The sequence below is a fragment of the Pelecanus crispus genome, chromosome 5, assembly GCF_030463565.1.
Source record: "Pelecanus crispus isolate bPelCri1 chromosome 5, bPelCri1.pri, whole genome shotgun sequence".
Lineage (NCBI taxonomy): Eukaryota > Metazoa > Chordata > Aves > Pelecaniformes > Pelecanidae > Pelecanus > Pelecanus crispus.
Window position 1 is genome coordinate 44,836,665 of NC_134647.1, and position 121,896 is coordinate 44,958,560.

General features: G+C 48.8%; 4 protein-coding genes across 5 annotated transcripts; 1 reads left to right on the plus strand and 3 right to left on the minus strand.

The window, feature by feature from the left end:
* Window positions 1–17,631: 17,631 nt before the first annotated feature.
* On the minus strand, window positions 17,632–77,451 carry SLX9 (SLX9 ribosome biogenesis factor). Its single transcript, XM_075711237.1, has 6 exons — window positions 77,320–77,451; window positions 75,452–75,560; window positions 29,885–29,953; window positions 25,598–25,751; window positions 20,360–20,428; window positions 17,632–17,947 (listed from the first exon to the last, which is right to left on the minus strand). The coding sequence occupies exons 1-6, from the start codon at window positions 77,449–77,451 to the stop codon at window positions 17,821–17,823; spliced, it is 660 nt and encodes a 219-aa protein (XP_075567352.1). The 3' UTR covers window positions 17,632–17,820.
* A 4,455-nt stretch (window positions 77,452–81,906) lies between these two features.
* On the plus strand, window positions 81,907–97,689 carry ITGB2 (integrin subunit beta 2). 2 transcript variants are annotated; one of them, XM_075710306.1, is made up of 17 exons: window positions 81,907–82,003; window positions 88,397–88,454; window positions 88,834–88,922; window positions 89,216–89,399; window positions 89,590–89,760; window positions 90,009–90,250; window positions 90,604–90,759; window positions 90,961–91,056; window positions 91,195–91,284; window positions 91,616–91,756; window positions 92,004–92,188; window positions 92,955–93,199; window positions 93,465–93,684; window positions 93,852–94,057; window positions 94,158–94,324; window positions 94,612–96,130; window positions 97,533–97,689. In XM_075710306.1, the coding sequence occupies exons 2-16, from the start codon at window positions 88,400–88,402 to the stop codon at window positions 94,675–94,677; spliced, it is 2,313 nt and encodes a 770-aa protein (XP_075566421.1). In that variant the 5' UTR covers window positions 81,907–82,003; window positions 88,397–88,399; the 3' UTR covers window positions 94,678–96,130; window positions 97,533–97,689. The 2 variants fall into 2 exon arrangements, with proteins under 2 accessions (XP_075566421.1, XP_075566422.1); XM_075710307.1 differs by lacking the exon at window positions 97,533–97,689 and adding an exon at window positions 97,158–97,186.
* KMO (kynurenine 3-monooxygenase) lies at window positions 97,154–107,662 on the minus strand. The gene is made up of 15 exons (XM_075710308.1): window positions 107,609–107,662; window positions 106,295–106,364; window positions 103,808–103,905; window positions 103,495–103,584; window positions 103,200–103,248; window positions 102,325–102,412; window positions 101,507–101,672; window positions 100,913–100,984; window positions 100,270–100,391; window positions 98,765–98,912; window positions 98,236–98,293; window positions 98,041–98,123; window positions 97,667–97,768; window positions 97,514–97,573; window positions 97,154–97,321 (listed from the first exon to the last, which is right to left on the minus strand). Exons 1-15 carry the CDS (start codon window positions 107,660–107,662, stop codon window positions 97,154–97,156), a joined length of 1,428 nt encoding a protein of 475 aa, XP_075566423.1.
* Window positions 107,663–111,799: 4,137 nt separating this feature from the next.
* Window positions 111,800–121,357, minus strand: C5H21orf58 (chromosome 5 C21orf58 homolog). The gene is made up of 8 exons (XM_075711192.1): window positions 121,298–121,357; window positions 119,675–119,732; window positions 117,761–117,828; window positions 116,916–117,059; window positions 116,331–116,445; window positions 114,824–114,963; window positions 112,904–113,076; window positions 111,800–111,878 (listed from the first exon to the last, which is right to left on the minus strand). Exons 1-8 carry the CDS (start codon window positions 121,355–121,357, stop codon window positions 111,800–111,802), a joined length of 837 nt encoding a protein of 278 aa, XP_075567307.1.
* Between the last annotated feature and the right edge of the window lie 539 nt (window positions 121,358–121,896).

Consider the following 121,896-nt stretch of genomic DNA (forward strand, 5'->3'; position numbering starts at 1 on the left):
TGGGCAGCCTACAGGGATAAAACAGACTTCCACCAAGTGTGCAGGGATGGCTGCGAGTGAGATGCTTACAACAAATACATTTAGGAAAGCACAAAACAAAATATAGTTTAAGTCATTAAAGTGCTTTTAGCATGTGGAAGAGGACTGCAGTGTTAAAACAGTCCTACAGGGACCCTATGTAACATGCACGTGACGCCCAGCTTGTGACAGCACCTGTGGTTGAGGACACCCAGATGCCGCTTGGAGACCCGCCGAGACATTCTTCATCACCAGGAGCATGTAAGCCGCTGAGGAGCTCATCTCCCTTTGACTTCATTTGCCTTTTAGGCCCAAACACCTTCATTTTATTTCTCAGTGAAGTCACTTTTCATCAAGAGGCTCAGAAATGCCAGTGTTGCTTCAAAAGAGGGAAAAAAAAAAAACAAGTCCCCATGTCCTCCACGCTTAACCCTGGGGACTTGTGACTGGCCTCAAAGACAGCAGGGCCCAAGCACTGAGCCTCTGCATTCCCAAAATCATCTCAGTCCATGTCCAAGTACATCCCACCATGCCAAGATGAGAAGGTCAAACTGTTTTCCAGCAAACAGTGAGTGATCTCTACTGAAACACCAGCAGCAAAGTTCACCTGTGCTTCTACTGTGTGTATCTCACAGCTCATTATGTAAATTGCAGTTTCAACCTCTCACAGAACAGGGGATCCAAAAAGGTTTAAATAATTACTTTAAAACCTGGCTCTCACGTGGTCTGTCACAGCAGACAGAGTGAAAGCTCTTGGTCACTTTGAGGTGCAGGTTTCTGAGCGATGACTTGCATTTTGCTCCTGACATCTGCAGGTCTCAAAACAAGCTCAGCCCGTGGGATGCATCAGGACACAGTGCTGGACTTACTCTTCCTGGCTTTGGTGGCTTTTCAGGCTTGCAGCCCATTATAACTCCTCTCCTATGTCCTTCAGAGCATATCATCATGTCCCAAAATCTCATTCCCAGCCACAGCTGACCACAGACATTGACTGGTCAAGCAGAAAACTTACTTTCCCAGCTTTCTGTCCTTTTGAGGTTACCGAATGAACTCAAAAAATTATTAGATAAGCCATCAGCTTATTTAATTTGCCCTCAGGTAATATTTTTCCATCTAAGAAGCCACATTAAACATTTTATACTGCACCCTTTTTGTCTGAAGCATGGTTTCCAGAGCCGAGTGACAGATCAATCATCCATCACACATAGAGGAGGGGGCAGTGGATGCCCTGAATACCAGCTGAATGTGATGGGAGATCTCAGGGCAGAGGTGTTTCTGGTGAGAAGAGCAAGGTGTTAAGCATAAAGTCAGTCAAATGCAGAATATATGCCAGGAATGTCTTCAGAAGAAGCTTCTTCCAGGGGACCAATGGGACACATGGCCATGGGGTGCACCAGCCCCAGGACTCTCTGCGGTGGGTCAAAGCAGAGCAAAGATACAGAAAGTACCAGAGGTACCAAAGGGACTTGGAGCACTTCCCCCATCCTGCCTCCTTGCTGAAGCAGAACTGAGTTTTCCCACCCAACACAAAGTCTGGCTGTGGATGGAGCTCAAAGCCCCCAGCTGCTGCTGACACCAAGACACAAGCAGAACCCAGGAACCACCAACCTTTGCAGAGAGGAGAGGAATATCCAGAACAGCCAATGCTGAAACCAAGGTGCCTTGAAGCAAGGTGGGACCTTACCTGCAGGGCCCCTCCTGGAACACCACTCCTGACATCCATCCTCCTGCAGCTGCCCACAGACCCACAGGTGGCATCCAGCTTGCTGGCCACTAGAAGAAGAAACTGTTCATGAAAGTGATTGGGATCCAAAAGGAGGGGATGTTTAAAGATAAGATATTTAAAGGGGATGTTTAAAGAAAAACACATGATTTTCTAAGGCTTTGACACACGGACGTGCTGATGGGAAGAACCTCCAGTGGGAAGAGCCTCTGGGATCTCCCATCTTGTTTCCCCTGTGGGAAGCCACCCCCAGCCCTCAGTGAGGTGTGCCCAGCCATCACAGGAGGCTCGTGTAGAAATCAATCAGATGACAATGATACATGTTGCTGCATCGACCACCTCAGTGTTATTTAAACCTCATGCTAAGAGCTGGGTATGCTTTCTTACCCATTTCTCTGGAGTGCTTGGGTGGTGGCACCCATATTACCATATTGCATCACACTCCCTTCAGTGCCCAGTGCGGGCTCCAGGCGTAGCGCCGAGCTCTGCTTCTTCCCTCTCCCCGTTTGTTCCTCGTGGGGTAAGGATCCGTACACATGCTTGCAGGGAGGGTGAAGAGGACCGGCACAAAAGCCCGTGCTAGCAAAAACAATCTATTTTTATAATTCCTCCCTCGCAGAGACAATCCTCTGCCTCTTCCCTGCTTGGGAGTGGTGGCACCCACAGGCAGCTCTTGGCCAGCGAAGCCTTCGCCTCCGGGAACGCCCATCTGTGTTTCCTTATCATATTTTATTTTTGGCTCAAGGAATTTAACACTAGCAACTACTTTTTTTTCCCCCCTTAGGATCAGCAGTGAAGCCAGCAAGAACGAAACTGTGTTCCTCAGTTCCACCTCTGTGTCTTGGGCCAAAGCAGTTGTGTCCTGCCAGGATGTTGGGGAAACTGCTACAAGGGTAGGAGCGGGAGGACAAGGCTGAGAATTAATTAACTTGACTGGTACCACTGACGATGACAAAGATCACAGCACTCATCAGAGCAAGCTCTCCTGCCACTGGACTGGAAGAGACTGGGGAGGTGCTGGCCCCTGGGACAGCTGTCTCCCCTAAGGACATCTGGATGTCCACCGTAGGACAGCCAGAAATGCACCTAGGGATGTCACCTTTGACACACACACACACACACACACACACCCGGAGTCCAAGGGGCAAGGAGGGGGCCTCTGCCAGCTCCAGCCCTGCGTTGCAGAAAGTCACCACCAGGGTCCCGAGGAGGGCTCACGTTGGGCAGACGGCACAGGGGCGAGAGTGGGGTGGGAGGCATGGCATCCGCCCAGGCTCCTCATCCTGCTCAATGGCCAGCCCAACTACACCACGGGTCAACTCAGTTCCCTGCCACTGCGAGGATGAAAAGGGCTCCCCCCCAAAAAAAGCGCTGGCCTTTGCTGAGCTGCGCCAGTGTAACACAGTTGCTGATGTTTATGAAACATCACATTTTTCCAAATAATTTGCTCTTTTTCTTCCTAATTTTCATCCTTTTTTTTTTTTTTTTGCTTGGTTTGTTTTCTGTAAACTTACTTTAATAAATGAATGGGTTTTTAACAATGGCTTTTTCATCAAAGTCCTGGGAATTGGAAATATTAGGCTGTTGCTTGTAAAACCAAGTGCAGTGCGTTTCACATGCCTCAAGCCAAAAGCAGCAGTTTCCACACTCTGAAACGGTCTTCTGCCCTGGGCAGCGTCATTTGCAAGCTGGCCTTGCTCCTTGGGTACCCCATGCCCCAGGACATGTCTCAGGGCTCAATTAGCAGCAGCAGGGGCAGGGTTGTGCCTGGCACAAAGCTTCTGCATGGGCTAATGTTCCCTCAGCATTTCCCAACCATGGCTAATTTGCCAACCACTGTCACTGGCAAGGCTTGTGCAGCTCTGTGGGATGTGGAGTTTCAAGAGCTGAGGTGACTATGGGCTTGCCAGGGCCACAGATTTCAGAAATGACCAACTCTTCCCAGAAGTGTTGCCTGTGATTTCAGGGAATTTTGTCTTGAAGTCTTGCCTCACTGCCATGTCTGACCACCAGCTGAAACCTCCTGCTGCTTTTTAATGGCTCTGTCTGCATGTGCCCTCCATATCATGCATCTTCTGGAGGTGACTTGCCCGCAAGCTCTGACCTAGAGAGTGGAGTCTAAGGTGAAGGACCCATGTTTTGGCATCCTGATGTCCTTTGGGGCAGGCGTTGAATGCAGCCCTGTGTGCTGGTCTTGCTGTGCCAGCACATAGCTCTTGCAATGCAGTTTCCATCCCATACCTACTGCGCTGAGCCACATCTTGCACCTGGTGTGCTAGTTCATCCAGACCTGCTTTTAGAGTCCTTTCCCTCACCTGAGGGATGTGGTGGATGCACTGCCGAACCCATCGCCTCCTCCATCCCATGCCACCAACCCAACAGAAACTGCATCCCCAGGATCCAAGCTTGGTAGTTTCCCCCTGATGTTGCCATATGATCCTCGGTGGAGCAGCAGCCAAGCCTGGGGAACCTGCTTCCAAAGCAATGCTGCAAAAAAGAAGGAGGGGGGATGTTTAACCCAGACCTTGCAGAGGGTGGCAAGTTGGCTGTCCTATAGGAGGACAACAGCATCCTCACTGGGGCAGTGGATGCCTGCCAGAGGACACCTGGGAAGCACAGATGCCTCCTCCAAGATTTAGCTGCTTGCCAATAGCAATCCTTCTTAGAAAGGAGACAGGGCTGGGTGAAATGCTGTGGTCTGCAGCTCCCCACCAGAGTGCCTCAGTCATGTCACCCAGCTCTCTGCACCCCCACCATGTCCCACCCCTCCTACCTGGGGCCTTGAGCACCCTGCAGACAAAGTGCCCACTTATTTGCCTGTCCATCTGCCTGTATGGAGCCTGCCATGCTCCCAGACCCTTCCCCACTGTGGTGCTGACCCTCGTCCCACACCAGATGAACTCACAGGCATTAGCTGTGTACTTCTGAGCAGAGATCACTACAGAGCATGTAATTTAACTCTCTCATAAAAATCATCACTGCCTCAATTATTCAGCACGCTTGTCCCACTGCCCAGGCTCACTTGCTGATGTTTCCATGCTCTCGAGATATCAAATTGTTTGTTGTATGATTGGCGTTGGCTGCCAAGACCCAGCTCCTACTTCATAACATGCGTAAGCCTGTATTCCTACCACCTTGTTTATACATGATGGATTTTATGCATGTGCAGATGCCAGTAGACGATACAACTGCTTTGTCGATGGTCTGTAACATGAATTTCTGAGGCCAGTGCATGATTCAATGCAGTTTGGCAGCTCCACTTGCAGTAACCTTACAGCACCGTTGAATGATGCTGAGATGCGTACCTGTGCTTACACGATGCCCTGTGCTGAGTCTGCAGGCAGGCTGGTGATGCTGGACCGGTGCATGCCCGCAAGCACCCAAATCAGGTGCTGGCTGCCAGCCCAAGTGGGGTGTCTTGCCTGCTGTTGTCCAAGGGGAGAGCTGGCAGCAGGATGGCCCTGAGACTGAGGGGCTCCCACACCAAGTTGGGGAAAGGTCCCAGAGAGGGGGATCTCCATCCTTGGGGGTTGGAGGAAGGGTGACGTCAGGCCAATGCAACTTCATGCTAGCAGCAATGTTCCCGTCTCCTCACCCACCAGCAGGGACCCCTCCTGGGGCCAGGGTGGAGGAAGTGTTGGCTCCAGTTCCCCCTCGCCCTCTGCCCGAGCTCACACTCCTAGGCTGAGCAGCTGTGGGTGTGGGGCTGCATAATGCCACCCATGGCAAAGTGTCCCCCGTGGGCCACGGTGAGCAGGCAGGACCAGAAGCCAAAGTGCAGGACTCCCTTGGGGGCAGTCTCAGCAGTGTCCAACTGTGAAGCAGGTCATGAACCAACCTGCTCAGTGACCAACACAAGGCCAATTTTTAAATCATGAGGATCCAGGGAAGTCCTGGTCCAAGCCCAATTCCTGCACCAGGCAGATCTGCACAAACCACCCTAAAGAGCAGAAACAGCAGATGCATGGAATAACATGACCCATAGGAATCCAGGGGACACAGGGTACACAGCTACTGGAAGTCTGTACATGTGGGCAAGGGAGATCAACTGATGGCGGCTGCCTGGACATCTACAGGCATTCAACAGCGTTACCCACCAGCAGGTCTAAGGATGCCAAGGTGCAGCGGGATAAGGGGGAAGGTCTTTGCAGAGGTAAATCAGTGGTTACAAAGATAGGCAATGGAGGGTATGAGCAACAGGCAGTTTTCATTGGGGAGCCCCACAGGGATCTGTGATCGCAACTGCATTCTTCAACACAGTCATAAACAGTCTGGAGAAGAGCGAAGCAAAGATAAGTCTGAGCGCAAAGAACTGCAGAAAGATTTTCCAAGGCTGACTGAGGGGGCCCAAAAAAAGAGGCAGATGAAATGCAGTGTAGGCAATTGCAGAATGACGCACCAGGAGAACCCAATCTTGCAGCCTTGGGCTGGCCGTTACCGCTCAGCTGCGAGGCCTTGGCACTGTGGCAGACTGGGCTGACCTTTTGTGGACCTGTGCCAAGGAGAGGGCAAAAAAATAAAAGAAGCAATGTTAACATTGGGAATTAGGAGGAAAAATTGGAAGCAAGATCCAGCCAGGGTTATTAGGTACAAGAGCAACGTCTCTGGCTCAAAAATTCCAAGACACAGACTGTGGGAGGTTGGAAAAATGTGTGAAAAACCATTGCTTGAACTGGTTTGCCACTTCTGTTAGGCTGGTCACCATCAGCAACAGCATCCAGGACTCGCATCAGCTCCCTGTGACATCCCCCACTTGGCTGAAGCAGCCTGCGTTGCACACTAAACAATGCAGAGCATCCAAGTGTTCACTTGGAGCCCACCACCACCGTCAGTCATTGCGGGTAGGGGACCCCCAAAAGCAGCACGAGCTCTACCTTTACACAGAGAACCAAAAGGCCGGTGGAGGAACATCAACAGCTTTGTAAGAGTTAAGTGCTCTTCCTATAGTAATACCTCCCTGCTCCCAAACCACCAGTAAATGGGTTCATGAGACAGGTGGTGCTTGTTTTACTGAGTGAAGTGGAAGGTGTTTAGATTAACCTTCACATTGGTGAGCAGCAATTAAATGTATCCAGGACAGCTGTAAATGCACTCAGATTAAACTTATCCAAAATAGCTGTAAACACAGTCATGTCCCCTTGGCCTGGCACACCAACACCGCTTCCAGAAAGGAGCTGCTAGCCGTATCTCTGGACTGTGATGCCACCAGTGCACTCATAAACCCATCAAACAGTGGCCCAGCTTGCAGCTCTCGCAAGCTGTGGGAGGCATCGCTCCCCCACCACAACCCTGTCCTGGTGCCGGAGTCTGAGCAGCCCCCTCCTCTCTGCCAAGCTGGCAGAGCCCACAGAGAGCAGAGGGCCGGGAGCAGCAGCATCCCACAAGGAAGCAGCTCTCCTTCTTGCCTCCCGCCTCATGCATGTTGGTCTCTGTCCCGCAGTACCTCAAACATTGCCTGGAAGAACCAAACAAACGACACATTTAAATACATATCAAGTTTTCAGCTGTGAGAACAGTCTGTCCTCATGGCCCCTTCTGCTGTCTGTCTGTCCATCCTCCCGGGCTGGCTGAGTGTGGGACAGAGGGGTGTGCACCGGGGCAGTTCTCTCTGCCTTCATCTCCTTCCCCTGGGAGGATATCCTGGTATCTGCCTTCACCTACCCAGGCCCTGACATTTGTTCCCTTCCCAGAAGCTTCCTGTTTGGGATATTCCTTTGTCTGGGCTTCCTCTCCTACTTGTGCCACTGAAACAAAGGCAACTGTCCCAGGAGCATCAAGCGAACAAGGTGTTGCATGCCACGCTTTGTGCTGTCAGCATCCTCCATGGCAAACTGCATGCCATGCACTTGTCGAGTGGACCTGCTGGCTTGCCATGCTGGGCAGCATGTGCCACCCACTGTGGCAGTCACCATGCAACTGTGGTTCCCACCAGCCACACTGACATCTTGCTCCCTGTCTCCTGGGCCACGGCTCACTCAGTTGCAAAGAGAACCTGCTCTAGATTGAACCACAGAAATCCTTTATTAACACTGAGTACTTTATTAACACTGAGCACAAGGTCTGGATCCCACCACTGCAGCCACCCACCCTCATCACCCTGGGGCAGTGCAGCAACCCCTTCAGTACCATCAGGGACAACCATGGCTGCCCGCACTGGCAGGGATGATGAACCACATCAAGCAGATACAGGAGGACTTGTATGGTAATGGGAGCAGTTCATGTACAAATCACAGTGAGTTCAAACAGGGTCACAACACACCCCATCTGGCATGAAACACCAATCGTTAAAGCAGAGAGAAACCCTTAGATTATATTTTTATGCATCCTACTTGAAACCAAGTGATCTGGAAAATCCCAGAACATTCGGATGTAAAGTTCTAAATCTTAACAACACTCCTGGCAAGGCTCTGTGTTTTGTTTGTGCTATTTAACAGCTTCTTCATAAGGAAACAATTGACTTGGTTAAGGAAAAAAGCCACCACAAAAATCCTCACTCCACTGTACAGCCGATAGAGCTCCATCAGCGACATTGCTTTTGACGCCAGTCCCACTTTGGGTTTGCTGGAGCTCCCGCACCCAGTGAGGCGTCTGGACCAGGCGGAGAGAAACCACAGAGCCGCACGCTGTGACTCCAGCTGCTCGGGTGCCAGGAATGGACTGACCTCAGGGAACTGAAGGCAACCATTTATTTTTGCATGTTTTTGGAAAAACTTCCTTTAGCATATAATGCATTTTTCTCCCATCCTTATATCTTATCGCCCTCAAATATTTATTTTTTTACCACAAGTCTAACTTTGTTACATAAATTTGTGCTTAGGAACTGTAACTTATTTCAACATATGGGGTTTTTTTCTTTTTTTTTTTGTGGATGGAGGCAATGCTTTTTCACACACTCTGAGTGAGAAGGCCAACCCTGACAACCCATACGTGGCAGAACCGGTGGCTTGGCTAGTACTGTTCATATGCCCTCCCTTCACTGCTGCATGTGAGGCAGGGGAGACATCCCGGCAGCTTCAAGAAACTGGAGGAGTTGGGATTTGCATGCCAGGCATCCACCTCTGCCCTATGGCTGAGTTGCTGGTGTGCCAGGCCAGGTTCCCAGGTGCCACCCTACCTCGGTGCTGCTTCCACCCTGGATCGCAGCTCCTGGGGGGCAATGCCGCCTTTCACAGAGAAAATGGCTAAACAGGATTAAATTGCTCATCATAATGAAAACACAAAGCCAGGTTTAATGCCTCACACTGAAGCAAGCCACGGTTCAGAACAGAATCAGCAGACGCCCAGATAATTAGCATTGCAGGGCATGTTTTTCCCTCGCAAGGAAACAGTAAGTATGGAGATAAGGGTGATCCAATTAACCAGGCTTCACGTGGATTTCCAAATGGCATGTGGCAATGCTCTTAAGCGCTTAAAGAACACCCAAAAGCTCTTAAAGAAACTGAGATGCCATGGGATAAGAGGTAGAGACCTCCTGGGATTAGTAACTGGTGAAAGGTCAGGAAGCGAAGAGCAGGAGCAGGACTGCCATCTCCCATGGGGGGGCACTGGTGGAGCCCCTGAGGGTCTGACCCATCCTGCACATCCCTGAGTGCTCTGGAAAAAGCCAGGACATAACAAGGTCATCACACCTTGTCCTGGCAGGACAGCCACCAAGGGCAGTGAAAGCAACAAAGGCTGCTGCAAAAAGGCTGCTTCAGGGCAGGGACACGTGGCTTTGTGCTCAGTGGCAAAGGCTTGATCAGCTGATGCGCCTCACCTCTCTCTTGTGCAACATGTGGATGAAAAGAGGAGTGACTGGTGCCAATCTCATCTGCTTCCAAAACCATCAGGTGGCTCAAATTCACATGTGGTTGTATTTCCTCAGGTTCCCTGTGGCTGCTCCTGCTACATCTGCAGAAACCCATCTTGGGTTGGTTTCAGATGTACCTGTGCTGTAGATAAAGGGCAAAAGAAACAGGTACAAGTGTGCAAGCGGCTTTGTAAAGTGTGGGAAATGCAAGGATCAGCCAGGGAAGAGGGCCATCTCGGGGAAGAAATAACCCCACGTAGGGAAAGGGCTTGCTACACTTGCTGGAGCATGCAAGAGGGAGGAGGGGCAGAAGGTCACAAGCACTGGGTCTCTGCTCTGCAGGCCACATTTGGTTCTGCCCCTGTCCCTTCTGGGCTGGAAGGAGCAGAGGTCACTGTAGCTGGAACCCTTTGGAGCTCCCTGAGCGCTGGGCCAGCCATGCTCCCTGCAGTGGGACTGTCGAGGACTGTCTTCATGGCTGGAGGGAGCCTGTTGCCTGGACTGGTCCCCACTGCAGCCACCTCTCTGGCAAGCTGCCCTGGACAGAGCACAGAGGGGCAGGGATGGAGGGAGGAAGGAAGTTCAGCGCTACTTGCTATTCAAAGGAAAAATCTGGCTTCCTTGTGCCCTGGGATATCCATTTCCACAAGTCATCATGCTCCCCTGGAAGCCGACCCATACACAGTGGAGCCGGACAGGCGCTCCAGGTCACAGGGAGGCAACCAGGACCTGGGCTGCAGCAAGGACAGCCATGGCCAGGCTGAGTCACAGCCGGCTGGGTCCCAGACACACGCTCCTGTGGGGTGGGGTGTGACTCAGCTCATGAAGCAGCTGCCCCTGCTCACAGCCCATCCTGATGACGCGCAAGGTTAAGGAGGGTGAGGAGTTCAGGTCTTTCGTGTGAGCTGGGAGACACCTCCTCATCCCCAGAGAGCAAACCTACAGACTCACCGCCAAAATGACTCTGTAGAGGTTCAAGGCTTGACGTGCTCCTGGGGACAGACTGACCAGCAGCTGTGGTGAAGACACACATGGGAAGGCAGACAGCCCCAGGTGCGCACTGGCCAGGGAGCAGAGACGAGCAGCCATCGTGCAGCAGAGACCCAGTGCTCCCGACATTCACACTGCTCCTCACCATCTGCCACTGACACACCAAGTACTGGGTGAGGAGCGTAGCTGAGGGCTGGAGTTGCACCAGAGCAGGGCATGACCAAGGTACTGCTGCCAGCTGGTGGAGAGGAGAACCTGGGAGTCATCTCAAGGAGCCCGTGGCACCCCCTCAGCCCCACTGCACCCAGCCAGCATTTGGCACGAGCTGTCCAAGAGCCTCCGGCAGATCACATGAAGCAAGGATGGCCGGGCTCATTCACAGATGGCTCAGCCAGCAGGTGCCTCCTATGGCACAGACTAAGGTCTCACTGCACACTGGAAGCTGTTCCTGGGTCTGGCACAGCCACGACACGTCAGAACTTGGGATCAAGCTCGGGAACCCACAGGATGAAGATAGCTCTGCATGGCTGGAAAACAGCATCCAGCTCTTTCTCCTCAGCCGCACCAACAGAATGCTTCATTCCCATGACAGGTGATTACACTGCATGGATGAAAGGTGGGGTCAGTCAGTTTTAGGGATCCAAGTGCAGGCTACTCACACAGCCAGAGTCCCCCTGCCAAAGTCCTGGGATCTCTTCACTGGCTCAGCAAGATTCAGGAGAAAGCAAATTAATCTGTCATGCTTCCATTCCTCTCCTCCACAAATTGGAGTTGGTATGAAGGAGGTGGCGCCAACAGCAACCCTCCTGTCATCCAAGAAAAGGTACTACCAGTACCTACAAACGCTGTCCTGCCTATACCCTGCAATGATGATACTGCCCCTGATTTCACTATGCCAGCCCAATGTTCCATCCCAGAGCATTTACTGACAGAGCCAGTTCAACTAAAGCAGCGTGGATTAATTGTTTTTTGCAGTCCATTACAGACTATATTTATCAGGAAGGTCTGAGTCCACCTGGGGGGCAGGGAGGGTGGCACTTCCAGGGATGGGTTCCCAGTCATGGGCCACCGAACAACATGCTGGCACCTAACAAAACTCCCAGGTGCAAAACTCCCTGGCTGCAAAACTCCCTGGGTGCAAAACTCCTGCAAAACTGGGAGCTCTGCTGGGCACATTGACTGCCCCCAGCTGCCACAAGCTTTCCCTGGCAGCCTCAGAGGCAGCCAGCTCCACCCTGCCAGTACCTGCAGCACAGGCATGTACCTCAGTACTGGAGCTGGCAGGGGTTATGCTGGCAAAAGCCATCACACATGCTTAGCTTTAAGAAAAAAAGAAAGCCAGGGGGCCCATGCGGCTCATAGCTTCAACCAGAGCGTAAGCAAAAGTACTCTCTACCCGGCATAAGTCATATTTTCCATATGTGAAGGGGATTGGGGGACTCGCTTGCACAAGGTCTGTAATGAAAACTTCCCAGGGCAGACAAGCCAAAAAGTGGAATGGAGGAGAAGGGAGTCTATGTACTCGCACTAGGGACTTCCTTGGGTTAGACAAAGGGCTGGGGCCAGGTCCGTGTGACTCACCACGCTTTTCTGAGACATGCCACTGGACTGATGCAACTCCAGCTCCAGCAGAAACAAAGCACGACAGGCCATTGCCAGTACCAGGGAGAAACACGGGAGTTGCAAGAGCTGCTATAAAAAAATATCCCTTTGCAACCTGCCAACCAAAGACACTACCCATGAGCTGCTGGTAGAGGAGAATCCCCTTCCACCCACTGCTTTGGGAGCTTTGTGTGTAGCAGAAAATATCCACTGGTACCGCCAGATGGACAGGATACCCAAGCTTCTGCTTTCAGACACGGTTCCGTGAACAGCCTTCAAGGGCAAAATCACCACCAAGAAAGAAAACAGCTGCAAAAAGTAGCCCCAAATTTTTCCAGTTCTGAGTTTGCAGTGCATTCGCCGCTTACTCACTTCTTGCTAAGTCTAGAGCTGCTGGGTCGGGCCCCCGCCCTCCCCTCCAGCACAACTACTCCTTATAGCTTGGAAGCTATTTTTTCCCACCCTGCTATCTAAAAAAAAAAAAATTGGCGTGAAAGCTTTTATCATCCTGAAAACATGCCAACTGCGAAGGCGACTCTGTGTCTCAGACGCCTGTTTCCTGGCAGATTTTAAGTCCTTTGCTCAACTGCTAGGATGGCGGGGGCAGGAGATGCCTGCAGCTGCAGGCTGTGAACTGTAGTTTCAAAGTCACATGTTTAACTGCTGCTAAATACCCAACAGACCAACATTTAAACTAGGTTCGAAGGGGGAAGGGGATAAAACCAGGCTTGCTAGAGAGGAGCCCAGGGGTGGCATGGCAATATTGGGGGTGAAATTGTTAGCCTGGCTCAAGTGCATCTACACCAATGCACGTAGCATGGGCAACAAACAGGAGGAGCTGGAAGCCCTTGTGCAGCAGGATAGCTATGACATAGTCGCCATCACAGAAACATGGTTGGGACAACTCTTATGACTGGAGTGCTGCACTGGATGGCTATAAGCTCTTCAGAAGGGATAGGCAGGGAAGGAGAGGCGGTGGGGTGGCTCTGTATGTTAGGGAGTGTTTTGACTGTATAGAGCTTGACATGGTGATGATAAGGTCGAGTGCTTATGGGTAAGGATGAGGGGGAAGGCCAACAAGGCAGACGTCCTGTTGGGAGTCTGCTATAGACCACCCAACCAGGATGTAGAGGTAGATGAAGTGTTCTATAAGTGACTGGCAGAAGTCTTGCAATCGCTAGCCCTTGTTTCATGGGGGACTTCAACTTGCTGGACATCTGCTGGAAATACAACACAGCAGAGAGGCAACAGTCCTGGAAGTCCCTAGAGTGTGTGGAGGATAACTTCCTGATGCAGCTGGTAAGTGAGCCTACCAGGGGAGGTGCCTCACTTGACCTGCTGTTTACAAACAGAGAAGGGCTTGTGGGAGATGTTGTGGTCAGAGGCCGTCTTGGGCTTAGCGACCACAATATGATAGAGTTCTCGATTCTTGGTGACATAGGAGGAGGGGCAGCAAAACTGTTACCGTGGAATTCTGGAGGGCAGACTTTGGCCTGTTCGGGATCCTGGTTGGGAAAGTCCCTTGGGAGGCAGTCCTGAAAGGCAAAGGGGTCCAGGAAGGCTGGGCCTTCTTCAAGAAGGAAGTCTTAAGGGTGCAGGAGCGGGCTGTCCCCATGTGCCGTAAGACCAACTGGCAGGGAAGACAACCGGCCTGGATGAATAGGGAGCTTTTGCGGGGACTCAGGGAAAAAAGGAGAGTCTACCACCTTTGGAAGAAGGTGCAGGCAACTCAGGAAGAGCACAGGGATCTTGTTAGGTCACGCAAGGAGGAAATTAGAAAAGCAAAAGCCCAGCAAGAACTCAATCTGGCCACTGTTGTAAGAGATAATAAAAAATGTTTTTACAAGTACATCAACAATAAAAGGAGAGCCAAGGAGAATCTCCATCCTTTGCTGGATGTGGGGGGGAACATTGTCACCAAGGACAAGGAAAAGGCTGAGGTACTTAACACGTTCTTTGCCTCAGTCATTAATAGCCAGACCAGTTATCACCAGGGTACTCAGCCCCCTGAACTGGAAGACAGGGACAGGGAGCAGAATAGAGTCCTCATAGTCCAGCAGGAAGCAGTTAATGACCTGCTATGCCACCTGGATGCTCACAAGTCTATGGGGCCAGATGGGATCCACCTGAGAGTACTGAGGGAGCTGGCAGAGGAGCTTGCCAAGCCACTCTCCATCATCTATCAGCAGTCCTGGTTAACAGGGGAGGTCCCTGATGACTGGAGGCTTACCAATGTGACGCCCATCTGCAAGAAGGGCTGGAAGGAGGACCTGGGGAACTACAGGCCTGTCAGCCTGACCTTGATGCCAGGAAAGATTATGGAGAGGTTCATCTTGAGTGAACTCAACAGGCAAGTGCAGATCAACCAGGGGATCAGGCCCAGCCAGTGTGGGTTCATGAAAGGCAGGTCCTGCTTGACCAACCTGATCTCCTTTTATGACCTGGTGACCTGCCTGGTGGATGAAGGAAAGGCTGTGGACATCATCTACCTGGACTTCAGCAAAGCCTTTGACACCATCTCCCATAGCATTCTCCTTAGGAAGCTGGCAGCTCATGGCTTGGATGGGCGTACTTTTCGCTAGGTAAAAAACTGTCTGTGTGGACAAGCCTAGAGAGTTGTGGTGAATGGAGTTAAGTCCAGCTGGCGGCCGGTCACGAGCGGTGTTCCCTAGGGCTCAGTTTTGGGGCCAGTCTTGTTTAGTATCTTTATCTCTGCTGATGCTTTTTGGGGCTCTAAAGTGCTCAGAGCTGGTTTTGCACACAGAAATCCCTTTTCCATTCCAGCCCCAAACTGCAGGGCCTCTTAGAAAAAACTGCACAGAATGAGAAAAGGACGCAGTCCTGTCAGGCTTTACTCTTTTAGAGATAGAAGAAGGTGAACTTTTGGCACATGACCCACAGCAACATCGCCCATACTATCTACCTATAACTAGCCCTTCTGCCAGCTGAGGATTTTCCCTAACATTGCAATTCAGGCCATCCAAGCATTGATTCAACTCGAAGTTACTTGGAAAGTTACTTACGCCTGTGAAAAGAAAACTAAGTAGTCTGGGAAGGCATGAATTGATAGCTTTTCAGATTTGGTTTCACCCTAGGGAGAAGTTACTAAGAAGAAACTGGTCTGGAACACAGGTGCATAGGACTATGCTATCTAACTATCTAGAGGCTTTAAAGGATGGTCTCGCTCTGTGAAAAATAGATGGTGCCCAGGAAATTGGTGCTTGTCAAATGAAATTGCCACTCCTGCTGGATCTCTGCAAAGCACAGTCATGATGCACTGCATGTATCTCTGAGGGGAGGGATATGATCCCACCTGTAGCAGCACAACCCAGGACGGCATTTTATAAACTTGCCTGTGGCTTCTCTCCAGCTATTGCACCGATTTGTGATGGTGCAGAGCAATGCAGAGCTACTGCGAAGGGAAGCGTGAGGGCACAGCTCGGCTACTGCATGACCCAGCCGTACAAGGAGGCCAGGGCTCTCCTCGTGTGTCATGTATTATCTAAAAACCACAAGACAAAAAGAAAGCTTCAAAGCTCCTGCAGAGTACAGAAGACAAGCAATATACATTCTCCAACATGCCATGCAAGCTGTCTTCTGTCCCTCCTGCTCTCCAGATACACTTCTCCATCCCTGAGTGACCTGTTTATTAATAAAAGAATCAGCCTTCATCCTCCTTTGCACTTGGATGTCTTCACCTTCTTCATCTCTCATTCATTTAAGCACAAGGATAGCACCTTTCCCAGGAGGCAGCTAGCTACGAGATAGAGTAAAGGGGTAAACAGTAGGCTTACAGAGAAAACCACCCCAGAAACCTTAATTGGTCCAAGTCTTAGTCACATCTGGGGCTGTTGGGAGCCATGAGCAGCAAGAGCAGCTGCAGACCACAGGCAGGAGGTGCCGTTAGTGCACAGCCCCATCCAAGGCCCAGCTCTCTGATGCAGTGCCCAGCCTGCATAACATGAGCAGGGGAAGCATGGCTGCAGCTGGGGCTGGCATTCAGAGCTCAAAATCCAACATGGCCTAAAAGAAATACAATCAGATACTGGTAAGAGAGCAAGCAGCAGCCAACCAGGAGATGGGGAGATATTTTGAGTTGTTTGACCCTACCACAGCCTTCTGCTTTTCAGAGCCTGGGTCTCGCAGGGCATTACAGCACACCGACAAACAGCACAGCAGCATTCACCTGCCAGTACAGGCGCAGGAGCCGTCAGGGAAGAGGAGAGCCCTGCCAGCCCTCTGCCAGCCTGAGAGCAACAGGGTGGAGGATGTGACATAGCCAGCATCTCTCTGTGGCCTCTGCCAGCAGGACTCTCCTGCCAGGCCTTGGGGGAGGAGGGGTGGCACAGTGACATCCTCTAACAAGCAGGATCAGCAACAGCATCTGCACTGCCAGGGCTAAGAGGCAGGCTTTAGAAAACCTGCCTTTGTTCAACAGTGCCAGCCTAGAGGAAGGAAAAAAAAAAGCAGCATTACTAGTGACACAAGAGACAGGTATGATTAAGGTGCCTGCCACTCCCACTGCAGCTGTTATAGGCACTAACTTGGGTAAGAGTCGGCTGCTCCATGCTCTGTCTGGCCATGAGAGTGAATTTCTTCCTTAAAGGTTTCAGATGCTCCTCACCACTGATCCAAAATAGGCAGACTGCTTTTCCAAGGGTAAGAAGCATCAGAAAACTTTGTATGGTTCAAAAGACAGCACTGACATTTTGGGGTGTCAAATCAGGATCATCTCAAACAGGGAACAGCCCTGCCTTCAGTTTTCCCCAGGAAAATTCACTGGAGTTTTGTGAGAATTGGTGTTTGGTAGAAGAAAAGGCCTCCCCTCGCTGCAGCAGTTCCCAAACCCAAACACGTAAATTACCAGCTGAAGTTCACAGCCTGCAGCCAGGACACATTTTAAGATGTTTCCTATAGGGAACACGACATAGGCCAAAAGGGATCGGTATCATCCATGGAAAGTGCACACTTCCAGGGTAGGAGGAAGGCAAGTCTATGAGTTAGACGTGATCTGCAATGATTTTATGTGGCTTCTGTTGCATGCCGCAGCATCAGTCTAGCTGTTCATGGTACGCATCAAAAAACCCCATTCTTTTAAGTAATTTTTCCAGTGATGGGAATAAGGCCATATTTCCATTAGTATTTACCAAAATAAGAGCCAGACAAACGCAGTACTATATAAAAGTGTGTTTATTCCAAAGCTAAATTTCTCACATAAAATAATGTCTCTGAACAGCAGCATCGGTCCTTAAACAGATCTACAACAGCCTCCTGGGCTCCAGGGCCTGGGGTCTTGAACCATCTCAACGGAGCAATAAGGAATCTCTTTTCAGACTTGTCAGAAAGGGGAGGGAAATGACAGAAAACAGATACATTGCCACTGGCACAATTTAAGAAATTGTGCCTGCTCACAAGAAGAGAAAAGGTGTCAAGACACTTTGCAGGGCGCGTAATGTCCGCACAAAGATCTTGCAGAACACCCTGCTCTCTGCAGGCTGCTTGCCAAGGAGCAGCTGGCCACTGTCAGGAGAGAACTGCATTATTCCTGCAGACAGAAAACAGGACTGTTGGATTTAATAATCTGCTGAACTGTTTCCAAGGACTGAAGTGGCTGAGAGGTCATGTTAGTGATGTGCTCCTTTGCAGCCTGGAGCCCTCGCACCAGCTCCAGTGTGCACGTATGGTCCCAGCTGACACCCTAGAGGGGTTTACCATCTTCCTCCTGCCTCAGCCTCTTGGAGAGATGCTCGCTGATGGCCATCAGGGGGTTGGCTCTGTACCTGGGATTGGTGATGACCTCATGAAATCGAGCCACTTCCTCCTCTCTGAGGAAAGAAAAATAACACACAAATGCTAAGTGCATCATGCAAAAGGAACTGAGCAGATAAGAACAGAACTCATAAAGCAGTGGGTTTCTGTACAGACAGAATGATCCAGGGTTTAAACCTCAGAAAGAAACAGTGCAAGAAATAAACCTAATTTACCCAAGGGCAAAGCTCAAATTGCTGCCAGCTTCATGGGAGCCAGAGACTTGAACTCACGCCACAGAGACAGAAACAATCACATTAGTGTCCAGCAGCACTTGGAAATGTTTTTTTTAGAGCTCTTCCCTAGTAAATCAGGAACAAGAGACTGTGGGTATCTGGTAAATCCCTAAGAATGAAAACTACTTCAGAGTGCACTAGCACAAAAGCAGATTCTGCTTTCGAAAGCTCATCTACTGACCCTCTTTATTGCTCAACGTAGAGGCTTGGTAATCCTATGTGCAACACTAGTTAAACACCATGGGAGGAGCATGACAATTACCTTTGCATGCTTGGTCACAGCTGGTTGCTGTGGAAATGGTCTTGTCTTAAAAAGCAAGCAAGCAGGGAAGAAGAACAGAGCAAGAGGAGTGTAAAAAGAGAGTTTTCACATAAGTCACATCCATTGCAACCTCCCCATCTCCATCAGACAGACTGCCAGGCTCTCCACAGCCCAGCCAGACACACATCTCCACGTACTCAGTGGTTGTTATGGATCAGCAGAGTGCTCTTCAGCTTGCAGTATGCGGCTAGTTCCCTCCCTAATAAGGTCCTTCCGTTCAATGCCAGCCCTGCCCCTGCTAGGGGAACAGAGAGAAGTCAAACCTGGGTTGTGGCAGTTGGGGCAATGGGGTGAGGCTTAGGGAACCTCCAGTACTAACTAACGTGCTGGAAAATAAACCTCAAAGGCCTTCCTCCAAAGTTTTTCTCTCCCAAGAAGCACTATGGTAGGATACATGCCACTACTCAGTGCATCTTTCCAGTTTGGTGCAGAGGAGAAGAGGGGGACACACGGGATCATTGGCTTGCTGATACACAAGATGGTGGTGGAGTTGTGTATTTGGATTTAGATCTGTATACAAGCCTCTCCTCTAAGAGGGACCATGTTCCTTAACCATGAGTTCCAGCACAATGAGACACTCACTGGTGGCACTCGAGGCGTGACCCTTGGACTTCTGCAATGAGCCAAGGAGGGACTCATCCAGAAAGGCAGAACTGAACAAGAAAGGCGTCTCAGCACTGACACTGACCAGTTTCAGACAGAAAAGGGTATTCACAAAGTGTGCTAGAGAGCAGTGCTGGGATCTGTAGACTGACTGTTCTCCTCAGCCTCAGTTTGAAGATGAATGGCTCAGAACTGACAGAAATCCTGGAAACGGGAATCACAGAAAGCAAACACTGCCAGATCACAGTGCCTAGCCCTAGGAGAGCTGTGCCAAGGGGAAATTAGGTTCTTGATGCCTGGTGGCAGTATAAAATATCCAACAGATTATACAGAGGAATAAGGAGTTGCCAGACCCTTAACCAAGTCCAGGAATTATTCAAAAGCATTTAGTGCTTCATTTTACAAGAAAAGGTTTGGCAGATGCCAATAGCAGCTGTCCTTGTAACAGACGTAAGGCATGTAAGTTAGCATTCCAGAGGTGCTCCAACAGAGCAGCTGTAGCTCCTGATGCTATGCAGAGTTCCAGGAGCTCCCCACCTACATAACCGCAGGAGGCTTTCCTGAAGAGTATCAGCTAGAGCTACGTGGGCCTGGTGTCATAAGAGACTGAGCCACAGCTAGATGTTGCAGCTCCAACTCAGCAAGCCAAGACAAGGGACATACCACTTCGTTGATAACCACATCGCCCATGCCACACAGAGGGACACAGTACAGACATACTCACTTGGTACAGCCAGAAATGACAACTGTGGCCAAGAGGAACAAGATGACAGTTGGTGTAGCTTTGTCCTGAAACCCCACAGACCATACACAGAAGGCCCAAGCCATCACTTCCTTTTCAATGAGACAAGGAAAGCAAACTCTTAAAAGAGCAAGTGCAGTTTCCTGTGCCCTCTTTGCTTAGATGTTATATGAGACAGAAGCAGACTGAATCCATTTAGAATTGACTGAATCTGGTAGGGACTAAGACAGAAGGACACCCACAAACATCCTGCACTATGTAAAGGGGAAAATCAAAGCCGCCACCTCTTCTAAGGCCTTCAGGTGTGCGAGACTGAAACACTGCAACTGGTTGCCTAGAGAGGTTCTGTGATCTCCGTCCTTGGAGAAATTCAAAAGCTGTGTGGACATAGTCCTGGGCAACCAGCTTTAGGTGACCCTGCTCAAGCAGGGGGGTTGGACCAGCTGACCTTCAGAGGTCTCCTTCCAGTCTCAACCCTTCTGTAATGCTCAGCAGGGACTGGACACTCTGGTAACTGGGTACTTACAAGAGCTGGCATTTCTGAGCTTGTTTCATCAGACAGAAGTCTGCTGGTTCTGCCTTTGCTTTGACATGGCTGTGGAGAGAAGAAACAAAAGAAGTGAGTGAGTGTTATAGAGGAGCGGTAATTTAGCAATTGCTGCGGAAATGGAAAGAGTCCAGGGATTCTGCATCTGCCTTCCCAGAAAGTATAGGTAATTGTCCTGTATGGAAATTGTCCTGAAAGGCAATTATTTCCATAGCCAGACAGTAATGGAGATGCAAACTCCTTCCACCACACACTGACAACAGCTCAGGAGTCAGGACTGAATGGGCAGGAGGTAAATGCACTGAAGAAAAATTGGATCACTTAATTCTAGAACTGGTCATGAGCTGTCCATGCCCAGATCACTTTCTGCTTATCACTAACCTCCAGGTCAAACCGATGCTGTTGCTTAGAGAAAAGATCCCATCAAACTTCCCCTCACCACCAGGCACACATCACCTCTGCACATCTCATGTTCCTTGCTAATGCTGCCAAGCTCCAGCATCGGCAAACATCAGTTATAGACAGTGCCATGGTTACTCAGCAAGAAGAGGGAAGTGCCAGCCCTGCTTCGAGTCCTGTGGTGGGATGACAGGGGTATGAGGTGTCATTTATATTTTAAGATAAAGAATGGTAATATTCCTTTCTCCCTGTGAACACATATCCTTGCCACAGGCTTTCCAGTTTAAGTCAGCTCCAAACAGATTAGCTAAAGAGAAAGCACAGAGCACAACAGAGCTTCAGCTTTTGCCACCAAACATAGGTTTGGAGAACCCATGAAGCTGCAAGAAGATGGACCCATGGGAAGGCAGGCTGGTGCACTATGTGCAGTTGAGGCACAGCGGCAAGCAAAGATCTGCACTCTGCACCCATTTCTTATTCCTGGGCAAAGTCCAAGGAGACCAGAGGTGTAATCCCATCCTGCACAGGATGCTGGAAGCACGTGGTGCCCAATGCCAAGCAGCGGCAGAGATTTACCACAAAGCCAAGTGCTGAGCCCAAGCAAGGGACATGCAGGAAGGGCAATGACTGCTTTTGGGACTTGGAAGTGCACAAGGGGAGTTGCTGATAGAACTGGGCATTAGGAAAAGATAAGAAACTTCCATTCTTCAGCATTACACAGACACAGAGGTAAACAGGAGAAGCAAGTGGGGAAGAGGGTCTGCCTCTGCAGAGCAGCTCCCCTCCAATCTGCCCTGGGGCTGAGCCCCAGCACACAGCCCAAGGGGGAAAGAGGGCCTGCCTCCCACCCCTCTGTTGGGGCAGGGCTCAAGGAGGAATCTTCCCTTACTGGTGGGTGCTGGGGGCCAGGGCCTGCCCCACCTGATCTGCCCCAGAGCTCTTCAGCTTTCTCAAGGTTAGGAAACATGACAGTCCCTCACCTTCTCTTCAAGATAGCAGGATCTGGTCTCTTGTTGGCAGTTTTAAAGTGACCTCCTCTTCCTATTTCCCTCTCTGACCCACTACCCTCCATCCTTTTATTCTGCATTTTTTTTCCCCCGTTCTTCCTTTCCTCCTCCTCCCCTGCTCCATATTCTTTCAGCCCACTCACTTTCATCATCCGTCTCTAATGGATCAGCTCCTGCTCCTTTTTGTCATCGCTCTCTCTCCCCACCCTGGCCCATTTTTTCCTCAAGGTGGACCCAAGCTTCTGAGGGCTGCTCTCACCACTGCCCTGATCACATCTGATTTACCCTCAGCCCAGCACAGTGTGCCCCAGCATCAAAGCTCCCTGCCAACCCAGACAAACCCGAACACTGTGGATGTATGTCAGCCAGCCTTCACAGCACAGAGCCTGTGCAGGAAAGGGCAGCCAGGCAGATCAACGCCTGTGCGCTGCTCCTGTACCCTTCAGTCCCTCTCAAGGTCACCCCAGCGCTGCCGGTGTTACACAACAGGCCTGAGAGCTCATGAGGAACGGCGATCTGCAAGAGCAGACAAACAGCTACAGGGGTTCGAGCACCTCCCGTCACACTGCTGCATCCACTGGTACTGCAAGACACAGGAAGAGCAGGAAGCATCTCTGCTCTCTTCATGTCCATTAACTGCTCAGCACAGGAACAATTTCTTGTCCCAGTTTGCTTGGATTGCTCACAGAAGCACACAGAAATCCCTTCTCAAGTTGGATGGCAACCTATGGTCAGCATTGCAGGGACTTGCCAAGTGTGCCACCAAGTCGCCATGGCAGTCCCCTCAAAGATGAGTAGCGCTGCAGAGGGTGACAATACTTAAAGGAAAGCCTTTCTAGAGTACACCCTGGCCTGTATGAGACTACATGTCCCAGAGGCTGTGCCTCTTGGGACAGCTTCCTCTGCAGCACACCACGAGGGTGCAGGGCTGCTTCAGGCTGTGCAAGCCCACTTTTGCTTTCAGCTACCCCACTATTTTAAAGGGCTTGGTGCTTCTAAATGCTTTTCAGTTCCACTCAACAGCTCTGCCCCGCTGGTCTGGCAGGTTGGAAAGGCTGCTGCCTGACTTTTCCCCACCAAACCACCAGCACACTGCCTGCTCACTTGGACCGTGTTAGTAGGCCTGTTTCATTACACTTCATTGCCTTCATTCATTATAAAACAGAATAAAAACCTCACTGTAATGCTTTCTTACCCAGCAGGAGATCAAATTCCTGGAGAATCTAATCTTTTATTAATAATGATGACAAATCACTAGAGTATTACCCTTCATTTCTGTAATGATTCAAATCCTATAAAAGCTTCTTCTGATTATTTCAAACACTTACGCACACACATCCTCATGCAGTCCAGGAAGCCACAAGCCAGCAAGGGGAAGAAGAGCACTGTAGCTCCTCCATGCCAGTACCAAGGGGGACTGCTTTTTGGTGGCATGTCACAGGCAATCTGGGTGACATCAGTCAATGCCAAGCTCCCACCTCCGCTGTGCCAACTGCAGATGGTGCTGGCCAATCCCAAAATTCTCATCCAAGGCTGGGCTTCTCCATCCTGCTGTGCCACAGGCCCACTGGGCTTTCTAGTCACCAGAGCCTTGCAGCCAAAGTGAAAACAGAGCCAGAGCAGGAGCTCAGGCTTCCAAAAGGAGAGAAGGGCTACCACACTCCCACAGGAGGTCTGGGTTTGGAGAGAGAGGGAGCTGACAGCACTTCTTTGAGGATGTCAGGCTGGGGATTTGTGCAAGACCACTGAACACTTCCATGTGTCCCACACATCCTCTGCCATTAAGTACACTGCAGAAGAGTGATTGCAGTAGCTGGAAGGACCATTTTGGCCAGTGTTCTGCCTTGACGCAGCCTGCAGCAGATGGCCAGAGAGGGATAAGACCAAGGCAAGAGTATAGCCACACCCTCTCCAGTATTTGCAGCTCAGAGACCTTGTGCCAGCTGCAGTTTATATACATGCAGTACCCTCCATGGAGCTCTCCTCATTGGATTTGTCAGGTCTCACCTGAACCCACAGGCTTCCCTCAGCCATTGCATCCTGCAGCAAGGAGCTGTGCAGAGCAGTGAGCTTTTTGCTTGCACTGAACCAGCTACTCGCTAGCTATGTTTGATGTTCTTTATTTCTCATACTGGAAAAGAAGATGAACTACTTCCTAACCACATCACACTTGATTTTATAGACTATTACATTCCCAAGCTTCTTTGCCTCTATCTCCTGTCCAAGCTGAGGAATCCCCAGCTCACTTAGTCACCCCTTGCGCAGAAGCTGTGCCAGATCCTCCACCGTCATCCTTGTCAGCCGTCTCTGAGCCTTTTCCAGTTCTACTCTATCTTTTGAGCTGGTCCAGAATGGCAGGCTGCAGCAACACCGTGTATTTGTACTAGATTATGCAGCCACCGGGAAAGCAATCCCCAAAGGAAGCACGCTACCTGTCCTCCCTCCCCTATACATACTTTCTGCAAGACTGGATAGCAGGGGCTCAGCCACCAAGAGGGCTGGGGGAAAATGATGAGGGGGAATGACTCATGAACACAACCTGGAGTCAGATGCCACATGTGGTTGTGGCACATCATCACAGAAAGAGGGCAAAGCCACCTACTCATGCTCAGGCTAAGCCCTGGCCCAGAACTCCATCCAACCAACCCTCAGTGCCCTGGCAAGACTTGAAACTCTGCAGGTACTTTTGCTGTTCATTCCCACTGAAAGAGAGGGCAGGCTGACTGAATGGATGCATAAAGAAAAAAAATGCTATTCAAAGAATTAGAAGCCAACTTAAGGAAGGAAATATTTTCCCATGCTTAGATGCAAGGTTCATAGCTGCTGTTTTTCTCAGGAGCAGCTTTCCAGAAGCACAGGGAACTGCCAACTCAGCCATGCTCTGTAGGTGAGTGTCCCATCTGGGTCAAAGTTTATTTCTGGGGCATCCAGCAAGTGACAAGAGGGTTCATGGTATCTCCAGTCTTGATCTGCAACCAAAGAAGAGGGTACTTTGCCAGACAGCCACCTTCTTGACTGTTCTGGAATCCAAATGCTCTCCTGTTTCAGTCAAAACAAGTTTCTACTTCTAACCCCTACTGAGCAACTGGAGAGGAGGGACAAGTGTTTGTGCAGCGTGCAGAGCACTTTTATTCTGCACTGGGGGATGCAAAAGCAGCTGCAACACTGGTGGTGTTGATGGTCAGGCAGAGCACTGCATTAAGAAGGAGAAAACATAAGGGCAACCAGAACCCACCCTATGGCTGGCTGGGATGGTTGACATGTGGGTGTCAGAGGATCAGAAACAGCCCTTCTCTTTCAGTACAATAAAGGGAATGGAAACACCATCTTTCTGTTCTTGTCCAAAGTCACATTGCAAGCCAACGGGGCGAACAAAGAGCCTGGCCAGAGTGTCAAGCTCTGCTTAAAGGACTTTGACTGCCTCAAGAGAAAGCCTGGAGGCCTGGAAGGACAGAACAGCAGGCTGCAACACCTCAAGTCCACATTCTCACGTAAGCTCAGCAGCATTACATTCTGGACTCTTGTGTGTCGCTTCTGCAACTCCCATCTGATTGCTCCCAGCCTCTCTCATGCCAAGCCTCGTCTGAGCAATACAGCTCCCCTCTTAGCTGTGGATTCAGAGGACACATTTAAGCTTTTTTCTTGCAGCAAGTGAAGCATGGAAAGGGGTGAAATGGAGTTGAGAATGAGGCCCTGTTCTCCTGACCACTGGCACCGAGCTTGCATTGCCTGTAGCTACAAGCTGAGCTGAAGGGCACTTCATCCTGCAAGAAGAAGGGAAACACACAGCCCATCCCTAAATGGCACATACCTCTTGGGTGGCTTCCTGCCCCTGCCACCTGTGGTCAGGTCAGAGAGCTCAGGCAGGGCTTCCATCAATGGCTGCATGTCTCCTACCACAGGTGTTGCCTTCCGCTTTGCTTCGGCTTTTTGCTTCTGCTTGGCTAGCTTCACACTTTCTATTTCTGAATCAGAAACAAGACATTACTGGAGGAGGGGGAAGCATTTGCAAGAGATAACCCTTGAGCTAAGAAATTCATAGGCTGCTTCACCATCTACAGGAACAACAGGCCAGAAGTGATTTAAACCAGGGGAAAACTGAAAATAATGCAGCTAGGTACTTCCCTCCCTTGCTGTGTTTGCTTATAACTATATAGACCTCTACTGACATTTGCAGTGGGAAGTAAAATACCCAGACTGATTTTGTCTGAACTCTTTCCATCCCTTGCACTGTTCCTTGCTCAAAGCAACATGGCACAGGAGTCCTAGGGTGGAAAAAAAACATGCTGACCTTGCATGGAATTAGGAGAGAGACACAAGAGGGGAAAGGACAAACCAAATACAGTCAGCTCCACATGGCATTAAGCAGTCACAGCCCCATCTCTGCTTTGCTGTTGGGACAAAGGAATGGTCTCCTAGCACAGGCAGAAAAGATGGACTTAATTTCAGTTGTTTACTTAGTTTGGAGCAAGTCAAGGTCTCACCTTCATGATTCGTGGTGGACCTCAAGCAGTCAGATGCTGGGCTCTTAGAAAAGCACTGCACCAAGTGGCAGACACAGAGGCAGCTGGCTTTTCCTCAAGACCATGTTTACCAGTCTCCCTGCAGCAGCTCTGAGTAAGAAGGCTGTGGGCACATAAGGCTCTACAAATGTTATGGCAGTCTCCCTTCTTGGCCATGGGAGGTGGGCACTGAAAGATGCAGGCTTCTACCTCAGTCCTCAAGGCTCCCTGGTGTAGAAAAAGCTACCCAAGCCTTACAGAGCCAGCAGCCTCCAGGGCAAGCCCCAGCAGAACATGTTCTCCTCCAGGACAGCCCACAAAAGCCCAGCACTGCTACAAGCCTCCAGCTGAGCTCCAAGATGCCCCAACCTGTCTCAGAAGTCCCTTGACAATGTCACTAGAAACAGCTAGGGCTTGGCGGGATCCAGGAGCTCCTTTTCCTTCTGCCAGGTGATCACCAGGCCTGGAAACTTGCTGCATTGCCTTGACACCCACGACGGGCACCAGTGCTGCGGGGTGCATGATGGAGGACTCCATCTCCTCCACATGCACCCAGCAGAGGCCACAGCGGATGACCAGGCTTTTGCTTATTGCCTTGGGCAATAAGCATATTGCAAACACGAGCCTCAGCGCTGAGCTAAACTCCTTGTCTGGACATGACGGAGCACAGTGCCAGGAGCCGTGGGGCCAAGCTGGCAACACAGGGAGGACAACAGCTTCCAATGCAGTGTGGCCACAGAAGCAGGACTAAATCAGCATAAGTATTTTTGGTGGGAACATGAAAGCAGCCAGTCCCATTCTACAGACTGCAGGCAAGATGCCACCTGCAATTCTGGGTCTAATCCTGCTGCCCACATTCAAGAAAGCAGAACTCAACTTCACTGGCTAGCTGCTGGCTCCTTTAACATCTTTGTCTTGTTTGCTCCCCAAGTCAGCTGTGTTGAAGAGCAAGTTTTTCATGAACTGCAGTTTTGCTGTACATGGATGCTTGTGACAAATTTGGATTGCTAACGCTTCTCCTCACAGCAATCCCTGCCAAGAACACAGCTTTCTGTTCTGCATCACTTCTTTTTTTGGTCTGGCTTTATGAAGCTGACTACTTCAGTGCTGTCATAAACAGTATGTGCTCAAAATTTTCAGACACCTGATTCTGCGCAAACATCCCAAATTCTTTTCCTATGAAGTCTTGCTCGTCTGAGGAGCCATGCGATATATGTATTTTTAAATGTGCATAGTTCTAATGTCTGAAGAATTACATATTTTTTTTCCCTCTCTAGTCTCTCTTGAAATGATTTATTGGAATGGAAGAAATCTCCAAGTTTTGCATTTGCACTACTGGGCTGAACTTTAGTTCCCAGGGTCTTGGCATGCCGTGTCACAAAAGCTGCCCTGGGACAAGAAGAAACAACAAACTCTTGGGAAGATTTAGGAAAACAGAGATGTAACGATAACAACTTCAGCAGTCCAACTTGGGTTCTCTTTCTGGGGGCAAAGACTGCAAAACCCACAAAGAATTGGCAGAGTTATCTGCATCAGATAAAAATCAATGCATTTCAGTTGACTGCAGCTCTTTAAGGTCACAATGTTAGAATGCCAAGTTTCATTTAAAAATTTCCATCTCTGGAAATACCAGTTCATTTCACTCCATCAGCTAATAATATCAGTTTCTTTACTGAATTTATTGATGTTTATATAGGCTCTTTCCAGCTATTCCATTTTTCTCAATAACAAGCTGTACACCTGGTACTAATACTTCCTGACTTTTCTTACGGAAATCCCCGGGTACTTGCTACCCTTAGCAAAGCATTTGCTAGGGAATGCTGGTATTTGCCAACTGGCCACAAGTTTAGTGGGGGAGTCAAGAGAGCCAGCAATTTAGGTACTTCTGTATCTGTAAAGTGCTTCTAATACCTAGTATGTTCTAAGACAGAGATAATTTAGCCTGAAGTTTTCTATCTTGGTGTTCTCCTCAAAGCAAAGCCTCTGCATTTCATTTGTATTCCCTCAGCTTAGTAATTTCAGAGCCAAGAGAGGAGGAAAGAGGCCACGGCAGGGCCAAAATAACGTATGTGATCTTGAGAAAGGCTCAAAGGTATATATGCAGCAAGGCAGGATTAAGAGAGTGTAGCGATCCTGCTCCTGGGCTTTTCCAAAGTAGCTGACCGTGACTATGGGAACAGTGCTGTCACCTAACTGTAGGAGCATGCGTTCTGTTTCTTGCAGAAGACATGAGTCCCATGTACCCCTTTTACTGTGGAGTCTGTCATAAAATGCTGCTGAGGACATGCCTTCCTCTACAGCACCTGGTACCAGTGCTGGCATCAGAGGAGGGAAAGCTTAGCTGTGCTCCAGCAGTCCCCTCCTCTGTTCCCACAATAGTATCAGACAAGGAGAGACCTTTAAAAGCACCAAAATTGCAGCCAGCAGGCCAGACATTAGAACTAGCACAGCCATCTATGCTTTGTGCCCAACAGGAACACCAAGGGTTGCAGATGCCAAAGGCATTTGGAAGTTGTTGGTTGGTGATAGGGAGGAGGTTTCCTTCACACTCACGGTGTTAAATTATCAGTTTTTTATGTAAGAGACACCTTCACTTTGACTGGTGACATCACAGGTTGCTGGACTTGAGCTCAGAGCTCGGGAGCAGGGGGCATATGGTGTGGCAGAAAGCCACATCCCTCAGCCCCAAACGCAGTCTGTCAGCAACTCTTGGGCAGGAAGGTGTTAAGGGAAAAGCCTGTCCCGAGAACAGCGCCAGGTGGCAAGAGGAATCCCTCTGCTACAGCAGGTAGCATACCTTCTTACTGTGCCAAGACACTCAAAGCAAAAATACAGACACTTCCCACAGGAAACAGAAGCATTTCTGCCATGGGCTGGTTTTGCTTAGCTCATATTTCACAGCCTTGAGAAAGGCCAGACTGTCTGGTAAATGAGTTCACTGACCTGTGGCACGTGGGAAAGAGCAGTAACACAACCAGCAGCATCCAGAGACCTTCCTTACTGAAGGGCGGGAGGGCCCACTGCAGGCTTTCACCACAGAGCCTTGGGAATAGCTGGTGGCTGTGTGGGGCTCAGCTCCAGGCTGTCCTATCATCCCCACAGCTCCTCAGGGAGGAGGAGCTCCACTATACAGCTAGTCATATCTGTACCAGAGCTTTAAAAGATAGAGAAACATGCTAAATGCTACTCTACTCTTAATTGGTTTAGTGGTGGACTTGGTAACATTAGGTTAATGGTTGGACTGGATGATCTTAAAGGTCTTTTCCAACCTAAACAATTCTATGATTCTATAAACCTACATGGGCACAGTGTCCTATCTGGATATATAAAGGTTTTATGTAGTCACTTTTATTACACCGGGAGAAAGATCAAAAGTAGGTTTGGGGCAATGACTCAATCTCGGTGCTAAACACTGAGAAACAATAACCTGGGACTTTTACCCCATGTGCTGGGGAGCAGATGTAAAGGTTTCTGAGAAGCATCAGCCTCTCTCAGCACTGCCCAACGCTGCCACCCACACCCCATGTACAGAGAGATCCAACAGAGCCATGCTCTGTGATGCCCATGGTACCGCCGTGCTTCAGAGGAGTACTTACTCTGTAGCCATCTTTCTTTCCTCAGCTTCATTTTTTCTTTTTTAGAAAGAACTGTTTTTTCTTCTAGACCTAGAGGAAAAAGAGAGACATTGAGATGGAGCCTGGCTCCTGCACACAGATTCAGTGCTGGCCACCTCCCAAAGATAGCAGAGTCTGTAATATTTTGTTCAACCCTCGATGATTTTGAACTTGCTAGCAGGTTGGGCAGGCTGCAGGCAGACTGGGGGCTACACCACACCTCAACTTTTAGCCAAACAAATCAAATCCGGCTTGCTGTTGATGAAGAAATAAGAAACGGGCAAGTAGATCAGATCATCAGCACCATAGGCCTTGTTTTCCCAGGCCAGGTAGCTCTTAGAGAAAAGCTTTTTGAGAGATCCTTGCCCCATGTCCTGCACTGCTGCATGAACCTGGCCTGGGAGCTGGCATTTCCTTCTGAAGACTAGCTGCAAGTGATGGGAGGACCTCCAGGTTCCAGAAATGGGAGTTAAAAAGCAAGTTTTAATCTGAAAATACGCAGGCTGATAAAGCTAAGAAGGAGGAAAACACGAGCTGCAGATGTGCAAGGGTAGGAGGGGCAATGGCGACCTGATATGGCTATCAGCATCCACCTGCCCGACCAACGGCCTCAATGCCTGGCCAGACAGCACGTGGCAGGCAGGCGAAGGACTGAAAAGGGTCTAAAATACCCAGATCCGTGGCAGCCCTAAGGAGCAGCAGATTACTAACAGCTTGTAAAAAAGGCTAGTACCTACTATATACCAAATTCAGTATTTGGAAACCAGCTGTTGATGATTGATATCCAATACTAAGTAAAATAACATCACAAATATTTTTACTGCAGATCCATTGCAGGTGCTATAAAATTTTATCTTATCTCCAGTGTTTAAAACAAAGTTGACTTTAGTCAACTTTTCTCCTGAAATGTGCTGGGAATCCTGCTACAGGAATGCCAATGGAGGAACAAGCACCCCAAAGACCACACTTCTCACCTTAAATTATTCTTAAGCCTAGGAAAGAAAAAATACCCTTTTTCTCCCCAAAAGAAACCGGAGAAAGGAATTCAATGCAACTCTAAAAACAACTCGCCGAGGACAACTTCGCTGAAGCTGCAAATCCTAAATTTAGGATTATTTAAACAAAAGCAGGATCATAATTTAGTAACTTCAGTGCCTTAAGATGAGAACAAGCCTGCTGGGGCTGGGGGTACTTTTCCATAAAGCCAACAACCACTACCATGTTTTGAGTTTCTAGAGGACACGGAGAACGAAGCTGCAGCTTTCACTGCCTCGTGTCCCGGAAAAATACGTTACTGCAGTCAATACAGCCAAGAAGTGAGAAATAAAACCACACATAGAAGCTATCATTTATTTACAAAACTCAGGGATGTTTTGACGCATTTGTTTGTGACTGATGCTGCTCTCCATTCTTCCATCTCCTGCATAAAGCACCAATGCACGGGCACCCTGCTAGGCCCAGGTCAGCAGGACAGCCCCACCGGGATGCGGGGCCAAGCAGTAACAGAGACAAACATCTAATCATGTTAAGGGCAAATTTCCTCAATCCGTTTGCTGTGGTATCAAAGCGGATGCTAAACCAACTAATTGCATGTTCCAATAACCAACTCCCAGCAACTCCCTCCCCCAATCACCCCACATTTCTGAGGTTTCAGGAAAAAAAAGGATGAGTCATGAGAAGCCGAAATGCCAATCGTGCCCTGATGATCTCTGAAGGGCTGCCTGTACAAGACACCTCCGCCCTGCCTTTCTGGCTGCCAGAGCCTGCCCAGATTTCAGCGGCAGCGGTGCTGGGGAGATTTGCCCCCTTGTTTGAAAAACACACTCATTACTTCATTGGGAAAACAGCGCCCGGCAGGATTTGTTAATGAAAATGTAAAAAAAAAATTCAGCCAGCTGGCCAATTCTAGTAATAACATCAATTCAGATTCCCCCCTGCCCCAACGGCAGCAGACTATTTAAGGAAACACAAAAGCTATTTTCTTGGCAGAAGCCCAACTCACCGCAGGCCGGGGACACAGGCTGGCACCCGGGACGGCAGCTGCAGATCACCAGAGGGGTGCGGGGAGAGGAGCCGGATCCCTCCTCTGCCCACTGCGAGCAGCTGGTGAAGCAGCCATTTTTTGCCCTTTTTCACCACCTGCTCCCCGAACACCTCCATTTCACGTATCACTCCCTGCCCCTCAGGAGGTTGCTCTGCTGCTGGAAGGTGCCAAGTCGTGTTTGGCAGCTTCCAGTTGCGATGCCGAGTGCCAAAGCTGCTGGAAACCCACTGGAGAACAATGGAGGCAGAATTTAGCTAGTTAATTAACGGCACAGACTGTCCCCAAGGTAGTCTTTTACTTTTATTTAGCTTGCAAGCATCTCTGAGATCAAAGCCAGACCGTAGCTCCAGTTTAATTATTCTTCTGTGAAATCAGAAGGGTTTGGGTCCCCCCACTATCCCATTCAACATGTAATTTAACACTTGCCTTCGAAACCTTGTGCACAGAAGAAAGGTGAGCAAAACCCACTTAGATTAGCTGAGGGTAATTTACATACTGTAAACTTGACAGTTATTCCTTTTAGTGAGGATGTGTTTTTTTCTTCCCTCTGATCTACGCAGTACAAAACATCTCAAATATAAACATTAAAAAACCCAATAGTTTTTTGCCTCCTACATCAAGTGTTTGATACTACTCCTGGCAATTCTCAGGATCCTGCTTTCATGGCAGACGAGCAGATTTCTTTTCAGTACAGCTTCCTTCATTTCAAAAGGGTTGAATTTTTTTGGTAAAGGACTCCTTAGACTAAAAAAAACCCCAAACCATATATATACACACACACACATATATATGACTGCTTTTCATAAAGGACTCCTTAGACTAAAAAAATACATATATTCTACCTTAAAAGTCCCCATTTTATCCTTTCTTGGCATTCAGAAAGAAGCTGGACTGGGTAAAACCCATAATGCTACAGGCTTTCTGAGGCCCAAGATCCCACTATTTAAGTTTGACTCCACAACAGAGAGGGTGAAAACACAGGCTTCACGGTTCCAAGAAACCACATTACTTCGAGCACTTGGCCACGGGCAGAAATATCAAATATGAGCAGAAATACCAAATAAACCTGTGCCCGTGCAATGCTACACCAACAGAGGAGGGTCTTTCAGCAACCGGGCATCTGCTCCCATCCCGTGCAAAGCTGCAGTGAAGCACCAAGTCCCCCCTTCAGTACAAGCTATTAAGAAATAGCACGTAGTACTAAGTATTATTCCCAGAACTCCAATGATACATAACAGTAAAGCTGTTGCTGCTCAAAACATAATATTTTGGCAAAAGAGGGTACCATATAAATTGAAGTTAAACAACAACAGATGTGTTAATTTTAGCCTTAGTTGTGTAAGAGCAGCAAAAATGAGCATATGCCTACAGCTGTGGGATGAGCTCACTAAAGAAATTCAAAGAGTACATCCAAAAGCAGAAGACTGGGTGTATTTTTGATTTTTTTTTTTTTTAAAGTACATGGTGTCACTTGTAAATTGTCTGATACCCTTTTACACTGAAAGGACCCGGGAAATGGTAAACCACAGTCTCCCAGGGCAAATGCAACAGTGCTGTGACCTGACAGATGCCAGTGCAGAACTACTGAAGGTATTCTTTTTCCTCTAGGAAGAAAGTTGAGGGACAACATGGACCAGGCAGAAAGTCAAGCCAAGATGTCCTCCATCAGAGATGGTGCTCCACAGGAGCCAGCCTGGCAGCTCGCTGTCCTCATCTCACCCAACAGCCCAGCTCCCAACCAGGTGACCTCCAGCTCCACTACTCCTCCAGAAAGCACTGATGCACAAGCGTCCAGGCAGCCTGGGTCACTAGTGGGACCGAGGCTTGGAGATGGCAAGGACAGAAGCAGGGGGTTGATATCCAGGCTCTTTGCCCCCTTCCTCTTAGAGGAGGCCCAGAGACAGCTTGGTAGCCTGTACATGGTACACAGAGACCATGGCGGAGGAGTGTTTTGGTTTTACTTAGTCCAAGCCCTGCCACCCTGAGCAGGCTCGGGAACCAGTGTTGGAAGAGAAGATGACAGCCCCTCCTGGGACAGGGCAGGTTTCACCATGGATACAGCATTTGCTTTTTATGTTCCAAAACAACCTACATTATTTTTGTTCCCGCTTAATCGTTACACCTGCAGGCTTTCCTCCCACCCCCAATAAGGAAGGCATCCTATTTAAAGTGGGATCTGCATTCTCAACCCTTCCAGATCCCCTGGTTATATAAAGCGGAGCCTAATTCCAAGCCCGGCTTCCCATTCAAGACCCGGAGGAGCTGTGTGACTCACGTCCTCATGCCAAGGTCATGCTTCTGTCAGGCCTGGTAAACATCCCTAGGTTCTGATCAGTTACAGCAAGGGCACAAAACCACCCTCTGCAGAAGAGCCAAGACTCACCTCTAGTTAGCCACACAAACACACAACTGACATGCCAGCTGAAGCAGGAGCCGTTCCCCTCAGGAGGTGACTGAGAAGTCACAATCTGCACAGTAGTCTGTGAAAGGCAACTCTGGAGACAAAGTCTGTCCTCCCAAGCGATGTCTTAAGTGCTGCAGGCATGCTCAGCCCCTGCCACAAGGTAAAAGTACCTCCTCCTCCGCCCAAGGCCTTTTTCACTCTTCAGAAGTCCTGGTCTTCCCACCTGCACCCTCTCAGCAGCCCTCCCCAGCACAGAGGTTGCCATTTCAGGTGTCAGTCTCAGATAGGCACACAGAGGATGCTCAAGGTGGCCCAGTGTGTCACTGTCCTTAAAGCCACTTTTGCAGCTCTAAGGTTATTTTCATAACCAAGGCAGAAAGAGGTAAGATGTCTTGTGGAACCTAGATTTCTGAACCAAGCATGCCATGAGGACTGCAAAATGCCTTGTCTGAGCCAGGTGCTTGGCATTGCCAGTTCATGGCACAGAGAGATCCCAGAAACCACCATGAGCCTCCTGACAGAGAAGCTATGGCTGCCACAAGGAGCTCATCTCATCTGCCAGGCTGCAGGCTCCTCCCTGGGAAAAGTTATCTTTTGCTCTTGGAAGAAGGTCAACTTATTTCAGGAGTTATCCTCCCCATAAAACACATACAGGGTACAAACATGATGGGGTCAGAGGGAGAAATATCTCACCATGATTTCTGTAGCGTGCAGCCTTCTTAGGGGAGAAATATCCACAGAAGTAGCACTGGGGAACAGCGGGACAACCATGTGGCCTCTGCTTTATTTTGTTCATGAATTTCCATTAGTGCCTTTCCTGTATTACCTCCATCCTGCTGCACAGACCCTAGAGGGCAGCAAATTAGGTCAGACCCACCGCTAGTCCAGGGCACTGAAATGCTTTTTTTCACATACATTTTGCTGGCTTTGGAAAGTTTCTCACAAAAAATTGAAAGAAACCGTGTATTTACTATCAGCGTGTTCTGCTGAGTCACTGGGTAGGCGGTGAGACTGAGGAAGGAAAAGGAAACACAGGATACCAGACAGACAGTGCCACTGTCTGGTATCAAACAGGCCATGCTGCTTCTCCCCTTCCTGACCAGGAAACCGTTATGAGATGCAGCCAGGACCCATGGGAGACAAAGCAGCTGTAAAGTGTTTGCTGGCCCCTACAGGAAGAGGAAGACTTGCCTACAGCAGGCAAAGTGAACCAAGTATTGAGCTCATTTTTCAGAAAGCCTGGCTTTAAGCAAACTCAAGAGGATGAACAATAGCCATTTGACATCTACTACAGCTCTTGAAACTCTGCATGCAGAAAGTCCCCCTTTTTACAGTTTTTTCTTTAAACTAATTTGTCTTTATTACACTGCGGACGCATAGTTTTGCCAGAGTAACACAGGTGCTACCACTTACCATCCTTTTTTCCTACTGCTTGCACATTTGGCTGTCCTTTCTCTGGGAGTCTTGGATGACTACAGTGAGCAACAGCCAAACCAACCTCTGTGCTCCAAGCAGACCTGGAGGTGCCCCTCTTGCTGTTTTTCCACTGAGCACGGAAGCAGTGAATGAGACAGCTCCTCACCTCTTTCTCAAACGCTTCCCTGGTCAGAGAAAAATAGTTTGGCAAAAGGTGCAACTGCTGAGAATGTTATTGCACCAGTGCAGGAACTCCACATCGTTTCCTAGAAAAAGCATCCCCAGCTGTGTTTCCTCACCAACCAGACAGGTCAGCTTGCTGCCTGGATTCAACATGTCTTTGTGCGAAAAGATGCTGGATTACTCTTTATCTACTTCCCTTCATGTCTCTTTTGCACTCAGAAAAAAAAAGTCTCTCAGTATTCCCTGAGCTGTAATACTTCAAAAACCACGAAACAAATGCAGAAAGGCTCACTCACAGACAGGTGCCCTGGGAAACACATGCCATGTCAGGGACTTTGCAAGACCAGGTGTGACTTCATACAAGAAACAGGGTTTTCCAGCTTTGGGAGAATGAGTTTGCTTTCAAGAAAAGACATTTCAATCCCCCTCTGCCCCTTTTCATGTCCATAGGAAAAAAAAAAAAAAGGTGATGTACATGCAACGAATGCATGTGCATATCTTGCAACAAAAAAGCAAGAAGTCCTCCAAAAGTACCCTGAAGTTCCAGAGTGCAAATAAGATATTCTTGTCAAGGAATGGTATATCTGAAAAAGTTGACTTCTTCTTTGCTTCCACTGGCATGTATTTGCTTTCTGTGCAGCCCCATAAACAAGTTTAAATACCTGTGATCACAGTGAATTTTATGCCCAGCAGCTCTCAGCAAGTACTGGTGCAGCTTCTAGCCTTACAAAAGGTCACCCAGTCCAAAGAGAAGAGAAGCAAGGGGCTAGGGCATCAGTGCACGTTTGAGACGCTCCCAGCAGCTCAGTTCATGAGATTTCTTTCAGGTTTCATGAAGAGCCTTCTTGTCCTTCCTGCACACCCTTCTCTGATCACAGCAAATTACATACAGAACAGCCACGAAGATGAGAATTTGCCATGTCTTCATGTGAGGCAGAATGAATGGCAAAGCCTTCTTGCAATCAAGCCGATCCCAGGAGTTGTAGGTCTGCAGCAGAGCCTCGGTTGTTCCACACGCAGACAAGAAACCTGACCATGTCCAACCTCCAGCCTTGCTACTGCGAGCAGAGAAACCCCATCAGCCGGCCTCTGCGGGTGACTTCGTGGCCTCCGCCATGTGACAGCTACACTCCGCCCTCCCCCCCCATGAAGATCGGGGCTTTTAACATGGTGATCACCGGCTTTTCACGCCTCATTTTCGCACTCCTTGTGCTCTCTTGTGCCTGCCAGCGCCCTGGGTCAGTGCACAACACACCTCGGCAGGCGGAGCAGAAGAGGCGGGACCCCTCAGTCAACAGACAGGGCCCACAGCCAATGAGGCACCTGGCTCAGAGAAGCTTCTGGATCATGACCAATTATGACCACAGCTCAGATCCCACCCAGTATAAATAGGGTGCCGCTGGAGACCCTCTTTGAGTAGTCTGCTCAGAGCAGGGGGGGCTGTGGTTGAAGCTTCTCTCCTTGAGTTGGGATGCTGCCTGAGGAAACTTCTGGGGATTGAGTGCCTTCACCTCCTTTTGGTGAGTGATTTCCTTCTGGATAGATCCTTGAGTGAGCCTTTGCCCCTTCCCCCAGGTGAGTGATTACATCTTCTGTGTACCCATGAGAAACAGAGTTTCCGCTTGTGAATGAGTGTGTGCACTTTAGATCATCCTTCTTGTGTGTGTTGGTGTGTAGTAACAATATCCTGACTGACACCTCAAACCTGGTGTATGTTAAATGTTACCAGTGTTGATTGATTTTTGGTTTTACCCCTGTTTCTCATTGGTTTCTGTTGTGTGGGTTTGGCTGTTTTGAGAAATAAAGTTGTTTTTGTCCTTTGTTTGGGTTAGTCTTAGTGTCGTTCTGTGACAAGCCACCTCAGAGGGGAGAACCACCCAGGCCTTTTCTGCTTTCATTGTCCATATAAAAGTCTAAGAGTCAAGTCTCCAAGAAGTGCAAGATGGTGAAGCTGAGGCCAAATGCTGCCAGGGGAGCCTGGACCCGCAATGCCACTGTGCATTTCCCTCCATCACCTAAGGGAAACAGGCCTGATCTACTCAAGATATCCCAAGTGCATATCTGCCAGCTCTCAGGCAGCCCTTACTTCCCAAAGGCATCAGCCTTCCCAAAGTTGCGGCACCCAGCCCTAGCAAAGGTTTTGCAAATAAGCAGCACATTACCCCCCTGCCCCACACACACACCCCCTGGGATGACACACACTATACCTGCTTCCCTGCTCCTGCTGGGAACAAGACCTGGTCCAACAGGATTTGCAGTGTCTCTGTTGCACTGCCAGTTCGTGGAAGCCTAACAATCTGCTCTTCCTCCTCCTCTCATGCAGCACTCAACACTATTTCTAGGAAGTAGCACATAAGCTTGGGGTATGAAGCACTCCACAGTAGCCCATGCATTTGCAGCCTGGGTCAGCAGTGGTGTAAGCTAGGGCTGAAAGCAGCCTCATTAACTATCCTCATCTCTGCCACAGACTCTTCGGACCTATTTCCTTTTCAAGTTTTGAACAAATTGCTATTTCTTTCAGTGCAACAGAAAAATAAAATTCTGCTCCCTTCAGCAAGAAGGCTGGCACTTGCTCTCTGCAGAGATGGTTTCCAAAAAAAAAAATCCCTAGAGATCTGAGAGTTCAGGCCCTCAGCTCTCACTAGCATGCAGTCTCAAATGCCATGCTTAAAGTCAAACAAACCCAAAACTAAATAGCAACATCACTTTCCAGATTGTGTGTTGGAGGCACTTTTTTTTGTGGAAGCAAGACTGACGCATGTAGTTGTACCTTCTCCATGAAAAGACTACAGAGACAAGGAGGTCAGCCTTAGGAAGTAGTGAAGAATGCCCCGAGCATTACATCACATGTAAAAAGGCTACAGAAAAGGTAAAAGAGGCTGTGTTCCCTTTTATAAGCACTGGCCTTTGGGAAAGGCTTACAGCAAGGGCAGGGCAGACCACACGCTGCTTCAAGGTACTCGGAATCTCTCCATTGAGCTGGCTGTGGAATCATAACACTGTCAGTTAAAAGACTCATGTGCAATTACTGAGAAAGGTCAAAATGAAACCAAGTGGGTTAGAGCTGACCACCCCCTGAATGGCTGTGAAGGGTGTGCGCACTCACAAGACACTGTCACAGCTTTCCACCAATGGAGCTTTCCACTGACTGCAGCTCCCCTCCATCACTGTCTTCCTCTTCTCCACCTGCCTCCTCTCCTCCATGTCCTATACTTTCAGATAAGCAACAGAGAGCAGCTGACCAGCTGGAGTGCATCTTTGCAGAACAGGCCCTGGGGGTCCTGGTGGCCACCAAGTTGAACATGAGCCAGAAATGTGCCCTCGTAGCAAAGGCAGCCAACAGTGTCCTGGGATGCTCTACGAGGATTGTTGCCAGCAGGTCAAGGGAGGTGATCCTTCCCCTCTGCTCAGCACTGGGGAGCCCACACCTGGCGTGATGGGTCCACTTCTGGGCTCCCCAGTACAAGAAAGATATGGACTCACTGGAGTGAATCCAGCTAAGGGCCACTAAGATGATTAAGGTACTGGAGCATCTTTCCCTTGAAGGAGAGGCTGAGATCTGGAAAAGACATGGCTCAGGGGAAACCTTATCAATATGCATAAATACCTGATGGGAAGGAAGGAGAAGAGGGAGCCAGGCTATTCCCAGTGGTGCCCAGTCACAGGACGAGGCAATGGGCATACATTGAAACACTTGGTTTGGGGATAATTTTTATGGTTTTTTTAAACTGTGAGGGTAGTCAAACACTGGAACAGGGTGCCCAAAGAGTTTATGGAGTCTCCAGGTCTCCATCCGTGGACATATTCAAAACCTGACTAGACAGAGTCCTGGACAACCTGCTGTATCTGACCCTGCTTGAGCAGGGGCTAAACTAGATCATCTTGAGAGGTTCCTTCCAACCTTAACAATTTTGTGATTATGTGCAACATCCAAAACAAAAAATTCAGGTAGTTTTCATAGGTGCACCTACTTTCAACGCCTCTATAGGGGGGCTATCCTTTGGGAAAGATACTTGCCATAAAAACAAAACACTTGCCTGGCATGGCATGGGAAAGCATTGCAGAACATTCTTCATCCCTAGCCTTGCCTGCTGCTGGTTTCAAGAAAGATCAGTGCCACCAACAGAGCACACGAGCTTAGCACAGATCAGCCCTTGACTCCAGCCTCAACACATGCTGATCACACAGGGTAGCAGGGTTTTGCTTTCCAGTTTGTTTTCCATAAGGCAAGAGCATGGAAGTACAGAGAACTTGAGCTTCCCAGCTGCCCAGACAGGATACAACCCACCCTCCTGGCTGGCCAGCATGATGTGGACAGATCCACTCCCTTTTGAGCCCATCCTTAATTTATATGCAGCGAGGAAAGCACAGAGATCTGTGGCTCCTTTCTTAGAGAAGACCTGCCCTTGCAAAGACAGTATTTGAAAAGTCACCTTGGCAACAGAGTTCCTTCAAGCAGGCATCAGTAAGGCAATGACTCATAGGTTTGCCATCGCAACCTGAAAACAAGGTACCGGGGGCACGCGGAGGTGTAGTTCTGAGCTGTCTTTACCTCCTGCAGCAAGTATTTTTAAGGTTCATACAAAACCGTGGACACCACCAAGGAGGACCACAGAAGTAGACTCCAGGGAGTCCACAGCACAGCACAATTCTGGACAGTCAGCAAGTCCCCTTCCACAGAGGATAAAAATTCATATTTTAACAATAAAGATACATGCACAAGAGACATTTGTGTGGATACTGCAGTTTCGACAGGGAGCAGTGGAAAGAACAGAATACAATTTCTATAAAAGCTTAAACAGCAACCAATATCTGGGATGAGATTTATTCTGAGACCAAAAGTAATTCACGTTTACCAATGGGTAAATTCTCTCCTTAGGGCTTACTAAAGGAGGCAGAATACTGAAACATCCCTATGCTTTTTGACAATGCCTTGCAGGCTTGTATTTTTTTAAAGAGATTTTCCCCAAAATATCCATTCAATAGAAAGGATAAGATTACCTTTGACTACATTGTCCTTTAAAAAGTTTGAAAAATCAGTAGTTCGATACCTTCTGCAGTACTATATATTGAAAGATCTAGATCTGAAAGAGTTACACTATTTGATTTTACCTGGTGCTTGTAGTTTATGCAAAATGCAAGAAAATGTTAATTTGCCTTAATTTCCTTGTCTTTTAACTGTATATTAGCTAGTAGACAATTAAGTGTGCATTCTCTAGGGAATTTTCCATTTCCAGCCACTGGTTCCTATAACCCCTCTTGCATTTGTTTTGGTACCTGACATTTCTTTTACAAGTGTATTCTTACCTATCACTTCATATATGTTCTTTCAGCTCCTTAGAGCTTTCAGCTCTGCTCAGTTGTACTTGTACATTCTCAATGCATGGATTTAGTGGTGACCCTGCAAACCAGTCCTCAGTCTCCTTCCCTAGGTTTGACAACAGGCAGATTTCTTCCCACCTGAATTTCTCCACTTCAGTCTTTAGTTTCTGAAGAGCTCCTTTAACGGGAATGCAGACAAAAGACTTCTGTTTTATCCAAAATACTGACTTTACTGTTTAACAGTTTTATATAGTTGAAGCCAACCTACACCTCAGACAAGTTTGTAGTTCCTGCAAGTAATGCACAAGAGATTTAGACATAACCAATGTTTATTCATATTTATGAACACACTCGTATGTTCACCATAGCTGTGTTTTAACCACAGGTATCCTTCCTCAAAATACAGCAGAAAACCTCATTTTATGCAGCATTTCCCTCAATGCCAAAGCAGTGGCCTGATGGGGTACTGGGGGAAGGAGGAAGGGCGGACAACAATATGGAAGAGGGAGAAAAAGTAAGTAAAGATGTTCAGAACTGCAAAAGCACAGAGAGCAAGACTTCTAAGGCAGACAGGCAAATATGTCACTGTCAGGTGCCACTGCAGCACTGGCAGCAGACCAGCCACGCACAGAAGGATGTGCAAGATGATACCTAGAACAAGTTGTGGAGTTGTTTCCTGTTCCTCAGGGATTACAGCAGACAATACATGTTACGTGCAGGGTTCCACCTTTCCCACCAGTTCTCCAGATAATACATTTCATGGATTCGTTGGTTTGTTTAGAAGCACTGAGTTTTCCTCATTCCCTTAATCCAGGTTTAGTATCTGTAGCCATTTTCCCTCCCTCCACTGGGAAAAACAGGACATGGGAGAGATGCAGACAGACAGTATCATCTGAAATTATTTCTTTCAACTGAAATGGGGAAGGACGGGCAACTGGACCACATTCACTGTGCGACTCAGTGAAACAAGCACTTGCAGGAACCTCTGCCTTAACCAGCTGACAAGGTAGGGATGCAGCCAGCAGGAAGAGCTGCAGCTGGACCTTTCCTTGGATGGAGATGGAGGAAAAGATGCAGGAGGAATCCCAGGGTCAGCCCTTCTGGTACTGAGCAGTTAAGGCAGTGTATGCTTTACCTGACAGTAAGAGTTGGGAAGAGACACTAATAAAACAGTTGCACAGCTAAATACTATGTAAAACTCAAGACAAGGCTGCAACTTCAACCCTCCCTTCGCATCTATTTCAAGGCAAATACACATGAAGGTGCAGAAAGAGATGTTGTTTCGCCAGTAACCTGCAGCTTAAGATCCTTGCGTGGGCCAAAAGCGCAGCTCTGTCCCTTCTCCACTGTCCCTTCTCTTTCCTGGAGAAGTGCACAGTAAACCCAGGCTGTCAGAACAAGCTTTGCATGGAAACACAGCACAAAGTAACAGCGACAGCACTGGTATCCCTGGGCTGCGTCAGTCTGCAGCTAGTCTGTAGAGTTTTCCATAAAGCAGACTGCCCTTTGGCTGGCCTCTGAGCGTCATCTTCTCGCTGTGTGGAAGCACACCACACCTCACTGCGATTTTTGCTAAAACACTAATGATTGGTGGCAAATGCTTCCTCTGTCCTGGAAAAGCCTGCAGATTTTAAATTCAAACTACTTCAGAATTTAAGGATAGGTTAACAGAGATTACAAAATTATCTCCATCAAAATCCTTTTGTTTTAATGCTTTTTACTTTGTTGTAAAATTAAATTATTTCAAAGTTTTTTCCCAATTTTCTTTGGCTTTTCCTCACAAACAATTCAGGGATACAAATGGATTTGTAGGCAGTTTTTCATTAGAAAATGCAAATTAGGAACCACTCTGTAAAGAAAAAACAGCCCTAAGACTGTCCCACACTAACCAGACATCCTGCAGGACCACTCCATCAGATGCCTTAAAACATGGAGAGAAGTTGTTATATCTACACTAGTAGGGTAAAAAAATTTTTACAAAGTTGTGTGCTTACAAAGAGTGCAGGATGTAACTGGAAAACATGTACAAAAATGGAGACAGCATTATGCAGGCAAACATCACTCTGACATTGCATTGAGTCAGCAACAGCATTTCTCCAAAAGGGGAAAATTACTCAGCAAACCATTTTATAAGGGATATTTCTAATGACAGACCCTCTCACCCTTCTCCAAGCAGTATACAAGCTTGGTTTTCATTTATGGCTATTTCCAAGCTTTGACTCTAAATGCCCTCCCTACATTCATGTCCTACAAGTCAAGTCACAGCTACAGCCACTCCGTACAGAGTGAGATGTACCACAAGTACCTGGTCTTCAACTCTACAGTCCATCCACTCTATCTTAGGACAATTTGACTTGAGTATTTGAAAATACTTCTTGCAGGTTTTTTCAGACCCTCTAGTTTGGCTGAGACCAGGTGGGTACTCAGTGTCCAAATCAAGATTAGTAAAAGTGGCATGCCTCAGGGGTCCCTACTGGGACCGGTACTGTTCGGTATCTTTATTAATGACACAGACAGTGGGATTGAGTGCACCCTCAGCAAGTTTGTGGATGACACCAAGCTGAGTGGTGCAGCTGATTCACTTGAGGGAGGGGATGCCATCCAGAGGGACCTGGACAGGCTGGAGGAGAAGGCCCATGTGAACCTCATGAAATTCAACAAAGCCAAGTGCAAGGTCCTGCTACACTGCACCCGTGCTAATTTGAACAGCCACATAATTGGCTAGCCCAGTATTTAAATCCACAAACATCTTAAAACCTTCATAATAAAACAGGGTTTAGCTCATCACATAGGCACTGTAGTAACTAAGCAGGAGGGTCACAAAGGAGAAAGCTCTGTATCTCCCACCACATTCATTGAGGTCAGGCTACGTGATATTTTTATGCTAGCTGTAGCACTGGGGAAGCCAGCAGGGACACAGTTTCAGGTGAAGCACACAGCTCATATTAAAGGCCACCTCTGACCAGAGGTTTTCAAAGATTTTTGATGGACAGAATCCAATGTGAACTGGTAGCAAGACTTTGCAGCAGAGAAACATTTTTTTTTTCCATCTGTGCTTCTTAAGCCATGTAACCACAATGGCTCTCTGTAGACTCTCTGCAGCTTTAAGGGAGGCACAGGAATCAGAGCAATGGAGACCAGCAAAGAGGACAAGCTGTATTTTTTTGCACCCTCCTTCATGACCTGGCAGAGGAAGGCATCTTCCAGCAAGCAGCTATTCAGCTCCTGAATCAGGTCAACCACTGACAGATATGCCGTCTGAGTAAGAGAGATGCCAGCATTTTCCAGGAAGCCCCCAGAAGGTGCGATGTTAACTGGAAGTACTCCAGCCTGGCTTCCAACAGATGAGAGGATTTAGCAGTAACCTCTGAGGTGGCGCAGGGCTTCTCCTGGAAATTTATGATCAGGAGAGAATAATGAGCAGGAAGAGGCAAGAAACAACAGTACCAGCAAAATAGCAGTGCTGAGACCACCACTGGCCAAGGGACTTTCAACTTTAAAAGGCAAAAATGAAAGCCAACACAGCACACCACTCCAAGGTCTCTCTATGCCCTTCCTCTCAACACACACACACAATGCTACTTAAGCTGGTAGCTAACAAACATTACTGGAATGACATACTGTTACACATAATTAATATATTAACTAATTTGACTGCTGAGTGTGCTGTGATCAATACTTAATTATATTTCCAGGCAACACAACAATGTCAGCCAGAAACTGAGTAGACAATGCAGATACGTAACTTCAGGGTAAAAACAAAACCACTGCAAGAACAGCAATAAGTGGGACTTGCACAGGAGTTTCAGCAGCATGCACAGAGTGGAGAGAACAGATCACATCACAGATGTCTTCACAGTGAAGGAGGAAGAACTGAGCCATGAAGGTCAAGAGAAGAATGTTAAAACTGGCTGAAATGATAGGTTCAAATGACAGAAAGATAAGGATAAAGCACAGAGAGAAAGTGGGGGGAAGTAGGAACAGCTAGGGAAAGGCCAGAAACATGGGCATTAAGGGAAGCTGGACATCCACAAGACACCATTAAGTGTACAGTGAGGTTTGTCTTCCAACAGACAGATGCGGGGCTGCCAGGCAATTGGTGCCACAGTGAAACTGAAGCACACAGAAAGCCTGCCTGGGCAGATGGAGAGAAGAGATGCCTTCAGGAAGGCCGGAGGACCATTTCTGTTCCCAGCCTGGTGACCTGAAGAGGCTACCCACTCAGCTTCCTCTTCTCCACAGCGCACACAAGGCACAGATCAGGCACGTTTTATCCTCTCCTTTCATCAGTGGAGAAGGAATAACCATTCAGAGGCACAGCAGAAGGCAGAGAAGAGCTGGAAGAGGAAAGGTTTCCCCCCTGTGTTACTTCCTCAGTCTCTAGTTTGCTAGAGGGGCATCAAGTACTTCACCCCAGCATCTTCCCTTTCAGAAATAACTGTGCTCATGCCAATCAGTGCACTGCAGAAAAATCTGAACCTATCGCTTTTTAAACAGGACAGCTGACCCAAAAGTAACATCCAAGCCTAATCTCTGCATCCCACTATTCCCCATGGCAGCCACTATTCCAATGGTAACAAGGACCTGATTTACCCAAACTAAGAGACTGCCTAAAATTTATTCCTGAAGCCCTCCCTGCTTCACAAGTGTCCAGAAATACAAGGACACAAAGGAAGCACATGTGTGAAACTGGGAGAAATTCAATGAAAACTCTTGAAGATCCACACAAGTATTCTTCACAGCTAACAGTTTCCCTGCCTCCCCTTGGGAGATTTTCGAAATTAGCATCTGAAGTGTGCATTGTCTTCCAGTTGTGCAGAACCCCAAGCCCATGAGCCAATTTAGCCATGAGGAAAAGGATTTGCTGGATGGCCCTGACTGAATGCATTCCTTGAACACCGTCATGGCAAGTAGCTATCTCAGGATGTCTTTTCAGCAAGGCAGCATGCTCAGAAAGCAAAGGGGATGCTCGATCAGTAAGAAGGACCATCTTGCCACCATGATCCAGGGAGCTGTATGGCCTCAGGCTCACTCTGCCTTTAAGTTCAGAGCACAGCAGCAGAGGTGTGACAAGGAAGCTGAAATGTCACTCTGCTTTCCCACCCCAAAAGACCTTCCATTACGCAGAAATAGTGCTTCAGCATCTATAATCAAGCTGGGATTCCACCAAAATACATATTCCAGAAAAACATGTCAGGCAACAGACAAAAGCCTGAAGTGTAGCCAGCCACACCTAAGGTATGCAGTCCTCGGCCTCTGCTAGACTATGCATCAGAAAAGGAGCCTTGACTTAATTTAATAAACTCTCCGTTCAGTAAATCTGCTTTCTTGGCATACTAGCAGCCTCTTCCACTACATGCCTGTACAGGCCATGTTTCCAGCACACCACTCCAAGGTCTACATGCCAACACTCCACCTACTGTTAAAGCAATCAAGCAGCAAATATCCATCAGCACAGTGAGAGCAGTTGCTTCTGCACAAGGGCTTCACGTTCATGTTAAAAATCAGAATAACTTCCTTCTAATACAAATGGAAGAGAGCTAATTTAAGTCTCCAGCATGGCTTCCTGCCCGTGTCCAAGTCTATGAAGAAGAGGGGACTGCCTGTGCAGATGCACTCCTCAAATTCTGCTGTGATGCTGGCAGGATGCTTGGGGGTGCTTTGGGGAGAAGGGAAGAGGTCTGGAAGGTGCTGACCTGCTCCAGGGAATACTGAATGCAATATTGGATTGCTTGTCTCTAATGGAACTAGAGAAAAAAAAAAATCAATTGTAATTGACTTCTCTGTTAATGACAGAGAGACAGGGCTGTTACCTCTGGAAAGATCGACATGCCATGTACAGCAGTATTGATACCAGCAGCATTATCAACACATGATATTTGGAAACTTGGCACAGAGACAACAGCAGGCAGACTCCAGTGGAGAGCAGCTCAGGGTGCAGGCAAACAAGAGCTTAGCTTAAGCTTAGCTTACCCAAGAGCTTCTTGCTACAACTGCAGCATCCTTCTGCCATGCCTCCCCCACACCCTCCTACCCCAGCTCTGCTGTGCATCTTCAACAGAAAAACCTAATTCACTACCACGCAGGTTAGTTTTCTGCTAGTTTAGAGAGCTGAACCAAATCAAGTCAGCATCAGGCCAGGAAGACACATGGTCAGGAGCATGGGGAGGAGGAAGCAAGCCTCCTCATCTTCAGCAGCGGCAAGTTGTTTGAGACAGCTGGACTGATCTTTCAGACTTCAGTCTCGAGGTCTAATGTGCCCATAATCTATTTTAGACAGAAGTTAAAATGTATAGTAGCAACATATCTCTAGGCCAACTATTGTCTTTATTCCAGCCTGACATGAATGAGCACACGAGCACTCCAAGTCCCCTGGATGGGCCCACAAGCAAGGGCAGAGGGAATGTCTGCAGAACCTCTTGGGGGCTGGAGGAACAGGGGGGCTCAACGGCTTTGGCACTGGCAGTATATACAGCCTTCTACTTCTTCAGTTCACTAGTTTGTTTTTCATAATAGTTATTAGGCACTGGAAGTTTTAAGTGCCCAGCTAAGCATTCTGAGGAGAGTACTGCTATATTCCTCAGCTTTTCTCTGCTGGTTGGTGTCAAAAGATTGGGACTGCCTAACTTGGCTACCCTTTTGTTCTGACCCAGTACACCAACTCCTATGCCAAGCTACATGGGAAGGTGGAGAAGACCTTCAGAGGAAGAGGTTCAGCAGTGACAGCACAGACCAACCCCTGAGAAACAAGAGAAACCTGAAAATCATTGCTTCATGCCTCTGGCCTAAAGATCTAACTTAGTAATTCCCGAAGTGGGCAGGATGCTGGAAATTAAGTACAATTTCAGAGTTTGATTAGTGGAGATTTTTTTGTTTTAAAGTTTCCTTCACAGAGCCCAGACCAGAAAACCCTCAATGATCTACTAAATTCATGTTAATAAGAATAACAAAGGGATGAAAGACCACAATCTGGGAATACTACTGCCTGGTGCCTAAATTATTCAAAGTAGATTAGCTGAACTGCTGTGGCATGAGATAAATCTGTTCCAAGACAGAGTGCAGTCCTCTCCTCTGCTCTCTGCACGCTGCCAGGAGCCCAGGTGTGAAAGTCCTGTTGATAGTTTGGGACAGAAGAAGCAGCGAGGCCAAGCTGGATCCTGAAATACGTTCTGATTTGAAGGATCTTCTAGATTTGTTCAAACCAAGCAATAAAAATGCACAATGGTGCTGCTTCACAGAGCTGAGAGCCCTGTGTCTAGCCTCCACATCGCCGAGGGCTGGTGACCCAGCTCACTGTCCAGAGGTCGGGCTGACCCATCCCATCCCTCACCTTGCAGGCACAGTTCCCCCACCCACAGGAACCACAGAAATGCAGACTTCTTGCCATCAGACAAGGAGAGGAAGAAAAAAAATCTCCTGATCAAACATCCCAGCACCAATTCCCACCCCAACAGCAGCCTGTAAGTACAAAACAGAAGTGGCTTCAGAAACAGCCTAGGGTCAACATCAAACAGGCAGGTTTTGACCTGCTTTAACACCAGCTCATCAAGAGCCTGAAAAATCTTCCTTCCTCCCCAGTTTCACCTTTTCCTTTAATGTTTCTAGCTACAGATTTCTCAGCTGGGTTCTGCCTCCTCCCAAGGACCTAATTAGAAGAACGAATAGCAAAACGCAGCCGCCACAGCTCCACCGGGAAATAAGGCAACACACAGCATGGGAGAAGGAAGGCAATCAGAGGCAGGACCTGGCATGATACCACAGATTCGTTTCCCAGCCAGACTCAGACACTACCTCAGGGTTTGACTCCAGAAGAGCCATGTTATTAGACAGGAGGAGGTAAGGGAGGGGGAGCAGCTGGCAGAGGACTCCCAACAGGGAAACCTGAATGCACGCTCTGAATAAAGAGCTTTTGGGGTGAACCCTGACCACATCTCTCACATCTGTCTGTTGAACAGTTATGATGAACACTGCTACAGGATCTCCCCCCTCTCTTCTTCCCCACAGATTACTTGAGTAACAGCTGAATAGTTTAGTCTCTCATGGCACAAGCGCCTCTCCTCTCCTCTTACAGTCCCGCAACTGTCCGATGACTGAGCTTTCAACCATCTCCACAGTACTATCTGGCTTTCCTACCCACTCTCTAGGGGTACTGGGATGTCAACACCCCTGTCTCAATACCCAGAAGGGAGATCTTGGTAAGAGATCAGGCCGCCAAGACTATAAAACACGACAAGACTATCACCTCAAGGCTGTGCCAGAAAGCTGGTGGTAAGAGGCTGTGCAAGCATACCAAGGATGCAGTAGCTTTCAGATACAGATGACAAGGAAGAAAGTGTCCACACTGGCTCCTGGAGAGCAGGTGATGTGAAGAAAACAGGCAGCCAGAGAGATACCCTTCTGTGCAAAGCAAGGCACGGTCAATGCAGTCGTACTGCACGCTAGCTGAGCATCTTGCATGCAAAGGTTTCAGTTACATGGGATCCCAGCACCAGCTGCTATAGTGACAGGTCTTCCTTCTGGTGTGTCAAGACCTTGGCACTCTAACAGGAGGTCTAACCTCCCTGTCTCTTGCTGACCTTCTCTGGACCCTAACCTTTCCCCCACAAGGACTTCAGGAAAGAGAAAAGCAGGAAATAAAATGTCAATGATTCTGCCCCTCTACTCTGCTCTGGTGAGACCCCACCTGGAGCACTGCATCCAGGTCTGGAGTCCTCAGCACAGGAAAGACATGGACCAGTTGGAGTGGGTCCAGAGAAGGGCCACAAAAATTATAAGAGGGACGAAACACCTCTCCTATGAGGAAAGGCTGAGAGAGTTGGGGTTGTTCAGCCTGGAGAAGAGAAGGCTCCAGGGAGACCTTACTGCAGCCTTTCAGTACTTAAAGGGGGCTTATAAGAAAGAAGAGGACAAACTTTTTAGCAGAGCCTGTTGCAATAGGGCAAGGGGTAATGGTTTTAAACTAAAAGAAGGTAGATTCAGACTAGATATAAGGAAGAAATCTTTTACAATGAGGGTGGTGAAACACTGGAACAGGTTGCCCAGAGAGGTGGTCAATGCCCTATCCCAGGAAACATTAAAGGTCAGGTTGGACGGGGCTCTGAGCAACCTGATCTAGTTGAAGATGTCCCTGCTTATTGCAGGGAGGGTTAGACTAGATGACCCTTTAAAAGTCCCTTCCAACCAAAACTATTCTATGAGTCTGTGATTCTAAGAAGGAAAATACAGCAGATATGCGTAACACTTGGTGACACACGCAGGCCTACCTCTGTGGCCTGACTGACATGGTCTTACAACTTACATGTGTGTTTGCAAATAGCAAATTCATAACTGGTCCCAGGCTTATACAGAGCGTAGGATACACATAAAATCAGTGGTAATGCATTAGCCACCCCACTGCCCAGTTTGGCCCAGACCACATACCCAGGGAGGAGTATGTGGCTACATACCCAGGGAGGAGTATGTGGCTACTAAATTAAAGATAACAAGCATGACAGAAACTTCCCTTTGGATGTGCACATGGGAATTTTACAAGGAATAAACAGACACAGCTTGAATTTTGGAATAAGCCAATGAACAGAAGCAAACAATGGGAAGAGAAAAACAAGAGAGGACTAAAAGATCTAGTCTGCTTTAGGAATGGGTGTCAGGTGAGAAGGAGGGTTCAGGCAGAAGACCACACAATCCAAGACTTTGCAGCATGCAGAGACCAAACATCAGAAGTGCATTTAGTGGATTCACCACAGAGACCGCCGCTCTGTTAGCTAGCTTGGGCAGCCTCCTACTCCTTCCAACCCTCTGTGTGATGGGTGGAAATCCAGTTCTGTGTAACCCTGCATAACACTGGGTGTTTGTGATTAACTAAGCTAGCTGAGAGCAGGAGCACAGACACAGTGAAACTGAAGGGCATTCCTGCCTCCAGCTTGGTGGTGCAGAGACTGAGCAAGACGGTACGTTACACACCACCACCCCAACAAAACGGCCATAGTGTTTAACCAGACCTGAACTGCTGCAAAAATCCTGCCACACACTGTAGGGTGGAAATCTGTCATCGCAGTAGCTTGCATGACTGGTATGGCACACCATGGCAGGGCAGGGGAAGAAGGGGCAACGCAGAAGGAGGCTTCTCTTCCCTAGGTCAAGGCTTGCTATGGGACAACTCACCTCTCTAAGCTCGGCTCTCCCTGAAGCACTGAACGAGCTGCTCTGGCTTCCCATGATCACATGCGTAAGCCCAGGTGAGCAAAGCTCCAGTCTCCAGGAAGGGCCACACTGGGACATTAACCAGACACATCCTTTGCTGGGACAAAAGGGCAGGAAGAAGGTTCAAGCCTCTAAGGAACCCCCCGTGCCTGATCCTGAGCAAGACTAAACAACAAAGAAGAAAAAAAGGCTCGCCCCACCTTATTTTCTTTCAGGTAGTGCATGAATAACTGGTGATGAGTTTTACCTTTCAATGCCACGCTAGTTAATCCAATCCGTCCCTGCCACTTCCAGCTGATCCCCTGCCCTTTCCAACTGATCACTGCTTCTGCTTTCCACCCAGCCTCCAAACACTTGCTTCCCAGCCACTTGGGCTCAGCTTACCCTTTTTCCAGGCCAGCAGAGTCAGCATTTCTACTGCCTACTATATTCTTGCCCTGTTTCCTTGTTTAACCATAATCTCTCCTCTCCTCCCTAGTGCTACAGTAGCTGACATTTCCAGTCTTGGGTGTAGCCTTTATCTTCCAGACAAAACCTGCACACCCTATCTTGAAGCAAGAAACATGGAGCAGATGTCTCCTGTCTTACAGAAAGGCTCTGTGTTACACTTCTGTACTATACCTGAGATAGCACTGCCAGCAAACTCCTGCCACACGCAGTGGACAAATTTCTTTCCCCTTTTTTTTTTCCTCACCAATTAATTCTGTGACAGATCTGAAGGCCAGTGGGAAGCGCACTAGAGAAGAAAGTAAGTACAGACTAAAGACTGCAAAACAGACTGGGAAAATTTAGCAATTTTCAGCCGGTTACAAGAATGCTACAGACAGAAGGGAAGAAAAAGCCCAAAGCCTAACTTGTACCTCTGAAATACTTCTAATCAGCTCCTCTCGATTCCGGCAGGTCTGCCATAGAATTGTATTAAAGGCAACTGTGCAAGGTCAGATTCTTAACACCTTCACTTCAGTTTTTAAATTGCGCTAGAAATACAGTGACAACTTTATGCTAATATAGCCAAATGGCAGAATTATTGCATGAATGTATGTGGGACTGGGATCAGGACAGAAACAAAAAAATTCTACTTTGGCACTGCTTAGCTGTTCCTCTGGCACCCCCTTGGCCCCATCCCCAGCATTAGGTGTCTGTAGCTTCAAGAGACAAAGAACAGTCACTGGAACTGTGAGTAGGAGGGAACATCCAGCATCCTCGCAGGCTCTTCACAGCACAGAGGGTGACAAGAGCATTGCTGCTGTGAAGTGCGTGGCTACATACCTCTTACTGCTGCAAGGACAGACATGACTGTCATGTTCAAAGCCTAACTAGCAGAACAGATGAATACAGGACATGTCTCCGACATCCCTCCTGCTCATTTCCAGGAAGCCTGCTGCCTCTATCCTTCTGCTGGTTTTCATTTGAATGCATCCTCTTTGCAAGGCTCCCCAGAGACTGACACACCACAAGGCACTACTGATTGGCATTCAACTAATTCAAGATTAGCAGCCCATGTGTTTCAATAAAAAGAAGTCCCCTCCATAGCATTACAAATCCAGCTGTCCAGTTATGCAGTAGATGTGATTAAAGCATCTGCACAAATTAGAAGATACAACATTACCTGCAATTGCAAGCCAGGGTTGCAAATGCAACAGAAACCCCAAGAAGGGACACACACAAGAGATGCAGCCAGCCTAACATAATGCACACTGGGAACAGCCATGGGCAGCCCCTCCTTGCCTTTCACTCTGTCCAGTCAGCAAGCACTGCTCCTGCCAGCATCAGCAGAAGCTACACACAAAAACCTCGTAGAGCTTTAACAGAAGGCACTTTGAGGACCTGAGTTTGAGCTTTGGTGTCCAGCTTTACCACTAGTAAATAGTACCGTTGGGCTAGGAACATACCAGGCCTGACCAAAGCTTCATGCAAGCAAATACCACATGTCCAACAGGGCCGCCAATAAATGCCCAAGTACAGAGTGGGTGCACTTAGTACCCCCAATGTATTTTTATTTTGGGAGATCTGACCAGTTGCTTTAAAGCCCATGCAGGTACCAGAAAGTCAGAATATCTATGTGCAAGGAGTCCTACAACTTAACTGCCCTTTTCCTGAAGGATCTTTGCCCATCCTGAACTCAGCATCTTCTAGTTTAATTTGATTTCTTCCATTTATCTCACTGGAAGAGCCTGGGAACAAGTCTAATCCATCTTCACTTCTGTGGAAATCGTATTTTACTGAACTTCATCAGCTCCTCTTTTCTCAGACAGTCATCTTTTCCATGCAAAAGAGCTCTGATCCTTTTAATCATTGCTCAAATTCCATGCCTTTAGCATCAATCCTGAAAAACTGATCTACAAACACAAATGCTCTGAAAGACTGCAGACACTATTATGAGCTCATATATCCAGGTTGGCTAATGGCTTTTTCGTTTGAGGTGAGGCATGTGTGCTTTTTCTGCCCCTGTGCTAAGGAAGCTCAGTGAACCCTGGCATCATGTTCTACACTTTCACAGCCATGAGTACTCAGGCAATGCCTACACACCAACATAAAGAAAAAGCAGGAGCAGCGTTTCTAGAGAAGCTTTCTTACTGCTCCAATCAGATTTTTCATGAAGTAATTACTCTGAACCTTACCCAGAGCTCATTAGGACCACAGCAAAATTTCCACTAGGTTATTTTAACTGTTGATTAATTCTCCTTTCCTGGCAGATTTCCTTGGATTCTTTAACATGTCTGGTCTCAGGCTCCCCGTGGCATGGGTTCGTTTCCCCACTCCCAGCACTCCACGCATTGACAGGGAAATGAAAAAAGTAATCACATGTCAGAGCTTGCCCTTGATTTTTAAGTCTTTGTGGCAGATTAGTGTAGTGTGCTTCCCCTCCCCATGCTGTCCTATCTATTGCACAACGTCAAGGAGTTAATCCCACCATCTGCAGCTGTCAGAGCTCCTGCACACCACAAAACCCAAACACCTAGCAGTTTGGGAGCACCAAGGGAACAGAAAGTCCAACTATATCTTCTACTGATGAACAGCCATATATTAAATGTAATCATATTAATTTGTTTTACCTGATAGCCTGCTCAGTCAACATATACAAGATAATTTTAGATTTAGACATGGAAAAGAGCTCAACAACTCAGCCTGTATAATGCCAGCAGACTTTCATTATTTACATAATCTAAGAATTATTAGCTCGATCGCAGTCACATTTTGATCAGTCAGTTCCAACACCACTTGCATTGTAAGTGGTTCTATAAACATACACAGGCATGTATTTGACCTCCAGACCCCAACTCACCGTTCAGCTTTGCCTACATGCAGTTGGGCAACAACCAACACGCAGGATTGGCAATGTGTAACACTGCTGGAGCCTCACTGCCCATTCTTGCCCCCCTCTTTTTTTTGGAGCATGTATAGCAGATTTCAAAACTGGAAAGCATGCGAAGAATGGAGCTAGACAAATAATAGCCTAGAGAAGTACAAGGCATGAAATTCACACTACTCTGGTCTGCACTTGGGGTGGAGAGAGAACTCAATCCCAATCTCAAGTACCTACTGCAGGTTAGCACCTGTTCCACCCAGGTACTGACTCCTGCTCAACATAAGCACAGAGCTCAAAGGGCTGGCAAGTTATGTCCAGAACAGAAACAAGCTGACTTTTTTCTTCGCAGCACTATAAAACTGACTACCATTGATAAGTAAATGCTTCACCACAAGATCAAGACTGGAGATGCCAAGCAGAAGCCCCTAAAGCACAGAGATGATTCAGTGTCTGCAAGAAGATGATATGATCACAATGGCTCTGTAACCTCAAAAAGCTCTTAATAATTTTAGCATTCAAATGTGATACAGTGAATTACCTTTTTTTTTTTTTGGTAGTGATGTTGATTACACACACCAACAACCCTAACGCATGAAAACACTCATTCCAGGATGTGCCCAAGCACCTCAAGTCTCCTTTCCTCCTCATGGATGCACAGACTGCCCCGTAAGTGGAACTGGTCCAAACACCGCTTCATTGCCTCTTCCAGGCTCTGACGTTTCTAGTGGCTGACGCTTTTCGAGCTGTCTCAACTGCTCTTCTACTTCAGCGAACAATTCAGAGCTCCCAAAAGCCCTTAGGCACCAATACGATCACTGGCTCTGCCATCTTATGCAACACACAACACTCTCACAGCCATCTTCCCCCCCTGGACATCCTCCTCCCCGCTCCTCTTCTGCCTGGCTCCAGGGGACACACAGGCACCATCCCGCAGCTTTACCAAGCCCCTCAACAGACCACCATCATTACCTCATTACCTCAGTACAGACTTCCTATGGCATCCTTCATCTCCTGCCAAAGCTGGGCTTGACCACTCTGCTGGGGACCCTTTGTCTTTCCTGCAATGATTCTCACACAAGACAATTTCCTTTTTTCAAACAAGTCTTAAATTAGAGCAAGCTGCTCTGCTCCAATATGCCCATTTGACTCACTTAAACAAAAATGAAATCTTTACAAAGAAAAACCAAGATCTGGGCTCTTCTAGGAGAGGCAGAAGTTACTTTTTTCTCCATCCCATCACCTCTTCCCCTTTTCTTTATTTGAAACTTGTAAGACAGGATCAGTCACCCATCCTGGAATGACATTCTCCTGGTAGAATCTATTTTAAAGCAAGCAAAATCTAAAGAAAATGACAGGGCTCCACCACTTTGTACTTCATGCTCTCTACACCCCTGCCAGCAGCACATGCCAACAATAACAAGCCTCAGGAAACAGCACGCAGTGCTGCATAGCATGTATACCACACCTGCATTAGCACAAACGGGTGCTCCCACCACAGCCCCATCTACCCCATGCAGCGATGAGATCAGCAGCTGCCAGAAGAGAGCTGCTGCAAGAACACCTATGTCATTAAAAGAAATAACTGGGTGGGGAAGGACCAAACCCAAAGTAGGTGCTTCTCTGACACTCCCTGCTGTCAGTTTTCAGACCTGCCAGACATTTGGCATTGCCTTGATATTCTCAGATCTGGGACTAGAGCACCAAATCAGAGAGCCCTGAGAACTACCTGTTCCCTCATCTCTCTGCACTTCAGTATCCCCGCACTCACAGGGGAACGCGGTCTGGCATCATTCCTGTGAAGAAAGTGTTCTTCAAACAAACCAACCTACACACTCCTTCCCAAGCAGTAGTCTTGCAATACTTAGGCTCACCATGCCCAAAATACATCTACTGAGAACACCCGCATCCCCAATGAAATATCATATTAGTTCTCAGAAGAGAGAGATTTTCATTGTAAAAGAAGGGCCAGCAGAAGATCTTTCCATATTGCATGGAACATGCTGGCAGGAAAAGTATTTCTCTGTGATGAGGAGGACTGCTGGCATGAGCACTGTGCCTGCTAATTTCCTAATATGGACCAAGCAGTCAAATGGGTTTAGATCCACGCGTTGTGCACCTACAGACTCATCACTGGTGTCTCACTTGGTGTAAGACTGAGTTTAATCTTTTTACCCTGTGGACCAAGAGCTGCCAAGCACTATGAGACATTTTTCACATTTTTCTGCCGTTATTCAGCTTTCCTTTCCTGATGAGGACCTTCCCATTAGTCCTGCCTTCACTGAGGTGTCACAATGAAGACAGGAAGAAATGCCAGCTTCCCAGTGGATCCCAAACTGAGAGTGCAAAGCACAATCTGGACTTCTCCAGGAGGTGGGACTGATCCAAGCTGCTGCGCCAGGAACGTTTGCCAGTATCAAGAAGGCTGTTCCACTTCAGAGGTTTGCGGGCTTGGATAAAGCCACCCTAAAAAATAATGTAGGACAGAAAGCAGCAGGCAAGTACACCCTGCTGTGCTAGAGCCCCCACCCATGCAAGGAATACACAGCACCAACCAAGCCCTGAGGAACCTGCAGCTATGTGCCCTTTTGGGTAGACACGTGCCTCTTTGGGGAGGGGAGAGGGAGACACAGAAATCTTCAGGATGTAATGTAATGTGAAAACACCCAAGACATTCTGGGAAAGAGAGAAAGGTGTGTCTCCCCCCGCCAATCCTCACACATGCTCCACCACCAGGAGGAGGAAGATTCAGCAAAGGTTCTCAAGACACAAAACCTACTTGCACATATCTTGAAATATTTTCTTCTAGTTAATGAAATTTTGCTTCCACTGAGGACCTTGCAAAATCAGATCCATCTGTTGGAAATCAATGGCTGATGCTGCTAAAACTGAAAAATCCGGTTTTCCTGCTATTCCAGCTGCCTTGAACCAGCTCACGTCCCCCAGAGACGTCAACAGTATGCAAAATATTGCTAATAAGATGTGCACTGGAGACATTTGCTCCTAGCCAGGATTTCTACACAGATCTTTCTGAAGCCAGAAATACACTAGCTGAAAAGTCAAATAGCGCTACAGCCTTCTATGAATGTTAAATAATAAATAATGCATTTAAGTATTGTTATGTTGGGCTCCAAATCCCAGCCTCATTTAGCCTTTAAATACTGTGGCATAATTATTTATAGTATTTCTATTACAGAGGGTGGGGGGGTGTACTATCAGATCTCATGTAAAGATTACTTTCAGATGAAGCAAGCCTGGTTCTTTAACATTTTCTTCAAGCAGAAAAAGGTGGCAGCAGCAGCTGGGGTACAGAAAACAAATCAACAGATATATATGGACATATAGGTCAAATAAGAATTAGGCTGAGCAAAAAACAAGTTAGCTGTGAAACATTCCTTTGGCTGCTTTTCCACATACGGTGCTAGCCGTTTGTGGTTTAATCTTAGAGAAGCTCCATCTCGTTTGAGCTTGCAACACTCACAAGCTTCCAAGCAGCAAGTTTTTCCTGTAATTACTCTATGTTTCTTTATACTTGTTTTACATTTTCATAAGAACATTGCTATTTTATACACTTACTGCACTAGGAAAAACTGAAGAAGGAACTGGAAAATTTTGTTCTGTGTCCTGCGGAGCAGAAAAACATCATTCAAAAACATAAAACTGACCTAGAAAAAGGAAGAGTTATTCTGCTGCCCTCTAATGAGCACATCTAACATCTGAAAAAGAGCGTTCTCAAAGAGAGATGTTCTGTTCAGCCACAGGCACCTCCTCTCATGCTACAGAGCTGTCAGCAATGCAGTCACAGCTGGAACAAGGCAGCACCTCTTACACAACAAAGACATGCAGAAGAAGCATCTAGATGGACGCAAGACCTATTCCGTACTTTCCTAAGCTTAGAGTATATAGCTGTGTCCTGTTCTGTTCCCATTCCTTCCCCAAATAGAGGGAGGAGGGGAGAGGTTCCTAATTCTGACCTTCAGGACACAAGGAAGTGTATCTATCAGTTCACCTCTGCAGCTTCCACAAGGATGATCCTCCCTCTAAAGTTACCTCCAAAGTACATTTGCTGCATTCACCTTCTGTGTCCCTTCCTTGGGTCTGTCTGGATAATATTCATACATTACATCTCTTCATTCGACCTAGCAAAGACAACACTCTACACTCATGATATGAAGTTAGACCATATGCTTTACCGCCACAGAGGGTCATGATGTTGTTACAGGTATACAGGTACAACACAAATATGAAGGAATGACTTGCTTAAACATCTGTGAGTGGTAATGAAAAGCAAAGGAATTCAGTTCTCATGCAGGGGATCTCTAGATCTGCACAATGCTCAGAAGACATTCAGTTGAAAAAGGCAGTAAGGAAGGCAGAGGAACAGCCATGAAGCAACAGTTCTACCTGGTACTGAATTTAATCTCAACTTTTAGCAAGCTATGGTAATGTGGTGGGTTGACCTTGGCCAGCTGCCAGACACCCACCCAGCTGCTCCCTCACTCCCCCTCCTCAACAGGACAGGTAGATAAAATAAGATGGAAAGTTCATGGGCCAAGGTAAACAACAGGGAGATCACTCACCAATTACCATCACAGGCAAAACAGACTTGACCTGGTGTCCTGGTTTCGGCTGGGATAGAGTTAATTTTCTTCCTAGTAGCTGGCATAGTGCTGTGTTTTCAATTTAGTAGGAGAAGAATGTTGATAACACACTGATGTATTAGTTGTTGCTAAGTACTGCCTTTGCTAGTCAAGGATTTTTTAGCTTCCATGCTCTGCCAGGTGCACAAGAAACTGGGAGGGGGCACAGCCAGAATAGTTGATCCAAACTGACCAAAGGGCTATTCCATACCATGTGACGTCATGCTCAGTATATAAACAGGGGGGAGTTGGCCGGGAGGCAGCAATCGCTGCTCGGGAACTGGCAGGTGGTGAGCAATTGCATTGTGCATCAATTGCTTTGTATATTATTATTCTTCCTATTACTATTTTACTTTATTTTATTTCAATTATTAAACTGTTCTTATCTCAACCCAGGAGTTTTCTCACTCTTACTCCTCCCATTCTCTCCCCCATCCCACTGGGGCAGGGGGAGTCAGCGAGCAGCTGTGTGGTGCTTACTTGCTGTCTGGGGTTAAACCATGACACCTGGGGAAAATTAATTTAATGTATTGTGAATTAAAATAGAATCGGGTGGTGAGAAACAAAGACAGACACTAAAACACCTTCCCCCACCCACCACCCTTCTCCCCAGGCTCAGCTTCACTCCTTCATTCCCAACTCCTCTACCTCCTCCCCTGAGCAGCACAGGAGGATGGGGAATGGGATTACAGTCAGCCCATCACACCTCCTGTCTGCTGCTCCTTTCTCCTCACACTTACTCACTGTGGTCCTCTCCAGGGGCTGCTCCAGTGACCGGAGCACCCCCTCTCCTCCTTCTCTGACCGTGGTGTTCACAGGGCTCTTTCTCACTTTTCCCCCCCTACTCCTCTGCCTGCCCAGCATTTTAACCCCTTCTTAATTATACATTTTCCCAGAGGCAGCACCATCATGGTCAATGGGCTTAGCTGTGGCTGCAGCAGGTGCATTGGAGCTGTCTAGACCCATCTCTGTCCAACACAGGGCAGCCCCAGCCACTCACCCTGCTACCAAAACTTTGCCACCTACACCCAATACAGGTAAACAGGCCAACACTCTCTATTTTGGAGGAAGAAAAGACATGAAGAAGTTATCATAATCCCATATAAACAGTATCTACACATTTGTATGCCATTTCCATAAATAAAAACCACTCAGGTACAGGCACTAAAGCAACAAGCATGCCTGCAGCTGCAGAGGAGTACATATAAGCCTAGCCCTGGGGTCATAAATAGCTGGCATGAATCAAAAGCAATAGCCAGAAGCTTCACTGAGAAAAAGATGAAAGTGCCACTGAAGGGAGCAACTTGAACTCAAAATCGTGATTTCTGTCAGCAGAATTCCTGCAGTCTGGAACAGCCTTCCCCTACCTCCCTGTTGACAGGCACTCCAGGTTATTTCAACTCAAAGCTCATTGCAAAATTACTGGACATATAGACACAGCCTGTACCCATCACAGCTGGGAATGCCCTACCCACACTAAAGCAGCCCATTCCCAGTTATGTAAGAACAGTCAGTGACCTGAATTTACAAATAATCTTTATTTTGAAAGGAAGGAGAGGAAAACAGACATAAGTAAAACCAAATTTAAAAAGCCATGTAGCTAGGAAATGCAACAGAAGTAAACCACCCCAGAGCATGCACATGCACAGCCACATTAGGCATGAATGTCCACAACATCTGCAGAAGCTAAAATTCTTTAAGCAGACCTATTGATTTTCTGCATGTCTTCCACACACAGTTGAGCACACAGCACCAGTGGGCCACGAAACAAGTTTGTCTCCCTCATTTTCCCTCAGATATCCTGCTAGGGACCATCTGAAACACCATGTTTCATTGCAGTTCGTTAACAATACCACTAAATACAATGCTTTCAAGAATACCTTCCAGCTGACAGTCACTCCTTGCTTGAACATCTGCTTAATAGCCTATTCTTCTCCTGCAGGATCCATTTTAGCATATTTGTAACACTGCTAGTTCAATCTAAACCTGTCCAAATTACCATTTCAGTAATATTTCAGTACCCACTGCATTTAATTCTTCCATAGTCGTTTCCTACATTTAGCTTAGACAATGTCCATTGAGATTTACAGTGTTAAAATGCCATTAAAAAACCAACAAAAAAACCCACCCCAAACTGACTTCCTTTCTACAAACCACTTGACTAAAGAACTAAACCCAAATTATGTGCCGTTACCGGTTATGCCACATACAAGCATCAATAATGCCACTTCTGAAGCACTGAAGTAAGGGAACAGACCTTCAGCTGGTGCACACATTTTTACCCAAGCGTAAAGAAAACCTTTGTCCATAAACTGCTCACAAAGACTCTGAATACTTCTGCATCCCAAGGATCCCCTGAGCACAATGGCTCTCAGCACAGGAGCCAGCACTATATACTATTTCTTAAGTGCGCATTGCAATCAGTGGTGGCCTGAAAGAAGGAGACGGCTCCAGGAAAGTATCATGTTTTCCCACAATTATAACCTATGGGCACTGTAACTGAAGGATTACAGACTATCTGGGAGTGAGTGCCCCTATTAACAGATTGTATAATTTAAAAAACAAAAACAAAACCCAAAACCTCAGGCAAGCTAGACCTGCTACTATTCCAATAAAGAACAACTTACAGAGAATAATACTACAGATCCCACTTAGTCTGAATTATAGACATCAACTCCTGAGACCTACCATTAAATACACAGCCTGTAATTCCAATGAGACCCACATTAGCAGGGCAGAGATTTATCTCTTGGTAAATCAGAAATCTGATTTATGGAGATGAAAATCCTAGTATAGAAGCCCTTGGAAAGAATACCAAGCAAAATAATCTTCCTCACATGGGCATTTCCCAGTGGTATTAGTGGAGGATAGAGGAGGCTGACTTATTCCTGCACCCCAAAAGCATCTCAGGGCAAGTCAAAAGGGTCAACCCAGAAGAAGGAGACCTCTCATCTCATCCACCCTTTACCAGTCCCTACCAAATTTCTAAATAGAGCATCTATTAAACTCCCAGGACGCATATTTCAGAAATATGTTTGACAGCTTGACACAACTCCATACTGATGCTGGTGACAAGGGAAGGGCTCTGACTTCCAGAGCTGTCAATCTGCCCTCTCCACAAGTGCTTCTTCATCCCTTTTGGGATTCAGTTTCTCAATTCATGCAGTGTTAAACAGTTCCTCTCATGCCCCATGAGAGGGTTCCATTACTGGGACTTGTGCTGGGTGGTATCTTTGCCACCAGTTCAGAACTGTGCCTCCTCTCTCTTTGTAGCATTTATAATTTTATAACTTGATTATGCCAAAGCTGTAACATTAGAACAGCAAAGGCATGGATTTCAGTTCATAACCCTCTTTTCATAACCCTCACTGCAGCTTCAGTACTCTCCTAAGCAGGGCTGATCTATTTTTGTGTAAGTAAGGATGTCTGACCATTTTACACTGATTTAGCAGGAGAATACCAGGCTAGATTAGTATCCTTTTAAAGCTTTGTGAATCATAATCACACAGAGCAAGACATGGCATGACATGCAAGCTGCCATGCCCCATCACACCTGACCAGGAAGGCAAGGAAGTACACTGGCCCCAAAGTCAGCAAGCCCTTCAGTGGCACAAGGGACTGACACATTTGACCTAAAAAGCACATGCTTGAGCACCCAGCTTCTACAAAGGCTGGAGGAAATCTTTGCAAAAGCACAGAGCAGCACCCCAGAAGCCTCACCAAATGAGTCCCCAATCCCTGAGCCCTACCCTCTTCTTCAGCCACCCAGCTTCAATGCAGCCCAGAAAGCAGCATGTAAAGGCTGCTCCAGGGCAGGCATGCACCTTCCGCCATCGCTAGTGGTAAACATTACACAGCAGGCACAGCCACAGGAACCAACCATAATAAGAAATTACAGGGATCTGACACATCGTTCAAGCTCCTAAGACTCATTTCAGGCTCTTCCCGCTACCGACAGCCTCCTCCCCCTGGAGCAGACTGCAAACGCCTCCACCTCCGCAGCTTCAGGCACTCTGGAAAAATGTTACTATGTTTGTGTAGTGCTCAGTATCCATGACCACTACCTAATTGGAGGATTTTTTTTTTTTTAAAGGTTAATTTTAAGAACAAGGACTTAGCCACAGCTAGAGGGAGGGGAAGGAAAAAAAAAGTTAATTACTGCCATAAATATTAATACAACTGATACCATGATCTGGCAAAAGGCACTCACAACATGGAAATGGTCTGTCTCCAGAAGGGAAGTCAAAGCACTTCAAGCAGTGCAAGTTTCAGACGCTCATTTAGCTCTTTTCATTTAATTGCACTGACTCTAATTAAAATGGAATTTCATACAGCATTCTCACAGCCAGCACCACACTGCACAGACAATAAATTGTTAAACTAATTTTAAGCAGTGTGGATTTTTTACTTTTTCAAAATTATTATTATTTTTATTTAAGACACCAGTGTCTTTAGCTTTCAGTAGGATTCCCACTCCAAATTCTCCCAGAAGCTACCCACAGCAGGTCACTGTCCTCCCAGTCTCCACAGCTCTTCACCTCTGCTGGAGGACTTGCTCAGCTTGACTCTTGAAGCAAGGTCCCACTGATTTTCATCCTTTGGACAGAAGCAACAGGAAGAGCCCTCTGGCTTTGAAGCGAGTTGTTGCAACCTGCCATCTTCTGTTTGAGATGTCATGTAGACTGAGGTCAGCTGACCTCAGTGTAGAGGCTTCCCATACCACTGACCAGTATCAGCGCTCCTCTCAAACACCATGCAGATTCATAATGGCCTGTTACAAACCAGTCAGAGATACAAAACTGCCCTTACAAGGTGATCTGGCACTGTCAAGGTAAGAGCGGCTCCTAATGATGCACTCAGAAACCCAAATAAATTTCAGTAAAAAGCAAGGAAGAAGGAACGTATGGCAAATTGCTACCTAGAGCAATTTACCCAGGTATGGTAAATTGCCACCTGTCACCTTATCAAACTAGCAGGGTGGCTATCCTGGATGCAGCCTCACTCTGCCAGTCAGGCCAGCATGTACCCTTCTGATCTCTTCACCTGCTCTCTCCTTTCTCCTTCAAGTCATGGCACAGTCTCCTTATGGGAACTCCCATCCACAGTCAAAAGCAGCCCACCGGTAGCCCTAAGCCTGAAATAAAAGTATTTTCAGCTACTGTCAAGTCTGTAAACCTATTAGTAAGCGGCATACTGGGTTATCAAAAGTTAACAGCATTCCTTCTACAGGAGGTTCAAGTTTGCTGCCTGCTGCTCTGCAAGAAAGGAACTGGGCTCCCCCTACCCCATGCCAGTCGGTGCTCAGCTGGGACCGAGAGCCTGCTGGCAGGGTCAGAGTCTCCTCCCACTCAGTGGCCCTAGTTGACGCTCTCGCTGTGGTGTGCCACACCAGTCAGGGTGCAGTGACGGACTGGGTTAGTTACAGCTCAGCTCAAGGCATGGAAGCGAGCAATGCTTTTTGGACTGCGCTTCCGCAAACAGGCAGTGGAACCGCTCCCCCAGTCAATGTAATAAAGACACATACAATGACCTTCACAGCCATTTCTGGATGCCAAGTCATTAACCTTGGGGATGGGGGGAGAGGTAAAGAGTGTCACTTTGCCTGTCCCTGCCCAGCATTTCCCCGTTCTGGGAATTTTTCTCTTCTTGCAAATTCTTTTACTGGAGGTTTCAAGCACTTTCATACACAGTCAGAGAAAACACCAGCTTATGGAAGGAGTTTGCAGTTTGACCTGAAACCTGCATGTTCCAGTCCTGGGACACACCCTTGACCTGTGCAGGTTACAAGACAGACAATGGACACCTTGCAGAAGGTACATGGGCAGGGAGGAGAGAGGCACACAAAGGAGAGGTGTGCAGCCCACACCTGCCCTGGGAGAGGGGCTGAAGGTGGCTGCACTTTGACTATTCATGTCTGCTGGGTGGCTGAAGATATAGTAGAGATAAGAATACGAAAAAGAAACAAGGAACTGCCAAAATAGTTGCTGGCTTTCCTGAGCCCTTCTCCCCACACCCCTCAAGACTGCACAAGGAAAGGGAGCTGGTCTCTACCCAAGGCTGGGTGCCCACTGGCATGCATCATTCTCAGTCTGCTGGGGCAAGAGGCAAGGGATACCGCAGAGCTACTCTGCTTGCTCAGAGACCACAAAAAAGCAGCTGCTGACCGCATCGGGGCAGCAGATGAGTGGGGCAGGCTGGGAGCACAACTTCAAGTCATCAAGGCTGAGCTTTATCCAAGCTGCAACAGCTGAAGGCTCCTTTAATGGAGCTTGAGTGCCCCATTTTAAAGCCATGTTGATATGCAGTCCCCACCCATGAAAGCAAAAAATTCCAGCTCAAATGCCACTCAAAGAGCTGCTCCTCCTAGGGCAGCAACCACATCATGAGTACAGATTTTCAAAGATGTTAATATCATTTCAGTGCAACACCACCATTTCAGGGCATCACCAATAGGCTACCTCTGACACCAACTTAAGGGAGAGCATTTCAACACTCCCAAAATTCACACAGGCCAAAGCCTGGGCAGCTAATAACAAAGACAGATGGAGCAGGAACATCTTGTCATTTTGGACTAGCACAGCACGTCACATTTTACACACACATTGGAGATGCTACAGACGCTCCTCACAGGCTGCTCACTGTCATCCTCAGTTTGCAGAGCAAACTGTTTTCACCCCTTTCCATCTGAGGAGTGTTACGGTGGGGAACAGCTTGAGAAAGGCACTCTGCACAAAACAAACACAAGACGGGTGTGACAACTGTCAGCACAGAATTAAATGCTGAAAAAAAGTGACAGCAGCAGAACCATGAAGATCCAGCAGCTTTCCACACCAAGGACATGGCGAATGACCAACACAAGCAGAAGATTTAAAAATACCCCAAATTCACATTAAGAAAAAGCAGCAAAGGCTTAAAACTGATATTCAAAAAGGATGTGTTCATTAAAACAAGCAGATTAATTTTTTTTTTATCCTTCAATTGCTAAACACTCCAACATGCCAGAAAAGAAAAAAAAAACAAAACAAAACAAACAGGAAACCTCCAGCTTCATGAGGCCAGGCACTGCACAATACCCAGGAAGGCACAGCTGAAGGGGACTACATGATGTGGCAGGCAGCACGCTGTACAAGAAGTGAAGGAAAGGCCCAAAATGTACGCAGTGGGAAGGCTGCCGACGTCTCTGGCCTGTTCTTACTGATTCACGCTACCAAAAATCTGCCTAAAAAAGGTGCACAGCGCTAGGATTAGACACAGCAGGAGGGCAGACTCACACCATGCTCTGCAGAGTAACACAGCAAACGTCTTCCCAGCAGAAGCAACCTGCTCCTACCAACAGCACAACTCTAGGATTTGCACAGAAGCACTTCATGGAGAAACATGATCGGGGTGAGGACAGAAGAGGAAGAACCACAATATTTAAAGGCCAAAAACAAGCAGAAATCCAATCAACAGATAGGAATAAATTATGGGACACAAAGATTTGCATCCTGTCAGAGCCCCTGAAGAGTAACACGGGACTGGCCATCACTGCAATTCTGCAAGCAACACAACAGTGGATCCACTGCAGCGGTAACCATGAGTCCAGACACTGCAGGAACAGCGATGCTGGAAGAGGAAAGGTCTTACATGTATTCTGGCACATCAGTCATTTAAAAAAAAAAACAAAAAAAACCCAACAACAAAAGAAAACCAAACAGGAAAGCAAATCATGTCACATGAAGTTAGTGCATAGTCCCACGGCCGGACCATGATGCCAGCCAACCACAGCTTTTCTCCTTCTCATTTGACGCTACAAAAGGAGAACAGAATTGGACAAGTGGCTGCAGAACGCAAGGAGAAGGAAGCAGATACATGACAGACACAGCAAATCTCAAACACCAGAGCAGAAGCTGAGGTGCAAACCAGAAGGTCATACTTAGTGACTCTGCAGAGGGAGGCTTGGTAACAAAAGGAAATCACAGCATATCTAAGAAAGGGGAAAAGCAAGGCTGTTGTCCTGGTTTCAGCTGGGATAGAGTTAATTTTCTTCCTAGTAGCAGGCATAGTGCTGTGTTTTCGATTTAGTAGGAGAAGAATGTTGATAACACACTGATGATTTTAGTTGTTGCTGAGTACTGCTTATGCTAGTCAAGGACTTTTCAGCTTCCCATGCTCTGCCAGGTACCCAAGAAAGTGGGAGGGGGCACAGCCAGAATAGTTGATCCAAACTGACCAAAGGGCTATTCCATACCATATGACGTCATGCTCAGTATATAAACTGGGGGGGGGTGGCCGGGGAGCAGCTGCTCGGGAACTGTCTGAGTATCGGTCGGCAGGTGGTGAGCAACTGAATTGTGCATCACTTGCTTTGTATATTATTATTGTTATTATCATTATTATATTGTTATTATTATCATTACTACTTTATTTCAATTATTAAACTGTTCTTATCTCAACCCAGGAGTGTTTCTCACTCTTACTCTTCCGATTCTCTCCCCCATCCCATCGGGGTAGGGGAGTGAGCGAGCGGCTGCGTGGTGCTTAGTTGCTGGCTTGGGTTAAACCACGACAGCTGTACACAGCCTGCAGACTCCAGCAATTCCAAGCTGTCAGGTACCTGCTCGGCCTGATTTTATTCTCTCCTGTCTCTGCATTTCTTCAGGAAGAAAAGGGACTTCCTTCTTTGTCAGATGCTCAGTAATTTTACTCCTCCACTCCCCTCTGTGCCACTGAGAAAAAAACCCATGCTGCAAGACAGTCCTGGTCATCAGAGGACAAAAGCTCTCAAAATACAAAGGGAAAGGCAGAGCTATTACAGCACGCATGCCTGAAACTCCCCTATAGCTTTGCATCACATTGTGCAGATCCAGGTTTCAGCAACAGCAAGGCCCAGCGCAACCTCTGTTCAGGCTAATGACCTACATCACTCTGTGCCCCCCACCTCGGTATAGAATCATACACTTACAGAGTGGTTTGGGTTGGAAGACACCTTCAGAGATCACCTAGTCCAACCCCCCTTTCATCTTTCACTAGATCAGGTTGCTCAAAGCCCTGTCCAACCTGACCTTGAACATTTCCAATAATGGGGCATCCAAAGCTTCTCAGGGCAACCTGTTCCAGTGTCTCACCACCCTCATCGTAACAAAATTTCTTCTTTATGTCCAAGCTAAAGCTACCCTCTGGTAGACCTTATGGTCTCCTTAAGGACCCTTAACTGGTCCAGGACCAGAGGCAGCAAATGGTTTTAATGCATGTTGCACATTTTCCTGGCTCACCAGTGGCACAGGAGGAGCTAGAGCAATCTGCAGCAAAAGCTGCTCTTGACACAACCTCAGAAATCAAGGCAACAAGCTAAGGTTTTGCAAGCAATTCTGAAGTAGCAGCACCTGCTGCCTTGCACTTTTGCTTTCTCAACAACACATCTTGTCACAGCTCCCTTCTGGAGAAGCTGAAAATAAAGCAGGAAGCTGCCAGACCAGTTGTTCTTATCATTCCATAACTGGTTCATCATCCACTCCAAAATAAGAGACATTCCCAGGCAACTGGTTTGCCAGAGCCACGCTTGAACAGGAGCAAACACTCAGGAAGGAAAGCTAAAGGAAAAAAAAAAAAAAGCAACCCCCCCCTCATACAACAGGGCATTATTTCTGACTGTCCTGGTTTCGGCTGGGATAGAGTTAATTTTCTTCCTAGCAGCAGGCATAGTGCTGTGTTTTCGATTTAGTAGGAGAAGAATGTTGATAACATGCTGATGTTTTTAGTTGTTGCTGAGTACTGCTTATGCTAGTCAAGGACTTTTTCAGCTTCCCATGCTCTGCCAGGTGCACAAGAAACTGGGAGGGGGCACAGCCAGAATAGTTGATCCAAACTGACCAAAGGGCTATTCCATACCATATGACGTCATGCTCAGTATATAAACTGGGGGGGGGGGGTGGCCAGAGAGCAGCGATCGCTGCTCGGGAACTGTCTGAGTATCGGTCAGTGGGTGGTGAGCAATTGCATTGTGCATCACTTGCTTCGTATATCATTATTATTATTATCATTATTATACTGTTACTATTAGCATTACTATTTTAGTTTATTTCAATTATTAAACTGTTCTTATCTCAACCCAGGAGTTTTTCTCACTCTTACTCCTCCAATTCTCTCCCCCGTCCCACCAGGGTAGGGGGAGTGAGCGAGCGGCTGCGTGGTGCTTAGTTGCTGGCTGGGGCTAAACCACGACACTGACTTAGTTGGAAACATTTAATTCCCATGCTATAGAGGCTCACCCAGATGAGATTTATTTACTCACACTAGTAACAGAGGTCCTTGCACGGATTAGATTATGGCAAAGCATTTGATTTACATTACGTCAGTGGCTAAGTAAACTACACTGATAGGAAGCAATCATTCAGCAAGCAACTCATGGACTTAACACCCGTGTTCACAGTGATGTTGCTGGCTTTTGTTACCTACGAGCATGTGGAAATCATCTGGAATCTGGTGTTAAGATGAACTAACGATTAAAGACAAGAAGCAGAGCAGGAGAAAGTAGTTGCAGCAGGTCTGCTTCACTGTATGACATGGCTCAGAGCTCCCTGTATTAAAATACTTTCCATTTTAGACCACTGGCTAACTACTGTCACGCATGCAAGACTTGCCTAAAATTAATTCCATTTTGGTAACATATTTCGTTACAGTTCCACCCTTTCCTTCTCATGCCACAAGAATTACTGATGCCAGAACAGCCTAAGCTGATACCCCGCACCTATCACAAGCATGCTAAATCAGCCTTGTATCTAAAGGAAGCAATGAGACCATTAACATGAGAGTAGCAGGTATTTTGACAGGGCACCCTGCCTCCACCAGATGCACCAGGAATCCTCAGAAATCCTCAGAAAAACAGGGCCTTCAGTTGGCAAGAACCAACACCACCCGTTTATCCTCCCAAAACAAGGGGCCTCTTTCCATCTCCTTTCAGCCCCAGCACACACTTGCATGGGCACACACAACCACTCACGTTAACTGAGATGCTAACCCTGCTTATAGATCCTGAACTTTCCAACTTATGTGTCATGCTCCTCTCTGTTCCCTCAGAATAATCACAGCCAAAAGAGCAGCAAAAGCTGGTCACTTAACAAATTGAGGAAAACTAAGGGGGGGGGGGGAAGTAGAGAAAAAGGTCTCCTCTCTCGTTGGTGGCTACAGACAATAGCCCCCAAGCCCCAGCATGACAGTGGCTTGGTTTCCTACAGGATTGCATCCCTCTGGCTCCAGCGCATCAAAGCGGGTCTTCCAGATGAAGCTTTTCATCATGTGGAAGTAACCATGCTCTGTTGTTGTATAGTTAGCCCCTAGCACATCACACAGCCCCACAGCTACGGTCTGGGCCTTCCTCTTGCCCCAGCAGTCCCACACTGCCCTGGTGGCAGCCCACGTCCCTCCCCTGCACATCCCGGTGGCCTGAGCCACCGCACAGCCCCCCCGCTGCCTCTCTGTGCTGCACACAGGGACGTAGTTGGATTTAGGACCGCCACCCATGGCAGGGGAAGCCTGTCTCCAGTCCTGTTGCAACACTACAAGCGATTTCCAGGCCTCAATATCCCTCCCTTTTTCCACATAAGACCCAGCAAGAGCAGAACCACCATGCTCCACCCGCACATCCCAAACCAGACAAGTCCTTGCATTAAGAAACCCTGACGGCCCCCTGCATCAATCTGTGCAGCCCCTTTCTGAACCCACAGAAGCGTCCAGCGCTCACATCACACACGGACACGGAGGCCAGAGCTGAATTCACCATGTGAGACACAAAATATCTTGTTGGGGTGTGTATCTGCCATCTGCTATTGCCATTGCTTCTTCCAGGTTTGTAGTGGAAGAGTCCGCAGACAGGTGCACCCAGCCTCCCTCACCATGCAGCTTTCAGGCTTCCATCACACCCTGCCTCACTGCCTTCTCCCAGCTGAAAAGCCTGGGGCTTTTGCTTTAGGAACAACTAAACAGGCATCCCAGGCCTCTGAGCAGCCTTGCTGCCCTTCTCTGAACATTTGCTGTCTGCTACATCTTTTTTCAAGACAAGAGGACCAGAGCTACACATAGCATCAAATAGCTGCATGTACCATGTAGTTATTTATGGAGTATAACAACACTCTGCAAGTCATTCTCTTTTCCTTCTGTTTTCCAACAGCTGATTTGCTTTTCTGACCACTGTTGAGCTCCAGCCTGACATCTTCTAAAATCTAACCCAATTCCAAGCTCTTCCTCAGACTAGATTTTAATTGGAAGAGACCAGATCTGTAGAATGAAGCACAGTGTAAAAATTCAGTACACAAGGGAGATTTTTGATTTGCCACTATCAGCTGATTTTACAGGTACTCCAACTAATTCAGTGAATTCAAAATGTCACCTCTCTGCCTCCTGTCCAAGCTCCCCTGACTGCCTTTGTTAGAGTCCCACAGTTCAGGCAACCTTTCCCCGCCACTGCACCCAGGGCCCACACTTACACATCTCCCCACACTCCCATCCTTCTGCAGGCTGCTTTGAATGACGACAGGGCAACTTGAGACCCACCTTAGGAATACGAGGAAAGGCAGTCATCCTGTTTGACAACAAAGCTGAACACAAACCCTGAGAAAAAAGTCTGTCCAGGCCAGGCTGGGAGACATGATTCTTACTACAGATGTTAGCCCCAAACACTAACAGCATCTGAGGTTTTCAAAGAAGCACTTGCCTTTCTCTGCAGCTTGCTTCTTCAGCTCTCCATCACCACCCAAATCTAAGGCATTCAGAAGAACTGGGATATGGCAGGGCACAGTCAGCTCATGGCAGATGCAGCAATGTAAGGGTGAACTGAAACACATCTCCAGCTGCTGGACTAACAATCCTCATTTACATCTCTAACTTCTGGTGTTAAAATAAAAAGATGAAAGGAACTAAGAGTCACTTTATCTTCTCCAGAGAAAATGAAGCAAAATATTTTGTCACAAGCACAGATACCCTCACAGCTGGACAACAGGTAAAGAACTTCTGCAAAAGCTGCCCTGAGTGCCCAGGCCACGTGGGAAAAAGGGACCACACAAGCATGTCAAATAGGCAGAGGATGGACAGAGAAAGTGGGGAGCCAGAAAGCACATCATAGGCACAGAAGGCAGAGAGGGAGACCAAGGAACCCAAGAGAAGTAGCCAGCTAAAGATGTACCATCATATTCACCTACTCATCCCAGTTAGAGAAGGAAAAAGAGACAAGACAGAGATGAAAGATAGCTCTACAACCCTCCAAGTCTTCCAGGCAGCCTTGCAGGAGCAGGCCTGGCTGGCTCTTCCCCCTACATCACCACCTCCAACTGGTCTAGGAGCAACTGCTGTCCCTGCACCATGCTCTGAGGAGACGAGGCTTTCCAGGTCTCTTCTGCTGATCCAGCCAGCCACCATCCTCTCTTAAACAGTGAGGCAGCATGCTGACAGGTGGAGCCACAAGCCAATGCCACCACCTCTTCTTCCTTACTTTTCCAGCAACAAGCAATCTCTCAACCCTGCCTATCCTTCTGGGCCAGCTCCACATCTGACAGCTTCAGAATTAGCAGAGAGCACTCCAGATCACATAGCGCTGGTGCTCATGCTCTGTCAAGACAGAAGCTGGGTGCCCCAGTTCAAGCACAAAGCCAAAATGTGAAAGCCCAAGTGGAGAAAGTAACAGAGGCAGAATAGTAGTAGGAAGGTCAAATGTTTTAACCAGAAACATCTTATGCAAATACCTTCAACCAAGCTGCAATGCCATGGAAGCACAGCCATGGAGTGAGACACTGGCTTTCTGGGAACTACATCTCCAAAAGCAGAGGGATACAGGGTCTAAGGAAGAGAGATAACAGAGCCAAAACCCATAGCTGCCAGCTGGGCTCGGTAACCCAGCAGAGGGCTTCCTACCAGGTCCAAGCCCTGTAACTGCTACCTTGTTTCATTCATGCTCTTCAGGCCTCTTTAAGCCCACACTGGCTGTCCTTAAAGTGTCACAGCACAAGGCCAGATCATAACACAAAACACAGAGATACCATCAATTTTAGGTAATGTGAAGCAATCGTGTGCACCAAACACACAGGGAGGACAAACAGCTTTCTCAACTGCCACATAGCATCCTTGACAGAAAAAAATCTTCAGCTGTGAAAAGCACAGGAGATAAGAGTAAGCCTACCTACAGTCTGCCAACTTGACCTTCTCAGAGCTTGAAAAGCAAGTGGGAGAGAAACACTTTTTTGTCTTGCTATTAAATCTTAAAATAACAATGTGTAGGAGAATCCTACCCTCCTGCCCTGTGCACTGAGCTAAGGGGGGTTGGGAGGAAGGGGGGGGGGGGGAGGAGGGGGGGAAGGGTTGGAGTCAGGTTGAATTTTGTGCTGAACAGGCTCTCAGATGACCAGAGATCCCAGGAGACAAAGCACGTCCGCCTAGAATCTCTTTTCTAACTCCAGGGTGTCTGCCATTGTATGCACAGCCTAGTTACAGTTCACTGAATTAACACAAAAACAACCCTGAACTGATTTTCATAATGAGAAAGCCTCCACATGGCTCCAGAGTGATACAAGAAAGGGCACAGCAGCTTGGGAAGATGTTAACAAAAAAAAAAAAAAAATAAAAAAAAAAATCACTTTCTGCCTTGTTGAATTGCAGTTTTGAGTCCCCAAATGAACAGCTATTTTTAGCTGATCATCTGGAAAGTGTGAGGGAGCACACAGCATTGGGGTCAGCATCACTGTCTGCAGGAAGCCAGCACGCAGCCTCAAGAGAGGGTTAAATATAGTCAGGCACCACACATCTGCATCATCAGCACTGCACAGGGACCAGCAGCACAGGTCTATTTATAAACCAGACATGTACCGCTGTAGCCTACAATGAAAGACTAGGATTGCAGGCTGTCAGCCTTCAACAACATGCTGTTTAATTTAATTAAAGAGATGGCTGCGTTCACATGCACACACATATGCACACATGTCCTTTTCCCAGGAGGGTTATGAACAATGAACTCGGTGTTTTGAAAACAATACATTTCACAAAGGTTTCTGTGCAGAGGGCAAACATCTCCAGCAAATGTGTCCTCACACAATCTTCCCATTCGCTCACTCTGTGACCAAACGTGACCGATGGGCTATGGCTGCTACAGCTCACCACTGCTTGGGTAACTACAAGCCCTTGGGTGGTTACTGGGTTTGTCTGTAGCCCTGGACATGAAAACAAAGTCACTGTAGCAGTATTAATCTGCATGGAGAGAAGAAATTAATTTAGTTTCCAAACAAGGTATTTGGGAGTCACACGCATCTTCTGCTCCAGGACAGACTGCTGTGTCATCAGTTTCCATTTAGAGAGGTGGAACCTGTTTTTGGATACAAAGCTCTGCCTGCCACTACGCAGCTAGAGGGAGCATTTCCTTGTTGTGGGACTAGAAAACAAAAGCCTCTATCATCTCCTTCCTGTTCCCACTCTCACTCCCGTGAATGGAGTGAGGAAGTGCTGTGGGAGTGCTTTTCACCACTCACCTGGTGAGCTAGACTCTCCTGCCCAGGAGTCCTTGAGCCAGGGACCTAGCAACAGCAAAGGACAGGAGCAGAGAACTGGCTGCAGTCAGGCTGCCGTTGAGTGAGGCACTGCTGATGCACAGCAAGCAACTTGCTGACAAAATATCGGGGTATGAATGGCAGCTGCTGGTGAGGCAAAAGCAGTTGCAGAGCAAGCCCGGAGATCAGGTCACAGCCTGGACTCTGCGGTTCCCTCAGCCCCTGGAGGCCAGGAGCCTTTGGCTGCATGAGGACATTCCACAGGTGGGGGCTCCAGCTGCATGGCACAGCTCAGCAGCTGTCAGGTAGCCTGAAGCCAGTTCCCCACCTAGGGAGCACTAAGCACACACATGCCTTTCTGCCTCCTCCAGCCACAAACAGAAACGACTTTTAAAAGCCCCTGCAGGAACACAGGAAGCTGTGTCTGGGTTCAATTCTCCTGGGCTTGTTCCAACAGCCACTGCAAATACAGTCCCCAGTGTCTTTGCTCACAACCTAACGTGGCACTCATTCAAAATACAACAAACCTGTTCTGGAGGAAATTATGCTTCTGGAGTCCAAGTCAAGCTTCTTCACTAGAGTATCTGGGTCAATCTTCAGCCCAGAAAAAACACCAGAAGACAAGAAGTCCCAGTCCTTATCCAAAAGAAACAGTAAGCAGGAGTCAGTACAAACACCACCAGGCAACATTCATTTTAAAAAAAAAATCAAACCCAGCACCATCCAGATGGGAGCAAGGTGCACACTCCAGCAGTAGCGTGAAGGTGCCTCTCCTGAGCAGGCAGGGGTAGGTAAGTCACCCCACTGGCCTGGCCCCCCCAGGCTTTTCCACCCAGAAGGAAGTTTCACAAAGTCACATTTTGGACTGTTCTATTCCTAACAGATTTCTACCTGAACTCAACCTCACCTCACTCAAGTCAATTCAGATATTACTCCTAGGAGAACTGTGAACAGCATCCTTAGGAAAAGCCAGATTTATTACAGGTATGTAAGTATGTAACAATACAGATAAGCAACAAATGAGCATATTAGGAGCCTAAATCCAAAATCAATGGACATTAAGCAGATTCAGTGATGACTAGCAACTTACCAAATCTTCAGCATCTAAGTTCCTTTAAGCATGCAATACCTCCCAAAGTCCTAAGCTTTTCAGTAGTTTCTCTGGTTGGCTTAGAAGAATTTACTATTTTAGCCAGCAGTATCTCCCAGCACTGACATAGAACTTTATAGTGGTATAAAACCAGCTGTATATGGCACAGCCTATTCCTCCCTCCTCACAAGGAAAGCTGCATAAAAACCATTTACTGCTGTTCTGTGTCCTTGCTGTAAGGGAGCACCCACCTTTAACCTAAACTGCGTATTAATAACACATGGTCTAAATCTCCTAAATGATTGTGTGTAAACTGACAGCTCACCTCCACCTGCCCTAACCTGAAATCAAAGAGAACCACTGCAAAACAAGCTGGGCAGCCTCTCACCCCTCTGCTCCCAACACTTGCTGGTAATGATCCCCACTACTGCACCCAAGTTACCCCACTGAGACGCAGCACAGGCACGCTCTCCCCCAGCAGCAGGAGCAGTGCTGGCACATGTCTGTCACCACCACCTCCCTAAGCAGGCTCTCCTCTCTGCATGCCAATGGCCTGGGGATGCTATGGCGGCTGCCATATGTAGTTGTCACTACATGGCAGTTCCATCATCATGGCCGGTAGTGTGAAGAGGCAATAGCCGCCACCAGAGCCACCCACTGGGACTCCAAGGGTGCAGAGGCAGGACCTTGCACTGGAGTCCTGAAGCTCCAGGCTCATGTCGCCTCCCTGCCTGCTCTGATGAGCGGAGCCCTTGTCGGCATGCTCCCACTGGTGATAACCGGCGTGACAGACAAGCAGCTGCCCAGCAAAGAGTGCCACAGCAGCTTCAAGGCTGCAAAAGCAGCATGAAGGGCACAACGCGACTTTTCTAAGCAGGAAAAGGAGACCAGCCTTCAGGAAACAATGTCACTCGATCTCCTGCCCCTCTGAGGTCCTGGCAGCTACCACCAGCGATTCACCGCGCCAGGGCCAAGGGGTGTCCTTAGACACCCTGCGGAGCCTCCCCTGGCGGTGCGGTGACACCCCGCGAGGGCCCTGCGCCGGTGACGGCCACCGCGTGGGGCTCCATGGCGTCCCACGAGCTCGAGAGACCGAGCAGGGCTGGGAAGCGCGGGGACCGCGTGCCCACCCGCCCCGCGCCGGCAGACCACCGCCCCGCCCACCCCTCACAAGCCGCGACCCCCCCGCCCCCGCCCGCCACCGCCCGCGAGCGGGAGGCGGAGCCCCGCCCCACGTGACGCGGCGCCGCACGCGCCCACTCCACTCCGCTCCGCTCCGCTCCCCGCCCCGCCCGCCCCCGCTACCTTGCCGGCCGCCGCGCTCCAGCCGCCCGCGCCGGGGCCGGGGCCGGGGCCGGGGCGCGGCGGTGGATCCTGGGCAGGCCAGGGCCGGGGGGCGGCGCGGTGGAGCCGCGGACGCCTGGCCTTCCCCACCATGGCGGGCGGCGCGACGGGCGGAACGGGGCGGAAGGGGCGGAAAGGGGCGGGCCGACCTGTGCCGCGCGTCTCCCGCCCCGGGGCCGCCCCCGCCCGGGCGCGCCCTGCTGACCGCAGCAGCGGAGAGTACCGGCGCCGGCGGGGTTGGGGCCTTCGGGGAGCTCCCCGCCACGGGCAGAGCCCAGGGAGCGCCTCCGCGGCAGCCCTAGCCAGCCCACTCCGCGGCTGTTAACTCTGAAGTGTAATGGTGGCACATTAAATGCCAGCATTCTGCCGCCGGTCCCTTGGATGGGCAGCCGGGGTGTTAATCACCTTCAAGCTGGCAGTGGGGCAGGCAGACTGCTGAAGGCAGCTCCTGGAATCAGCCGGAGGGTGTTCATCTGGTGTGCTTAGGTTAAACCCAGAGACTGTGACACAGTCTGGTTGAAGCCCCTGGAAGAGCTGAGGCCTCTCAATAGCACTAGGCGGAGACCAGGATACCATGGTGAGACAGGAAACTGAACTCTGAAACTCCCTGCCAGAAATTATTTCCATAGCTACAGCAGCAGAAAGTACCCAGTGAGCCCTTGTGGAACCCGAGCACATGTTTGACCGTGCAGTCATGGACCCAGGTGGAAACCCCTGACAAAACAGCCTTTAGCTGCACCTTTCCATGCATGTGAGGGGGTGAAATGCAAAGCTGCTTCTCCCTGTCCTGGTTTCAGCTGGGATAGAGTTAATTTTCTTCCTAGTAGCTGGCATAGTGCTATGTTCTGGATTTAGTATGAGAATAATGTTGATAACACACTGATGATTTTTAGTTGTTGCTAAGTACTGCTTATGCTAGTCAAGGATTTTTCAGCTTCCATGCTCTGCCAGGTGCACAAGAAACTGGGAGGGGCCACAGCCAGAACAGTTGATCCAAACTTGCAAAAGGGGTATTCCATACCATGTGACGTCATGCTCAGTATATAAACTGGGGGGGGGGGGGGGTTGGCCAGGGAGCAGCGATCGCTGCTCGGGAACTGTCTGGGTATTGGTCAGCGGGTGGCAAGCAATTGCATTGTGCATCACTTGCTTTGTATATTATTATTATTATATTGTTACTATTATCATTACTATTTTACTTTATTTCAATTATTAAACTGTTCTGATCTCAACCCAGGAGTTTTTCTCACTCTTCCGATTCTCTCCCCCATCCCGTCAGGGTAGGGGGAGTGAGCAAGCGGGTGCATGGTGCTTAGCTGCGGGCTGGGGCTAAACCATGACACTCCCCCCTCACCCCCCAGGTAAATAAAAAGCTCCTGCCTTGGGAACCATGGTGGTTTTGCTCTTAAAAAGCCCCAACAGTTGCTCTGTGGTTAATGTGTCTTTGTTTTCCAGCTGGCCCTTCTCTGCCCTCTCCATGTCTCTCCAAGCTGCGTTTCCCAGGGCCCAACATTGGGGAGCAGCCCACATCCCCACCCTTGCTTCAGTGCTACCCTGGGTAACATTTTTCTACTATTCTTTTGAAACCACAAAAAAAACAATAAAAAAAATACAATGACAATGTCGTGTTCACTGGTAGCTGGTTTCTTAAGGCAAAGGCAAACTTCTTGCCATATATGCCAACTGAAGTTCCTTTTTCCTTTTCCCCAGGTCCCTTGTTCAGCCCTGGCTTGAGCAAGGACATGGCAGAGGATGAGAAGAGCGAGGCGGGGGGAAGCTAAGCTGCTCCCAGCAGGAAGGCCAGCATCAATAAGTCCATCTCCTGGGCAGCAGCTGCTCCCCCCCGGCCGAGGGGTTGATGAGTGTCGATCAGTGTGGGCAGCATGGGAGTGCAAGGCAAGTCATGCCATGCAAATGCATGGCTGGTGACCCTCCTTGTGGGTAACAAGAACATGGGAAAATGCAGGGAGAGGTCCCTGGGAAGGTGGTGCTGCTTGGAAAGATGCCATGTCCAGTTTAGGCACCTGCTCACAACCAAGCGTACCCCTGTACAAATACTAGAAGGTTGAAAATAAAAAATATCTCTGAGAATAGAGATCCCACAGCCTCCCCAAATCCCTGCTCCTGTTGTGCTGCTCATTCAGCTGGAGTATAGCAGTGGCTGGGACACACCAGGGAAGATTTAATGTTCATCAGGGACAGAAAATAACACCGCGAAAACTTCCATTACCCTGCTGTAGGCTGGGTGAGCATCATTTAGGAGCAAAGCACCAAAATGACATCTCTGGTCACCAAAATTAACGACTCTGGGGAGCAACAGCTCCAAGAGTGCCCAGCTGGATGCACAGGTGGATGCCCTGCTCCTTACCCTGGCTGCTCAAGACCATCCTGCAAAAACCACAGTGGTCCCACAGTCAGTGGCAGGGGGAAACACAATCCACTCTAGTAAAAATAAAATTAAAAAGGGGAACTAATAAAGATGGTTAAAAAAAATAGAAAAAGGAATGTTTAACCGCTTAGAATGCTTACAGTCGGGTTGGGGAGCATACGTGCTACAACTAAGCACATCCATGTCTCCAAAGGATGCCCACCCCATTCACCTACAGCAGGCTTAAACATCAGCAGGAGAGATAAAATGTAGAAACAAAAAGACATTCTCTAAAAAATGGAAGTTGTTCCCAAATGGGGAAGTATCAAAGATTAAAACATCAAGCAAGTGAAACCCACACCAAAGGAGCATGGATTTTGCTGGCTGCTGGGGGTAGCAAGCAGGAGAGGTTGGACACCAGCATCCTAATACTGCCTGCTCCAGCCCTGGCTTGCTTCTGCTTGGACATCTTGTCCCATGTACAGTTGTGAAAGCACAGACACAGCATAAGAGTAACTTCTCATTGGCTAATACATGTAGTAAATAGCCAGGGTGAATGAGCTACCAGGCTAAGCACTGATATGCTGGAGGCAGGGGCAGGGAACATGTTAAGGGTCCCTTGGGAATTGTTAGGGACAGTGCTTTGCTGTGGATGTCCCCTCAAGGCCAAAGCTGCAAGAGAGCACGAGGAACAGCTCAGGAGGAACTGGGAGTGCACCAGCGAGCTTCAGTGTTGGGCTACAAGGACCCATGGTAGACCTGCTCTGCTCCAGCTGCTCCAGCTCAGGAGGCTCCCAGCTCTCCCACCTGCTTCCCTCAAGCTTTTGTTGGAGCAGAGTGGTTTGACAAACCCTATGAAATAATTGAAGAGAAAAGAGCAGCCTGATAAGGGCCTTATGCAATAGAAAAGGAAAAATTACAACAGTTTGTCTCACTCAAGCACACTTCCTTCCCCCAGATCTGCTACCAGCAACACTGGCAGGAAGCCCCAACAGCTTTCCCAGCTCATCTGCCCTGGCCCACCCACTCCAGGGCTGGGGGCTGCTCTGTAGCATCCAGCTGCAGCCACCTGGACTTCGAGCACCCCAAATCCCAGCAGGCTCATCCTCGGGCTCCATCCCCACCATATCCCGCACCAGCCAGGCAATAGCAGCTCCAACGCTCCCGTCCCACTACAAGCATTGCTACAATGCTCTCTAGCTACACCCAGCGCCTGGCTGCAATGAAACCAGCCCAGAGCTCTGTTGCCTTCTTTACTAAAAACACTAACCCATGGAGCATTCATCAGGGCTCAGAAATTTGCTGCTAGCACTGCGATTCTCTTTGCTTGCTGCAAAAATAAACCCAGCTCCATAACTGTAAGACAGCAGCAGGTGAACTACATCGGTGTCTTATAATGAATGCACCGTGGTCACTCAGCATTAGTTTGCTGGAAGGGGAACCTACAAAGCAATTAACGAAAGCTTCACATTAATTATCTTTATAAAAAATTTACAATCCTGTACATTTTCTAAACAACTTTTTTTCACTTTAGTGCCCTAAAGAGGTTAAGAGATAATTGCCAGGAGCCGGTTCCTCTCTACTCGGGGAAATAACTGTTGCGGGTGCATTGGGAGGAGTTATTGCAGCCTGCACAACAAAATTTGAAGGCTGCTTAAAAAAAAATCCCACAGCCCTGAGCAGTGCCACAGTGAGAATGGCACTGGCATCCTCTGCCAAGTGAGGAGGCCTCACTACACCAGCAGCCAGCCCCAACACAAAAATTTCAGAGTCTGAGGGAACCCAGCTCCCCATCTTCTCTGCACCCAGGGGCTACCAATAGCTCCCAAAGCAACCAGTTTCCCCCACTACCAGCTTTATTCGCCTGCTGGGTGAATGGGCTGGCCCCCAGCTGTGCTGTGAAAGGTTAGAAGTGGGGCAAAAAGGGCGGGTTTTGCGTAGGGTCCCTTTCCTGGGTGCAGTGGGAGGGCTGCAGACCCCCCAGAGTAGCCCAGGGAGGAGATTAGCCCCAGCCCTGCAGGGCAGGATGCTTTGGCAGGGCTTTGGCCAGCATGAGCAGGGCTGGTTGGGTTTTGGGGGGGAACACACCCTCCCACAGCCGCCGCTCTGACTTCCTCCTTTCTGCCCCAGCCGACTGTAAGACAGAAATAGGAAGGAAGGATTGGGGTGCGTCGCAGAGCTCCCGATGCCCAGTTGCTTTACCCAGCCAAGCCTGAGACATTGAGACCATCCTCATCCCAGCCCAAGCACGGGACGGAGGAGAGGGCTTGACGTGAGGTGAGTACAGTATCTCCATTTTCTTTGCTTCTGTTCCTCCTTTCGGGGGGGGGAGGGGGGCGGTGGCGCGGGGAGGCAGCCGGGCAACAAGGTGGTTTCATAGCTCTGGTGTTTTCAGTGAATTTCTTTTATAATTCCTGATCTAACCTCCTGCTGCTCAAGTCCTTAGATGGGCTTCAGGGAGCTCAGTGCAGGGTCCCTGCCATGTGCAGCATGGCGCAGCGGTCAGTCTACGCAACCTTTGCAAAGGCAGCTTGCCTGGTCTGTAATGTTTTTGCTTTCGGAGGTAGGATTAAGCCTGGAACTGCAGGTGGTTACTTGGGGGAAGGTGTCAGACCCCATACAACCCTTTCCTCGCTGCCCTGTGGGCCTGGAAATCAGAGCAGAGAGGGTGCAGCGTGCTCCCCCTGCATCCTCACACATGGCACCGAGGAGAGCAGTGCTGGCTGCATGCCCAGCTGGCAGCACCAGGCAAGCACCAGGGTTGGGGGCTGTGCCGGCTCCCCTCCTGGGACCCCCGTCTTCCTCATGGGATCCTGTACAAGCACCCACTGCCAGCTGCAGGATGTGATGGCTCAGAGGGGAAGAGGGAACCGGTGTGGTGGCGTAACGTGAGGGTGGTGGGGATGGCAGTGGCAAGGAAGGCAGGAGAGACTGTAGAGAAGCTAACCCTGGGGAGAGCAGGTCCTTCCCAAAATCTTCATGGCTCTCAGATGCAGGCAAAATGTGGGGCACACCCCAGGTGTCAGGGAAAACAGCCTGGCATCTGTTTTTGATGCTTTTTCCAATGCTGCGGCCCCAGCTCCCAGCCTCCCAGGCAGGTGAAAAACGAACATGTGAACACTTGCAAAGGCATTGCGCCCTGCAGCCAGCACAGCTTCTGCGAGGTGTGGGAAGGCTTTAAATGGTGCATTTTCCTGTCACAGCTGTCACATCCTGCTTCACATGGTGGTTTTGCACTTTTTCTGTCCTCATCCTGGTTCTGTTTCAATCAAAAGCCATCTCAGCGTGCTGGAGAGTGTGGTGCAGAGTGGTTTATTTTCTCAGAGAAAGACATACTCGAGTCATGACAGGGCTGGTGGTGACAGGGGATCCCTCCTTTGCTCCCACAAAGCATGAGCTCTGCCAGCTCCAGGGGATGGGCTGTGCCCTCGGGCAGGTCCCTGGGTCCCTGCTCAGCCCCAGGACTCTGTCCTGCATCTCTGCAAACCCAGCAGCCATCACAGCATCCCTGCTGCGATCGGCCAGGGGCTGATGCCCACTGGAGATCAGCCACAAGAAATGGCTTCTCTGCTCTTAAAAATCCCAGGCTACACACAACAGCACAAATCCCTGGCCTCTCAGGGCATGGCGAGGGTCCCAAGAGCACCAATGGACTTCAGCACTGAGAGCCAAGGGACAGCACAGGCCAGGCATTTTAGTGCACATGGGAGAGTGCTCATCCCACACACCCATCCCCTGCAGGAACTGGAGGCTGCTGGAAGGAAATACATATAAAATGTATATATATTTCCTATAGTAGGACATGGGAATATGTATATTATTTTATATATAAATGTATGTATAAAAATACTTTTATATATTTATATTCATATATATTTTATATTTTTCTGTAAATTTTATATATATATAAAAATATATAAAAATATGTATACACACACACACTGAGTATGATACTCTGTATGGAGGGGGTCTTAGCCAGAGGGCAGCCCTGTGTATGGCCATCTGCCTTGATGGGAACTATCTGCATCACACAACAAAGTGATGGAAGAAATGGCCACAAGCCAAGTGACAACCAGTCTCCCATCCTTGCTGTACCCTGCTCCACTCGTTTACCACCTGTGCACGGGGTCTGGGACCAGCCAGAGTTGGGAGGAAAGGAGCAGCGCTGCTGGGTGTGATATCCGGCATCTCTGTCACAGCATGATGGTGACACAGCGTCAGGGATGCTTGGGAGCATGGGGGAAGCACCCAGGGCCACCAAGGCACAAGCACTGACACTAGTGGCACCTCACCATTGCAGGTGAATGGTGCAAACACCCTAGGAGTCCTCCCAGCATACTGGGCACGAGATCGTGTCCTCCCATTTTGCAAGAAAACAGATGTTTAGCAAAGCGCTGAAGGGGAGTTGTGGCTAACAGACTGCAAGACCTGTCTCTGCTGTCGAATGCTCCTCTTATTTATAGCAACGAGATCACCACTAGCATCAACACTTCCCCTTCAGCCCTATTTATAAATCCCAACTCGCTCCTCCATGCTGCACAGCAGCCTGCTCCATCCCATTGACACCTCCCAGCATGCCCAGCACCCTGAGAGGTTGGTGTGCCCCAGCTCTGCTCCCTGCCCACACACAGGACATCACCCAGCCCTTTCCTCATGCACCTTCCCCAAGGCCACCTTCACATTTTCTGGCTCGGATACCCTTCAGGAGCATCTTTCCCTGCCTGAGCCATGCCAGGTGTATAACATACAGCAAGCGAGAGATATTCCATAGATGGAATACCCTGGTGGCTTCTGCAAAGGGCCCCTGGTGAAGCAGAGTCCCAGTCCTGAGCCACCCGAGGCATGTGGTGAGAAGATCAGAGCTCAGGGCCAAGGACGACCCTGGTTCTGGGGTGCAGCCTTCTACCCCTGATGCCACCATGCAGCCCTGGCCAGGGAGCAGAGCCTGGTGGCAACGTGCCCTGCTACTAGCCAGGGCACTCGGTCTTGGTACCCCGCTCCCCACCCTGGGATGAAGGTGGTTGTAAAACTCTGCAGTTCTGCTCCTTCACACCAGGGCAGGAGGATGGACTGCGTGCATCCCTCTGCTTAGCTTAATTTATGAAAAAGAGGAAAAAAACCAAAATCCCAGGCAGAGCACACCCAGGAGAAGAGCACCAAGGACTGGTGGTGGCAGTGTAAGTCCAGGACTGAGCCAAAGGGATCACCAAGGGGATTGGAGAAGACACTGCTGAGGCCCATGTCTGGGCCCTGCTTATGCAGACAGTCAGACTGAAAACCTGCTTGCCCCTCCCTGAACACTGTAAGGAGGCGGACAAAAGCAGAACCCACATTTGTTCTCTATGAAAGTCACCCTACATCACGTATACACTAACCAACCCACATACCAATGAATAATTTCCCTCCACACCAAAAGAAAAGACAGGGTGAGCTTTCTTCTGCTGTTCTCCCCTAGTATCAGGGTGTGCTTTACATTCTTGCGACAGGAAAGAAATTACTTTGGGGATTAGAAAGGCATCCAAACCCAGCCCACAAAATGAACGCTACATTACAAAACTCAATAGCAGCCAGAGTTGGGCATGTGTTGAGCTTCCCACTTTATTTCTGGAGTTTGGGAGCTTTTTTAAATCCAGTTTTGATTGGAAACTTGCTCTATTTTATGAGATGAGCCTGTAAGCAGGAACCTCTAACCTCCAGCAAGGATGAGGAGCTCCCAAAGCCTCTGTCCACCCCATCACTGTCCCATGCCTTGGCATGGCAGCAGGAGTTAAACACTTGGAAACATTGGGCAGGTGGGATGGCAGGAGCTCATAGAGCCTGTGGATTTGGTCCCCACTGCCTATGTGGGAAGTTCTAGCTTGTAGAAAAGCTGGATCCTAATTAGGCACGTACCTGGGGTGTTCATCAGCTGAGTGCTACAGGAAATGAGGGCAAGAGAGGCTCTTCCCTCCTGCTGGCAGCGGCAGCTCTTGCTGGGCAAGAGCCTGCTTCCCTGGCCCCAGTTTTTCAATGGGTTTGCAGAAATATGAGCTCACACTGTTTACAGCATCTCCAGGGCACTACTAATTAATTAGATACATGTGGCAAAGAAGATGCAAGCAGTGATCAAGAACAAATTAAGATCGTGAATACAGCTAAGAGTACAGCTAATGTGGTCATGAAAGAGCTAGGTGTGCCTCGGATTGTGATGTTGCTCTTGGAAGACCTCTCAGGTTGGGCTGGCACAGGCCACCAGGTGCATCCCAGGCACAGGGCGCCACAGCCCAAATGAGTGATCAAAGTCATTTCCCAGCCAGATGCACCCAGCAGGGTCCAACAGGGATCTGGTGTCCACCCTGCCTTGTTAAGAGCTTTTACCGTTAAGACCTTTTTCTTTTTTTATATACTTTAAGAGTTTTCACCTGTTGTCTGCAAGCTCAGTGCTGGCAGAATTTGGAGGTGACAAAAATGTGTTGGGCCAGCTAAACACAGCAAGTGCGGATCATGCAGGATGGGACGTTGCAGCTATGATGATAAACAATGCCTTTAAAAACTTACCAAGGTGGACTGTGGTGGTGGAGAGGGTCTTGCAGAAGATGTCTTTGTGAAGAGGACTCTGTCCACCCACCACAGGATGGCCTTGGGCTAGACATGGCAGAGTGAGCTCCTGGGCCATGTCACTGTGCGGGTTTGACCACGTGACCACAGAGGCACCTCTTGTTGCCTGTGCAGCCATGCGGTAGCAAGGCTGCTGGAGCTCTGCCAGTGAGGCTGGCTCCAGGGCAGGGTAGGGTTCCCAAGGCTGCAGACCCTCACATCCAGATGACCATAAGCAATGGTGGCAAGCAGCCTTAGCAGTCCTGCTGCATCTCTGAGTCCATACTACAGCTGGGCACCAAACCTCACTGTGCAAATGTCACTGCAATGACACCCATTGATCTACTTAGACCTTCTTTCTGCCCTCAGGAGGAGACCAGACCTTCTTTCGAGGCTGACCAGTGTCATCTCTTGCTTGTCTGGTATCTTACAGAGGCTGACAAGCTAAGAAAGGACATCCTGACATCTCAGAAGGGGATCTGAGCAGCCCTACATACTAACCTGGCCTCAGTGCCTTTTGAAGGTTTCCCTTGTTTTCTCGCTTCCATTTGACTCTGAGCTGTTAATTCAGCAGGTTCACAGGAGGGCATGATGGCACTTTGTGCCAAGTGGCAGGAGCCAGGGAGTAGTTGTTTTCTTGCTCAGGATAGCATCAGAGCTATTTCAAAACCAATGACCTGTTTTTCAGATGCTGTGTCTAATATTGCTAAAAAGGGCAATGTTTGTTGTTCCTTCATGCTTTCTTAGTCTTTTTTCCTCTCTTAACAAATTCCTCTTTTCTCACTTCCCCATGTGCCTCCATGTTGCAAGGCCATGACTCTGTTGGGTTTTGCTCCAGGACCATGCTGGGGCGAAGGCATTATGAGAAATGATGGCACTCATTAACATGATCTCATTGACACCACTGAAAGAACACTGAAAAATCACTCCCTAAGAGTGATTTAGCCAACTTTATGGATGGCATAAGTTTCTGGGATCAGAAGATCTCCAGATCTTCTGGGGCAAGAAGCGAGTAGTGTGAACAGCTAGAACAAGCACTGTGAGAACATGCTTGTGAAGAACAGGGTCTCTGTCATGCTCTGAAATGCTGGTGTAACTGAGGATAGCAAGTGCTTGTGGGGTTTGGATGATGTGCTGGGAGTCCTTCCCTATACACCAGTAAGAAATGTGCAGCCACCTCCCCAGCCCCGGGGTCAGAGCCTCCACCCATGGCATCATGTCCTGGCCCCCCTTCCTATGTGGGTCTGACTCCAACACCCCGTCCTTCTTCCTCTCACACTGTGTAAGAGCCAGCCTGATGGTTGCCACACTGGCAGGCTGGACCTCACCATGCACTGTGAGCCAGCCTCTCCGCTTCCCTTGGAGACAGGACTGTGGCTCTCCTAGGATGTTGGTCACCCGTCTTGTGACATTGGAAACCCTTGTTTGTTGGAAACCCTCAGCAGGAAAACTTATATTAATTCACTACATGAAATACTTAATTTCCTTGATGAATCAGTTAAATGTAAAGCAAATGGTAATAGACTTTTTTTCCCATGTATCTAAGCATGCCTTGCTAGTTTATTAATAGAAATGGTCCTTTTGTTAATTTTTATTCCAGTTTCATGCAAACATAGCTTGACACAGAAGCTGAAAAAACTCACAGCTAGTAAAAACTAAATGCAGTGCTTGACATTTTCCAGTGTTACATAGACATAATCATATAGGTCGAAGAGTCAGGCTAACACTTCATCAAGCTTTGCAGCAGTTCAGCTGAATGCATAGCGATACAGTGCAAGTTCCCGCTCTGCTGACTTCCACATTTAGTCCAAAAGCTGTATTTACCGGAAACCAACTTATTTTTGTAAGAGCACACCAGCACCCATCCTGAGTCAGCCCACACACCCAGGGTGGCTGCCCTGGCCCTGGCTGCCCGCCTCCTGGGGCTGCAGCAGAGTCATGCTGTCAGGCTCTGCCTGCAGTGGGATGGCTGTGGGAAGGGCATGTCACCCTGGGGCCACCATCCTCTGCAGTCACTTTCTATAGGGTTCCAGGGTTCCCTTCTCTGCGGCTGCCATGCACCAGGCAGTCACAGGGATGCTTTTTGTCTTGCAGAAAATGTCGCATGACCAGCTGTCAGCGGTGACCTTGGTGCTGCTGCTAGTGATGACAGGTGAGCCCAACCTGCCCTTCCTCGCTGCCTTCCCCCGCCGGCACCTTACGTGGGCAGTGAAATGGGGGAGGAACCCACATGCTGCCCAACAGTGGTGGGAATGTGGCATTCAGAGATGTGCAAGGGCCAGATCCTACATTTCCTGGTATCTGGAGTTAACTTGATACCACATAACTCAACCCACATGCTCCCCAGCTGAGGGACAGTGAGGCAGGTGAGGACCTTGCCAGGGCTCCCAGCACGGGTTTTGTAGGCAGGGTCGGCTCAGAACAGCATGGGTGCCCTGTGCTGGGTGTCAGAGCACCCCATGGCTGCTGCTGCTGCAGACTGGCCTCCCCCAAGGCCCCCCCACACCAACTCTGTCTTCTCTCTGTTTCAGCCTTTGCTATGGAGTGTCCCAAGATCAAGGTGGGCACATGCAAGGACTGCATCCAGTCTGGTCCCGGCTGCGCCTGGTGCAAGAAGCCGGTAGGTCCACATAGCCTCTTGTGCTGTCGGGTCCCAGTAGTCAGCTAACAGGTAGCAGGATGGTCACCCTGCCTGCCTGGTTCTGCCTGCGGTGGAGCGGGGAGACTGCATCATGGGAGTGTTACATGTCCTACATGGTGTGTGGGGCCAGGAGGGATCTGATAGACAGGATCCTTCAGCCTTCCTTTCTACATCAATACCCTGGAGACCTGGTGTGGGAACTGGGTCATCTTGTAAGAAGCCTGTTCACCTCCTGCTCCTCTAATTTTTTTCCTGATGATGTTGCAACACAGAGTTTCACCAAAGCCGGCGAGCCAGACTCCATCCGCTGCGACACCATTGAGCAGCTGCAGCAGAGGGGATGCCCACACAACGAGATTGAGTTTCCAGTCAACAACATTACAAGGACACAGGACAGTCCCTTAAGCAACGACATACAGCTGACACCCCAGGAGGTGCACCTGAAACTGAGGATAGGTATGGTCTGCCTGGCATTTCCAATGCACTTCTGCTTGCCCCCCAGGCTCAGCTGGGATGCAGCGGCATGTCACAGCCCACATTTCCTCCTCTTTTCTTCTGAAAGAGAGGAGGATCCCAGTGGGGGTGGGCGATGGGGTGAGATGTGAGCCACAGCACAGCAGCTGATCCCAGTGTCCCAATCCCGCAGGCCAGCCAGCTGTATTTGAGGTGAAGTTTCGCCGCGCCACGGGGTACCCCATTGATCTCTACTACCTCATGGACCTTTCCTACTCCATGCTGGATGATCTGGAGAAGGTGAAGAAGCTGGGAGGGGAGCTTCTCAGGGCGCTGGAGAGCACCACCCCTTCTCGCCGCATAGGTGAGCCTGTCTCCAGCATGGGCCCCGGCACAGCTGTTTGCTGCTGGGAAGAGCCACGGGGCTGGAGCAGGGTGCAGGCAGCGGCAGTGTGACCTGTCCTCTGCCAGGCTGGAGAGTGTGCCAGGGCAAGGGACATGGACACATACACTGCAACCAGCAGATTGTCCATGCCCTGTGTCACAGGGATGCCTGCCGGTCCCTGCCTGCCCCTGCCCCTGCCCCTGACACTGTGGTCCTGGATGCCCTAGGGTTTGGCTCCTTTGTGGACAAGACGGTGCTGCCTTTTGTGAACACACACCCTGAGAAGCTGCAGAACCCCTGCCCCAACAAGGACAAGCAATGCCAGCCTCCCTTCGCCTTCAAGCACATCCTCTCACTGACTGACAACGCCAAGAAGTTTGAGAGTGAAGTGGGGAAGCAGTTTATCTCAGGGAACCTGGATGCCCCAGAGGGAGGGCTGGATGCCATGATGCAGGCAGCAGTGTGCGGGGTGAGTTCCCGCATCTGCCCTGCTGCCAGCAGGTGTGGGCAGGCGTGAGGGCTGCGACCTGTGCGCACGTACTGTCCCTCAGGAGGTGGCTCTGCCCCTCTCCAGGTGGGCTCTGGAAGCCCATCATGTATAAGTCCTGACTCAGAAGCGGGGCAGGTTACTCTGGAAGGGTACAAAAGAGCATCTTACCTTAGTCTCCTGACTGTGATCTCCTGTAAACCACCTCCTCTGTGCCACCTGCCCCACACTGTGGCTGACATGAGACTTGCCATGCTTTGGCAAGGGCTGTACCATGCCTGCTGGCACCATCCTCCCAGCCCTGCTCAGGGACAGGTCTCTATGCCACTTTGCAGGACTTGATCGGCTGGCGCAATGTGACCCGCTTGCTGGTGTATGCTACCGATGATGGCTTCCACTTCGCTGGCGACGGCAAGCTTGGGGCCATCCTGACCCCCAACGATGGCCAGTGCCACTTGGAGGACAACATGTACAAAAAGAGCAATGAGTTTGTAAGTAACTGGGGGCTGCTCGGTGGCTCTGCACCCTCAGCCTCACTCCCCCAGGCAGAAGAAAAAAGACACATAAAAAGCCTGTTGCTAAGACCACAGGGTCATCATAATCACCATAATTTGGGCTGTGAAATCCAAACTGTCCACCCTTCTGCTGGTGTGGGAGATCACACTGAGCACGGTGTCCCTCTCCCCACCTAGGACTACCCGTCTGTGGGCCAGCTGGTCCAGAAACTTGCTGAAAACAACATTCAGCCCATTTTTGCTGTCACCAGTAAGATGGTGGATGTTTACAAGGTAAGGAGACTTCAGATGCTCCAGGAGCCTCCTGACCCTCCCCAGGAGGACAGAAACAGCTGTGCATGTCCTGCTGCTGCTGTCCCCTGCTCCACTGTCACATGGAGGGGATGGCTCATCTCTGCTCTCCATTGGCAGAAACTCAGTGAGATGATCCCAAAGTCAGCGGTGGGAGAGCTGAACGAGGACTCTAGCAACATCATTGAACTCATCCAGGTGGCCTACAATGTAAGTGCTGGAGGAGGCTGTGTTTCACCTGTCTCGCAGGGCTTGGAGCAGGGAAAGATTCCCATTGTCCTCACCATCAGAGAGCAGCTGGGATCAGGGCTTTGAGGACAGGACATGCCAAGTCCCTCTGCCCACACCAAGCAAGATGTTCCTGCCTCTCCAATGCTACCACCTGCCTTTCCAGAACTACCCCACGCAACTGAGACCCCAGCTTGGGGTGCTCCCTGCCCCTATCCCCTGGGCTGGGGGGAAGCCCTGACCTGCAACCCCATACCCCTTTGCTTCGGTCTCCTCTTGGACTGATGGCACTTTCTCCACTGTTTCCCCACAGAACCTCTCCTCACGGATCATTCTGGACCATTCCACTCTGCCGGATGTCCTGGATGTCAAATATGACTCCATATGCAGTAAGGACAAGGTTGTTTCGGATGAAGCGAGAGGACAGTGTGACAACGTCAAGATCAATGATGAGGTACATTCCCCCGCAGCTTGCAATGTTCCTGATGCCCATCCTGTTTAATGGCAGGAACCTAGCCTGTTGTTCCAGGCCTTCTGTTTACATGAGTTTAATGCCAAGAGTGTCCAAAATGCTGTGTGATGGGGGAATCCTCCACTGCGCTGGATGTGCATAAGTTCAGCCTAGGGCCGATACCACCCTCTGATTGCTGAAGCTACATGACAGCCTCTGGCCCTTCCCTTTCTCACTCTGCACTTTCTAGGTCACCTTCAAAGTGAAGATCACGGCCAAGGAGTGCATCAAAAGCCAGTCCTTCACCATCCGGCCATTGGGCTTCACAGACACCCTCACCGTCCACCTGGACAGCAACTGCAACTGCAACTGCAATGAGCAGCCCGACCCAACTGCCTGCAGTGGGAAAGGCAGCATTGTCTGTGGGATCTGCAGGTATGTGCTGTCCCCCAAAAACACTATTTCAAATGCTGCTGCTGGGAGAGAGCCATTGGGCCAAGCCGAGGGCAGCTGTGTGGTGGGCTTGGTTATTCCACCTGGAGAACGTGGGGCCGGGTGAGGGCTCAGCAGAGGGGTCTACACATGGTGATCAGTCATGGCCTGGCTCTGCAGCTTTGCACCAATTTTCTTATTCAGAGAGGTGGTTTACATTCATGGAGCCAGGGGACACAATGAGCTCTCTCTTCTGTTGGTGGAGTCTTTGCTGCTTTCCTAAGGGCATCCATCCACTCACCCATCTATCCAACTACCCACCCATCCATCCAACGCTTCAACCATCCACCAACCCACCCATCAAGCAGACACAGATTTCTGTAGAAATCTCTAAAAATCCCACTTTGCAGGTGTTTAAGTGCAATTATTGCTTCATGGCCCCTCAGTGACAGGCAGAGGAAAAGACTGGGTTTCCTCAGGAAACACTCAGATCTCATTGGCAAGGCTTTGGAAATTATAAATATAACAATGATTTCTGGGCAACTGTTTGGTGTTGTAAATATGACCAGTGGGGAGAGCAGTGTTTCTGAGGTTTCCTCCAGATCAGTGGCCTTGCTCCAGCACAGAGTTAGCACCAACACACTGTGGTTGGGTTTCAGCAAGGCTGTCCCAGATTTACTCCACTTTGGCTGAGGGCTGGGCCCCACACATGTCCCACAGCATTTCTTGTGGCCGCTGACCTGTGCTTGCTCCTCTCCATTAATGGCAGCTGCAATTTGGGCTACACGGGGAAGAACTGCGAGTGCGAAACCAAAGGCAAGACCAGCAAAGAGCTGGAGGGCAGCTGCCGGAAAGACAACAGCTCAGTCATCTGCTCAGGGCTGGGGGACTGTGTGTGCGGGCAGTGCATCTGCCACACCAGCGATGTGCCTGGCAAGCAGATCTACGGCACCTTCTGCGAGTGCGACAACATGAACTGCGAGTTTCACGACGGCGCCCTCTGTGGCGGCAAAGGTGATGCGTTTGCGTGATGGGTTCTCCACCGGGGCACTGCTTAGAATGATTAAATCCCCAGGGAGGTACTGCCTTCCCCTGCCAAAATCCAAGTGGGTGGGTTTGGGGGTCCTGGGTCCCACCGCACCAGCCTGCAGGACCTCCTTGACCATCCCATGGAGGGTGGCATGGAGACTGCAGGGTGGGTGATGCTCTCCAAGCATGGGCAGAAGGAGGACGACCTGGCTCCCTGTAGGATCCTGGTCTGAAGGGTCTTCCCCTGCAGACCGCGGGAAATGTGACTGCGGGGAGTGCAAGTGCACGCCCGAGTACCAGGGCAGCGCCTGCCAGTGCAGGAAGTCAACAGACGGCTGCTTGAATGACCGCGGCAACGAGTGCAGCCACCGTGGGACCTGCCACTGCAACCGCTGCCAGTGCTGGGGGGGCTACCAGCCCCCCTTGTGCCAGGAGTGCCCCGGCTGCCCCTCGCCCTGTGGCAGATATGTGTGAGTGACACGTGTGGAGATGGCATGGGTGGGGCAGGGATCCCCCCCACCTCCTGGGCAGGCACAGGCAAGCCCTGCCTGTGCTTGGGCAGAGCCCAGCCATGGTCAAAGCCAGGTGAGAGGACCTCCACCCCTGAAGAGGTGAGCTGTGGCCGCCTGTTTTGCAGGTCCTGCATGGAGTGCAAGGCTTTCCAGAGCGGCCCCTTTGAGAAGAACTGCTCCCAGGCCTGCCCCAACATCCAGGTGGCTGAGAAGTTGAAAGGAGAGATAAGGCAGTGCAGGGAGAAGGACTCCCACAACTGCTGGATCTCCTTCCGCATGGTCCAGGAGGATGGCAAGGAGATTTATACTGTCACTGTTGATCCTAACAAAGGTACCCCAGCCCTGGTCCTCCTACCCCTCTGCAGGCAGGCTGCCAGCTCTGCCATGGTGGCCTTGCTGGGGACTGCAGCCAGATGCTGTCTGCCCTGCAGAGTGCCCAGAGCCTCCCAACATCGCGCTGATTGTGGGAAGCACTGTCGCTGGTGTGGCCCTCATTGGCCTGGTGCTCCTGCTGATCTGGCGGCTCTTGACAGAGCTGTTTGACCGCCGGGAATACCGCCGGTTCGAGAAGGAGAAGTCCAAGGCCAAGTGGAACGACGTAAGAGAGCCCATCTGTGGTGGGGGGGTGTGCTGGGACACTCACATACGTGTGGTGGGGACACCTGGAGGGGAAAAAATCTCCAGAGGCAGCCATGGCAGACCTGAACCCTCCCCACTGGCTGGTTTCGCAGCCTGGCTGGATTTTGCAAGCGGGCTAAAGCAGCCTGTGGGCTCTTGTGCCAACACTGTCTGCACCATTGACATTGGGAGGGGTGGAGTGGGTAACACTCCACTGAAAATCCAATACAGCACAACAACACAGGTCTCTCACCTCTCTCCCTCCAGGCTGATAACCCCCTCTTCAAGAGTGCCACCACCACAGTCGTGAACCCCAGGTTCAATGGGCAATGAAGTGGAGCAACGCCCGGCAGTGCTAGGACCCACCATTAAATAAGGAAATGCCAAGCTAAGGAAATCTCAAACTAAGGCTCCCACCTCCCATTCTTTATCCTGTTGGTTTGTTCCCTTCTTCCAAGAGGCTACCAGCTTGCCAGGCGCTGGCTGAGGGGCTGCACCATGCCTGTCTCCTGGTGCCAGCGCTTGACAGTTGGGTTAGTGGAGCTGGGAGAAGGGAACAGCCGCAGCTTTGCTGTGGATGGGACTGCAGAGCAGGTCTCACCAGTGGGCACACACAACAGCTCCCATACCGGTTACTGACCATCTTAGCTCTTGATACTAGCTTTGCTTTCTGGTAGGAGCTTTGGACACCAAGCCCCAAAACCAGCTGAGTGCACAGAGTGCTTCCAACTTTGATTTGGAGCTGGTATTTCAAAACTGCCATTTCCCTTCTGCTCTAGCAGATTCTGCTCCCAGGCTGCTCCATGCCTTCCCCTGCTGCACTGGTCTCCACCATTACGTTTGCACTAGTTTCTAAAGCACTTGCTGCTGAGCTGGATGTGGAGGGTTCTCCAGGCTGGCGGTCTGCTCTGGAGATTGCAGTGAAGTGATGGGCCCTAAGGGCTAGTGAGCACCTGTAGCTGGGGAGGAAGAGCAGCTGGGGAACATGCACAGAATCTTTTTCCAAATCATCAGCTGCTCCCCAGTGTTGCTCCCCTCTCAGACCTACCTCGGGCATGGTTCTACTTGGGCTCCTGCAAACTTGGCTTACCTCCACCAGGCCTTGAGCCCTCTGTATGACAAAGAGGCAAAGGAGCAACTGTTTGAACTATGAAACATGTGAAACATTGCCTGCAGCTCAGAGCTCAGCCACAGCTTCTTCCCCGCCACCCCCAGGGCTCTTCTCCCTGCTCTGCAAGCACATCAGACATACCAAGGGCCAGATGTGCAAAAGTCCCAGCAGTACCCAGAGCATCTCCAGCTCAGCACTTTTCCAAACCATGCGCAGCAAATTGCTCTTATGTTGTGGGGTCATTCCTGTGAAATAGCAGTACAAGTTACATCCATTTGCTCTTTGAACAGGTTTAATGTTAATAAAAATTAATATATAAAGTAAATACATCTGTCCTGCTAAGCATCTAGTGCAAGGGCAGCAGCTGAGGCATTCATTGGAGAAACTACAGCAAAATCCTATCATTGCTGCCAGCATCTCCCATAGATGGGGAAAGATGCTGGACAGAGAAACAAACTGTCTTCTACACTAATTTGCCATCTACGTCCTGAAAGGTGCTCCCCTGCAAGCCAAAAACTACTTGCTAAATGATGCAAACCAGTTCTTGTCCCTGACCATCTGCTGGCAGCTATATGTAAACCATCTTCAAGAAGAGTGGCTGCACCACGTCAGATCAGGAGTTAACCTGGGCCATTTTGGTGTTCTTCAACAGCAACTGTGAAGGTCTAGGGGAAGGTAAGACGAAGGAAAGTGTGTCTGATATTTCCCCCAGTACTCTCCCAGCCTGCAGCTATTTTTGGCACAAGGACCCCCCAACTCAGTGTAGGTCCCATGCACCTTGTGCCTGGCTGCACAAAGACACCAGAGGCACCCGTTAGGGCTCTGGGTCTTGAATGCAGTGCCCATTGCCAGGGACCAAGGCAGAGGTTGTTGTTACTTGAACATGAAGAGACTATCTCCCCTGCCAGCAGCTGCAGGTCTTACTGCTGGTGTGGTGTGTGCAGTGCAAGTACAACCACATACATGCTTTGGAGGACAATTAGAGAAAAATCAGTGAGGGATCCAGACTTTTTCAAAAAGAAATATGATCAGTAATTGCGTTAGACAGAACTATATGCTAGGGCACATGCAAAAGCCCAGAGGGAAAACAGTGAGCTAGGAGGGTCCTTCAGGCCCCTGGTCTTGCTTTAGCCCAAAGGCTTGGTGGTCCCTCTGTGGACACCTGCTTGCAAAAGTCAGAAGTATTTCTCAGCCAGGTGCGGAATGGCCCTTTCTCCAGGCTTCAAGCACCGCCCCAGAACATCCTTTCTTAAAGTTGTTTAATTTCCACCAAGAATAACTGAACCATATTTTCTTTGACTTGGGGTAGGGAGAAAGCCGGCTGATTTTCACGTCAAGTTATTGACTTGATTTTGGTAAGAGCAGAAGTCAGCAGTACAGGCTGCAACACCCTGACCAGTTCAAGTGGCTGTCCTGCTGGCTGGGAGGACATACACCCCACCCCCCCGCCCCGTTACTGCACACAAAACCTGCACCCAGCCCATGACACACTGCCTCACTTGAGACAAGGCTGCTGAGATGAGGCAGAGATACATTCTCAGCTGGGGAGAGGGAGAAGGACCACAACCGCTGCTGGGAGGGTAGAAGGCGGAGTGGTTACAGGAGCTGCCAGGCCACATCCCAAAAGAAACAACATCATCCAGCTGAGCCAACAGCCCATGCCTTCACTTTTATTACAACCAGGATCTCCCCTTACATTTAGGCTACTTGTGTGCCAAAGGGAAAATTTCCAATATTCTTGAGATAATGGGACCAGCCCCACAAGTTTTCCATGCAGAAGTCTGAGTCCCGTGCCAGCCGCTTTATGAGCAGGTAGGTGCCACACAGTCCTGCTGCCGCCATGACAAAGAGCCCTCGATTAATTATCTGCAAGTGTCAAAGAGAAACCCTAGCGTCATCAGAGGTTTGCTCCTACCCTGCAGCACCAAGTCTTTGCACCTGCACCCACCTAGCAATATTCCACCACCAAAGCTCCCTCCCTGCAGCTGAGCAGTGCCAGCATGCAGGATGCTCACAAGGTTCATGGCATGGGGAGGATGGGCACCACCACTGACCAACCTTGTTCTGCCATTTCCAGCGCTGAAGTGCCTCATGGTAGCGAATTCTGGTGAAGGTCACCTGCGAGGGTTGCAGGAGCACATCACCATCTCAAAGCCAGCCAGGAGGAATTTGCAGCGGCTCAGGCAGTGGACAGCAAGGTGGCGGCCTTACCATGGTGTACAGCGGGACAATGGTGGAAGGCATGAGGGTGTGGAGGAAGTTGTCTACGTGCTTCCGGAAAATGAACCATGTTGAATTCACATGCTCACGCATCTGCGACAGAGTAATCATCACCCCTTTGCAGGGCATCTTGGCAGAGCCCCCTGCATTTTGCTAGCTCTTCCACTGCCTGTTATGGGGGTCACTGCAGGGAGCAGAGCCTCCCCAGCCCCAGTGGCATTCCCAAGGAACTCTTAGGCTAAAGTCTGCTGGGGTGAGAGCCCAATCAGAGTCTTGCCAGAGCCCCTGCCCACTGTGTGCATCCTAACGGGGTGCTGCTGTGTGCATGGACCACAGGACCACAAGTCTGTGTGCAGCTTGCCTACCTCTATGTAGTTGTACATGGCTAAATCTGAGATAGCGTGGTCATCTGGCACCCTCAGCCTGGAGAACTCGGGGAGGCAGGCACCTGCGAGAAGAAAGTGGCAGCTCATGGGCAGCTCCCCAGCAAGGTATCCAGCTGCCTTCAGCTGCAGAGGGATCCTCCTCTGCTCTTGCTCCTCCCTGGCCAGCTCACTTACCAAGGTCATTGTGGAACTGATCCATTATTTCATCAAAGACTAGACAATCCTCAAAGCCCTGGGAGGAAAATTAGAGGGTAAATAGACAGAAGGAACCATGCGTTCACAAGATGTGCCCTCACGGATGCTTAGCTAGTGTAGGTGTTTGCACGCGCACGGCCCCACTGACCACAGCTTCAGAGCAAGAGTCTTGCTCCAGGCCACTCTGCCAGCAGTCTTCCAGAGAAATCCAGGGGGTGCCTTTCCCAGCAGCCTGGGGCTGCCCTGCTGGACCCCTGTCCCACACAGTCCTCTGCCCCATGGGAAGGTGGCACCACTGCACCATTCCCTGTTCTCCCCAGAGGACAGCTGGGTCCTAGTGAGCCACCAGGTGCTTGAGGGGAGTTCAACACCTGCTGATGCAGAGGACATCAGAGTGTGGGACAGGCCAGCCCATGAACTCTATGGAGCTACCCTCTGAAACCAGGCATTTCTGGGTGAAAAGAGTGGAGGCCTGAATGACACAGCCCAGGGCCAGCCATGAACTTACTGCATTCATGCCCTGTCCATAGAAGGGCACAACAGCATGCGCAGCATCTCCCATCAGCACGCACCGGGAAGCAAGGTGGTAAGAGGAGCACTTCACAGATATCATGGCCTGGGCTGGCAGCAAGAAGTAATCATGCTTCAGCTCGCGCCTTCAGGCAAAACAATAGATAATTCACTTGTGGGACCACAAGAGACAAGAAGAGCAAGTCATGCCACATCCAAGCTCAGGAAGCCAGGGGTATGGGGGCTGTCAACGTTGAGATGCAAAACCCAAGCCTATTCTACTAGGACATTTGTGCTGGGAAAAATGTGGAAGCCAGAAAACCTATTTCATTAACTTTCCCTCTGGACCAAATATTTTGTTTGCAGGTTTTAAGCTCTGCACACAATTTGACCATAAGAGTGTCATTGACATCTCAGTCCTCTTACTGGGAGCAGTGGTGGATGGCAGTCACTGTAGGAAGGATATACCACAGGATATCTGAGTTTCTAAATTTATATGAAGTCCTGTGATACAGTCTTCTTAAGAGGAAAGGAAACTGCCTGAGACCCTTTGTATCAGCCAAAAAAAGCCCATAAGAGATAACTGTATTGCAAAGCAGAAGCATTAATAACATGGGCTGGAGCTCCCACCAGCTGGGGAGCTTCCCTCTTTTGCAGGAAAATGAGGAAACGCTGAACAGAGCCACAGCCATCAGAATGTGTGCTGAAAAGGCTGGTCCCAGTCCCCATTGCCACCAGGGCACCCAGGAGGAGCAGGATGCTCTGTCTCTGTGCTGCTGCTCTTTTGCCATTTGCCCAGCAGTGAGAGGGTCCCTACTGCCCAGGGAGGAGCACACCACTGGGAACTGCCTGCTCTTGTGTCTCACAGCCCTGATGTTTGTTTTAGCCATAAAATCAATAAATGACAGACTTTGTTTAGTCAGCACAGTGTTGGGTATTTTTGCCAAGCCCAGCTTTTCTCAGTCTGTTAGCTAAAATCTCAACATTTGTGCAACTCAGTTATCTGAATAGCAGGACTACCTTCGTGCTGCTGGTTTCAGTGTGCAACCCATACATCTGCTCTAGTGGAGTCACCTCTAACATCAAAAAAACAAGGCTTATGAACAGCTAATCCATCCCTTGAGTTCAAAAGCTTTAACAGCAATAGAAAAGCAGCGGAAGGTCATCTGCTCTTTGCTCCCGCAGTGGCAGGGCCTGGGCTGTGCCTCCAAGGGACAGAGCAGTGCTTCAGTGTGCCTCCATCAGAAACTGACGCAGGATGGGGCTGTGTCCTGCTGCTGAGACTGCTATTCCACTGCAGATGCAATGCAGACCTCAGTCTGTTCACTCGCCCTCCTTCAGACCTACAGGCCACAGGGATCCACCCCAACAGCATTCACAACCCCTCGCCCTGCCAGCTTCAGCAGAATCTCTGTCACCAGGACCCCAAGGCTGGGTGGGCATGCATCCCCTGGCTTTGTGGCACTGTGTTGATGAGTGAGGAGGGGAGATGGGAACACTTACTCTCCGATGAGGGGGATGGCGTCTGGGAAGTGGGTCTGGAAAAAACCCAGCACTTGCTCGCCTGTCGTGAGCTTCTCAAATTCCTCGAAGGGCATGAATAGTGTGCAAGTGAAGGACTTGTCCTGCCAGCCAGGGAGGAAGGTCAGAAAGAAGCCCAGAGGCTATAGAGAGCACCTGGCACCTGGAGCAGCAGCTCAGTGCCCAGCTTGTCACCCGGCAATTGCAGTAACCCGCCTGTGCAGTGGGGACAAGCACCCAGCCACCCTATTTCCCATGGTGGTCTTGAACACGCTGGGGGCAGGCAGGGTGGAGGCAGAAGCAGGCAGTGTGTGATCTGCCAGCATGGGCCTGGCACGCTGCCCTGGTACTCCCGTATCTGGTTTATAACATCCAGCTGCAGGGAGCTGGTTTTGAAGGGGCTCAGGTGGGCTTGAATGCATGGGCAGAGAGAAGTGGCTCAGTGCTGTGAGGTAGGGCTGGCTCTGGGGGTCCTGCCCTGCACCCCCCCCAGGCTGTGGGACACCTGGCACAGGCTGGGGGTCCCTCCTGGCACCTTGTCAGCCCTCCCAGCCCCTGCCACATGCCTGCCACCACAGCTAGTTCATCCCCACATGCCCAAGGGAGCATGGCCATGGGTTATCACCATGTTAGGCAGTGCAATCATCATGAAGGTGTTTCTCGGCCAGATATGGAGGTAGTTTGGTTCCATGGCAAACTGAAAGAGAAGGAAAATCACCTTGTGTCCCTGGCCTGCCCTGCTCAGCTTCCCCAGCCCAGCCTCTAGTTCCCCTCCACACCAGCACACCAGTTCCCATCCTTTGTACCATGGGAAGACACAACGACCACAGGGCCCCCTTCTGGTACCTGATGCTTCAGGGAGACACAGAGCAAGGGCTAGAGGAAAGGATAGGTAAGAAGGGCAAAAATCTGCTGGTTCGTAATCGCTGATGTCCTCACAGACATGTTCCTGTATCCCCAGGACCTCTCAGAGCTAGAGTTAACCCCACTGCTCCAGGGCAGGCACTCTAGGATTTTTGCAGCCAGGTACCAAGACATTGGCCGCACCACTGGAAGAGGAAGAGATGCCTGCCTTCTCCTAGGAAAGTTTTAATCCCTTGGCTGAGCCCCACGTGAGAAATTAGTTTCTCTAAAGCTGCTGTAGCAGAGCCACCATGAGAGGGGAGCAGGGTGTCACATCTGCAAAGGTGGTAGCAGCCCCCAGGAAAGGCACACTTACGTCTGCATCCTTGGGAGGGATGGTCAGCTCCATATAACCATGAGGAATGTACTCGTGACTGTAGTTAAAGCGTGTTTGCCTCATGAACTGCTTTCTGACTGTTGAGAAGGCTCCATCACATCCCACGATGAGATCGTAGGTGAATTCCAATGGCTGCTGGTCAGATCTGAAAACAAGAGAGTCCCTTGGATCAACCCTGCTGTAACTCCAGGCCAGCTCAGCAGCACTGGGCACAGTGGATCTGCCTTTTGCAAAATGTCAGGGTTACCTCCATTGTTATTAACCTTCTAGAGTGAGGGAAGGCTGGCTTTCACTGACTGGGATGCTCAGCATTAGGATAAATAATTATCCTGTAGGTTGTCAAAAACATAACTCTGCCAGATCTACCCAAGAATGCAACAGGCACTGTTGGGGTAAAGCTGCTCTTTCGTAGAGCCTGCATCCCCAAGTGGGGGGACACAACCAGAACTTAACACAACTATGAAACAAGGTCTTTAGCTGCCCTTCCTGATGAGCAATCTGTCGCTGAAAACCAGTGCTATGGAGACCGGCACATTTATTCCCTGCACAGGTCAGCAAGCATGTGCCTAGCCTACTGCCAGGCTGCTGGGGGGTTAGGGAGTTGCTTAAATTATTTTCAACCTCCCATGAACCCTGCTTTGATGTCTCTCCTTTCTAAAGCTGACACTGAGTTTTGCCTGCTCAGTAATAACACGCTAGTTTCAAACTGAGATTGCTCAATTGTTTGAGGTTTTATGAATGATTAAGCAGAAACTATCTGAATACAGCACTTGATCCCAGGCTTGCACAGGGATTACCTTTTTACGGTTAACTTCCCCAGCTCTGTGTTGCACCCCAGGACCTTGTGTCCAAAGTACAGTTTAGTGTTGGAATACTTCTCAGCAGCTGTGAAAAGACAAGACAACTAAATGTAGAGGCTTGTACTGTGACCCTCAAAATATTTCCAAGGGATCCACAAATTATAGGGACTTTTGCCTTTACAGAAAATAAGATTGCTGTGTTGAGTGATGGCCAGTGGGCAGGGCACACTAGGACTGTGCTTGGTCAACTCTGGTGAAAACTATTTAAAAAGTGCAAGGAATCCTGCAAAGATTTCTTTCTTCCCCACGATGACATAAGCCATTGACCTGTTTCCACCATCACTACATTGTATTTCAGGATGGGATGCAGTGCCTGTAGTCAATGGGAAATTTGGGGAAATTTGGCCTGGCCTGATTACACACGTTGCCACAGTGCTCCAATTTCTATTTGTCTCTGCATAATCAGGGGTTGTGGAAAATGCCACTAACCATGGCAAGGCTGAGGAGGTATCTCCTGCTTTGGCTGGTGAAGTTCTGGGAGCAGACTCCAGGGCCAGGAGCCAGGGAGCTGGGGCAGCTCCCGCTCGAGGGCGAAGGAGGGAATGCTGCTCCTCAGGGATTTCTGCACACGCAGAAAGGCCTTGGTGGGACTTGTTTGAATATCCTTTTGTGTCAGACAAGCAGCAGAGAAACAGCACAGATTTTCTTCTTAAAAACACAGCTAGTTCACGTTTGCGCTTTCTGAGAGCCAGGTTATGCAGAACTCATGGGCAAAGAGCGCCTGGGGCCCGAAGTCTCCTGTTCATAGACCAAACCCTAAATCCTCAGTGAACAGGGTGTAATAGTGTTTGCAAACAGACCTGGCAACCTACCTGTTAGCAGCTCTCTGTTTAAGTTTGCTCTGTCCACAGAGAGAATGTACTGCAAGGCAAACAAACATGGGGTTCAGGAGGCATTGTTGAAGTATGCTCTGTATGGCCAGATGAGAAATGTCACCCTCACCAAACAGCCCTGCTGAACCTGGGGTGACATGCAATCCCCTTCCCATTCACAGCATCCTTTCTAAGAGTGTGAGCCCCAGGCTGTCCACCACACAGAGCTACAAACATCATCAAAGACTCCTCGTGCTTTGCAAAGCATCTCTGAGAGGCAGCATGAGACCAGTACCTGGTTCTTCTTCCCATAAGGGATGGAATACTTCTTCCCTGAAGGTGTATGTATCCTTCTTGCCCGCATGGGAATGCCTTTGGACACAATCTGAAATGGAAGGGAACACAGCCCGGCCTTCTGGCCAAAACTGAGTTGCTGAGGGGCAGGGCATGAACTACCAAGCACCACCCCCCACACACACACTCCAGGCAGAATTGGATGCTCTCTGCTCATACATTTTCATTTGGCTATCCAAGTTACTGGGGAAAATTTTACAGGGCTGTCAACACCAAGTCAGAGACCTCACCACCGACAGAAGCTGCCAGGGTACCTGCTCTTCCATCCCCACAGCTCGGAGGGCTTGGCGTCCTCTGTGGGACAAGGCCAGGTTAATGCTTCTGCCACGGGCAAAGCTGGCCACCCGGATATCTGCATGGAAAGAGCAGTTGATTATGGAGGTGCTGATACCACAGCCTGGTGCTGGCAGCATCTCCCAAAAATCCCTGCACCAACAGCAGGTGGGGGAGTCCCTGTCCTCTCACTCTGTGTGCAAAGAGGGCAGGGATTCAGCTGTCAGGAAGGCAGCTGAGCAGCTTTGAGGGCCGCTTCCTGCATGCCTCCTCTAGCCTGGAAGAAGCAGCTGCAGCCAAATGCTGCAAAGGGAATACCAGATCCTGGCAGCTCCCCACAGTGCCGGAGGGCACGTTATCCCTGAGAGCCGTTTCTCCTCTAAGCAGAGAGACAAGTGATGAATGCCTAGCAGCTTCTGCTGAGACGCACATACTGACGCTTTTCAGGACACTGGCAGGTCACCTTCTCCATCACTGTTCAGATGGAAATGTCTCAGTACTGGCCTGTTCCTCCTCCAAATGGCCTCACACAGGTTTCCCAGGTTGTCTGGCCAGCACGTATGGCAGAGCCTCATCCCAATAGCTTTCAGGGTTGCACCTCAGCACAAGAAATGGGCCAAAACTGGAGCAAAGTGGTAAAATCCATCCAACTCAGAAGGCAGGTAAGAGCAACCAGAGGCTTTCTGAACCTGTGAAACTTCTAACATATGCAACATCCAGCAAAGAGTTTAAATTAAACCACAGTGAAAAGCCGTTTGCTCTTGCTCTGAGCCTGCACCCTGCTGGCATCCCTTGGGGCTGGCTGCTGTGACCCCTCGTTTCTGCAGTGGGGACCCAGAGCTGTGTGCAGGATTCGGGACGTGCATAGCTGGGAGCTGTGCAGCAGAACCACCTGTCCCAACATCTGCCCATGCAGGAAGAGTTATCACAGAGACCATGTGTCACACGGGGCTTCTCCTTCCCTTCACTGCATGTTCAAGTTGAGTTTCACTTTCCATGGTGTCATTCCCATCTGTGCTTGGCCTGGTATCTCTGCCCAGGCTTTATATGTCTGTCAGCTGACAGACACTGAAGGCAAATGATTTCTCTCCCTTTCAGCCAGCACTTGGACTCTGAATCATCATTTCTCTGTTGCAGAGAAATTTCTCTGTTGGTGCCCTGCGGAGCTGGAGGCTTCCTGAAAGTACTCCATCTCTCCTTCTGCCCCTCTTGCCAGCAGCCCTCCTCACCACTGATGGCAGTGGTTACCAGTCAAGTGATCCTTTTAACCTTAATGGAGATGCTGCAGCATTAACAATAGCCATTGCTTCCAAACTTCTGACCCAGCTTGGTTCAACAGCACTGTGCTATAATTCTTCATGCGGATACCAGTTTTCAAAGGTGAGGATTGAATCAGTGTTTAAGCCAAGAACAACCCCATGCAACGTTACAGGCTCAGTCGCAACAACCCCATGCAACGCTACAGGCTTGGGGAACAGTGGCTGGAAAGCTGCCTGGCTGAAAAGGACCTGGGGGTGTTGGTCGACAGCCAGCTGAACATGAGCCAGCAGTGTGCCCACGTGGCCAAGAAGGCCAACAGTATCCTGGCTTGTATCAGGAATAGTGTGGCCAGCAGGAGCAGGGAGGTGATTGTCCCCCTGTACTCGGCGTTGGTGAGGCTGCACCTGGAATACTGTGTCCAGTTTTGGGCCCCTCAATACAAGAAAGACATTGAGGTGCTGGAGCATGTTCAGAGAAGGGCAACGAAGCTGGTGAAGGGTCTAGAGAACAGGTCTTATGAGGAGCGGCTGAGGGAACTGGGGTTGTTTAGCCTGGAGAAGAGGAGGCTGAGGGGAGACCTTATTGCTCTCTACAACTACCTGAAAGGAGGTTGTAGTGAGGTGGGTGTTGGTCTCTTCTCCCAAGTAGTTAGCGATAGGACGAAAGGAAATGGGCTCAAGCTGCGCCAGGGGAGGTTTAGATTGGATAGTAGGAAAAATTTCTTCACAGAAATGGTAGTCAAGCATTGGAGCAGGCTGCCCAGAGAGGTGGTGGAGTCACCATCCCTGGAAACGTTCAAAAAATGGGTAGATGTGGCACTTCGGTACATGGTTTAGTCTAGTCTACCCTTGACTGGTTTAGTGTGGACTTGGTAGTGTAGGTTAATGGTTGGACTGGATGATCTTAAAGGTCTTTTCCAACCTAAACAATTCTATGATTCTATGAACATAAAAAAGGGCATCATTTTAGTAGCTGAAGGGTGGATTTGCTCCACACAAGACAACGTATTTCAAATAGATTCTCCCCCACTACCACAGGAGCTGAAGGGAAGAGTGAAAAGAATATCCCCAAAGTGCCATGCTTTCAGATTTCATTATCTTTCTGCAGTTTCAGTGAGCTCACACAGTTCCCCTTTTGCTTCTTCAAGAACTGTTATCAGTAAAGGGACAGAAACATCAATAAAGCAGTAATGATCAGGCTGAACTTACCTTCTCTGGCTTCATAAACGTCAACACAGAAACCTCGTCTAGCAAAGAAACAGGCATTCAATGCACCCACCTACAAGAGAAGGACCAGGAATGGTGGATGAAGTGTTTAGTAGCTATATAGTGGCTATATCACAGAACACTACTAAGATGCATCAAGGGAAAGCAGCGGTCAGGGGGTGCAGCTCAGCCTATACAGGAAGACCCTTTGATCAAGAACCTTAGAGGACTTCGTCCTGGAGAGAAGTCCTCTGGTACGCCTTATGTGCCTGCAGAGCCTCCAAGGCAGAAGTCACCCATCAAAACTCATCATATAAAGTCATACCAAGTTCAGGGCTTGTTCACATGCAGTAAGTAATTGCAGCAGGGCTAACCCCTTCAGCCAGAGACAACAGGAGCTTGTACAGGCAAGCTCCCTGCTTCCCTCTGGACTATATTTATCTTCCTTGAAAGAATTCAGGGTGCTGCAGCATTCCCTCAAGAACACAAGAGGAGAAGCTAGACTTATGCAAAAGCAAGATGTTACCTTAAAGAGGACAGCACACATATGTCCTGCTTGTTATTGAAATGGATGGCTGTCTTTTTCTTGTTTAATTTCCATCGTTAATTGCTCAGTAGTAGTAGTCAGTCTGTGGTCAAAACTACAGACTCTCATGTCATCACTCTTTTCCAGCAGCATGGGGACCAAAAAGCTAATGGCCAAAAAGTCAAAAGAAAGATTTAGGTGCTGCAATGCTCCATGGTGTCCTTTAGAGTCAGACCACTGTGCAAGCAGCGATGGAGGAAGACCATTCCCAAACAAAAGTGGGTGGAGGAAGGCATTTCCTCTTATCCTAGCGTTTACCAAGCCTTGGTCCTTGCAAAGCATTTCACGTTAGTGACTTGGTTAGAGCCAGAAACAGCCAAGGGGCAGGAGAATCTGGCAGCCCAAATGAGGACTGTTATTTAGTGTACCTGGGCACCATTGCTCCACCTTCCCCAAACCCCTTCTGCTGAGAAAAGGACTCCTGGCAGCAGGATTTATTTGCACGCACCGTGGCAAGTGCCCACCACAGACATGCATTGCATCTCTGGGATATCTCAGCAGCAAAGCTTTCCCTTGAGGGAAAGACCTGTTCTCCTCCTACAAAATCCTAGCTGCTCAAACAAGTCTCACTGCCTCCTGCAGTGGGAGCTCAATCAACTCCTCCATAACACCCCACCATCTGGAAGAAGAATGATTTTAAGAAAAACATTCACCCCACATCCAAGCAATGCTTTCACAGCCCCGGCTCCCTGGCAAATGCAATCACACAGCAGCCAAACTGCATTTCCTACCAGACCACCGCCAACAATGGCAACTCTTTTCCCCTGTGGGTCACTGGGCTCCATCGCTGGGGCAGCCCCTGGGTCGCAGGTCCTTACTGCTGCGTCCCTGCTCCCTGTCCTGCTGCGCTGCCCTCACCAGAGGGGAGGGGAAGGTGAAGGACGTGGGTGGCTGAGTTACACCTGAGTTCTTCTCCCCTGGTTCATATTAAAGTTTAACTCCCAGCCCAGAGACTGTTGGTGAATCAGCGTGGCTGTGTAGCCAGCCACACTTCACTTAGGTGAAGAGACATGAATGTGGTGTTATTCAGTCAGGCCTTATTCAAAAGTCTTTTTTGAAAATTGCAAAGCAATTCTGCAGCCTTCAAGGACCTCCTAATGAAACATGTACAGAGCACCAGGAGAACTTGCATCTGCTGGGCTTTTGCTCCTGTTTTGTTGGGCTCCAACTGCAGAGACACCAGTGGGATGATGCCAAGTGACTCCTGGAGCCCTCTCTTGAGGGTGGGATGTGAGCCACACTGCTTGCCCAGGGGCCTGATCCCATCAGTGAGGACATCTTTCACCCAAGGGAGCTGTGTGTGGCTTGAGTGTTTTGGGGTGTGATGCTGAGCAGAGGATCCATGCCTAATCTGCAGAAGCTTTCCAGGACTTGGATGAGGCTGTAAGGAGACATCTCTGCATGCACCATGGCACATGCCCACCCTTGGGAGGAAGTGCTCTGCTGAGCCAACACTACACCCAGTAAGCTTTTAAAAGGGAGGAGGCAATTACAGCCTACACACAATAATTAAACATCAGACAGTGAAAATGCATACATTAACAGACACTAACTACCATTTCTTGCTAAACCTGCAATGCACAGCCCAAACCAGCAGGTTTGTCTTAAAGGAGCAAGACCAAATCCCTGCACAAGCACAGCACCATTCTCCATTGCACATCCTAGTTCCCAGTACAGCAAGGGCCAGCTGCTTCCAAGGGGATGGGGAGCAAGCACCACACCACGCTGCGCCACACTCATTGCATGCAGTGCCATGCAACAAGAGGACATGCAGGACAGGGTCAACAGGACCCACAAGCAGGCCCAGGCCCTAGCTTAAATGGGACTGCTGGCCTTGGGGAGGGCACATGTCCCAGGTAGGGCTGGTTGGGGTTATTAAAGGCTATAAGTGCCCACAGGCCCTGGCACTGCTTCTGAACAAGTTGCCACTGAAGACCATCTGCTGGGTTTCTCTGATTGTCCTCGTTTGGGCTGGGATAGAGTTAATTTTCTTCCTAGTAGCTGGCATAGTGCTGTGTTTTGGATTTAGTAGGAGAAGAATGTTGATAACACACTGATGTTTTAGTTGTTGCTGAGTACTGCTTATGCTAGTCAAGGACTTTTCAGCTTCCCATGCTCTGCCAAATGCACAAGAAACTGGGAGGGGCCACAGCCAGGATAGTTGATCCAAACTGACCAAAGGGCTATTCCATACCATATGACATCATGCTCAGTATATTAGCTACAGGGAGTTGGCCGGGGGGCAGCAGTCGCTGCTTGGGAGCTGTCTGGGTATCGGTTGGTGGGTGGTGAGCAATTGCATTGTGCATCACTTACTTTGTATATTATTATTCCTATTATTATTATATTGTTATTATTACCACTACTACTATTTTACTTCATTTTATTTCAATTATTAAACTGTTCTGATCTCAACCCAGGAGTTTTCTCTTACTCTTCCAATTCTCTCCCCCATCCCATTGGGGCAGGGGGAGTGAGCGAGTGGCTGTGTGGTGCTTAGTTGCTGACTGGGGTTAAACCACGACACTGATCTGTGTAGCAGTGAATTGATCCACACTATCCGATTGACTCACACACACCCAGCAAAGAAAACAGAAAAGAGAGGGCAAAGAGCAGGGTAAGTTTTACATAGTAAATAAATTACTCATTAATTATTTTCAGACCACAGACAGCACACCATTAGCTTCCCAGCAGTGACAGTTATTATTTGGAAATATCACACACAGCACCCTTTGCATACCTGTCCATTAGGCTTTAGAGATTACTCCACCACCCTGGCTTACCAATTTGATAGCAGCACTTTAAGGTATGCCAATTAATTCATGGACTCCTGTGGATAACACAGCATACAGTTATGTAACTAAAGCTGGTCTCGTAATACTGCTTTCTGGACAAGCAGCCTCGGCCATGGTCTGTGTACCAGCTCCGGAGGCAGGAGGCACGGACATGGGGGGAAGCACCCGACCTGTTGGTGAGCAGTGCTATGTGGTACAGTAAACGGGCCACAGTTTGAAAGTTTTTCTTTTTCCAAGACGATACACATCAGCTTCTTGGTGCCAAACATGACTCCTTAGCTACTGACAATAGTTCTTGACAAACCAGACTAAGCTTTGCTTATCAGGGACTATCTATGCCCAGCACAATGTCTTTTCTTCTGGGCAACCATTCCAAACAAAATTTAGGTCCCTGGTTTATCTTCATCAGATTCACTCACAAACTGCGCCAGGCAAAAACAACGTAAAGACGTTCCCCACTTTAAAAACAGCAGAAGGTGGGAAGACATTGAGAAAGTGCTGCTAATTCATTGTTTATCTTTCTGTATTAAACACAACCAGGCTGCTGAGAGCATGAAAAAGTATTGCTTGATTAAAATGCTGAGCAAGCCTTCCAAAGAGTCCTAAATGAAAAAAAAAAGAAAGAACAGGGTAGCATGGGCTTGGACTAAAGCCTGCCCTCCTAAAATTAGTGGGAAGAGTAAAGAGGGGAAAGGTGTTTGATTTATGTTGCGGGAGAAAAAGACACGCCAATACCCAAGGAAGAACCTCAGAATTTTTTTTTTTTTTAAATCAAGACTAAACCCTAATTATATGAGGGAGAGGTTGAGAAATAATGAAACAAATATACACAATTCCAGGCTGCTTAAATAAGCCTCCAGTAGCTCTTTGAGAAGAAAACCATGGGTAGCTTTGTAAGTGTGAGATCTGGGAGAGACTGAGAGTCAGAGCCCTCCTGGCACCGAAAACGTGGACTGCGGTTAGCTGGGGGTAGACATTGTGCTTCCAAGTTCAAACCCGATGACTGCAGCAACAGATTTCTTTCTGTTCTTCTCCACTGAGAACTATTTATCCAAATAGTGCATAAAGCCAACTCATACAGGTAGGGCAGAGTGCTGGTTTTCAGGAAAATCCAGCACCAGGATTTTGCTCTGCTATGCAGGTAACTTGCATTTGGATCGTTCCTGCTCATCTTTAGTTCCCTGGATAGGTAATTACTGTAGGACAAGTATATCTGTGAAGGAGTAAACCCAAAAATGCTGAGGGAAGAACACTTCAGGCTGATGAGGTTTGGTGACTAAACCCTCATTCAGGCACACTGTGTGTTTACATTATCCTCCCCAGGAGGACAGCAGCCCCCTTTGCAAGGGGCATTTCCTCAAGTTGCAAATGAAGGGGATTCTCAGACCTGGACCTGGGTCATTATTTTCAAGGGCTCAGGTAAAACTGGTGTTAAGATTATTTCAGCTGCTGTGGGCTGCCAAGCCTGCAAAACATTTTGGGATGGGTGTTCTAGATTCTGTTAAGAGACAGCAAAAAAAGTGGTGATTGCTTGTGGTTGGTCTGGGCTTGGAAGATGAGAGGAAACAACTGAACTAGCAGAAACGGGTGAGCAGACCACAGGTGCACAGTATGTTTGTTCTGAACATCTGCAGCCTTTCTCCCGCTCACTTCTTGTACCAACAATACACAGTCATACAGACATTAGGCTGTTAATCAGACAGATTCTTTAGGAACTGTTCAAATACAGGTTGACCTCAGCAATGCTATGGTCCACTTGCAGAGGAACACGCACTGTCAGTATGTGGGCCACCTGCAACAAGAAAAATGGCTTTATTGTGTTTGGTAATAGCCAACAGTGCATGCTTGCTGCAGCTGCAAAAGGACAGTGTAGATGTGCCAGCTCTCATAATTCATGGTGGAAGGTAGCTAAAGAAGAGGAAGATGACAGCTTAAAAGCCATGACAAGATCTTCCTTTGCTAATTTCTGCAAACAGGTAATTGCACTGATTCTGGAAGGAGCCAAGAGATCTTTACCAGTACAGATTACAAACCCATATAAAAGTGAAAGGGGTAGAAAAGCTTACCCCTTATAATCCCATTAGGTAAATAATCTGTTCAGGAATTCAAATCCCATGCTAAAGAGGGTCATACAGATACTCCTGCCAGCAGGTTGTCCATGCCTGAAGATGTAGCTGCCTCCATCATGTCCTCCTGTTCACCAAGGCTTTGAAAGAGCCATAGCACAGAAATAAAAGCTGTGTTCTGATCAATGCAACAGTGAGCCCCCATCCCAAAGTTTCCAGCCACCCCACTACACTCTAGCAATGTGCATTTCTTTACCAGCCTCGGCATGTAAGAACATTCTAGCACCACTGCTTCTATGCCTGCTTTCTTGCTATCCCCTCCTGACGTGCTCGGCAAGATCAGTGCTTGCTCTTGGCTCAGATCCTTGCCCAAGGCCCCTCCTGCCATTGGCATTCACATGAGCAGACTACTTTGAACACTAGTCTCACACCTAGGCACTCACACCTAGAAAGCCGACCAGGACAAGCTCAGGGATAGCAGGGAAGGCGTAAGCAAGTGAGCCTCTGGAGGAGCCAGCTGCTGACCTCTGCTAAGGGCTCAAGGGCTCTACAGACCTGGGGACAGCCTGGGGGGAAGTCCATCCATTTCTGCACTTGAAAAAACACCTGAACTGCAAGCACAGGCCTATCGCAAAGGCTCAGCTTTATTTCTGAGTAATCCCCTCCCTTTGTACCATTTTTCTTAGCGAGTGGTAGTAGTTTTTTTCCCAGGAATTTCTGATTAGCAAATGTGCTTTAAGAACATAAATCCTACTGGGAACCTTAGCCTAAACATAAAGCACATGCAGCCCTTATTTAGCAGGTGTCTGCTGGGTTCACAGAGAGACCCAAAACCCAGGGTAACAACCACTGCAGGGCGGAGCCATGCAGCATTGCTGGGTGGTGGCTCTGTGTGGCAGGGACACAGCTTGCTATCATCTGAGGACCTTGTCTGATCCTCATGTTTATTCCACAGTAAGCAAGGGTTAATTACTCAAGTTACAAGATTGAGTGTATCAAATCATCACTTAACCCACCTCAGTCCCATTGTTGTGTTCAAGACAATATTCAGGACTGGCCTTAGTGAAGAACCACAAAGGCATGGGATTGTCTGGTCTACCTTGCTACCCTACTTGTGCAGGAAAAAAAGGCTAAAAGTTTACGTCATGGCTGCCTGTTTACTTACATAGGCAGGGTAGGGAGAATGCTGCTGGTCCAACGATGTGCCGTGGATGTGGATGGGAAGCCCCCATGGGGCACTGGAAGCACCCCTGTAGGAGGGTAGTGGTGGTGGTGGTGGACTGCAGATGGCCTGGGCCTGTCTGCTTTCACAGCCAGAGGAGCAGCAAAGTGCAGGTCCTTGTTGGAGAGAGGCAAAGGGCAATTTGTGAAATCTGTGCCTCACAGGAAGGGTCCGTGGCTGAGGGGCTGGGTTCCCACTTGGCCACCCCTTGGTAAAGGAACTCCTTCAGCATGTGTCTGGATATGGGTTTTACAGGCTCCAACATAGAAGGTCCAGCAAACATCGGTGATGTCAGATTTCACTTGATATTCAGAGGCACTCAGACCCTACTCCCCCCAATTTATCCCACTAGTCTACATCAGGGAAACGCACAGTGACAGGATGGCCTGGGGCGGAAGGTGGGGACCAGGGGGATGCATGCTCTTCCTCTGCCATTCTTCCCTTAGGTGTGGGGTCCTCCACAGAAAGCTGCAGATGAGTCCACTGGCTCTCCCAGCATCAGTGTCTGCCCCAGACATCTCCCTCATGGCAAGGGGAAAAGAGTATTCAAAACCAGAAATTCCAAAGTTTAAGGAAAATAGAAAAGGGCTTCCAGCTGACGCAATGCTCGGCACAGCTCTGACATGAGGAAGAGCCAGCACTGCCTACCATTTCCACAGCAAGTCCACCCCATGACCATGGCTGATGAAACCAGCGGGCCTCTCTGTGCTGTGGGTGGCCTCCATCAGTGCCCTGAAACATGAGAGCTGGCAACTGCTGTTGGAGGCTTTCTGTCCAGGGCAGACATTTGGTCCCAACAGGTGCAAAAATCCATCAGCTCCCTCCAGGCTATGGGATGTGCTACGGAGGAGGATTGCATTTCCTACCCCTCTGTTAAACTCAGGGCTCAGGGGCTTTTAAGCCATTTGTTTCTTTTGCAAATAGCATGTGTAAGCAAAAAGGTGTGAGTGAGCTGGGCAAGGGCTGCAGAAGCGTGGGAATTACATTCTCAGCACCCAACAACCTTAACATCTGAGAAAAAGAAAACAAATCTTTCGTACTGCACAGGGAAAAGACATAGTTAGCTTGAAAATGGAGGGGTAGGAAAAGTCCAGGGGAAGTTTTTGCAACATTGGTACATCCCCTCCTCCCCAAAGATCAACTGGCCTTGCTTCTTAGGTAATAAATGCTACAGAGTAGAGACTAGAAATACATTTTTCAAAAGCACTTAAGGACGCTAAGGAGCTATATCACCATGTTAAAAATAGCTTAGGAATTGGGCATCTAAGGATATGCTCAAAATTATCTACCTCTTATCAGGCACTGGACATGTTTTAGAAAAATCTTTATAGGGATCTACACACCAAAATATCTTTAAGATCTGTCCTTTCAGAGCTCAGTAGCCATTGATTTTCAGTGAGACAGGAACCCGAGCAGTGGGGCTCCAAGTATGATCACAAAATCTGTGCTTCAGCTCTAGACCATTTCAAACTGCCAGGTCAAATTTTACCAATTACAACAATCGTAACACAAATATTGGCCTGCTGTTTGCAGCAAGTGGACCAGCGGCAGCATACACCCAGTATAGATGTCTTCCATGCGTAGTCTGTTAGTGGTTCAACTGTACAGGACAGAGCTGGACTGAACCCAGTTTACACGTGTGGAGGAAACACTCTTCCATTGCGTCCTGTCACAGTTCTCATCATGGTAGAGAGGCAGGCTGTGCTCTGCTCAGTAACAGTCTTCTGGTGCAGTGGGTTTGAAAATGCACACAGCTGTTAAATGTCCCTTTCTGCATGTTGTGTCCAGGCCCTGCACCCTCCCAAGGACATCAACCATTGCCTTGTGTGAGCAAGGATGCCCTTCAGACTCCAGTGTCATTACCTGCTGTGCATGCTGAAGCAGGGGAGAGCTGGCTCCAGCAGACTGTGTGAATGCCATCGGTGGCAGAGCCTTCAGCATCATGTTCTGCATGATGATCTGGTGCATCTGAGCATTCTGCATCAGCATCATCTCTACCATGTCTGGGAAAATATGTAGGAAGGAAGAAAGTAAGAGCTTTATCAGCAACTGACAAGCAGCAGAGGCGTCTCAGTAAGAAGTGCCCTCCAGCATACAGACTGGTCACTGCAACCAAGACAAAGCTGAAAGGGACACGTGAAGAATATCAGCGTTATTTGGCTAAGCAGTGCAAAATCAATGTCTATGAATAAATCTGTTCAGACCAGCTTTTCTGTTTCTCCTCCCTTCTACAAGAAAGCTGCTGTTGAGCATCTTCTGTCTGTTAGTTTCCCTACAAGCCCACCCCTCTGGCTATGCTGACTGGCAGGCTGGAGAAAGGCTGAGTGCTAGAGCTCTCTCGCTTACTCCAGCACGGAGCAGCTCCTTACAGCGCTTGGTCTCTATTGCTTTGCCTCAAGACCATTGCTTTCCACGTGAGACGTTTCCTCAACTTTACGTGATATTGCAGTGCCACCTTGAGAGTCCACTGCATGTGCATCAAATCTACTTACCATGATCTCTGGCTCCTAATCACAAAGGACCTGTGCAGTGGAACTAATTTGCTTGGGGGTGGGAAGGAAGGAGGGAGAGGGGAGGGGGGCAGAAATCAAGGCAACTCTCTTTTTCTTTTAACTGGTCATCCCAAAAGTAGTTTATAAGTATCAGCTCCAGAAAAATCATGCATGAATTGGGACTATTTTGTTTACAAAGATAAACTCTAATTAAAAAATTCAAATACTTAGATGAAGAAAAAGCTGGGAAATACTGCAATTTCATGGCTGAGGATTTCTCTGTGGGATGAGAAACCTTTGGTTGAAGGGAAGGGAAGTCATCCCAGGTTTTTGCTCATGTATTACTTCACAGTAGCATCCACCTATGTTTAGAAACAAACTCTTTTTATTGGCATTGCATTATATTTGGAACAGCACTTTCAGCTGTTCTGTCTTTTCCAAACATGGGGCATAATAAAAGCCTGTATTGTTCTGAGGAGATTGAACAGCAGGTTAAGAGGGAACAGAAGAATAAAAACAGATTTTAGAAACCTGTTTATTAATTTTGGAATCATCCATGTACATGAGTTTGACCTTGTTAATATTACTCAGTGCCTTGGGTTGAGCTGTTTTGCTTTCCCAAGCTTCCCCAGCAGCTTAACCTGGCTTTGCTGAGTTTGTAGTCTCTTTTTCTTTAGTTTTAGCAACAGGAGTTTGTCTGAAAGCCTCTCAGAAATGATATCTAGTCCATTTATGGAGTGCAATCCCCACAGCTCCAGCAGCAGCCCGGTCGTGAAACAGCACATCACTAGCTTGGATGCCATCCCGTGCCCCCTTCCACTTGCCGTGGCACCTTGCCTGCCCTATCTGAGCTGGCTGCTAGACAGAGGGTATGTTACCTTCTTTAATGCTTCCGGAGTGGGGGGCTGCAAAAGGCTGGGCAGGGGGGATCTGCGTGATGAGGGGAAGTGGCTGAGGTAACTGCTGGATGATGGTGGCAGGCTGAGGCGGCATCTGAAAAAGAAAGGAAAATTGAGAAGTTGGGGTTGGTTTTGGCCAGCTCCCTCATCTTTGGGAGGGGAAAGCAGTGGGTATCATCTGCCTGGACTTCAGCAAGGCTTTGGACATGTCTCCCATGAGATCCTCATGGAGAAGCTGTTGAGGCTGTGGGCTGTACAAGCAGACAGTGATGTGCATTGGAAACTGACTGAACAGCCAGGCCAGAGCATGGGCAATCCTCCCACTCCTTTTGCTACCTTGTTCCTACAGTAAACCATTCACACTGTTCATTTTCTGCCTTATTTGTAAGATGATTTCCCTTAGATTTTGCCTAGGGCAGTAAGGGTCCCATACAACAGCAAGAGGTGTATCTTCCCTTTCAGTGGGATGAGCATTTCCATATAGCCCCCAAGTCCCTCCACCTGCAGTTGCTGTCTCAGGCAGGCACAGCACTAGCAATGTTTCCTAGGAGAGAGGATCCTTACTGTCTGCTGGATAATCCTCAGTGGCTCTGCTTGGGGAGCTGGAAAAGGTATCTGGTAGACATGCAGGGGGGCAGCTCTGTGGTTATAACAGTGCCCTCCAGCTGGTGCAGGGGGCTGTGAAAGCTCTTCCAGAAGTTGCTGCTCCTGCAAAATCAAGTATCTTCTTAAAGAAAACCTGGTCACAGAAAGTGAAAGTAGTCTCTGGACTAAATGGGATGAGCCCTTGGGAACCCGTGGCAGGGTGCAGCCTTGCTCACCAAAACACTGCTGCAGAAACTTCCAGCACTGCTGCATCTGGCAGGCAGACCACAAGGGAGCACTGCATGAAGGGAAGCACTCAACCAGTGGCTACGTGAGTGTAAAGAAAGTTTTTCTTCCCACATGTCTCTAAGCCATACAGTTTTCAGCACAAGCAAAAAGGAATGGAAAAAAGCAAAGAACGAACACCAAAAGTCTGGTAAAACATTTCATTAATGGTTGGTACCCCCCCCCCCCCAAACTAGGAACAGTTACTACTGTCCCTATTTTGGCAGCATTAGAAATCCCCTGTTTGCATTTTGGCGCCACCCCAGAGAGCTTATGATACAGCAGTTCAGGACAAACAGAATCAACCCACCAAACAGAAGTGGGTGCAAGCTTCGTTAGCTGTAATGAGGGAAGACATACTGCTCTCCAGCCCCTCTCCCTGATTGGCTGGCCCAGCCTCTATACTCTGAACCAGCAGACGAATGAATACTGCCCAGCAGAAGAACTAAAGGACAGGAAAGAACTGAATCCACATTGGCAGTGGACGTGCAGATAACTTGGCCCTTTCTGTTGTTTCTGTCCACAGAGAGGGCTCTTACCCTAAGCTCCTGCAGGAGATCTTTCCTTCGCTTTAGGGCACTTTGGAACATATCCTCACATCTGTTCCCTGAAGGAGGAAAACTCCATTATCTTCTCAAAGGATCACAAAGACAGAGCTATCATAGCACCTACATTATGAGAAAACATGTTGTAAGATAGCTTGACTTCTTCCACAAAAGTCTTTAGGCTACTTTTCTTGCCAAATCCACGAAAGGATAATGACTTTATGCCACATGCAGACACAGCTGTTCAGCAGGTCTATAAAGGCAATGCACTTTCTCTGAAAATAAACTTTTAAGATTGCTCTTTAAACCCCCCTTTTAGCCTCCTGGCTTAGAAACTCATTTCAGCCTGAAATTTTCTAGATATACTCTGTACATGCAGAGGATGATTGTGCAAAGTGTAAAAAAAGTTTGTTGTGACACATCAAAACAAACTCAGTTTTGAATGTCAACTTTTCTGTTTCCTTTTTGTTCTGAACCAACTTCCTTTTCAGTTCTTCTCACATACAACTGGTTTTGAACTCACTTGAATGAAAATAAGAAAGAACCTTTTCAGATACATTGGACACATGCCTGGCATCTGCTCGGAAAAGCATCACCTCGTATTTTGAAACTCTAAGTTTTTAAAGGGATTTTTAAATTTTGGCCACAGCATTGAAAGTTCCCAACTCTTTGTGCATCATCTCAATGAATATGAACCCAGAGTACAATCTAGAAATATTACTGATCTTCTACTAGTGGACTTTAATCCATAGATAATATGATTATAAACACTGGATGTGCCATGCAAAGAAATGAATGCACTGCACATAGCACGCGTAGCTTCCATGGGAGTATTGTTGAAGGGAACACACTATTTGTATGTGAAATGTCACACCAGTCTTTGAAACAGTTTGATGAAGACACAAGTTATTTTAAAACACCCTTATTTATCAACTTTTAGCTGGTTTGCTGGCTTTTATAGTGAATTGCCTAAACTTTGGAAGTTTCATAACCATGCTAGGATTCCTGACCTCTCTGCCCAAGCCAAAGTCAGAATGTAATTGCACATGCATGGTTTCCTGGTAAAATGGTTTCCCAGCTCTTATCAACACAGTCCTCAAGACCAACTCTTTCAGTATAATGATTTGTTTCATAAGCTGAGTCACATTTTTTTACACTGGAAACCATGTTCTGGTCTGCACAAGACTGCATTTGTCAGCTTCAAAGGTGCAAAACAGTATTAGTAGTGGACTGTTCCTCCTGCCTGGATCCCTCAGAGACACACAGCCATCCTAACGACTCCTTTTCAGGATCAGCAAAGCCAAGCATACAGCTGGACTACAAGAAGAGCTCACTCCTAGGTATAGGAGCTAGGACAAATAGGATCACAAAGTAGTTTGCTCCAACTGAACCAGCATCCACAGCTGAGAGGCTGCAGAGGACACCTGGGCAGGAGGTCATTCTTATGTCAGTGCTCAGCTGGTTGATCATTTCCCTTTGTCAAAGAAAAAAGTTGAAGACATTTAAAAGATAAAATGTAGATAGCTGCACAGTATAGCAAGCCAATTCTCCTTTCATCAAGGCCGCTAAGATTCACCGGCTTGGTTAGGACTGAGACTAGTATACACTAGAACTTGCATTTTTGCTACTTTCAATCCCCAGGGCTGCATACAGATTTAGATATGCAGGCTGAGCTGGGGCAGCACTGACTCAAGTTCAGAGTCTCCCTCCTGCCCTCCAGACAATGTCCCTGTCACAGAAGCCAAGACAGAGCAAGTTCTGACTACCTAAATGCCCAACCACTAGCATGCAGCTTTTATGGAGGACATGTGATCATCTAGTGTGACCTACTGAGGAACGCATGCCTGAGAACATCGCTAAGCCCTTTCCATATTATGTCCATAATTAGAACAAATGCTTCTCTTTTACTTGCAGCTGGGAGAGGTGACTCCATCTTCTCCAGATTCTCCTGTTCATTTTCTAGTCTCTGTTGGTAGAACCACAACAAGAACTGGTTATAAGTCAGGCAGCAAAGCTCACAACAATTTCCAACTTTACCTTACAGGCATACGTTTGGAATGGAGGAAATAAAGCAGAAGTGGAGACAAGCAGTGCTTCTTAACTGCTAAATCACAGCTAGTGAGGGCTACAAGAAGTATTCATAGAAATATGAAATGTCTCACTACAAATCTAGTTATGGTAAAAGAATAGTCATGCTTCCAACTGCCCAGGCTATCCCAGACCTGGAAATTGATAGCATGGTGAATCAGGAGACTTATATATCATTTATTTAGTAGGGCAGAGACCTGGATCATAGGAAGAACTTGATGCTGGACAGTTTTGGGTATTTGGTGCACTAATAGGCCTAAATGGCCCTGACCAGCCTCACCTGGAGCTTCCATCCACACCTACCACTCATGTGTCCAGGAGCTACTTTAATCTCAGCTCTAGGTCCTCAGTTCCTACCTGAGCTATGCTGGATGAGTGCTGGTCTGCAGCTCAACCACAGCCATGCCTGTGACTGGCCATGGATCCTATTAACCCTGATCCCAGCCTGCAGACACTTCCCCAGATCGCCTTGGACCTGCCTCATCACCATGAGCTTGCCTGATAAATCTGGACTTTTGGTTGAACCTGGCCACCATCTCTGGCTCTGCCCTGCTTGCCTCACTTGGGGGCTGGCTGCCCAGGCCCCGCTCTGCTGTCTGTGTTGTTGTGCTCAACTCCTTGCTCCTTAGGGAGCAGCTGGCCCTTGTTCCCTGATGCTCAGAAATTAGGGACATTTCGCTCATGCACAGGCTCTTTTCTTGGTTCTGCATGGCTCCACACTTGTGAAAGTTTTGCCCTGAAATGGCTGCTGCATCTAAGACAAAAGACTCTACCATGGAGACAGACTAGATGCCACTTCCAGCATTCACATCTCCAGGCAAATTGTTTTTCCTTCCAGACAACTCTTTAAATGGCTTCTGGAGGACACCAAAGCAGAATATCCCCACTAGTGGATGCCAGATGTGCTGAGGGTAGAGGACCAGAGCTGAGCAGAGAACCCTGGGTACATTAGTGTGTGGAGTCACAACAAAGAGCTACTGGCGTTCTGTGCAGCACTTCATGTGCTTCCACTGAAGACCTGCCTATGTTTCACCAGGCAACATATCTTATGTGAAAGCAGACAAAAAAAAAAAGACATGAAATTGCCTTAAAACAATCCAAGATCCTCTTTACCCAAAATTTACTCCTAAACTTTGCCTGTCGCAAACTGGTTTTGAGCCAACTGATGACATCTCCCATACAATCAAAGTCATTTTAACTCTATTTTTAATTTACTGTAGGTCCATGTAAACTTGTGCAATGTTATTTAAGAAAGTGACAGTGACTGTAGCACCACTGCACATTGGTCTGCCTCTGCTTGCACAAAGACAGATGTTCTTAATTGGCTGCAGATCCTCTTTGTATCTCAGTAGAAATATAATTATTTAAAATATAATGTTAATGCTTAAACATGCAAGAGCAAAAAGCAGAGCAAAGGTGACCACTGCAGAATTATTCCCTTACCTTTTCTAGGAGTTTGAGTTTCAGTCGTGTCAGGTGATCCACAACTGACGGATCTGTCATTGTAGTAGTCTCCTGGAAAAGCAGGCAGGCAAAAACAGGTTAAAAAGCTAAGCAAAGGCAGATAGGTTTTCAGTGGTCATTTTTTCCCCCCTCCACAGTCTTCATAGAAGAATAATTCCATTATTAAAAAAACCCACACAAGATTGTGAGCAATTAGGGAAGAAGATAAAAGCTTCAGTTTCACTCCCAGGTAAAAATGAGTACACATGCAATGGTCACAGAAGGGTAACTCAGGGTGAATATTTTTCTGTTCTTAATGGTTGCTAGCCTTTCCCCAGCAGCGGAACTAAGCCTGGCCCTCTGTGTTGTTAGTGTCTTCTAAGTAGCTCAGAGTTTTGTGCCTGTAACCTGGTTGCTAAGTTTGTAGTGTCAATCCTCAAACTAAACAAATTAATCTCCAGGTGTAGAAGCTTATGTACCTTTTGTAATGCAAATACCCAGCACATTAGTGGACAAGAAAAAAAGAAATAAAAGCCAATCGTTCTTTAACATAAACCCAGTGCTAGGGGTCAGATTATATGATCTTGCTGATTGATACC

Bases quoted from the DNA above. Each gene is read 5' to 3' on its own strand.
- ITGB2 (XM_075710306.1), top strand. From the start codon at position 88,400: ATGTCGCATGACCAGCTGTCAGCGGTGACCTTGGTGCTGCTGCTAGTG. The intron at 93,200-93,464 runs GTGATGCGTTTG...CTTCCCCTGCAG, and splicing joins CGCCCTCTGTGGCGGCAAAG to ACCGCGGGAAATGTGACTGC. The intron at 93,685-93,851 runs GTGAGTGACACG...CCTGTTTTGCAG, and splicing joins TCGCCCTGTGGCAGATATGT to GTCCTGCATGGAGTGCAAGG.
- SLX9 (XM_075711237.1), bottom strand. From the start codon at position 77,451: ATGGTGGGGAAGGCCAGGCGTCCGCGGCTCCACCGCGCCGCCCCCCGG. The intron at 75,561-77,319 runs GTAGCGGGGGCG...CTTTTGGATAAG, and splicing joins GGAGCGCGGCGGCCGGCAAG to GACTGGGACTTCTTGTCTTC. The intron at 17,948-20,359 runs GTAAGTACCCAG...TTCTTTCCTCAG, and splicing joins GCTCAGAAATGCCAGCTCTT to AGAGGAGGAAGTGGCTCGAT.
- C5H21orf58 (XM_075711192.1), bottom strand. From the start codon at position 121,357: ATGACAGATCCGTCAGTTGTGGATCACCTGACACGACTGAAACTCAAA. The intron at 117,829-119,674 runs GTAAAAGAGAAG...TTCCTCCTTCAG, and splicing joins GTCACCTCTCCCAGCTGCAA to GGAACAGATGTGAGGATATG. The intron at 117,060-117,760 runs GTAAGAGCCCTC...TTGATTTTGCAG, and splicing joins ATCTCCTGCAGGAGCTTAGG to GAGCAGCAACTTCTGGAAGA.
- KMO (XM_075710308.1), bottom strand. From the start codon at position 107,662: ATGGAGCCCAGTGACCCACAGGGGAAAAGAGTTGCCATTGTTGGCGGT. The intron at 101,673-102,324 runs GTAATCCCTGTG...TCTTGTTTTCAG, and splicing joins GGGAAGTTAACCGTAAAAAG to ATCTGACCAGCAGCCATTGG. The intron at 97,574-97,666 runs GTAAGGCCGCCA...CAACCCTCGCAG, and splicing joins TTGTCCCGCTGTACACCATG to GTGACCTTCACCAGAATTCG.